This window comes from Sorex fumeus, unplaced genomic scaffold, assembly GCF_029834395.1.
Source record: "Sorex fumeus unplaced genomic scaffold, SorFum_2.1 ptg000043l, whole genome shotgun sequence".
Taxonomy (NCBI): domain Eukaryota; kingdom Metazoa; phylum Chordata; class Mammalia; order Eulipotyphla; family Soricidae; genus Sorex; species Sorex fumeus.
In genome coordinates, this window is record NW_026606100.1 from 29,216,372 (window position 1) to 29,360,550 (window position 144,179).

Sequence of the window (144,179 nt, forward strand, 5' to 3'; positions counted from 1 at the left end):
GGAAGGAAGGAAGGAAGGAAGGAAGGAAGGAAGGAAGGAAATGGAAGAAAAATCTGTGATGATTCTGACAGGATCGAAGGTCTGGGCAGATGAGGAGTCTCACTCAATTTCCCTGCTCCAGCCACAGGGCGCGTCTGCCCAGGGAAGGTCTTGGAGCGTGATTCTCCGCAGGGTCCTGAGGTATGCCCAGGAATCAGAGGGCACAGGCAGAACCCGACAGTGATGAGGTGCAACTGAATCAGCATCACTCATGCCCTGACTCCTCCCAGGAAATGTTCCCCAAGCTTCCAGCTGCTGCCCTGACCACGTGCTCGTCAGCACTCACCACCCGGAGGACTTGGAGGTCACTGCTTTCCTCGGGGTCTCCTCAGAGTGGCGAAAAGGATCAGAGTCGGAGGGGCCCGGTGAAGTTCTTGTGGGGTGTAGTGAGATATTCCTTCCCCGAGACAGGTTAAACCCCTCAATCTGTTCTTTGCTAATGAACCCAGGAAGCTTCTAATGGGTTCAGGTGGAAGACGGTCACCCTGACTTCGTGGCACTGGGTGTCTGCCGTCCCCGGCAAAGGTAGAGTTAAAAACTTCAGGCCCTGGGGCTGGAGCGATAGCATGGCGGGTAGGGCGTTTGCCTTGCACACGGCCAACCCGGGTTCGATTCCCAGCATCCCATACGGTCCCCTAAGCACCACCAGAGGTGGTTCCTGAGTGCAGAGCCAGAAGTGGCCCCTGAGCATCGCCAGGTGTGACTCAAAAAGCAAAAAAAAAAACCAAAAACCAAAAAAACCCAAAAACACTTCAGGCCCTGCCCCCTCCCCCTGGCACCTGCGGCCTCTGAAACTAGGGGGCAGGTCAGTTCAAGCCGAGACCAGGAGCTGGGCCAAAGATGATATCAAGCGGGGCGTGGCAGTGATGGAGAAAGTGCGCAAATGGAAGAGAAGGAAAAACAAAGACAAAGACTTCACTGTACCCAGGGCTTTCCCAGGCCCCCAGGAGCCAGGGTTCCCCACCGCTGTCAGGCCATGCACTCCGTGTGAGGTGGGGTTGGTCCCTGACCCAGGGCCACCTGCCAGGCCATCTCATCGGTGTGGGTGACCTCATCGTAGATTTAGCAAGTGGGACAAGACAGCCAGTTACATTTGAGTTTCAAATAAATAATGAAATTGGATTAAAAGCAAGACAAAACAAAACACCTTCACTCCTTGTGTGCACCCTCAGTGCACAGTGCAACCTTGCAACGCCCCAAGCACTGCAGGGCTTGGCTTTGGTTCCCCCACCCCCACCCCTCAGCAGTGAGGTTAGAACTGCAGGGTCTGAGTCCCCAGGGTGACCAAAAATGACTGGATGGACCCCTCCAGGGCCGCCTGCCCCCAGCACCGCTTAGAAAGCCTCAGTTCTGTTAGTTGCGTGTGACAGGCAGAGAGGGCTCAGAAAGGACCATCATTCCATTCCCAAGGTCCCTTGTTCCTCCCTCTTGAGATTCTGCAAGGAAATAGCAGTCCAATGCCCAATTATGCTCTCCTGGGGCCTGTGTGTCCCAGCTTCATGATTACTGACAATAGGATGACACCCGGCTCCTTAAAGCCAGGGGCTGCTGCCAAGGTTCACAGCACAGGCCACCTCAGCGAGTGCAAGTCACACCACATCTCATGAGGAGGCAGAGACGGAAGCTCCTGCCCCCGCTCTCGGGCCAGTGAGCCCTCCTCAGACTCCTGGGAGCGGAGGCACAAGGCAGGGCAACTTCCCGACAGGAAAGGGAGAACATTCATCGGAGGAAGGAAGCAAGAGAAACAGATTTGAAAGCCTCCCCCAGAGACATTTCCTCCTGTTGTGTCTGAAACATCCGACCCCCTTTCCTCCCTCCGTCTGGAGCACCTTAACTCCAGGACCGTAGGAAGTTCTGTCGAAACCGTGACCAAAGCAGAAGCTTGCACTGTCACACTGTTGGAAGTCATGATCCATTAAGATTTTTTTAAAAATTGGGGCTGGGCACTCAATGCCTCTTTTGCAGACCACAACGCCCAAAAGGAGAAAGAGAACAAAAGGGAATGCCCTGCCACAGAGATGGGGTGGGATGGGGGATGGGGGTTGGGAGGGATACTGGGACTGGTGGTGGTGGAAAATGGGCACTGGTGGAGGGATGGGTACTGGATCATTGTATAACTGAAACCCAAGCACAAAAATTTGTAAGTCTACAACTGTGCCTCATGGTGTTTCACTAATAAAAATCAATTTTAAAAAAAAGATGAGGAATTATTGCTTCTGGTGGAACTAATTGAAAATAATAAAAAGCAAAAACTTTAAATATTTCTAAAAAAATTGGGGCTGGAGCGATAGTACAGCAGGTAGGGTGTTTGCCTTGCACACGGGCAACCCAGGTTCGATTCCCAGCATCCCATATGGTCCCCCGAGCACCACCAGGAATAATTACTGAGTTCAAAGCCAGGAGTAACCCCTGTGCATCGCCAGGTGTGACCCCAAAAGCAAATACAACAAAACAAAACAAAACAAAACAAAAAAAGAATTAAAACAATTTAAAACGAAGGGCCCTCCCATTGATCATCGATTTGCTTGAGCAGGCCCAGTAATGTCTCCATTGGAGACTTTGTTGTTACTGTGTTTGGCATATCGAATACATCACGGGTGGCTTGCCAGGCTCTGCCAGCGGGCTAGATACTCTCGGTAGCTTGCCGGGCTCTCCGAGAGGGGCGGAGGAATCGAACTCGGGTCGGCCATGTTGGCTGCGTGCAAGGCAAACGCCCTACCGCTGTGCTATCACTCCAGCCCTAAAACGAAGGGCAAAGGTGAAAAAAAAATTCCTTTGGCCCTGAGGAAAGATGCAGTGCCATCAGGTGCCTGCCTTGCAAATGTCTGGTCATGAGTTCAAACTCCCAGTGTCCCATATGCACCGAGTGTGGTCCGGGCAGCTCCCCTGACAGCCGCCTGTGCATCTTCCAGCTGCTCTGCAGTCAGAGATGTGCAAGCACCACAGAACACGGGTGCAACTGCCTAGAGGCACACAGCCAAGTACTAGCGCCCCCTGGTGGGCATCACAACCATAACTTTATATGCCCGTTGCCAGGGGCTCCATCATTCCCTAAATTTCACCCCCAGAGGACACTGCTTTTCTCCAATGCCCAGATGAGTTAACTGGTTCCCAGGAGCTGCTTCTTCTTCTTCTTCTTCTTCTTCTTCTTCTTCTTCTTCTTCTTCTTCTTCTTCTTCTTCTTCTTCTTCTTCTTCTTCTTCTCCTTCTCCTTCTCCTTCTCCTTCTCCTTCTCCTTCTCCTTCTTCTTCTTCTTCTTCTTCTTCTTCTTCTTCTTCTTCTTCTTTCTTCTTCTCCTCCTCCTTCTCCTCCTCCACCTCCTCCTCCACCTCCTCCTTCTTCCTCCTCCTCCTCCTCCTTCCCCCCTCCCCCCATCCTCCTCCCTCCCTCCATCGCTCCCTCCCTCCTCCTCCTCCTTTTTTTTTTTTACTTTGGTCTGCTCTTCCTCTCAATTGCCCTTCCTACAGAGGCCATCTGCACACGAACCTTGAGGAATTTCTCTTTTTTTTACTTCTTGGCTTACTCCTGGTTTTGTGCTCAGGGGTCATTCCTGGGGACCATACGGGATGCTGGGGATCAAATCTGAGTTGACTGTGCGCAAGGCAAACACCCCACCCACTGTTCTTTCTCCCTAGCAACCTACAGGAGTTTCTTAGTACCCAGCCTATCAGATCTAAACTCCTTGTCTTGAACCTCTAGGCTTTTCAATTGTTTTTTTTTGCTTTGCATCAGGCAATGTTCTAGCACAGTCTGTGCCTTAAATCACTTAATCTGACAATGGTGAGGTGGATCTTGTTTCTAGATAGAAAAACAAAACAAAACAAACACTGTTCTCCTGTTGTTCATCGATTTGCTCGAGTGGGCCCAGTAACGTGTCCATTTTGAGACTTATTGTTACTGTGTTTGGCATATTGAATATGTCACGGGTAGCTTGACAGGCTTTGCCATGCAGGTGAGATACTCCTGGTAGCTTGCCAGGCTCTCCGAGAGTGGCGGAGGAATCGAACCCGACTAGGCCAGGCTGGCTGTGTGCAAGGCAAATGCCCTACCGCTGTGCTATCGCTCCAGCCTGGATAGAGAAACAGAAACATTAGTTAGAGAAGTTGCTGGTCACAAATCTCTGAAATGTCTGAATTGTCTGGCTCCAGAGTGAGGGGTGAAGACCCAGCTAGAGAGTCTACAGGTCCTGTCTCAAATCAGTATCCAGACCCATCCTTGGAAAAGACACAGAGATGGTCAATGGACAAGTTTTCCTCGAGGCTGGAGAGATAGTACAGTGCCGATAGCACTCGGCAGACAGTTCATTCCCTGACACCCTTTATGGTCCCTGGAATACCTCCAGGAATGATTCATGAGTGCAGAGCTCAGAGTCAGCCCAGAACAGTCAGGTGTGTCCCTCCACACAACCACAAGAAGAGTTCATCATTTATCACCACAAATTAAAAGAACAATGGGCTTCATCTCACAGCCATGAGGACAGCCTCTGTCAAAAACATCATAGACTGGAGGGGCTGGAGTGATAGCACAGAGGGTAGGGTATTTGCCTTGCACGCAGCTAACCCAGGTTCGAGTCCCAGCATCCCATATGGTTCCCTGCGCATTGCCAGGAGCGATTTCCTGAGTGCAAAGCCAGGAGTAACCCCTGAGCATAGCCAGGTGTGACCCAAAAAGCAAATAAATAAATAAATCATAGACTGGAAACAAAGGGGGGGTGCAGAGATAGTGTGGTGGGTGGGTAGGGTGCGTGCCTTGCATATGGCAGACCAGGGTTTGGTCCCCAGCATCCTATATGACCCTTTGAGCCATGAGTGATCCCTGGGTGCAGAGTGAGCAGTAAGTCCTAGAATTTGGAAGGAAATGGAAAGCACTATGCTGAGTGACCAGAACCTCAGGGAGAAGGGCAAAGCTCAAAAGGGCAAAGCTCGCTCCGATGAGGTGTAAGAGACACACGGTCAGGGAATAAGCAGTGGCCCCCACAACACACCCGAGAGTCAGCCCAGAGAACTGAGTGTGCTAAGCGGAGGGCCAGGGACGAGAGGGGTGGGGGCGGGGATGATGCTGATACTCAAGGCTGTGGGTGTGGTGAGCGGCACTGTATTCCTAAAGCATGAACACTATCACCTGCCATGGTATCTAAAATTAAGGTTTTTTTGTTTGTTCATTTGGGGATTGTTTTGTGTTTTGGGGGTACGTCTGTGGTACTCAGGGCTTACTCCTGGCTCTGCACTCCTGGTGGGCTTGGTAGTCTATCTGAGGTGCTGGGGATAGAACCCGGGGTGACCGTGTTTAAGGCAAACACCCTTGTCACTGTGCTATTTCCCTGGACCCCCAAAATAAGGATGGGGGGGGTGGGAGGGATACTGGGATCAGTGGCAGTGGAGAATGGACACTGGTGGAGGGATGGGTACTCGATCATTGTATAATCAAAACCCAAGCACAAAAATTTGTAAGTCTACAACTGTACCTCATGGTGTTTCACTAATAAAAATTTAAAAAATAATAATATACATGTATAATAAAAAATAAAATAAAAATCCACTGAAGCCTAGAAACATGACTTGAGCGAGTCTCACTGTCACTGGAAGAAATCGGTCTGGCTGAGCTGTGGGCCTGTATGATTCTCCCTCGACATACTGAGTGCTTTCTTCCGGGAGGTTGCACCTGGCTGTGCTCAGGGCTCAGTACCCCCAACTGCACTCAGGAATCATTCCTGACAGTGCTAGGGTGACTGTATGCGGAGCCAGGGTTCGAACCCGGGATCGTTGCATGCAAAGCAAGCACCCTCCCTGCTGTAGTTTCATCCTGCTGATTTGGTTTTGTGTGCCTTAACAAAGACACACAATTCCTTTACCCTCAGCCACACCCAGTCCTGGATACCACAGCTAGTGCCTTTTCTCCCCTGCCCCCTGTATGATCTTGCTAGTTCATTTCTGGTGGCACCTCCCACACGGTGCCTGCAGGCAAGACAATGCAATGCCCAGGCATTCCCGCATCAAGATTCAGCAACTGGCCTGCTGGGTTTCACAGTGGGCAATGGCTGAAGATAAAAAGGTGACTGACTAAAAAGGAGATAAAAAGGAGAGATGGTACAGCGGGGAGGGTGCTGGCCTTACACACGCCCCGCCCGGCTTCTATCCCCAGCATCCCATCTGGTCCCCCGAACACCGCCTGGACGAATTCCCGAGTGTGGAGCCCGAAGTGACCCCTGAGCACCACTGAGTGTTCCAAAGAAAAGGGGTGAGTGTCTAGAAGATGGACATCCCCAGAAAACACAGTCACTCTCTTGAGATTACATTCGACACAAGGAATTTGGGGTCTGCATATCTTCAGTTGGCCCTGCTCACCTCCTCAAACCTGGGCATCCTTGAACGGTCCAGTAGGCACCGCGAGGAGAAGGGTTCAGGATAAATATGGAAAAAAAAATCAAGAAACCACAGCCCTGCGGAATGCCTTTATTTATAAAATAACTCCTTAAATAGAAACATCTCTAAATACAAACGCGGTTCACAAAAGAGACTCGCGTTGCTGCCTCTGGCCCACCCACAGGCCCAGGGAGGGTGACTCAAGGATTCCGGATGTTAAAGCCGAAGGTGCCCTGGAAAGAGGAGGCGCTGCAGGGCTGTTCATGCCCCTTCTCGGCGCAATCGGTTTCCTGAGCCTGTGGAGGCTGCACCTCCAGGGCCGGCTTTCCTAAGGGCTCTGCCCCAAAGGGGCGCCAGGGGCAGGGGCAGCAGGCACTTGAGAATCTGTTTGGCACAGACAGCAGACCCGGGGGTTGGAGGGGACGTAGAAAAGGCTATTTCCAAGTCTAGGATAAGCTGCTTCTGGGACCGCTTATCCGCAGCCCATGAAGACATGCGCACTTCTTGTTCGCTGCGCCCGTGGACAGCAGTCCTCCGCTCCCTGCAGGACCGATCCTTGATCGAAGGCACGGCTGCAGCTCCGGCCTTGCTCTCCCACGAAGACCTAATCAGTTACTGGGCTGCAGAAGAGGGCTGGGAGCCAGCACCAGGCGGGCAGGATAAAATGAAGAAGCTCGCCGGGAAGAGGGGGGAACTGGCCCTCTAAGGGAAGAGAGGACCGTTCGGACAAGGGGAGGGAGAAAAGAGAGACTCGCCCCTCCTTCCCCACCTCCCTGCTTTTCAGAAGGAGGAAGAAGGCAGCTGCAGTTTTTAATCCTAGTAATGCACTCAAAGAGTGAGAAAAGATGGCAGGGGACAGTCTTCGGTGCTTTCAGAAGGCACGTAGGTGCGTGAGTGGATGTTCTGGACTCTGACACTTTGGAACACTGATTTCGGTATAATCTGGACAGTCTCCTTGCCACACACACACACACATGGAACACTCCCCGGACAGTTGTCTTCATCCATGCTGGCTGCTGGCTAGTGGAGCACGGGCCAGGCTGGTACAATCAATGCCAACTTCGCCTAATGCTACAGCCCAGCTTCCAACGTACACGGAACTTTTGCAGGTGGGGGGCTTCTCGTTTCCAAAGGCGGAACCCAGGGCTTCCTGCCCTTCTCACCAGTCATGACACTGTTTTCAAGACCCCAGGACCCTCTTCAAATGCGAGAGATTCTAGTGAGCATTGAGGCCGATAATCTGATGGAGGAGAACAAGGCAGCCCTTGTGCCTCACTGGGGTGTGCCGGGCCCAGGGTGCGGGGACAGGTGCCCCCTTGGTGGGCCACCAGGACCCCTCAGCTGAAGGAAAGTGCAGGCAGCAAGGCCGAGAGGGAAGCTGCTGCAGCTCAGGTGTATTCGGTTTTGCGGATATAGTTGGATGGGACGTAACCCTTCCTCCCGTTCACTTCGGCTAACCACCACTCGGCATTTCCCATAACGTCTTTAAACTCCAGGATCTTGAGTCTCTGATTGGCCAACACACTCAGCTCATTTGGGTTCCGTGCCTTAAACGTGTAGACAGCGAAGTAGACCTGTGTGGGTAAAAACCAGGGAGTTAGTGCATGGGAAACTGCTTGGGACACGGAAGAACTGCCCGGAAGAACTTCCCACGGGTACAGGATCCATCAACAGCCACACCAGTCTATGGATCACTGAGCATTGAAAATCAGGCTGGTCGCACACACTAGGGGAAAAGGCAGCTCAGATAGAGAAGGGAGCACCAAATAAAGGGTGTTGGGAGGATCCTCCCAGGATGGGAGATGCATGCTGAAAGTAGACTATCGTCCGAACACGATTGCCACTCAATGCCTCTTTTGCAAACCACAGCACCCAAAAGGAGAGAGAGAACAAAAGGGAATGCCCTGCCACAGAGGCAGGGTGGGATGGGGGAGATGGATACTGGGATCAGTGGTGGTGGAGAATGGGTACTGGTGGAGGGATGGGTACTCGATCATTGTATAACTGAAACCCAAGCACAAAAATTTGTAAGTCTACAACTGTACCTCATGGTGTTTCACTAATAAAAATTAAAAAAAAAAAAAGAAAAAGAAAAAGAAAATCAGGCTGGTGAAGGGCCAGAGATAGCACAGTGGGGAGGATTCCTGTCATCCCATATGGTCCCCTGAGCACTGTCAGGAGTAAGCCCCAACTAGGCAATTGTCAGCTGTGCTAACCCTCTCCCCAAAAGTGGCTGTGGTTAAAGAAACTTTGGTACATCTACACAGTAGAATACTATGCAGCTGTTAGAAAAGACGAAGTCATGAAATTTGCTTATAAGTGGATGGACATGGAGAGTATCATGCTAAGTGAAATTAGTCAGAAAGAGAAGGACATAGAATGAGTGCACTCATTTGTGGAATATAAAATAACATACTATGAGACTAACACCCAAGGACAGTGGAGACAAGGGCCAGGAGATTGCTCCGTGGTTTGGAAGCCTGTCTCATGTGCTGGGGGAGAAGGCAGTTGGGATGGAGTAGGGACCACTAAGTTAATGATGGTTGGAAGGATCACTCAGGATAGGAGACGTGTGCTGAAAATAGACTAAGCCGCCCTCTCCTCTCTGGAAAGAAAGATGGCGGCCACATGGGAGCTTTGTGGACAGCAGGTATGAGCCGGGAGTGTGGGGGTGACTAAAACCTCATGGGAAGGGGGGCGTTCCGGTCCGTCCTTCACGCCCTACCGAGGTCACCAGTTGCCCCCCGCGAGCGGCTCTCCAGCACGGCCACGGCCCCAGAAGCACAAGGGCTTAATGCAGAACCCAGCAGCTTGGAGCAGAAAAGTGAACGGACTATGCATTGATCCAGGCCATCAAGTCTGCCGGAGGGGAAAGGGTGTTGCCCCATTCGCCCTCTCCTCTCTGGAAAGAAAGATGGCGGCCACATGGGAGCCTTGTGGACAGCAGGTATGAGCCGGGAGTGTGGGGGCGACTAAAACCTCATGGGAAGGGGGTCGTTTCGGTCCGCCCTTCATGCCCTACCGAGGCCACCAGTTGCCCCCACGAGCGGCTCTCCAGCACGGCCACAGCCCCAGAAGCACAATGACCTAATGCAGAACCCAGCAGCTTGGAGCAGAAAAGTGAAAGGACTATGCGTTAATCCAGGCAATCATTTCTGCCCAGAGGGGAAAGGGTGTTGCTCCCTTCCGCCCTCCTCCCTCTGGAAAGAAAGATGGCGGCCACATGGGAGCCTTGTGGACAGCAGGTATGAGCCGGGAGTGTGGGGGCGACTAAAACCTCATGGGAAGGGGGGCGTTCCGGTCCGTCCTTCACGCCCTACCGAGGTCACCAGTTGCCCCCCGCGAGCGGCTCTCCAGCACGGCCACGGCCCCAGAAGCACAAGGGCTTAATGCAGAACCCAGCAGCTTGGAGCAGAAAAGTGAACGGACTATGCATTGATCCAGGCCATCAAGTCTGCCGGAGGGGAAAGGGTGTTGCCCCATTCGCCCTCTCCTCTCTGGAAAGAAAGATGGCGGCCACATGGGAGCCTTGTGGACAGCAGGTATGAGCCGGGAGTGTGGGGGCGACTAAAACCTCATGGGAAGGGGGGCGTTTCGCTCCGCCCTTCACGCCCTACCGAGGCCACCAGTTGCCCCCCGCGAGTGGCTCTCCAGCACGGCCAGGACTCCAGAACACAGAAACCAATTTCTTAACTATCTGACTTTCAGTAGAAATACTTCCAGGGTCAATAGGTAAAAGAGCAGAAATCCAAAACCAACATTTAATTCTTGAACCCAGCCGTAGAAAGCAAATCACTTCACAATGCTTTTTCAACATGTCTGATTTGGGGGGGGGGGGTAAACTCTAAATAATAGTGGTGAATCTTTTATTGAAACAATGAATCTAATCAAAGCAGATAGAGTATTAACTAGAATTCATCTGCCTCACAGGGACGGGGAGGGGTGGGGGGTGGGGTTTTATTGGGGTTCTTCATGGTAAAAAATAAGTATTGGTAAAGGGAAATGTGTTTGATATTTGCATGACTGAGACATAAACCTGAAAGCTTTGTAACCTTTCCCACAGTGATTCAATAAATAAATTAAAAAAAAAAAAGCTGTAATTAAAAAAAAAAAAAAAGAAAATAGACTAAGGATCAAACACGATGGCCTCTCAGTATCTGTATTGCAAACCATGATACCCTAAAGTAAAGAGAATAAGAAGGAAGGTGCCTGCCACAGAGACAGGGGAGTGGGGTGGGGTGGGGATAGCGGGAGGGATACTGGGGAAATTGATGATGGAAATGCGCACTGGTGGAGAGATGGAGGTTCAGTCATTGTATGATTAAAACTCAATCATGAAAGCTTTGTTAATTGTATCTCACAGTGATTCAATAAAATTTTTTTTTAAGAAGTAGCTGGGGAGATAAGGGATGCAAAGAAATTTGGGAGTGGTGGTGCTATTTTTTTTTTTAATTAAGTAATTTATTTTTTTAGGAGTTGGTGTTTGGGCTACCCCCAGGAGTACTCAGGGTCTATTGCTGGCTCTGTGCTATCGCGTGATCCCTGATGGTGTTGGGGACCAGATGTGGTGCAGAGGATTTGAACTGGGGTCTGCTGCCTTGCAAGCCCCCTTAAACTCTAGTACTATCTCTCCCGCTCCTAAATTTTTTAATTTTCCTTAATTTTTATGAGCTGAAATAGCTACAGATGACTGGTCACTGCCCGTAATGAACAAGGATAGTTTCAAATAAAACCCTGAACGGGCATGTTTTCACTCTTTCAGAGTTGCCTAAGAGTGGCAGAAGGAAATTAGTGAATATGGAATCTGGGTGCGATGTGGGGGTATTTGTCATGCCCCAGACGTGCCAGCGCTCCAGCAGAGAGGACCCTCAACATGTTTAAACTGTCCGCAGCAGGCTCTGTCTGGGCTGCAGGTGGCAGCAGAGTTGGCAGAAAGAAACGGGCATGGACCTGCCCTTTAGCAGCACTGAGGAGGTGTGATCTGGACAGCCAGGCTGAGAAACGAGTGGGGAACCAGGTGTTTAGGCTCCAGAGCCTGGCAGAACAAACACTGGCATTATCTAATCACAATGCACCCACAGCCCCCTCGCCAGAGCAGAGCTCAGAGACAAATGCTCTAAAAGTACATAGGAGCTCATGAATGCAGGGGTGAGCAGAAGGGGCCGGGAGCTGCCAGGCTGTGAGTCAGAGAGAGGCTTTAAAACAGGGAGCTTCAAAATGCTCGAGGCTCTATCAGAGCAATAGCGCAGCTGGCTGGGCGCTTGCCTTGCACAAAACCAATCTGGGTCCGATCCTCAGCACCGCATATGGTCCCCTGAGCTCATCAGGAGTGATCCCTGAGCACAGAGACAGGAGTAATTCCTGAGCACCATTGGGTGTGGCCCAAACAACACCACCAACAATAATAAAATGCTCAAGACTGGGGCTGAAGAGAGAGCACAGCAGGTAAGGTCTTGCATGCAGCTGACCCTAGATTGATCCCTGACACCCCATAAGGTCCCCCTGAGCACTGCCAGAGCTGATTCCTAAGCACAGTCAGGAGTAAGCCCTGAGCATTGATGGGTATATCTCCTCCAAAATAAAATAAAATAAAATAAAATAAAATGCTGAGACCTTGGGCTGAAGAGACAGTCCAGGGGTAAGGTGCTTGCCTTGCATGTGACTGACTCAGGTTTGATCCCCCGTACCAGACACGTTCCCCCCCAAGCCCTGCCAGGAGTGATTCCTGAGCACAGAACCAGGGGTAAACCCTGAGTACTACAGGGTGTGGCTCAAACCCCACATCTCCCCAAACAAGACAAAAATAAAATAAAATGCTGGACTTCTAAAGGTCACCTTCAGATTCCTAAGAACAAGTCCTTACAAAAGAGGGAAAACTGAAACAGAGCCAGAATTACACTTCTAAATTGAAGGGAAAATCACATCTATCTGTATATATTTGAGTGAAAGACTATATTTAGATGGGTTTGGGGCCCTGGGTGTGCTCAGTGGTAGTAGGTGGCGTGTGTGGTGATACCCAGGGCTCCAACTCCAGCAGCACACAAAGAGGAAGGAAGGAAGGAGGCAGAAATGGAGGGAGAGAGCGAGGGAGGAAAAGGTGAGTTTAAAGTCAGGCTGCATATCAGACAAGGGATGAAAAGCTGCAAAGTGGGAAGAATCTTCATTATAACCATTTGCATGGCCGGGAGTTGGGGTGATGGTGGTGTGTGTGTGTGTGTGTGTGTATGTGTGTGTGTGTGTAGATCAAGTGTCTGGGGCATGTGCTTTGCACGCTAGAGCCTGGGGTCTGATCTGTGATCATACATGGTCTCCCAGCATTGCTCCTGGGAGTGACCACCAGCTGTGCCCCGTCCCCCCACCCCAAATAAAAACAAATCGAATTCAACTTTGGCTGTGGCTGTAGCTCCACCTTGAATGTGCGAGGCCCTGGGTTCCACGTCCAGCATCCCACGTGTGTGCACACACATGCCAACATGCCATCCCACTCTGCCAGGGCCCAGGGTCGGAGCAGAAGGGGCCAAGCAAGTCTGGCAAGGGGAAAAGGCTCCTGTGTACGCCCCTCTGCGGAGCACCCCCAGCCCGGGCACCTTCGCCCCAGCGCCCCTGGCTCTACCTGGTTGCCTGCCGCATCCCTGCTCGCCGGCCCCTGTAGGCTCCTGTTGTGCTCGGGGGGCGCAGAGCCGGTCCTCGTCCCCGCCTTGCCCCAGTCCTTGCCCTGGCCGGGGCGCGCCGTTTCAGGGAGCCGGGAGCCCCGCGCGCCCCTCTGGGTGTCTCTGGCGTTGTCAGCGGTGTCCCAGGGCCGGGCCCGGTGCCCCGGGTCGGGGTCGGGGTCGCTGGGGCTTCTGCCAGGAGGGCTGCTCTCTGCGCTCCCCAAGCTGGCCGGGGCGCCGGCGGTGGTCCTGGGCTCCCAGTCCTTCCAGGCCGCCGACACATCTGGAGGCGGCTGCTTCTGGACGGCCGAGTGGCTGTAGGCCACCCCGGCGGGGCTGAAGGTCAGGGCCGCGGGGCTGCGGCTGGTCTGCCGGGGTGCCCCCGGGGACGCGCTGCCCTGCTCCGACTCCGTGGACGAGTGGCTGCCCACCGATGCGTCCGAGTGGCTGCGGCGCGCGTTGTACGGCCGCAGGAAGGAGCTGTACACGAAGCCCTTGGTGACTGCGGGGAGAGAGAGAGAGGCACAGGGCTTTAACTGCAAGGAACCGGGAGTGGAGAAGGGGTCGTGGGGAAGGGGGGTCGCAGGGAAGGAAGGACGGGTGCAAGAAGATCGGGGAACAGGGGACACGGTTCCCAGGGACAGGAGTCTGAGGTTGGTTTGATCCTGGACACTGCCACGTCCACCTGGAGCACTGAGCCGGGTGCAGTCTTGAGAAAATGCCCTCAGACGAATGAGTGAAAATCAGTTAAGAGGATTCTGTCAATAGGGAGACACCTGACACAGCTGCTGAGTCCCTCATCCTGGGACAGCCGGTTCATTCCAGCTCAGCTCCCAACAGACTCAGGATCAGAGCCACCCCCTGAGGGTCACCAGATGACCGGCCATCAGAAGGACCCCAGGCATTGTCGTCAGGTGTGGCCTCAATACAAAACAAAGCAAAAAGACCCAAAAACGAATCCCCCCTCCCCCCAAAAAAATAAAACCCTAAAACCCTGCTGGTGTGTGACCCAGCCCGGGGCAGATGGGAGGTGTAAAGGTGTAACCTAACCGCAGATGCTGACAATACGGGCATCATGCTACCACTTTCCCTATGAGTACACAAAACCCCAGGGGGAGGGGCTGGGGAGATGGTACACAGGGGTAGGTCACTTGCCTTGCACACGCTAGATCTGGATTCCATCCCCAGTGCCATATATGTTCAAGGTTCACTCCTCGAACCCTGCCAGGAGTGATCCCTGAGTGCAGAGTCAGGAGTAAGCCCTGAGTAACACAGGGTGTGACCCCTGTGCCTTTTTTATACCCTCAGAAGGCAGACCCAGGAGGTCCCACACTACTTGGACCTTTAGCAGAGGCAGTCCTGCGGCCCAATGGTGGCGATCACCTGTCCACCACTTCGGCCACAACTTTCTTGCTTGCTTCCAATCTTTATGATTTGGTCATGCAGGTGTAATGAAGGGGGAAAAAAAATCCAAAAACACTTGGAAGAAACTGAGAAAGGGGCTGGAGTGATAGCACAGCAGGTAGGGCTTTTGTCTTGCACACATCCGACCTGGGTTCAATCCCCAGCATCCCATATGCCCCCCTGAGCTCTGTCAGGAGTAATTCCTGAGTGCATGAGTCCTGAGTAACCCCTGTGCATGACCAGGTGTGATCCAAAAAGTAAAAAAAAAAAAAAAAGGAAACTGAGAAAGATGAGCATTTTTAGTTCCATGCTGGATAAAGAGATGCTTGTCACACAGGTCTCACAACCTAATTCAAAGTCCTCAGAGAAAACTATTTTTGTTTTGTTTGTTTAGTTTTTGGGCTACATCTTGTGGTGCTCAGGGGTTACTCCTGGTTCTGAGCTCAGGAATCACTCCTGGTGATGTTCAGGGCACCATATGGGATGCTTGGGATCAGAGCCAAGTTAGTTGCATGCAAGGCAAGTGTCCTACCTGCTGTACTATCGCTCCGGTCATGCAAAATATTTTTTAAGGTAATCAAGAACACACACTTTGTATTGAACATTCTCAGCAGGATCTGGGTCAGCTCCCCACGATCAAACCCATCAGTGTTTCTGAAACAAAAAGTATGTGACTGTTCCCACCCAGAGAGAAGTCACACTGATCAGCGGCTTCTCAGCACTGTCAGGCCATGCCACCAAATGAATCACGGTGGGGCAAGATCTGCCAAATAAGTTCTGAAACACATTTCTTCTCAGAGTACTCAGGATTTTAGAATTATGGGAAAGGAATGTACATGCATGTATAATTGGTCCTTCTGTTTTGGAGTGGTGATGGTGTTTTGCCACAACTGGCAGTGCTCAGGGATCAATCCTGGTGATGCTTGGGGGACCATTTGGGGTTCCATGGCTGGCTACATGCAAGGCAAGGGTCGAACCCATGGTACTATCTCTCTTTCCCCCATTATTTGTACTTTGAACAAAGTTCTGTAACTGCTCCAGCTACCCCATGAAAAAAAATAACTGCAGATTTTTCTGTCTTCATGCTGTTTCTTGCTTAGCAATTTATTGATCTGTGAGCATTTTAAAAAGTCATATCTAAACTTTTAAAAGTCATGAAACAAAACTTTTTGCTTTGGAGGAAAAAAGAAATTCAATAGGCAGAGGGAAAAACCTCTTCCTTCAGGTCCTTGTTTTGGGATTTGGGGTCATATCCGGTGATACTCAGGGATCATGCCTATCAGAGCTCAGAGGACCAAATGTGGTGCTGGGGATGGAATTTAGGTTGGCTATATGCAAGGCAAGTGTCTCAACACTTGTACTATCTCTCTAGCCCCAAAGGTTGTGGATTTGTTTGTTTGATTTTTGCCACAGCCAGTGGTATTCAGGGCTTATTTATGGCTCAAGGATCACTTGTGGCAGTGCTTAGGGGACCATAAGTGGTACCAGGTAAAAGGAATCAGATTCAGCCCCATGCAATGCCCTACCTGCTATACTATCTCTCGGGCCCTCCTATAAATTTCTAACACACACATTCAGCAAACAGATTTAAGGAGCTTAAAAGGGGCAACATGTTTTGTAGTCTCTTCAGAATAGGTTGAGAGGGCACAGGGCTCAGCAAGAATGGCAAGGTAAGACATGGGATTCCCGGGCCAGAGAAATACCACAGAGGGTAGGGGACTTGCCTTGCACACGGCCTACCAGGCTTCAATCCCTGGCATCCCATATGATCCATCCAGGACTGATTCCTGAGTGCAGGGCCAAGAGCAAGCCAGGTATGGTCCCCAAACCAAAAAGAAATAAATGGGATCTCCTCTGGAAGGTGTAAAAGCAGAAACAAATTCCAACCATCACTTGGCCATCACTGTTAGGAGCCTGCTTTTCCCTGCGACCACACTTCGTTTTTTTTTTTTCTTTTTTTTGCCACCCCCTTTGCTAGACAGGAGTCAGGGCTTCAGAGTCACTTGTCGCCACTAAGAGGTGCTCTGCTCCAAGGCCCCACATTCTTACCTCCATTGTCGACCAGCCACCGGCTCTGACTGCCCATGGGGTCCTTCTGCTTGATCACGCCCACCAGGTCACCTTCCAGAAGCGAGACGTCCAGGTCCTGTGCAGCGTTGAAGTTCCGTTCTGCTTGGAAGAGCTTTTCAGGGGGGTAGCGGGCCAGAACGGAGGCCCGCAGGTCTTCTGACTGCAGCATGTAACTGGGCTGGAAGACAGCACAGAGATATTGTCAGCAGAAGTCCCCCAGGCCACGACCCGCCCTGGCACGGAGTCTCTGGGGCATGGCAAGGACAGCCAGAAGACTGCCAGACCATCAGGTGCGCTTGTGCCCGAGCTCATCCCTGTGGCTGGTAAAAATCACCATCTCTGAGGTCACGTTTTGGAACCTTTGTAGCAATTAATTTTAAAAAGCACATACTTAGGTTTTTATATCTACTAGTAAGTACTGTGGGAAAAATGTGATTTAAATGCCACCTACAGCAACTAGGTGGTAAAATGACTAGATCTGGTATTTTGCAACAAGGACCTAAGCTATAAGCTGACTTCCGTCCACATCTCTAAAAACGAGATCTCTAAAATACAAGAAAAGGCCAAGATAATAATACATTTGAGTCCTTTTAAGGTTATATAAGTTAGCATCTATGGGCAAGCATTAGAAGGAGCTGGGGGGGGGGGGGGAGAGAGAGAGAGACAGACAGACAGACAGACAGACAGAGACAGAGAGAAACAGAGAGAGAAGAAAAGTACCTGCCATCGAGGCAGGCTGGTGGGGAAGGAGTTGGGTGGTGGAGGGAAACTGGGGACTAGGAAATGGGAAACGTACACTGGTAGAGGGATGGGTGTTGGAACACTGTATGACTGAAATCCAATCATATACAGCTTTATAATGGTCTATCTGACTGTGATTCAATTTAAAAAATTTTTTAAATAAAAAAAACAAGGAAATAATAAGGAACAATTAAGAAAAAAATAAGTAACCTCTTAAATTATGAACTTAGTTAAACTGGCATACTTTGCCCTACTTTCTCAAACACAGAAGAGTCCAATTAAAAAAGCCAAAGAGACTAACAGTCTTTGTGCAGGCTTTGCATGGGGGAGGTCCCCGAGCACTGCTGGGAGCAACTTTTGATCACTGAGCTGGGAGCAACCCTGAGCACTGCTGGGCAATGGCCCCCCAAACCTCAATGGATAAATAAAATTAAAAAAAGAACTCTCTAGAAATTCCAGGTTGAAAAAAACGCAGGTTGAAAGATCTGGAAGGCCCCAGATCTTTCTCTTTCCCAGCAGGAGATCGGATTAGGGAGGTGTGGCAGGACCCAGGTGCCCCGCATTCAAATCCCTCAGATGAGCTACCAAAGTATTAATACTCATACCTTACTACTTCCCTTCAGTGGTTAGGACTCCTGTCAGAGAGTATCACAAGGGAAGCTCATCCCAAGTGTGAGTAAAGCATGAGCCCTGGGGGCAGGGTGTGAGTGATGGTCCTGAGCCTTGAAGGCACCACAGCCTGTAGGCTGTCTCCTGTGAGACAGGGGCCACCTGTCACCTGCTCAGCTGTTATACAGAGCCGCTGGCATCAGTAACAGCGGACGAGGCTATGGATAACGTGTCTCCTCCCCAGCTCAGCATCAGGCAGTCTCTGAGCGCTTCCTGCCCACTGGGCTCAGCCAAGCCTCATTCATCATAAGCGGGCGATGCTGGTGGGATTCATGTCTGTGTTCTGGGGAGGAGGCACCCAGGGCACAGAAGCCGAGTGACCAGCTCCAGGACACCGGGGGAGTGTGAGTTCACGGTCAGACTCCTGATGGTCTCTCTTGCGTTTCCGACCCTCCCGCCGCGCCTGCCCCTCCTCACCAGACCCAGGAGTGTCCGCCGCGCAGACTGGCGGTCCATGGTCTTCCTCTCAAAGGGCTTCTTGGCAGCGGGGAGAGACTCGGGGAAGAAGGTGAAGACCTGGAGCTGCTGCAGCACGCGGCTGTGCTCCTCGTGGAAGATGGCGATCAGGTTCCCCTCCCTGCCGGCCACACGGAGCAACTGGAACCCAGGGCAGGGGCCGGGGCGGAGGGAAGAAAACAGCACAGTGACCAGTCTCGTCAGAGAACTGCCCGGAAGTTGAGGTCCGACTGCAGGTCCCTCGGTGTAAGCTGTCAGCCCCAGAGCCTGAGGCGGGGACCGAGTTCTCGGCCAGCGAGCCAAGGGGACAGCTCCCCGGGTAAAATCAGGGTAGAGCCACTTAAAAGCCCCTTGCTTCCCGGGGCCTGTTTGAGAGGCAGTCCAGGGGTTAAGGGGCTTGCCTTTCATAAGGACGTCCGGGACTGGCCCTCTGGCATTGCATTGGGCCCCTGAGCACAGAGCCAGGGGTGTCCCCTGCAAACCCAAACTTCCATACCCCTCCTGTTTGCTTCCCGCACATACACATGGGCTACAGGTTTCTTGGGACCAAGAATTCAGTTCGACTCTGGGGTCAAAGATGTGGTTCAGGAGCTGGAGCGATAGCACAGCGGGTAGGGCATTTGCCTTGCATGCGGTCGACCTGGGTTTGATTCCCAGCATCCCATATGGTCCCTGAGCACCACCAGGAGTAATTCCTGAGTACATGAGCCAGGTGTAACCTCTGTGCATTGCCAGGTGTGACCCCCCCCGCAAAAAAAAAAAACCAACAAACTAGCAACCAAACAAAAAACAAAGATGTGGTTCAATGGGGGGGCCAGATAGGGATAGTACAGTGAGCATTTGCCTTGCATGCGGCCGACCCCGGGTTCAATTCCCAGCATCCCAAATGATCCCCTGAACCTGCCAGGAATAAACTCTGAGTGCAGAGGCAAAACAAACCCCTGAGCGTTGCCAGGTGTGGCCCAAAACAACCAACCAAAAATAAAGATGTGGCTCAGTGGTGAGGAACACGCCCGCAGAAGCCCGGGGCTGTCTCTAGGACTCTGTGTCCCCGGGGCCATGACAGGGTGCAGCCCCTATAAAAATAATGAAAGCGATATCGAAAAGAATCTCACTTCAGCCGAGCTGGACCTGATGACAAACCCATCTCTGCCGTCTGAAGTTTCTCAAGCAACCCTCACTGCATTCCCAGACAAGAGGCGGGGCCCCGCTCCCCGCCTCCCCCCCCCAGCAGCCCGAGTGGCCTCACCGGGAGCAGTGGCTGTAACTGCTCTAGGGCCTGGCGCACAAAGTCACAGTGGGCCTCAGCATAGCCGTGCACGCAGTTGGTGAAGAGGCTCTGAGCGCACTGCTGGAACTTAGGCAGTTCGTCCAGCAGCTGGGCGTTGAGGGCCTCGTAGTTGTTCCGGGCTGACTGCAGCTCCTCCAGGGTCTTCTTGTCCTTCAGCTTCTCGGCCCGCTCCGTGCAGTTGTAGAAGTCCAGCAGCTTGTCGAAGCGCTTTTGCACCAGCTTGTGGGGCCCCGCGAACATGCTCAGTAGCTGATTCAGGGGAGAGATGACAAGCCGCTCGGTCCTCTCCTTCTGCAGGGATGAGAAAGGCACACTGCTCAGGAGCCGTGCCTGTTTATGCTCAAAAAATAACAGAGAACAAAACGGAATGCCCTGCCACAGGGTGGGGTGGGATGGGGGGGTTGGGGAGGGAAAGATGCTGGGAGCATTGGAGGTGGGGAATGGGCACTGGTGGAGGGGTGGGTACTCAATCATTGTATGACTGAAACCCAAGCACAAAAATGTGTAAGTCTACAACTGTACCTCATGGTGTCTCACTAATAAAAACTTAAAAAAAATGTGTGGGGTTGGGGCTGGAGCAATAGCATAGTGGGTAGGGCATTTGCCTTGCACGCGGCCGACCCGGGTTGATTCCCAGCAACCCATATGATCCCCCGGGCACCGCCAGGAGTAATTCCTGAGTGCAGAGTCAGGAGGAACCCTTGTGCATTGCCAATGTGACCCAAAAAGCCAAAAAAAAAAAAAAAAAGCGTGAGGCTGGTTTGGGTGTGTCTGGTCCCACCTGCTTGGCAACGGGCACACCCAAGCAAGCAGAGCTCAACCGTATTCCACAGTCCTGGCACCATACGTCACTGACTCTAGCGAGTCATAACTCTCTACCCAACCATTCGTGCATGCTGCAGTATTAATGAAATGTGTGAATCCCACCTTCGTTCTGTAGTTGGCAACAAATGTTTAGCTCCACAGATGAATAGGATGAATACACCACAAACCGGGTATAACAGTTTTTCTGGTACAACATGTTCGTGTAGGTAGCTAACTTACATATAAGTTAAGATTTAGTTATCACAGCCAAGGAAATAAATCCAGCCTTGCATTTAGAGACCCAGACTTAATTTCCCCCCAACACTACCTGGTGTCCTGAGCACTGCCAGGAGTGATTGTCTAGCACCAAACTGGAAGTACACTAGTTTGTATGTGTGCATCTGTGACACCTGTGTGTTGCACATTTCCATGTGTGTGCATGTGCATGTGTATGTCTGAGCAGGTGAGCTTACACGTGTGTGCATCTCTGTGTGTTATACGCATGTGCCTCTGTGTGTGTGTGTGTGTCTGTACGTGTGTGTGACTTCTTGTACAAGCATAAGCACCTGTGTGTATCTGTGCTGGTGTACCTCTGTGTGTTCATCTGTATGCGTCTGCATGTGCTTGCTTATGTGCATGTGTGATTCTGTGACGTGTGCGTGCATCTGCATGTTTTTGATACCAATGTGTGTTCATCTGTGTGTGGCCCCTCCACCAACACCAAAAGACAGAGTTAGCTACATCAGTCTGGCATAGGAAAACTTTCACAGACCCATAAACTTTCTCTCATCCAAACAACTTGGCAATATATTTTCACTTCTCTTTCTTTTGTGCTTTCTTTTTCTTTTTTTTTGGTGGGGGGGGGGCTTTACTGGACCTCACACAGCAGTGCTAAGGACCTTAGTTGCAGGGATCACTCCTGCCACTATCTTACCTCTCTGGCCCTTGTTTTCACTTTTCAAAAATTTTTCTCTGTAACTATTTTTCTAGACACACTGGTACTGAGGGTGGGGTACTGATCCCATAAAGAACATACATCAGCACTTGGAAAACTCTTTATATTAAGATGCTATTATTTTGAAAAAGTTTGGACCTCATCTGGTGGTACTCAGGGGTTACTATCAACTCAGCACCATATGGAGCACTGTAGCACTGTCCTCCCGTTCATCGATTTGCTCGAGCAGGCACCAGTAACGTCTCCATTGTGAGACTTGTTGTTACCGTTTTTTGGCATATCAAATATGCCACAGGTAGCTTGCCAGGCTCTGTGTGCGAGCAGGATACTCTCGATAGCTTGCCGGGCTCTCCGAGAGGGACTTAGAAATCGAACCTGGGTCCACCGCGAGCAAGGCAAACACTCTACTCGCTGTGCTATCGCTCCAGTCCAACCACATGCAGATCAAAGCCTAATAAGATTCTTATTGAACACCCACAAGTTCCCTGAGTGTGCAAGTTCTCTTCAATCTCAACCATCCTAAGAGATAATCATTGGGGCTGGAGTGATAGTACAGCGGGTAGGACTTTTGCCATGCACACAGTTTACCCTACCTGCTGTACTATCTCTCCAGTCCCCATTCCCTCCACCTCACCCCCCCATATCCTTTTCTTTTTTTCTCATGCTGGTAATCAAACCCAGGCCCTCACACAGGCAAGACAAGTGCTCTGCCCCGAACCCCGTTCCCAGTCCTTTTAACTTTCATCCATGTCCTTTCCTTCCTCTGCTGCTGTGATATCGGGGCCCAAAGGGTCAGCTCATTTGGCTGCAGCAGTGTTTACACATCAGGCTTGGGGATTCATGCACCTGTTAGTGGTGTTCCTCAAAGGAACTGCACTGCACTTAGTGATGGGGAGTGAGATAAGATTCGGGGAGGGAGCACGGATCCAACCAGAGGCCTCACTCCTGCAAGGCAGGTGCTCCACCATTGAGTCACTTCCTGGTACTTTCATTACGAGGTGGATAGTTAGCTGCTGGAAGTTCTCTCTGTGAGCCCCTTCACTCTTCCCAAATAATCCTTTTATTTTTTCTTTTTTTGGGTCACACCCGGTGATCTCGGGGGTTACTCCTGGCTCTGCACTCAGGAATTACTCCTGGCAGTGCTCAGGGGACCATAGAGGATGCTGGGAATCGAACCTGGGTCGGCCGTGTGCAAGGCAAATGCCCTACCCGCTGTACTATTGCTCCAGCCCTCTAAATAATCCTTTAAAGTTATGACTCATAGGGCTGGAGCAATAGCACAGCGGGTAGGGCATTTGCCTTGCACACGGCCGACCCGGGTTTGATTTCCAGCATCCCATATGGTCCCCTGAGCACTGCCAGGAGTGATTCCTGAGTGCAAAACCAGGAGTAACCTCTGCGCATCGCCGGGTGTGACCCAAAAAGCAAAAATAAATAAATAAATAAATAAAGTTATGACTCATATAGTTTCTTTCGGTCAAAATTTAATGAAAGTCATGCCAGATGCAATGTACCAGTTTCCCTTTGTCCCTGAAAGGAGACTGATCAGAAGCTACCCCCCAAATCGTGGTGAATATAGACGGGTCCCAGATGTCCTTTGAGCAAGTGGAAAGTCATGTTCCGCCTATAACTGCCCGCCATGTCTCTGGCCTAAGGTCAGCTCAGCTGCCAGCATGCACGTTCCTGCAACCCAGTGTCCTGTGAGCTGGAGAGGGAGAGAAGACGGGAACGAGGGCCGGCGCAAAAAGCGGGGTGAGGGAGAGTCACTTACAAAGCTTGTGAAGAGCTTATCACTGATGCAGCGATGCACCTTCTCAAACTGCTCCAAGTCTCGGTGTCCCTTCTCCATGCATACGTCCCACATGCTCACGGCGGCCACCACCTTCACGCAGGCCGACTCCTGCAGCCGGGCACAAGCACGAGTCAGGAAAGACAGAGTTGTACAGCCTTCAGCACCCACCCCGTGGGGCGTGGGACAGGGGCTCCAGAATGAAACACCTTCTCTCTGGTGCACTGTTTAGCTTTGACACAAAAACACTGGACGCTCACCAAGTGTGGTCTGTGGGGCACAGAGATTACTGATCATGGAGAAACTGGTGAGGGTGTTTACCATCTCTCTAGCACTTTTTTATGTCCTTTTCTTTTTTCTTTTTGTGCCACACCCAGTGATGCTCAGGGGTTACTCCTGGCTCAGGAATGACTCCTGGCAGTGCTCGAGGGACCATAAGGGATGCTGGGGATTGAACCTGGGTTGGCAGCGTATGCAAGGCAATCACCCTCTCCGCTGTACTATCACTCTGGCCCCAGCACTTTCCTATATCCTTAAAGGATCCCTCTCCTCCTTCCCTGACAGAGATGAAACCCAGAGCCTCACTCTTCTAAGGCAAGTGCTCCACCATTGAGCCACTTCCTGGTACTCCCTTTAGCACATGAGCTATGGCTAATACGTGATGTTCTTAATTCACCAAGAAGTAACAAATAGGAAATTCCTGCAGAATTTAAGCAAAAAAAAAAAAAAAAAGGTCATCTTTTGAGTCTTGGCCTTTGCTCTCACCTTCTCAAAGGATGAGCTCAATACTGCTCCCTCCCGTACCCATCTTACTTCTGGCTACTCTGCTAGGTCCCAGCAAACATCACCATCTACAAGATGAATTGATGGACTGTGTCTCCCAACCTGTCCCCCGGCCCCCAGCGAGGGGGTTTTGTCTGTTTTTCTTTTCCCTGTCTCCATTCTCATTTGCTGAATAAATAAACGTGGTAGCCTTTAATCCCAGGCTAGTTTTCTTTGGCTTTCTCCTTCTTTAGCTTAAGTCCTTGGCCATGCCTATTATTTTTATTAACTCCCGTATCATCTAAATGTACTCAAGCTTTCATTAAGCTATTTCAAGGGTAAATGAAATCCCTATTCCAAACATCAGTGTCTCGGACCTCAAAAATTGGTGTGTAATTCTACAGTGTTTATAGAACTCTTGCCCATCATTCCTCTCTCTGTACACAGAGATAAAGCTGTTGGAAGGAGGAACTGGAGAATCTCCCTAATTGCATTCAACTGAGAGCACAAATATAAACTATAATATCTTTGTATCGTCTTTTAAAAGAAATGCTGTGAGATTCCCCAAAACATGAGCCCATAAGTCAATGAGACATCAAATTATATATGGTCAATAACCTTGGCTTATATTACTAGTGGCTCTTAGTTGATCCACCTAATTTTCCTAAAAGGTAGGGCTTTCCTTTTCTGTCTGTGATGAACTGTTCAAGATTGTCTTTCTTATGTTCCATTGTTAGCACTCAGAACCACCTCTGACCTGCCTGTCCAACATCTGGTCTGTAACGTCTGCCCTACCTCAAAATGCCATCACCCGTTGCTATGGAGACAAGCTCACGGATCACTCCCGGTAGTGCTCAGGGCACCACGTGTTACCGAAGGTTGGACACGGGCCTCCTACATGCAAAGCATGTGCTCAGCCATTGGGCCACAGAGATAAATGAATTTTAATATTAGAAATCATACCTCCATAGGAACTATTGTCTTACTATTACTTCAAAATGATTTTAATAAAATGAAGTGTGGCAGATAATTCTTAAATAATGTTTCTTAAGAAACAGAAGTCAGTCTATAGACTATAGACCAAACATGATTGCCACTCAATGCCTCTTTTACAAACCACAACACCCAAAAGGAGAGAGGGAACAAAAGGGAATGCCCTGCCACAGAGGCAGGGTGGGATGGGGGGACAGGGGGTGGGAGCGCTACTGGGACCTGTGGTGGTAGAAAATGGGCACTGGTGGAGGGATGGGAACTTGATCATTGTATAACTGAAACCCAAGCACAAAAATTTGTGAGTCTACAACTGTACCTCATGGTGTTTCACTAATAAAAATTAAAAAAAAAAAAAAAAGAAGCCAGTCTAGGGGCCGAAGAGATAGTACAATGGGCATGCCTTGCATGTAGCTGACCTGGCTTCGATTTCTGGCACCCCATGTGGTCCCCCAAACCCACCAGGAATGATCCTTGAGTGCAGAGTCAGGAATAAGCCCTGAGCACTGCTGGGTGTGCCCCCCCAAAAAACAAAAATTAAAAAGAAATAGAAGTCAATCTATTTTTTAAAGGAGGTGGGAAGGAAAGTGATGAAGATTCAGTGCAGAGGAGGAATAATCTATACCATTTAAAAAAATGAACACAGCAAGGACCAGAGCAATAGCATAGTGGGGAGGGCGTTTGCCTTGCACACAGTTGACCCGGGTACAATCCCAGTATCCCATATGGTCCCCTGAGTACTGCCAGGAGTGATTCCTTAATGCAAAGCCAGGAATGACCTCTGAGCATTGCCTGGTGTGATCCAAAAGGCAAATAAATAAATAAATAAACAAAAAAGAAAACAGCAGAGGTCAGAGAGACGCTCAAAGGGTTGAGGCATATCTGAGAGTCTCTGATTTGATTTCCTGCACCCAAAAGTTTCTCAGTACTGCCTGGAATGACCTCCCAACATTGTACCAGGAGGAACCACGGGCACTACCAGTGGAGATCTGAAAACCAAAATAAATAAGTAGATAAATCAGTAAATAAATAAATGTAACACATAAGGTATTACAGTAAGTGAAGCAAATCCAAAGGAGAAAGACAAATGCCAATAAGATTTCTCATCCATGTGGAAGATTAAAAAAAAAAAACAAACAACAAAACAAACTCTTAGATTGTTAGATGAAAACAAGAGCACCAACAAGGGCAGCAGGAAGGAGAATGGGCAAACAGTACGGTCACGGTCACAGTTCTCCCATTGTTCATCGATTTGCTCAAGCGGGTCCCAGTAACGTCTCCATCATGAGACTTGTTACTGTGTTTGGCATATTGAATGTGGGGCAAACAGTACAAAGGGGCTAAATGTGTGATGACAGAGAGAAACTGAAACAAGCCCTTCAGTGAACAAACTATGATACACATGGATATTGGCTCACAAAGGTACAGTGCCAAATTTATACTGTTACATATAAAAGTTTAGTAATTCTGTTAAAAGGGCTGGAGTGATCGTATAACGGGTAGGGTGCTGCCCTTAATGAGGCAGACCTGGGTTTGATCCCCAACATACTATATGGTCCCCCCAAGTCTGCCAGGGGAGATCCCGAGCTCAAAGTCAGGAATAAACCCTAAGCACTGCTGGATGTAGCCCCCCAAATTCCTCATTTATTTGGGTGAAAAGTCGGGGATGCAGCTCAGCAGTCTGAGATCTTAGCTTCAATCCCTAGCACCAGAGGAAATTTTTTTTGTTTGGTTTTTGGGCCACACCTGGCTGTGCCTGGGGCTTAACTCTTGACTCTGAATTCAGGAATCATTCTTGGTGGGGCTTGGGACCATATGCGGTACTGGGGATCAAACCTAGGTTAGCTACATGCAAGATAAGTGCCTTACCTGCTGTACTTTCTCTCCAGTCCAGAAAAATAATATTCTTATTAAATTAAAAAAAATCAAGATAGCAATAATTTTCTAAGTGATATTTAGCTTTCAAATAATTTAGAGGAATTCCAATCAAAAGAACGCCACTAGGAGGCTGGAGCAATAGCACAGCAGGTAGGGCGCTTGCCCTGCATGCGGTCAACCCGGGTTTGATTCCTAGCATCCCATATGGTCCCCTGAGCACCGCCAGGAGTAATTCCTGAGTTCAGAGCCAGGAGTAACCCCTGTGCATAGCCGGGTGTGGCCCAAAAAGCAAAAAAAAAAAAAAGAATGTCAATAGTCTTGAGTCCAGATTCTTCACTGTCCACCAGACAGCATGCTGGAGGGCAGAGGGGTGGGCAGAATCCCACGGACAGGATCTACCCAGAGCCGAGTTCACTCACCCGGATATGCTGGAGGTAGAGAGAGAGGTCCCGGATGAAAGATTTGATCAGTCTTTCTTGCATCCGGAAATTCTTTTCTGTTTCTTCAAATACTTCATCTTTTATCTATTCAAAAGAAACAAGAGATGTGAGTGGCTTTGAACTCACCCTCAACTCATCATATTCACTAAAGTGTCTTTTTAAAAACACGATCACAATCACGACCATCCCGTCATTCGTCGATTGCCTCGAGCAGGCCCCAGTAACGTCTCCTTCGTCCTAGCCCTGAGATTTTTTAAAAAGTGCCATATTCAAGGCTCTTTCAGAGTTAGGAGAATGAGACCCATCATTGTTACTGGTATTTGGCATATTGGGTACGCCACGGGGAGTTTGCCAGACTCTGCCGGGTGGGCAGGTTACATTCGGTAGACAGCCATCTTATTATCTCATTCCTTTAAAAACACATTTTTATAAAACCTCTTAGGGAGAATTGAGGGGGTGGGGTTAGGGCCCCACCCAGCTGTGTTCTGAATTTATTTTTTGTGGTGCTTGGGGAACTAAACAGTGTCTGGGATTGGACTAGGGTCTGCTGTGGGCAAGGCACGTGCCTTACCCCTGAGCTCTCTTTCCAGTCTTTGTTTAAACGCTGAACCTTTGCTGTCTCCCTGAACAAGACCAGATTGAATTTAATATTTAAAATAATAACATTTTTTTTTGAAAAGAAAGAGAATTAAGTGGAGAGAGAGAAAGTGGCTGTCTCCAAAGAGAGGAGAGAAATCTGTGAAAGAAAATAAATGAATTCACATCCCTAGATGACATGTGAACTACCCCAGAATGAAAATGTACCTGAATCGAATTTCACAACACTACTTGATCTCCACAGCGCCTGCGGGCCCTCTAACACGCACACCATGATTCATCTGCTTGGGAATAGCCTCGCCCTGGGCCACCCTCTTCTGCTTCTAGTGCCTGCATCATGGTCTGAGAGTCCCCTGAGAGTCTTCACTTGGTCTGGTGTGCCCTCCCCTTCTCCCCTCCCTAGATTAAACTCACCCTCTGAGGTTCAGGTGAGATCTCTCACCAACAGAAAGCTCACACTGGGGCTGGGACGATAGCTCAGTGGGCAGAGCACTTGCCTCACACGAAGCTGACTCAGGTTCGATCCCCGACATCCCATATGGTCCCCTGATCCCCACCGGGAGTGATCTCAGAGCTCAGAAGCAAGAGTAACCACACCGCCGGGTGTGGCCCAAAACAAAACAACCAAAAAAGAAACTTCACATCAACTGAACTCCTGCTTACACGCTGCAGCGTGTAGAAAACAAATGGCAGAAGTTAGCAGGTACGTGTTTTTGGATCTCTTTCTAGCTGGTATTGTTTACGACTGGGATCGGGTAGATACTGTCAAGAGCTGTGTGTGTGTGATGGAGGGCACTGAACTAAGGTAGCACTGTCCTCCTGTTGTTCATTGATTTGCTCGAGTGGGCACCAGTAACGTCTCCATTGTGAGACTTGTTGTTACTGTGTTTGGCATATCAAATACATCACGGGTAGCTTGCCAGGCTTTGCCGTGCGGGCGAGATACTCTCGGTAGCTTGCTGGGCTCTCCGAGAGGGGCGGAGGAATCGAACCTGGCTCGGCTGGGCATGTGGATTGCAAGGCAAACGCCCTACCACTGTGCTATCGCTCCAGCCCATCTAGATACAGTCCAAAGTTATTTAACAAAGAAGAATTGGAACAATATAATCATGATTTAAAAAAAAATCAATAAAGATCAGCCCTGATTTGAGACAAATATTGAATTGAGCAAATGGTGTAATGTTAAGTGTGCTGATAATAAACTACTATTGTGAATTAGCAAAATAAGTTCTATTTTAAAAGTACGAAATATAGATTTTACAACTGAAAAATACAATATCTGACACTCTTTAAACTTAACAGAATGGAGATAATATTGAGTCAGTAAACCTGAAAGTGAAGTCCCATTATTATTATGATTATGATCATTCTCTCCCACAGTGACTGTTTTTTGGGTATCTTACTATACCCAGGGCTTTTTCCCCCCCTCTTCTTTTATAGAAGTCTATTAAGTACTTAGACTTCTATCAAGAAGGGAGACATCCGTGACATTGGCAACTATTGCCCGATCTGCCTATTGTCTGTCATCTACAAGTTGTTCACTCGAGTCATCCTAAATAGGATTGGCAGAACACTAGATGAAGGACAACCATGCGAGCAAGCAGGGTTCCGCAAAGGATTCAGCACCATCGACCATATCCACACAATAACCAAGCTCATTGAGGTTTCTCGGGAGTTCAAGATGCCGCTCTGTTTAACGTTCATTGATTTAAAGAAGGCCTTTGATTCTGTTGAGACGGAAGCGGTCATTGAAGCCCTAGCCAATCAGGGCATTCAAGCCCAATACATCAGGATCCTCCGTGAGCTGTATTGCGGATTCACTACCAGGATCTCACCATTCTACAAAGAAGTGATCGTTGATGTCAAGAGAGGGGTGCGGCAGGGTGATACCATTTCACCGAAACTCTTCAGTGCCACCCTCGAGAACATCATGCGACGACTGGAATGGGAAGGAATGGGAGTGAAGATAGATGGTCGGCAACTACACCACCTCCGCTTTGCTGATGACATTGTTTTAATAACACCAAACATCAGCCAAGTGGCACAAATGCTGGCCGACTTTGACCGTGAGTGTGGAAAGGTAGGACTACAGCTGAATCTTACGAAGACAATGTTTATGAGAAACAGCCTTGTTCCTGACGCCCCATTCGCTCTCAATGGAATGACCATCTCCGAATGCAACAGCTATGTGTACCTAGGTCGATAGGTCAACATGATAAATGACCTGGCACCCGAGCTGCGCAGGAGGAAGAGAGCGGCTTGGAACGCCTTCAAGAACGTCGAAGAAATAGCTAAGAGGACGAAGAACCTCCGGCTCCGGGCACATCTCTTTGATTCCACTGTTCTTCCTGCATTAACATATGCCTCAGAGACCTGGGCCCTACGCAAACAAGATGAGAACGCTATTCAGGTCTCCCAAAGAAGAATAGAAAGAGCTATGCTTGGAATATCACGTTTCACTCAAATGAGAGAAAGAATCCAGAGTTCTGACATCCGTCGACGATCAACAATGAGGGACGCTGTCTCATTTGCCAAGGTGTCGAAAATCAGATGGGCTGGTCATGTAATGAGATTTAAAGACGACCGCTGGACTAGAGCTGTTACCGACTGGATTCCACGGGATGTCAAAACACCGCGTGGCCGCCCACCTTCCAGATGGTCAGACTTCTTCGTCAAGATCATGAAAGATCGGTTTGAGGCCCTTCATGTTCCCGGAGCGAACAGATGCCATTGGGCTACACTAGCACGCGACAGGGACAAATGGAGACGTTACTGGCGCCCGCTCGAGCAAATCGACGACTAACAGGAAGTTAAGTGATTAAGTGATTAAGTACTTCTTGGAGGGCTTGTTTACTGAACTAAGGTGCTCTCTGAAATCCATCCTCATTCACTTTGTCCTCTCCCCTGACAGGCGGCGAGTTTCTCAGGGAGTCTGAAAGCACTGAACGAGGACCAGTTGGCAGCTTTGCCTTTGTACCCTTGGGAGCAGCTCCCAGAGGCACACAAAGAGAGTGTAGTAGCTTCAGGGGTCTGCAAACAGCTGCGTGGTACTGAGAATGGAATCTTGCCCAACGACATCGAGCCAGCTGCCTCTGTACAAATAGCCCTGAGGGGCCATAAAAGGCTTTCAAAGATGCTCAGTGGCTGGGGAGCTCACCTGTGGGGCTAAGCCAGTGAGGTGCTTCAGGTGGCTGCTCACGCGGTTGGACTTCTTGATGATGGAATGGATGTTCAGTTTGGAGATCTTCTCCATGAGGCTGTCTTCATCGCCCTTGCGGTACTTGAGGACTGGGGAGAGAAGGAGTCAAATCAGCACCTTAGAAAGCATTTTCCAGGGCCACAGTGACAGCGCAGTGGGGAGGGCACTTGCCTTGCATGGGACTAATCTGGTTCCATCCCCTGCAACCTATATGGTCTCTAAAGCTCAGTCAGGAGTAATTCCTGAGTGCAGAGCCAAAAGTCACCCCTGAGCATTGCCAGGGTGTGGTCCCCAAATAACAAACAAACAACAACAACAAAAAAGCGTTTTCCAGGGACTGAAGTGATAGTACAGGGGGTAGGGTGTTTCCCTTGCAAGCAGCTGATGCAGGTTGGATCCCCAACATCTCATATAGTCCTTTAAGTCCCACCAGGAGCGAGCCCCGAGCTCAGAGCCAAAAATAAGTCCTGAGCATCTCTGGGTGTCACTCCCTCCCAAAAAGAAGGGAAAAGAAAGAGAAAAAAAAAACATGGCTTGAGAAGGGTTTGACCACACATCTTTTTTTTTTCTTCCCTTTTTCTATTTTGCTGTTGTTTTTGAGACACACCTCCCTGTGGTGCTCAGGGTTTACTCCTAGTTGTGCTTAGGGCTCACCCCTGGTGGGGCTTGGTGGACCCTATGTGGTGCTGAGGACTGAACCCAGGTCGACCATGTGCATAGCAACACCTACCCACTGCACCAGCTCTCTGGCCCAGAGACCACACAACTGACCGAATATCACACAACAGCTCCAGCTTATTTTCAATGACTTTATACTGAAGAGAGAAAAAATGGTAGTCCCAGGCACATCTGGAGACCCACTGGAAGCACACCAAGAGAGTGCACAGGCAAACAGGAAAGAGGCCAGGGGCAAGGAGGATAGGAATGGTGATGGAAGAACAAGAGTCTAAGGTCTAGGGCCCGGGACAGGGGAGTTTCCTCAATGTGTGACGCTAAGACACTTAATTTCTCTGGGTCTCACTTTCCGTTTCAACAAAGCATAGAAAGAAGTCATGTTTGTCTAATCAGACCACTTCAAATAGCCCCATGGACAAATGAGATAGCACTGTATAGCACTGCCCTCCCGTTTGTTCATGGATTTGCTCGAGTGGGCACCAGTAACGTCTCCATTGTGAGACTTATTACTGTTTTTAGCATATTGAATACGTCATGGTTAGCTTGCCAGGCTTTGCCGTGTGGGCGCGATACTCTCAGTAACTTGCTGGGCTCTCCGAGAGGGGCAGAGGAATCGAATGGGGTCAGCCTGGGTCAGCTGCGTGCAAGGCAAGCGCTCTACCTGCTGTGCTATTGCTCCAAATGAGATATCTATCTCCAATTGACCCGCATCACAAAATGCTCTACAGGATTTGACTGGTAACCTGTGCTAGACACTACGGCCAATCCATAGAAAATTCTGGCGATACAGTAAAAATAAACAAACAAACAAAACCAAAACTCCTTACCCACTGCAATATCTCACTGGCCCACAATTAAAAAAAAATTTTAGGACATTTCCCCCCAATTCTGCCATTACTTCATCACATTCCTATTACCTGTCATCTGCCTCGTCCATCTCTACTGGGAAAGTTCTGTTAAGGGCATACCTCCCTCTCAGCAGGAATGCTTCTCTTACCCAGATCCTTCCGACGCTTGTACTCATTAATGTTGACGTTGATCTCCTTGACGGCGAGGACTGCGCTGGTTAAAGGCACTTTGTCGGGATGGGATTCTGGGGTGGAATTCAGCAACTCCATTAACAGCAGCGGATAACGCATGACTCTCTGCACTGGTTTGATGAGGAAGGAGCCCAGGTTGATATAGTTTGTGCATCCCCTGAAAGAGAAGGAAGCAGTTGATAGATGACTAAAATCATCTATCACTGACATGGGGTCTATGGGGGTTTATTATTCTGAAATATGCTCATATCTCAAGTCTCTCTCTTATATCTCAAAGGGCTGAGCACATGCTCTGCGTGTATGAGGCCCTGGGTTTTCCCAGTACTTCAAAAATAACCCCAAAAGAACAAACCTGAGAAACCAACTAATGAGTACAGGTATTGTTTTAGGCACTGGAGATTTAGTAACAACAACCACAATTTGGGGCTGGAGCGACAGTACAGCAGGTACGGCATCTGCCTTGCACACGCCCAGCCTAGGTTTGATCCCCGGAGCAATGCCAGGAAACATTGCTGAGTACAGAGTCAGGAGTAACTGCTGGGCATTGCACGCACACACACACACTGACACACACGCACACGCACACAACAGTAACAAAAATTCCTCTCCTGGTGGAGGAAGAAGACAGAAGCCAATCAACAAATAAAAACAGGACGAGGAACTGGAGGGTCCTTTGCATGAGGGAGCTCCAGATTCCATCCTTAGTGCTGCATGGTCCTCTAAGCACTAAGCCAGGAGTAACACTCCAGTAAGGCCAGATGTGGCTCCAAAATGAATAAGGACAATTAAAAAAAAAGATGAAAAATGTAATTTGGAGAAGAACACAGCAAGGAAGGAACGCTTAGAGGTTTCTGCCTATAAAGGAAGATAGGAAAGAACTTGTGCACCTAGAGAACTTACCATTCTGTGTACAGGTTCCTGTTGGGCAGGGAATGAAAAAGAGAGACAGCGGATTAGAGATAATGCAAGGCCGAGTTTCACATGCATGTCACATCCTAAGAGTTCAACTACTGCTTACTAGTTGGGCCAACAAAAAAAATTGCATCAATAAAGGAAAATTATAAATGTCTACAGTGTTATACCTTGTTAGTCTATTAGAAAATATGTTGGTAGGGCCAAAGTGATAATACAGTGGGTAGAGTGTTTGCCTTGCACATGGCAGACCCAGGTTTGATCCTCAGCATCCACTATAGTCCCTTGAGCACCACCAGGAGTAATTCCTGAATGCAGAGCCAGGAGTAACCTCTAAGCATCAATGGGTGTACCCCTCCTCCTACCCCCCCAAATTGGTAAATCCATAATTCCACTTTGATATTCTTAGATATAATCTTTTGTTTGTTTGTTTTGGGGCCATACTGGCAATGTTTGGGGATAACTCCTGGCTCTGTACTCAGGAATTTCTCCTGGCAGTGCTTGGGAACCATATGGGATGCTGGGAATCGAATTCGGGTTGGCCACTTGCAAGGCAAGCACCCTACCAGCTCTATCATCGCTCCAGTCCCCTTAGATATAAATCTTCATGCCCCCATCTTCCTATGACTGGGGAATCACCCCTAGAGGTCAAGGATAATTAAACAAGGATAATTTACTTATGCTCTTGTATATTTACTCCAAACTACCTTCCTGGCTTCTACTCACTAGAAAATGGTAACTGAATACTCTAGAGAGAAGAGATTCAAGTGTACCAAAACAGGAAGCCACTTAGGATTTCCATGCTATACAATGGGGAAAGGGTGCTCTAATGTTTATTTTTTAAGAGAGGTAGATGGCACATAAAGTCTAGACACATGTAAGAGAGTGACCTCTAAAAGGCAGGGCCAAATCACTTTGATGGAAGTGTTTCAAATCTCTTACTTAAGATCTACCAAGGTGTCCTGAAGATGTTTCTGGATCTTCTCGTCCTTCTCATAGATCTCCAGCAGTGAGATGGCCTCATCATGATTCTGGCAGTAAACCTTGTAGGTTCCCTCAAGCTCATCCCGATGATCAAGAAACACAGGTCCTTGGAGTCATACACAAACACAGTGTTTTTAGTAACTTTCTTCCCAGTAGCCTAAATGTAAGACCTATAACCAAGCCTTGACATTAGTTATATCCTACACAAGAAATGGTAACACAAAACAATAAGAAATTTCCATGAAATTACTCAAAAAAACTACTTACTTAAAACAAAATTAAGAAGAGTCAGGTAGTACAGTGGATAAGGCACTTGCCTTGCACACGGTAGATCCAGGGTTGATCCCTGGCATCCCCTATTGTCCCCCGAGTACCACCAGGAGTAATTCCTGAGTGCAGCGCCAGAAGGAACACCTGAGTATCACTGGTGCGGCTCCAAAAAACAAAAATAAAAGCCCGGCAAGCTACCGAGAGTATTCGATATGCCAGACACAGTAGCAAAACCAAACCAAATAAAACAAAAAAACAAAATTAAGGAACCATGTCATGGAGGCTGGAGCGATAGCAGAGGGTAGGGCGTTTGCCTTGCAGGCGGCCGACCCAAATTTAATTCCCAACATCTCATATGGTCCCCTGAGCACCGCCAGGAGTAATTCCTGAGCGCAGAACCAGGAGTAACCCCTGTGCGTCACCGAGTGTGACCCAAAACACACACACACACACACACACACACAAAGAACCATGTCATCCATGTGTTTAATATTCAACAACACACACACACACACACACACACACACACACACACTCACAGACAAAGCTCCCAATCCTTCAGTCAGACAGATGAAAGGCTTTTGCAAGTTTTCTCCTTTAGGTCTGTGACTAGAACGTGTAAGGGCGCTCACTCTCTAACCCCAGAAATATTTAATATTTCCCCAGGGATGACACCATCCTTCTAGAGCAGAAGTTTCTAATTTTTTCTGCATATAAATAATGTATAATTATGTACATAGGACTACACTGAAAATTGTAAAAACTTAAAAATACCGAGAGGAGGGCCCAAAGTGCTAGTACAAGGGCATTTGCCTTGCATGCAGTCAACTCAGGTTCAATCCCAGGCACCATTTATGGTCTCCTAAGCACTGCCAGGAGTAAACCCTGTGTGCAGAGAGAGGAGTCAGACCTGAGCACAGCTGGATGTGGCCTAAACATATATATCTATATACAGATATATATGTATGTAAATTTATACACACACACACACACATGCATATAGGCTGGGAGATCGCTTAAAGGACTGGAGTGTATATCTTTTACCTTTTCCTTTGGGAGGGGATTTGGACCACACTGGGTGGTGTTCAGAGGCTACTCCCAGAGGTGCTCAGGGTCCCCTGTGGTGCTGGGGATCAAACCCAAGCCCCCCACATTTGATCCTTGGTCCCAACACCTCATGCTCCTTGGCACACTGCTGAAGTGACCTGCGGACTGCGTTGGGAGTAGCCCATGAGCACCACTGGTTTTGTCTCAAGATCAGCATAAATAGTATATCTATAATAATTCTCTTATTTTGTCACATGAAATAGCATTTTGCTTTGTTTTGTTTTAGGGCAACACGTGGCAGTACTTGAGGGTTACTCCTGGCTCTATGTTTTGGGTGGCTCCGAGTGGAGCGTGGGGGACCATTCAGTGCTGGGAATTAAACCCAAGTGTCCTGCATGCAAAGCATGTGCTGAATCCTTTAAGCCATCTCTCCATCCTAACTTGGTACTTTATTTTTCATTGATGGTGGTCGTGGGGAGGCAAACAGAAGCAACTAATTTAATAATATGCATGATGTCCAAGTAAAAAAGGAAACTCGTAAACTTCTGGTTCCTTCTTGTTGGTGCTACTATAATTTCACTATTTGCAACACTTGAGTATGATAGGGAAGTGACTTCCGTTGGGGACAAAGCAAGCATCAGTCAGATGTGTGTAAAACCCTCAGTCTTTACCAGGGGCATGCGAGGAAGGAAGGAGGAAGAAAGGAAAATAACTCCCTGCACTGTTGGAGTGCCCCAGACATGCCTGGGACCTCAGGCCCTGAGAAGCATCGCACCGTTAGGCCCTTAGGCCTGGTACCGAACTGCCAGCCCGTGGCTGAGAACCTTCAGTGGGGTCCATCCTGTGCACTGCCTGGGAGCCCCTCCAAAATAAAACAACTAAGAATAGCAATGGCTTGGACGTGCTCTCCGCATTGTGTTCAAGCTCATCTGTAAGACCCAAAGAACATAGCAGAAGCAATGGCTGGTCATCCACTGGGGTTCTCTCTCCTTGACGGCCAGCCCATTCAAGGCAGTGCCAGCTGCCCTGTCACAAGTACAGTCCAAGGCACGGCCCGCTGGGCAAGGAGCTGTGCCTACAGAGTTGGAATTTCTGTAGAAGTGGATCCTTGAGACCAGGATGACAGCAGTAGCCCAGGGCGACACTGTAGACCGGGCTCATGGGAGACCCGGGGCAGAAGCACACAGACAGGAAGTGGCTGTTGCCTGTCCTGCGTTCATATGTGGAGAAGTGATAAAATATCCTTTCTCATTGCCTTTTTTTACTATCTTTTATGTTTACCTTGTTATCTGGGGTGGGGGTGGGGGATCCACACCCAGCTATGCTCACGGCTTACCCCTGAGCTCAGGAGATCAAGTATCACTCCTGGCAGGGCTCAATGAATCGATTTTGGGTTAGCCACAAGCGAAGCAAACACCTTACCCGTGGTCCTATCTCTAGTCTGGCCCTATGTTCACTGTGGGGTTTTTTTGTTTGCTTATTTGTTTTTTTAATGCCAAGTTGCTAAATTTGGGAAAAGTTGTTAACGATATGCAACTAACAGTTTTTTCTCTTTGTTTTGTTTCTTAAATTACAAACAGATGATGAATTTTCAAGCATTTCAACAATGACCTACACGGCTGCGTTTTAAATCATGACACAGTATACCTATATGTAGAATTAAAGTAAGTGAAAACACTCGTAGCTGTACTTAGTCATATTTCCTATCGTATTCCATTGAGAAAGTTAGACTGGTGCCACTGACGCAGTTGCTCCCATAGTCTGCAGGTAGGTTGCCACCATCTGAACCATGCTATTATGTCATAGCTCGAGTGAGGCCAGGACAGTGGCTCAAGGGGCTTTGCATGCTGGAGACCCAGGTTTGATCCTCAGGATTGCATAATCTCCTAAGTACCACCAGGAGTGATCCCCAAGTGCTGCCAGGTCTGACCCTAAACCCAAATCCTATGTTAACATTATGTATCACCTCTAAGCAGGCAGTAGAGAAGAGAAATTGGGTGAGATCAGGGCTGAGGTCAGTGGGGGAGGAGGCTGGACTCTGAACTAAGTAATGAAAACTTCCTTTTGGTAGGAAAAAAATTACTTCTTAAAAATCACTACTTGGGGCTGGAGCAATAGTATAGTGGTTAGGGCATTTGCCTAGCATGCAGCCGACCCAGGTTTGATCCTCAGCATCCCACCTGGTCCCTTGAGCACCGTCAGAAGTAATTGCTGAGTGTAGAGCCAGGAGTAACCCCTGAGCATCATTGGGTGTGACACTACCCCCGTCCCCCAACAATAATCACTACTTAACCAGCAAGAAACCTTCTATCCACAGATCTGGGAGGTGTGTATGTGTGGAGGGGGTGAGCAGGGAGGAATGCTCCTCTGGAACAAGGGCAGGGGTTCATACCTACAGCATCGCTGACTTCCAGATCAGCCAGTAACTGCTTTGAGACCTTAATCACCATCTGCATATTTCCAAACAGTCCCTCAAAATCAATGTTGGGTACCTGAGAAAGAAAAACAAAATTCAGGGAGGTGTGGAGGTGAGGAGGTGGCATGCACGTGCGCGCACACATACACACACACACACACACACACACACACACACACACAAAAGCATCTTCAAGGCGCTGCCTTCACCTTCTCCTCAAGGCCCACTGGGCAGAGACAGTCAACACTTTCATGTCACTTGATCCAGTTATGCTCCTCCGCCCGACACCCCCAACTTCCTTAGTCGAACCCCATTCATAATGACAACTGAAATACGGATTCCCAGCCAGCACCCCAAATCTGAAGGCAATGCCAGCTTTCTTTAGAAGTTCTTGAGAGCACAGGCACAAACCCAGGAGAAGTCAGGCAGTCAAGCTATTATCAGAACTGTAAATCCTTCAAGACATGGTCAAACTTTTAAAAATTTATCTTCAGCATCTAGGATTACAAATGCTTAGAGGGGTGTCCTGAACAAACTCTGGGAAACCAGGTGCCAGAACCTGGCACCCTACAATCCCCCAACTTGATTACATTATTGTACAAACTTCCTAGCAAAGAAAAAAAATCCTGGATACCTCGAAATTACTTATTGGAGCTACAGAAACAGGGTGTCCAAGGAGTTATCGAAGTTGGGCAGGTAAGCTAACGGTGGGCTTTGAAAGTAGAATACTGAGGCATTGTGGGTGAGTCCCAGACTATTAGGACCCTTGAATTGAGAGCAGTAGTTAACAGTTCTCACCTTCATTTCAGACCCAGTTAATCTCTGGGATGGAAGCTCCCAATCGCAATGCTTCAGGCTTGGAGAATCACATTCAAGACGAGGCTGATCTCCCCCGCCCACTGTCCCCCAGAATCTCACCTGTGCCTGCTGCAGCGGTACCATGATCCGCTCAATACACATGTCAAGGTCGCGAATGTAGTCTCTCTCTGTCTGCAGGAGTTCTTCTACCACCTTGGACCTCTTCTCCAGCATCCTCTGCTCTGGGTTTTCCGTGGACACAGACCCCGAAGAAGCCACTGGTGAAGACTGGGAGGACAGGAGTGTCATTTCTGGAAGGGAAGAGAGTGGGGTGAGCAGGTAGAAAGGTAGAAGTGCGAAGCCAGGATTCCTCCTATGTGGAGTTGAAAAGAACACGCCCCCCTGGGCATGGGACTTAGCTCCAGTGCTAGTGCATGCGCCCAACACAAGTTCCGTGTTTGAGTTCCATCCCAACACTGCAGGATGTATCCCTGGGGATCATAAAGCACCATGGGGCCCACACATAGAACCAACTGTTAGGCCCACAACTGCTGGTCCAAGGGGATGAGCCCAGTAAGTGTGATCCCTAAGGAGTAAGAGCACTAGCCTTGAGCATCAGTGGCCTCACCACTGAACCACCAGCAGTTGATCTGATCACATCAGTTCTAATAGTGAAAAGATGAAGAGGTGAGGACGCCATTGCTAGAGAACTTTCCCATCTGTGAGAAAATACTTCTGGAACATGTAAGAAAAGGAGGAGCTGGCCCTTCTAGGAGGACACATCAGTGTCCACAACCTTCTTGGGAAAGAGGTGGAAAGTTCTGATCAAGAATTTTTTTCAGAGGAACTGGAGAGCACAGGGAGTAGGGCACTCATCCTGTACACAATTAACCTCGGTTCAATCCTTGGCTCCCAATATTGTTCCTGGAGTCCCACTAGGAGTAATCCCTGAGCACAGAGACAGGAGTAAGCCCGGAGCATCACTAGGTGTAGCTCAAAACCAAAGTAAACAAAATAATTACTTTTAGGACTGGGGTTGGGGGGTGCTAGTGAGTGGGTGGGGGGATGGTTAGAAGAACTGGAGCACATGCTTTGCACAAAGAAGCCTTGGGTTTGATCCCAGAGTGTACTCTCCACCTCCCCACCCAACCTCGCAAAAGAATTGTGGGGTCAGGAGAGCTGGAAAGATAGGACAAGGATTAGGGTTCTTATCTCCCATGTAGTTGACCCCAGCTCAATCCCTGGTTCTGCATATGGGCTACAAGCACTGCCAGGGGTCACTCCTGAGCACAGAGCCAGGAACAGATTCTCAGCATCACTGGGTGTGGCGCTTTCCCCCAAAGTTCAGGGCCAGAGAGAGAGAGTACAGGGATCAAAGTGCATGGTGTGCATGTAGCTGACCCTGATTTGATCACCAGCACCACATGTCCCTTTAGGTGCTGCTGTGTGCAAGCCCTGGCGGGGAGGGGGCAAGCACTGTCAGAACATCTTAGTGAATCTCCAGTGCTATATTCTCAGGCACTCATATCAAAGGGCTGGCCTGGTTTACCAAGAAAAATATGGATCTTGGCTTGGAGGCCAGCCACACACTCTAGGGTAAAGGCAGCTCAGATAGAGAAGGGAGCACCAACAGGGTATTGGGAGGATCCTCCCAGGATGGGAGATGCATGCTGAAAGTAGACTATAGACCGAACATGATTGCCACTCAATGCCTCTTTTGCAAACCACAGCACCCAAAAGGAGAGAGAGAACAAAACGGAATGCCCTGCCACAGAGATGGGGTGGGATGGGGGATGGGGCTTGGGAGGGATACTGGAAACATTGGTGGTGGAAAATGGGCACTGGTGGAGGGATGGGTACTCGATCATTGTATAACTGAAACCCAAGCACAAAAATTTGTAAGTCTACAACTGTACCTCATGGTGTTTAATAAAAACTTTGAAAGAAAAAAAAAAGAAAATGATTAAAAAAAGTGAAACGCAAAAAAAAAGAAAAGAAAAATATGGATCTCCTGAGCATCATGTGGGAATCCCCTCCCTACTCCCAAATAATTGCTTTCACTTAATCAAACAGAAACATCATACCCTGATCTCAGCAACAGAATATCTAGCTGAAAGTTAAAAATGCTGAATGAAATAGAGACCAGAAAGAGAGTACAGTGAGTAGGGCACTTGCCTTATACTTGGCTGACCCAAGTTTGACCACCAGCACCCCATATGGTCCCTCGAGCACTGCCAGGAATAATCCTTGAGTGCAGAGCCAGGAGTAAATCCTGAACACAGACAGGTGTGGCCCCCAAACAAAAACCAACCAAACAAAAAGTGAAATGGAGCATTAAATATATATTATCAAGGGCACTTAACTTTGCCAACTAAGGAGAAGATAAGTTAGATAAGACTTATTTGCGGGAGTACAGGTCCCCTAATTATGATGGTGGGCTGACCAGGTATATAATGAAGTATATAAAAACTGTTTGAATCCTCCTTATCAAAACATTCATGAAGACTCAATGAGCAGGTTTTGATACTTTAAATGTTGGAGAAGAGAGATACGAGTACATTATAAACATGAAGTTCTTTAATAGTATTTTCAATTACAACAATCTGTATAGAACCACTCTGGCATGATCAAAAAAATGCAAACAATATGTACTCTGTTATTAGGTTTATAATTGCCTGTTACTTATATATATGAGTTATTTATAAAGATGGGATGGCATTTCTTCATTAAAAGGGAACATTAAAAACCAAAGCAACTGAAAAGCTGTCAATAACGCAAGCTTTGCCATTCATAACAAATTCCTCAAGATCCATTTAAAAGAATAGTTGTTTTGGTGGGGGCCGGGGGTATTTGGGGCCACACCCAGTGTTACTCAGAGGTTACTTCTGCAGTCAGGAATCACTCCTGGCAGGCTCAGAGGACCATATGGGATGTGGGGAATGGAATCTGGACCGGCTGCATACAAGGCAAATGCCCTGTCCACTGAATTATAGCTCCAGTACCAAATTCCTCTAAGTCCATTTTTTAAAAATCACAAATTTGGAGACCAGAGTAATAGCACAGCGTGTAAGTCATGTGCCTTGCATGTAGCCAACCTGGGTTCAATCCCAGGCATCCCATATGTCCCTTTCCCCCAAGCCTGCTAGGAGTGTTCCCAAGCCCAGAGCCAGGAGTAAACTCTGAGCATAGCTGGGTGTAGCCCCCATTTTAAAAAAAAATACAAATTTGCTGCACTGTAGCACTGTCCTCCCTTTGTTCATTGATTTGCTTGAGCCAGCACAAGTAACATCTCACAACAAATTGTGAGACTTGTTGTTACTGTTTTTGGCATATCGAATACTTCACAGCTAGCTTGCCAGGCTTTGCTGTGCGGCGATATACTCTCGGTAGCTTGCTGGGCTCTCCGAGAGGGGTGGAGGAATTGAACCCAGGTTGGCAGCATGCAAGGCAAACGCCCTACCTGCTGTGCTATCGCTCCAGCCCAACAAATTTGCTACGTAAATATAACAGTATGCCCAAGTATGTATTTACTAGCTTTCAGAAGCAAACACAGATGTCAATCTACTTTGAAAAAATAGGCTTTCACAGAGGTTTTAGTTTCCAAAATATTTCCGCAACTGTTCTTTCTCTAAAGATTTAGAAATTTCAATGTTTACAAAAGTAAAAAAAACAAATTCTGGTTCTAAAAAACATTCTCCACTAGAAGGAATCAGAGTTCTGGTTCTTTCTGGAGAAATGACTAATTGCAGGACGGTGACTGCAAAGTAGAAATGAATCAGAAACATCTTGTTTTGTTTTGTTTCATGGTGGGAGGGCTGGGTGGGGTCACACCTGGCTGTGCTCAGGGCTTGCTCCCAGCTCTGTGCTCAGGGGACCATATGTGGTGTCAGGGATCGAACCCCGGTTGGCAGCATCCAAGGTCGAGTTTGCAGTACAAACTCTCCAGTGGCAGATTTGAAACATCTTACAGCAGAAAGTGAGGAAGTGCTAAATTAAACCATGAGAATATGTGAAATGAGCAAGGGGGCAGCTTGAGGCAACCTGGCTCCCACTGACCATCTGGTATCTGCTGAATATCAAAACTAATAAGCACCATAAGATACAAATTATAATTCACAACAATCAGAATCCATGAGCTCATACTGATAATAGACAAATAAATAAATCGATAGGGGAGAAGAGGAAGCTCTTTCTTTCTTACTTTTAAAAAAAATTATTATTATTTATTTTTGGTCACACTGTGCTGTGTTCAAGGCTTATTCCTTCCTGGCTCTGTGCTCAGAGGTCACTCCTGGTGGTGCCAGAAATCGAACCAGGGTTGGCCAATGTGCAAGGAAAGAACCTTCACCCCTGTCCTGTCTCCCGTCCTGAGAAAGCCCTTTCTTCTGGTCAAATGTCAACAGATAAATATAAAACAAATAATGGTATTAGAAAAATCAATCTGCCCCCTCCCCCCCAGAATAAAATGTGGTTCAGGCACAAATGATCAACAGATGATTCTGGTGTGGGGACAGGGTTTGACAAGATCAGGGGATCGGCCCAGCTTATTAGTTTCTATAAATTACTCATTAAGTATAACAATGAAAAATAGTGACGACATAGTGGAGAAATGAATTCCACAGCTGAGCAAGCGAAACCAGCGTCACCAGCAAAGGACAAACAGACATCACAGTGCCAATGCTTCCAACTGGCATGTCTGGAAACAATAAGAGATCCCTTATGTAGTCAACAATAATCTGTGGTGAATCTTGAGGAGAGATGAGAAAAAACCCAAATTGAAGGTCTGTACTCTCCAAATTATGACACCACGAAAGACAGAGTCTGGGGAAGAGTTCCCCGTTAGAGAAAACAAGATTCGGTGAGGGCAGGGGCGTGATGCTGAGGCCAGGCCTGGCATGCTGGGAGTCCAAGACCCACCTTGGGCACATGGTCCCCCTTTTGCCCCCCGCACCTATGCACCCAAACTAAGGATCACCAAGGTCACCCCCAAGTGCTTCTGGAAAGCATCCCCTCCAAAAGAAAACCAATCAATGGATCTTGACCAGAAAAATTACTGAATCAATGACAAATTTCCTGAAATGGCAAAATATCAGAGGTAACGTCTAAGAATACCCAATTGGGGCTGGAGAGATAGCTGACATTTGCACGTAGGAAGTCCTGGTTCAATCCCTGGCACTGCATGGTTCCCAGGCACTGAGCCAGGAGTGGACCCCGACCACAGCCGAGTGTGTCCCCAAAAGCAAAATGTGTGTTTATATCTGCATCTGTGATCATACAAAGCAGACAGTGAAGTTTAGCATGTGTCACGAGAGGGACAACAAGACATGCAAATAGCTCACAAGAAATCACTTACCTACATCTAGGGAATGAAAACAAACATGACGGGCTGGAGAGATAGTACAGAGGGTAGGGAACTTGCCTTGCATGTGGTAAACTCTGGTTTGATCCCCAGCACCACATATGGTCCCTTAAGCCCAACCTGGAGTGATCCATGAATACAGAGCCAGGAATAAAGGTTGGGGGGGGGGGGGGGGCGGGGAGGAGGAAGGAGAAGAAGGAGGAATAGGAGGAGGAAGAGGAAGAGGACGAGGAGAAGAAGGAGGAAGAGAAGGAGGAGGAGACAACTTGGCGAAATGTTAGATGCTAGTGAATCTGGAAAAAAGGGATGTGTAGAAGGTTCTTTGTACTATAACAATTCTCTGTAAATCTGTTATTATTCAAAATGAGGTTTTTAAAACACACAATATTTCCATGGGTTGGAGCATGGGCTTTACATGCAGGAGGCCTGGGTCTGAACCCCAGTAAGAGCACGCCCAGCACTGAGCCAGGTGTGTCCCCCAAACCTACCAAACCAATCCAGAGGGGCAGGAGCTGTAGGCAGGAGCTGCAGTTCCATGTGACCGGCCAGCTGCCCTGCACAGGCTCACAAGCTGCCCTCACCCACTCCCCAGCAGCCCACCAGGTGTGAGTGTGGCTCAGGCGGTAGCCCTCCCCGCCCCCAAACACCAAATACCTCACAACAGGAAAGAAAATTAAAAACTCCAAAGCCCAAAACACTTCTGTGAGATTTCTTTTTAATTCTGCGGGATGTTTTTGCTCAACTGCAATCGCAGTGGCCCCCAAGACACTGATCCGCCAAACCTGGGGTAATGGGGGGGGTGGGGGTAAGAGGCACCCGGGTATTCAATCCCAACAAAAAAACAAAGTTTCCGAGGCTCCCCTCCGCACCAGATCGGGGTCAAGTGCTCCGAGCCGACCATCCAGTGTTCAGACACCGTCTCCTCCAGCGTGGCTAGAACAATAAGCTCTCGCGATGAAGACCCAGGCGGGAAACTGAGGCCCGGTGCTTAGATTCCCTATCCGCCCGGGTGGGCTGAGGCTGCCTTTGCAAACGTACTCTCTTCCTTTCTGCCTTTCAGTTCCCAACCCACCCCATCGAAAATCGAGACCCTGTTCCTCGAGACCCTCCCCGCAACCCCCCGCAGCCCAGCTAGTGGGAAGCCTCCAGGCTCGACCTTCCTCCCTGAACCCGCAGCCCCGCACACCCGCCGCTCCCGGGGTCCCGGGAAAGGCCACTCACGCTTCCCGCCTCTGCGCGTCGGCGGCGCGGGAGCGGGGCGCCCAGGGCTCTGCCCGCTGCTTCAGCTCCAGCAACCCTGGCGGGACCCCCCCGAGTCCCACCCCAGCATCCCGGCGCCAGCGTGAGAGCGGCTCCGAGCGCGGCCAGGCTGTTTAATCTTCCCAGAGCTCAGGAATGCTCGGCAGCCCCCAAGTCCTTTGAATAGGGTCGGTATTTCCCCCACCCCCCCACCCCACTCCCGCCCCCCAGGCTCTCCTATATTTACATATGAATGCCCCCGGGTCGGCGGAGTCCCCCGGGCTATCCCAGCGGGGCCAGTGCTAAAGGATGGAGCTGGAATCTCTGGGAACTGGACCGAGCCGCTGAAGAGGGAGCTGCCAAGCTCTGGGCCAACGCACATCCCTCGCCAGCCTGAGCTTGGCCCTACACGGACGCAGGAACCCACCGGGTTCCACCTCGGCCTCCTCCCCGTGCCTGTCCAGCTTTGCTTCTAGGAATGTTCTTTTCAGCAAATGATTCTCAAGGCCATTCCCTTGCACTTGGAGAACCTGTGGGGCTAAGACATCCCCTGACATTCTCTCTACCCAGGGCCTCTCCCTCTGCAGCTGGTCTCCGGGGAGAAGCATCACTTTGCCAAGGGACCCCCCCCCCCCCCCCCCCCATTTTCCTACCTTCAGTTTCTCACTCTAAAACCGCAGCGGATCCCAGCTGGCTGGTCCCAAGAGAGCAAGAAAACACAGAGTAATACCCAGGGCTGGGAGCTCTGCTCAGCTCACATTTATACTCTTGTTATTTATTTTTATTTTTTGAGGGCACTATAGCTCTGTCCTCCCGTTGTTCATCGATTTGCTCGGGTGGACCCAGTAACGTCTCCATTGTGAGACTTGTTACTGCGTTTGGCATATCGAATACATCAAGGGTAGCTTGCCAGGCTTTGCCGTGCCGGCGAGATATACTCTCGGTAGCTTGCCCGGCTCTCTGAGAGGGGCGGAGGAATCGAACCCGGGTTGGCCGGGTTGGTTGCGTGCAAGGCAAACGCCCTACCCACTATGCTATTGAGCAGAAGGGAGTCACTCCCTACAGATACTCATCAACAAGGCCAGATGGTTCTGTGCTGCCCCAGCCTTGGGGGCCACCAGGGCCATCCTGGCAGTACTGGGGTAAGAGGGAGCTCCTGGACCAGACCCTGGGATCAAACTCAGGGCCGCGAGCAGGCAAATCCTGCATTTCAGCTCTCTCAGCTCTTTCCAGGCCCAACATTCACCCATGGGGAGAGAGGAGAGAAGAGGGAAAAGGAAGTTGCAGGTTGCAGACTAATCTGCCATGTTTTGAGTTTTGCTTTGATTTGTTTTGGAGTCATACCCAGAGATGCTCAGGGTTTATTCCTGGCTCTATTCTCAGGCATCATTTCTGGTGGTGCTCGGGGAACCATATGAGGTGCCGGGGGATCCTGATGTGCCATTTTATTTCTTTGGTGTGGGGGGAATCAAACCCAGCTATGCTCAGGGCTTACACCTGGCTGCGTGATCAGGGTCACTCCTGGCAGGACCAGGGGAACCATTAAGCAGTACTGGGGCTTGAGCCCAAGCCAGCTACATGCAAGGCAAAACTCCTTATTCGCCTTACTGTCACTTTGACCCCCAATGTGACATTTTAGAAAAGAGAAAAATAGAGAGACTAGGGAAAAGAAGAAAAAGAAGAAAAGCCCCAAGAAAACATTGGTGTTGCCTCATACACACATATTAAAGTTATAAATGCACAGGGCAAGGTCTTGACACCAAACTCATAGTCTGTCTTGCGAAGGAAAGGGCTGGAGGATAAGAGAAAGAATCCGGAGTTCCGACCTCCACTGACGATCAAGAATCAGGGATGCTGTCTCGTTTGACTTCTTTATTTTATTTTATTTTATTTTATTTGCTTTTTTGGGTCACACCTGGTGATGCACAGGGGTTACTCCTGGCTCTGCACTCAGGAATCACTCTTGGTGGTGCTCAGGGGACCATATGGGATGCTGGGGATCGAAACCGGGCTAGCTGCATGCAAGGCAAACGCCTTACCCCCTATGCTACCGCTCCAGCCCCTCGTTTGACTTCTTCGTCAAGACCCTGAATGATGGGTTTGAGGCTCTTCGTATTCCTAGAACAAGCAGATGCCATTGGGCTACACTAGCACGCGACAGGGACAAATGGAGATGTTACTGGTGCCCGCTTGAGCAAATCGATGAGTAACGGGATGTCAAGTGATCAAGTGATCAAGTTGTTGCTCTATCACATCTGACAATGCTCAGGGGCTATTCCCAGCAGGATTGTACTAAGGGGTCACTTCCAGTGGTGCTCAAAGAGGCAGTGCGGGGGTTGAACTGGGGCCTCCTGCATGCAGGGCATACACTCCGGCCCCTTGAGCCACCTTCCTGACCCTGAATCAGTGCTCTTTTGAAGGGGAGGTGCTCTAGAGAGTTACCCAGGCAGTGATGAGGCCTCCAGGGCTGCATCTGGAGATGCCTGGGGGACCATGTGGCGCCACCATGGACATGTGTGGCTCTAACAATCAAGGCCTGCACCTTAACGCCTGTACTGTCCCTTGAGCCCCTGATGGCGCTCCCTTATTTACAAATTAAACACTTTACACAGAGGAGGGAGAGTATCTGTCACAAAGCCTCACCTCCTTCCCAAAAGGAAAAGGGAGTCAGTTTAAACTCTGGATGCTTTCCTACAATGTTATTCTATGTAAATAATTGGACAATTGTACAAAGATTATATAAAGGGATCAATTGTGTTATCAATGTATACACAAGTTTAGAAACAGCCCAGACAGAAACAACCCAAGTTTCTCCCTAAAGGGCATGGCTAAATAAATTATGACACATGTGACTAACCATACTATCATAGTCACTAAGAGGCAGATTCATATTTATATGGAAAGATGTCTGATGTGTGTTGTGGGGTGAGGGACGAAGTGGTTAAAAAAAACAGCTTATGAGAGAATTACAATTCTGTTTTTAACCAGGGACTTGGGGCCTTGCATGTGGGTAACTGGGTTTGACCCCCAGCACTGCATATAGTCCTGGAAGCCCCAGCAGCAGTAAACCCTGAGCACCTCCTGGTGTGGGTCCCCCCACCCAAATCAAGATGGCTTTAGATAATCAGGGATTGAGGGGCTGCAGAGGTAGTAACAAAGGTAGTAACAGGGAGGCGTTTGCCTTGCACAGGGCCGACCTTGGTACAATCTCCCCTGGCACCTCACACAGTCCCTGGAACCCCAATTTGTGAGCATGACCAGGAGTGATCCCTGAGCACAGAGCCAGGCATAAGCCCTGAGCACTGGCAGTGGGTATCCACCCCCCACAGGAAAAAAAAAAACCAGGGATAGAAAGGACCTCACACATGACCTTTAGGCTACATACCCAATTAAGTTTTGAATGACAGGCATTTTTTATATTTTTTAGTTTTTTCTATGGTACATATATAAAACAACAGGATAAAAGATTTTAAGTAGGGGGACCAGAGAGATAGTACCTCAAGTAGGATACTTGCCTTGCATGTGGTTGACCCGGATTTGATCCCCAATCTTTTATATGGTCTCCTGAGCACTCCCAGGAGTAATTCCTGAGTGCAGAGTCAGAAGTAAGCCCTGAGCACCTCTGGGTGTGGCCCTCAGACAACAGCAACAACAATAAAAAAAAATAAAATTGGGAAAAGAATCTTGGCTGTAAAATCAGAATATTCAAATATGAACAATCAGCGGCTCTCCATCGCCTTATTAATCCATTTTAAAATTCTTTCTTTACTTTTTAACAATCTGGGTTCCTTTCCTGACCAAATCTAAATCCAAATTGCCAAATATGATGGACGAAACGCTGCTGAAACAGCCGCCAGCTAGTCTAATAAAAACAAAACAAAACAAAACAAAAAACCCAGTGCAGCAGCACCTGTTGGTCAATCTGTGAGATGTCGATTCCGTTGAGGGCGGAATCGACTTCCTGGTTTTCGAAAATGCCCTAATAACATTTGGCTCACCCTGCCCCCAGGCAGCCGGGGTCACAGCACCTAAGGACCTTTTACTCCCGGGAGAAAGTGTTTCCTGCTCCAGGACACTTTTCAGCTCTGGGGCATGTTCTTTCCTGCTGGTCTGTTCTGGGAATCTCCTGGCTTCGGAGAGGGATCCAGTATCTTTGGGTCCTTAGTCTCAGCAGCAGGGGGTGGGGGGGGGGGGCCGGGGGGGGGGGGGGGGCTGCACCTGCCTGTGACTTTGGCTCAGCAACTTCCTGCCCTTTGAGAAAACAGCCCAGAGTATCACTCCTGCAAGCAAGGTCTGCACCTCGGGAAACGCTTCCACTCCCCTGCCCTGTTCTCAGGCCCTATCCAGACACTGAGGAAAGACAACTCCAGACCAACACTCAAAGTCCTGGTTTTACCACTTGTGCTGCCCAGAGTTTACGGCCAGATCCGAAGCAGCACCTCCACGGCCAGCAAACACACACGGAAATTTATAGAGGGCTGCCGCAAGGCGAGTCAACTGTGAGGTTGCTGTTACTATTTGATATTAGCCAAATGAGGTCAAATAATCAAGAGGGCAAAGAGTTTTCGTGAAACAATTAGCAATTAATGACAGTTATTAAACAGCCTGTTTAATAACAGTCATTACTTTGGTTAGAGTCAGCCAACCAAACTTTAGAGGAAAGCTTCAATTTCTAGGCACACACACTCAATTAACTGATGGTATTATCCAGGCCTCTGAGAAGGTACGACAGCTCTCATTTGACAGGCCGGAAACAAGGACCAGGGAATGAAGTGACCAGCGTGGGCCAGAGGTCATGTCTGTTCTGGGCTGGAGGTCTTCACAATACGGGCCTGGCCATTTCCAGCCTTCTGTCATCAGGTTTACTGATAACACTACTGAGATGTTTGTTTTGTTTGGGGGCCATACTTGGCAGTGCTCAGTACTCAGGATTCCCTCCTGACAGTGCTGGGGGACCATATGACCATATACTGTGTCAGGGATTGAACAGTATGTGCAAGGAAAGCCCCTTACCCACCTACAGTGATTACTTAAAAGCTTTTGCATCAACACTACTTTCTGGCTCCTTTTCTAAGCTACTCTACTTTTTTCCTCTTTACTCGACTTTTTTTCTGTTTCTATTAGGTGATTTAACTTCTTTATATATAATTGCTCGAGAGGGCCCAGTAACGTCGCCATTGGAGACTTTGTTGTACTGTGTCTGGCATATCGAATACTCTCGGTAGCTTGCCGGGCTCTCCGAGAGGGGCGGAGGAATCGAACTCGGGTCGGCCATGTTGGCTGCGTGCAAGGCAGACGCCCTACCCGCTGTGCTATTGATCATGATTTACAAAGTAATTGATAGCTGAATTTTAGGCATATAATATTCCAACATCAATCCCACCACCAGTGTCAACTTCCCTCCACCAATGTTCCCACATTTTGTCCCCTCCACTCCCTACCCCCAGCCCTGCCTATTCCCTTATCAGACACATTACAAAGTTCTGGTGGTGGTAGCTAAGATCTCATGCTTTCAGTGTTGCTGAGTCAGTGTCTTGGATACATAGCCATACCACATCTCCCACATCTAGCTGGTTTCCTTCTTCTTCCCATTGCTCTCATTAAAAATGTATTTTCTTGTGTGCTTGATTTGAGTCTCCTCAGCAGTGCTAGGGGACCCCAGAGCTACCCCTGACCATACCAGGAAGCCATGCAATCCCGGGGATGGAGCCAGGGTCATGCACCTGCCAGGCGCGTGCTCCGCCCTTTGGGTATTCTCTGCAGAATGTTATCTTTCAACTGTGCACCCTTCAACCTGTTGGCCTGGATTATCATCTTGTTCAAAGTCTTCATTACAGAAGTGTGTGAACAGGGAGGAGAGAGCAACCAGGCAAAGTGCTGGGAGACAGATCAAGGGAGAGAAGAAGCAGAGATGCCCACCAATGCCCCCTCAGTCCCCGGCAAGCTATAGAATCCATCTCTTTGGAACTCAGGAACAACTAATGCAAGGGGGCGAGATGATCCTTAAAATATTTCCATTCGAGGGGCTGGAGCATTAGCACAGCAGGTAGGGCGTTTGCCTTGGGCACAGCCGACCTAGGTTCGATTCCCGGCATCCCATATGGTCCTCTGAGCACCGCCAGGAGTAATTCCTGAGTGCATGAACCAGGAGTAACTCCTGTGCATTGCCGGGTGTGACCCAAAAAGAAAAAAAAAATATTTCCATTCGACTTAAAGTAGCAGAGTCTAACCATCATATATTTTTGGTTCTATTCATTTGGTCTCTTCAAGTAATTATTTACAGATGGGATCCACTTTTTTGATGGTAAAAGCTGAATAGATCGAGGATATTGATCAGGAGAACCCATGTTCTTGTTGAAATGTGAAAAACAGAACAAAATAAAACATCAATACCAGGGAACACAGATGGGGGTTCCTCCGATCCCAGCTCTGTCCCAGCTCACACTGGCTCTCAGCATCCCAGCCAGCCAGTCCCTCCCGCTCAGCGGATGGCCACTTCTCTCTACCTGCTGCAGCTTCTACGTCTCGAGGGGGTGGAGGTGGAGTGGGGGCGGAATGAATTTAATCTGGGATCTCCTTCTTCCCATCCAACCTGTGTGATGGTGGACCTGCTACACAACTCCCCTGGGTCACTATTCCATGTGAGTAGGCATACAAGTGTGTGTGCAACATGAGGGTGTGTGTGTGTGAGGGGGGGTGTTTTCAGGCTCTGAATCTCACTTGAGGGGTCCCAAGCAGGCTTCCTGCTGCAGGCACAAAGCCTCAGTTCAATCCCTGGCACTGCCTGCAGCCGCACCCCACCTCCTCCACTCCCCCCATGCGAAGGTGATCCCAGAGCCTCTGCCATTTGGAAGAGGATCGGTGGGCAGCACAAATGAGATGTGAGAGCACTGTGTCCAGGTGTGGGAGCACCCCTCAGAGAGCACTGAAACCAAACGTGTGGATCCCAATCCCTTCCTGTCCACCTCCCCCCCATCTGTTATTATAACAACAATAGAAGGCAAGGAAGGAAGAAAAGGAACAAAGAAAATAAAGTCTTGTTTTATTTCCAGTTCTGATACTTCACTTACTCCTCTCAGCTGGGCATAACCACACTAGCCTAGAATTAATTGGTTCCATAGACAGTGTCTGTCAGTTGGGGGATGGGTGGGAGGGGACGGTCTTAGTGGGCTCCCTGAGGCAGTTAAGTCCACTCTGCAAGTTCTGGACACTTCCTGGAGTGGTGGAACCCAGCATCAAGTCCACCACTGTTTCTTATTATCCCTAAGGACCAACACCACCACCACCACCACCCCCCCCCCCCCCCCGCCTCTGGGCCCGTCCACTACTCCACATCCCCACATCCGGGCCTTTAAGTCCAGCTAGACGAAGACATGTCTCATCCTTGGGTTCCTCTTTCTCTCTGAACTTCATTTCTCAAGTTGGAATACAAAATAATATTATTCATCTGTTGCTGTGTCTGTCTTGTACCCACAAAATAGAAATACTTTATTATTAAATGTTTACTGAGCTCTACCATGTATCACCTTAGGCAGGAACTCTACTTTCATCACCCTCATGGCGCTCAGACTCAACTGGGTTTTCCACATTCCTACACAAAGATTATTTTTTGGGGGGTGAGGGGCACATGTAATGATGCCCAGGGGTTACTCCTGGCTCTTGTACTCAGGAATAACTGTTGGCAGTGCTCAGGGGACCATATGGGATGTCGGGGATTAAACCCAGAACAGCCTCATGCAAGGCAAATACTCTACCCACTGTACTTTAACTCTGGACCCAAAGTTTTTTTTTCTAATCATTGAATAATTAAATATTCAACTTGTACTTGCCTTATTTATTTAGCTGTTGCACCTCGTTAGAATTTAGAACCTCAGACACTCTGCTAAATGAGTTTCCAGTCTTCTCAAGAGTGAAGGAAATAGAACTCTTTGCCTCCAAATCACATGGCAGAGAGTTCAAGAAATTATACAATATTTCTGTGTAAGTGAGGTCAAGAGTAAATAGACACCTGTTTTGTACAGGCTGAGATGCACATTTAAACATCTTAGAAAGCAAGGAGTGTTTTCAACCAAAGAGCAAGTAAAGCCTTATAATTTAATGGGAGGTGTTCCTTCTTTCTAGGGCAGAGAGAGTTATGGGTAAAGACGCTTACTTGGTGTGATTGACCCTGATTTGATCCCTAGTACCACACGGTCCCTTGTGTGCCACTGGAAGCTGCTGGCTTCGCCGCCACTATTGCACCAGCACCCAAATCCCATGTCAAACATCTCTAACATCTTTTGCAAACAGGTCACCCTCAAGGATGTGTATCCTCTTTCCTGTTTGATTCCAGCTTGACATTCAGGTTGGTAGTATAAGAGGCGCGTAAAACAGCCTTTCTGTTTCGTACTCGCCCCTTTTTTCCAATATCTTGAGTGGAAACTGAATTCCCTCCCCCCACTTCCAATAGTCCACAACCTATGCTACCTACTTCTGCACTTAACTTATTCATATTTTTTCATATTGTCTCTTCACGTGTGAAGTATAAACACCAGTTCATGAACATCTCGTGAACCACATTCAGAGGGGACGTGGGATTTGGGTGCTGGTTGAATAGTGGTGGCAAAGACAGCAGCTAGTGTTTATTTAGCACCTACTCCATGCCAGACTCCACGGTGATTTTCTAAGTAGTTGCACTTCTAGTAATCACGTAATCCTCATGTTACTGTCATGTAGGTACATGATCTGATTTTACAGATGAGAAACCATGGCCTAAAGAGATTAAATAATTTACACAAGGTCACCCAGGCTAGAAAGTCAAGTGGGGGAAGACTTTTAATAGTTCTGCTTATAGACACATAATAAAAAGGTGCCTTTATTAATTCTTTATGCATGGTGCTCTGTTCATACATGAGTTCCTGAAGGCAGGCACAAGTCTTACTCATCTTGTCCAGTGACTCAGTAGGGACATAACTGGCATTTGAGCCAGCTGATTCTTCACTATGCCTCGTGGCCCTGTACACTGAAGGCATTTTGTGTCCATGGTCATTGCCTTCTACATGCAGGAGACCCCTACATGGGACAAAGTTCCAAATTCCTGGTCTGGTCTGGGTTAGCAGACCAGGATGCCTGTAAACTCCAAACCCCACCCCCTACCATCTTTAGTCCCTGGTAGCTGTGACTTAAAACAGGTAACCACCTTGGGACCCAGGGTAATAGCACCACCTGGCACGCCAGCATCGGGTCAGAGTTCGATCCCCAGTGTCACCACAGGTGCTGAGCACAGTCCTGGTAGCTCTGTTGTCTGGGATTCACAAATTTCCAAAAACAGCACTGCGTTATGTGTATTAGCCACACAACGGAGGGGAGCAGCCCTGGGGACACCATTGAGTCTCATAGCTAGGGGGTGTGAGCCTCACTGAGTCCCTCCGTGGGGACCGCAGTGACTGGTGGCACACATATGAGCAAGCAAGCATGGTGGATCAAGGCATGAAGCCCTCAGAGAGCACTGCAGCGGAGGGCACCCTAATCTGGTATGAGACCCTCACAGTCCGGCATGTGGATGACCCCTTGTCATCACAATGACTGCAGCAACAAAAAAGGAAATAGAATAAAAATCAGCTGTAAGTGACCCACCTCCTAACCTTTTGCCACTGTCATTTGGCCCATGAGTGTGCAGAGGACCAATGAGTGTTTAATAAGTCAACTAATTAAGCTAATTAAGCCTAACGCTCCAATGCCTCCACCCCCCCTCAATTTTTTTTTAACTGAGTTAATTATCAGCACTCTCCTGGGAAAATCTGAATGAAGACAGGCTTGGCAGATGGCAAAGGAAAAGGAGCAGAAGGGTAAGAATGCCCCGAGGTGGCATCAGGACAATGAGGTTATGTATAAACTAAAGGGAAGAGGACTAGAAGCTACGTGTGAATGGAAAGTGTTGGCGGTTTATAAAAAGAAAGGGAAGCAGAAGTCCCAAGAAAAGCGAGTATGCTGTGAGAAAGAGATGGCCCAGGAGAGAGAGAAAGGAGAAAGTGAAGTTTCCATCCACATATCGTATCCTGAAACTATAGCCCTGTCCCATCCCGGGGCCCTTGGGCAATCATCTAACAAAGCACGGTGTTTGCTACACAATTCTATTTGCAAAATAAATGGCACACTAGGTGCAGTGACAAAGTGGCATGGAGTCCTGCTAACTCCAAAGCATGACTACTAAAAAGGCACTGTTTCCACCGCCACCATTCCTACCTCTCATGAAACCCAAAGGTGTTTGTTTCTCTGGCCATTTGTTTTCACTGGGTTCATTCATTCCTGCACACGCTTCCCTTGTCTCAAAAGGAGCAGAACCTCTTGGTATCAGTATACCCATGGCGTGTAATCAACCCAGGAGATTAAACAGGGATAAAAAGTTAATGTTTTGAACTAAACTGGCAGGATTTTGCTCCAGTGTTTGAACACAGACTTCAGGGAGAGAGATATCACATTCACATCTTGCCGAGATAAGAAATCTTGACTCTCAAAGTCCTAAACACTTTAAATTGGAGCTGGAAAGATAATACAGGGGTTAGGATGCTAGCTCTGTGATGCAGTCAACCCTGGCTCTGGTCCCACGAAGCACCAGGAGCGGCCCCTGGACCCAGAGCCAGGAATAGTCCCCGGCAACTCTGAGAGTAGCCCTAACCCAACTTTGGACTGTCCCTGAAACACCAGCCAAATGTGTCTTCCACTGTACGTTTTCCTGATCTTGGAAGGGGGGAAGAGAGAGAGAGAGAGAGAGAGAGAGAGAGAGAGACAGAGAGAGAGAGAGAGAGAGTTTCTCAGATTCCACTGCTGCTCTGCAGTGACTACTCAGACTTTTAAAAAACCTTTCCCATGATCCCATCACCACAACCCTGTACTGTGCCTTCGGCTCTCACCCACCCACCAAAATGCAAAGGTTATTCCTCAATCCTAATCCATGGGGAGGGTCCATCTATCAGAAGCCCCTCGCTCCCCCCACCCCCGCACTAACCTTCCCAAGTCTCCCCAAATACATTTATGTAGAATGAACTAGTTGCTAGATCTCTGGCTTCAACTGTGGTGAGAGAGGGGAAAAAGGCACCAAGGAACCCAGGCTCTGGGGTCCAGAACATGTCTTGGTGCTGGAATGCGGGCCACTCATGTGTGAGATCCTGGGTCCGATCCCCAGGCACCAGCAAGAAAGGAAGGAATGGAAGGATTAGAACAGGGAAGCAAAGGAGGTAAGATTCAGGGCTGCCAAACACCCAGACCCTCCCCACAACCATGATCCTACTTGTGGAATCAACCCCTCAGCTTTTTAGTGATTTTCTTAAATTTTTTTTAATTGTATTGTTTTAAAGTTGAGTCTATTGACTGAGCTTCTGTGATTTACAATACCACTACTGGTGGTTTCCCAGGCACACAATTCAAACACTACACCATCACCAGTATACCCATGTCCTTCTGCAATGACCCCAATGCCCCTCCCTTTCAAACCCCCCCCCCCCCCCCAACCAACCCAACTCAATTGTATGGATCAGGCTCCTTGTTGTACTCAAGCCCAAACAGAAAGTTAACAAGCTGCTAGCTTATCAGGCCATAAAGTCATAGTCAAAGGATTGAGTCTGAGGCTTGAAATGACCAGATCCTGAGGAGAGGACAGGCCCCCAGTTCTTGCAGAAACAAACTTCCCTCAAATGCATAAATGAGGCACCGAACCTAGAGATCTGGAGAAAGCTGGTGGGTCCACCCTGCTATCTGGGGCTTGAACTCCAGTCCCCCCAAGATAGGAGTTTCCATTAACACTTCCAGATTCCAGGAAAAGCTGGGAAAACCCACCTCCTGGCACAAGGTACCACACCCTGGGACTAAGGGCAGAGCTCTTGGAGCCTGCCCTGACACACAGTGGGCGTGGGCAGGAGTCACTGATAAGGAGGCAGGCCGGGAGAGAGTCCTGGTGGAAGGCTTGGCCGCCAGCCCGTGAGTCTGAAACAGACTGTGGGAAGGAGTCGCTGAGGGAGGAGAGCACTGAGAGAGGAGGATGGGATGGGCGTTCCACCCTGGTGACTACACCTGAGAGAGTTACAGGAGCCGAGGGCCGAGGTCCACCACAGGGTAGAGGGGTCCTCCTGGGTCTCAGGAGGGTCCAGCAGGCACACTGGTAGTCTGGAGGCGTCATTTGAAAAGTGGAAGGGAGGGAGGAAGGAAGAGGAAGAAACCCTCATTCCCAAGCACCTAGGAGGCTCTGGGCAGGTGATGAAGTGTTTTGTTTCTATTACTCCCCCCTCCCCAGGAGACAAGCAAAGAAGGACCCAAGGCCCAGAGAGGTGAAGTCACTTGCCTAAAGTTACATTCTTAGTTAAGACTTGGAGCCAAGGACTTGGAATCAAGGCAAAGGAGGTTTGTTTTGCTTGTGCAGTTACAGGTGGGTCTGCCAGGAAGGGTGGTAGGAGAACAAGACCTGAGCAAAGACTGTTAGAAAGCAAAATGAGGGGCTGGAGCCATAGCACAGCGGGTAGGGTGTTTGCCTTGCACGCGACCGACCGGGGTTCGATTCCCAGCATCCCACATGGTCCCCCGAGCACTGCCAGGAGTAATTCCTGAGTGCACAAGCCAGGAGTAACCCCTGTGCATCGCCGGATGTGACCCAAAAAGAAAAAAAAAGGCAAAATGATGACCGGTTTTTAGATTCTAGAACAGACTGTTTTACAGCAGGTCTGGGTGGGAGGCTATTAATGGGAGAGGGAGGTCAGCTGTCAGTTGAGCTAAATATGAACCGACCATCAAGAGTGGATTGTCAATACAGAGGAGCGCTGGAAACATGGGGATGGCAAAGGTGGCAGCAAGCTGGTTTCAGAGAGCACAGGGCAAATTACCGCACACCAGAGAGCCAAGTCTGACGGCGCTGAGTCAAACAGACTTGACCTGTAGCAGCCAGGAGGTCTGAAGCAACCAGGAACTGGAGGGAGAAAAGCAGGGCCGAGGGGCGAGACACACACTAGCAGAATCAGAACTTCTTCTTTTCTTCCCTTCCCTTTGAGCTGGAAGGAATTTACATGCCATTCAATCCCTATCATTTCAAAGCAAAAACAACTAGGAGGAAAAAATTTTTTAAAAGGCTGGTGACTCCACTTCCAACTAACATCTGATTTGGTTTCTTTCTTTTTTCTTTTCTTTTCTTCTTTTTTTATCTTTATAAAAATGCAGATAGGGAGCTTCTTTGTCCAAAATAATGCCCTAAAAATTCAGAGGGTGCCGAACTAGGACTGGGAGGGCCAGGACAAAGCTCCGGCAGATGGAGGGTGGTACCTGAGATGCACCTCTCCTGCCTCGATTTCCACTGTCAGTCTAATCTCTGAGTTGGGTTCTGAAGTGGGGCAGTGGGGGGCTCCTGGGGCAGTTAGGGGTGAGATGAACTTTTCAGATGATTCACATTTCTCACTCTATCCCTGACCCTCTGGTCACAGCTGGGGTTTCCCCACAATCCACAGAACCACAAAGTCCGCATAGGAGAATAACATGTATTCTAAAACTAAAGGTTTCACAGGAGATTCAGGAATTGTTTTGAATAACCCCAAAGTTCATTTCAGAGAGCCAGAAAAAGACAAAGTGGCATGAAAGAAACCACCTTTGGCAAGATAAAAGTGCCCACTTTGTGTGGATCTTAAGCTCTGAGTGATCAGCTCTCTGGATACCCAACACACACAAAGCAGCAGGAAGAACATCTTCTGCTTCCACAGGAGTGCCAGTACTCAGCATCCACTTAAGATCCCCGAAGGACAAGGAACAAACAAGCTGCTAACCAAGTTTGCTTTCCCACTAAGGTCTCAGGAGGTATAGGGACCGAGAAAGAAAACAGACCAGGAAAATAGGCTTTGGCTTGCCACCCTGATCATGAATTGTGCATCCCCGTAAGACACACAGAAATACAGGCAAGCACAGAGAAAGATGCGTGGGAGAAGGAAACAGAATCCAGCGAGGCACAGAAAACCACCCCAGAGCAAGACTGGGTTCTGACGGTCCTGTTTCGCAGCTAAAGCCCAAAGGAATGGAATCTGTCCGGCTGCTGCCTCTCAGAACACACTCAGCGATAAGGCTGGGAGCTGGGGTCCCACACGCACGTCTTTCTGGTACCTGATGGGACCGCCCCTTTAACCCAGTTCCTGCTCCAGCCTCTGAAGAAGGCTGCCCGAGGCCCTACCTTGGCTTCTCTTCTTGTTTTGCACAAATTCTGCGCGTCTCAGGGTGCTGGGTGCCGTGCGGCGGAAGCAGCTATTCCTGTTCCAAGTGTCGGTGCCGTTCAGCTTTCTCTCTTCCTCTGCGTGCCAGGTATTCTTCCCCAGGGAAGGGCTCTGAGGAATGTCACTGTGTTGTTCTCCTGGGCCTCCCCGAGTGCTCTGATTCTGCTCACCATCCGCGATGTGCCTGCTGCCCCCCGGCGCCGTCGCGCCCTGTTCGTCAGCGCCTTTACGGTCCACATCCCTTCTTGGACAGAGAGACTCTGTTCCCCTGTAATTCTGATACTCAGGGTCTGCAGAGAGACGCTCCCAGCTTTGATTTTCCGTATCGGACTTACTCCGATGCATGACAAGAGTCTTGTCTCGAGGGTAGATGTTATCATTCTGGTAAACATGCCTGTCCCCTTCATAGTAGTGGACAAATTCCTTACCTTCATTGACACCGTTCAACTCCAAGAAGTCCACCTCCCGACCATTACTAGAAGGAACATGATATTCATTGCTGAGGCTTCTATAATAAAGATGACTTTTTTTAGAGTTCTCCGGATCATAATTAACATTCCTGTGGTCCGAATACCAGTTCTGAGGTTCATCAACAATCCCGGGAGAATCATCCAGCCCCCTGGAGGAAGACCCTCGTTCAGTTTCTTGAGAGTTCCCCGGTTTCGAGCGTGGATTCTTAGAGTGTCCGTGGCCATTCCTCTCTCGAGACTCTGTAGAGCTCCCGGTTCCACCTGGACTTCCTGGAAACCAACTATCCTTCGTGCCGGGGCTCAGACTCCCGTAATCTATGTAGCCCGAATCCCTAAAACCATCACATCCCCGAGTCTCACTTCGGTAGTACCTGCAGTTCTTGGCATTTTCCTCCGCTTCCTCGTCGTCTGTGTAGCTTGGCTCCTGCTGTTCCAAATCCCAGTATCCACAATGCCTTTTGCGGTAGGGCCGATGTGACCCTGTGGCCCAGCCTCTGGGACCCACGTCCTGGTGTCTGTAGTGCCCATCGGGCAGGGCCCTTTTCTGTAGGCTCCTGCAGTCTTCATACTCCCAGCTGGAGCCCCGGGGCCCGTTCCTCGCCGCGTTACTGTTTCTCCGCGTTTCATGGGGCTCACACATACTCAGTGTGCTGAGAGGCGCGGGGTTTACTTCTCCATTCCATGGGCCTGGGTTGGGCAGCCGCGTGCACAGGTGCAGTTTAGCCGGAGGCTGGATCTGTCCTGAAAAAACCGTCTCCCAGAGCGCTAAAGACACTCTTCTTGCGACTCCGGTTGGAGCAGGAGCAAGGAGCAATGTGGAGGCATTTCGACCTCTGGATCCAATCGGTGAGTGGCCCGAGATCGGTTCCCCCCACCCCCCTCCCTCTCCTGCAGAGGCCAGAAGATAATTAGTAACCAGCCTTCATGTGATTGGAGTTGGCAGCTTTGTTTGGTGTTTCCCTCAAGCTGGTCAAACTGGCCTGGCTGCTTTATGTGCTGAAGGAAGGTTGGAGAGAAAAAGCATGGGAAAGAGAAAGAGCCCCCGTTCCTACATCTCCCGAAGATCAGGTGTCAGACTCCCCAGCCTTCTCAGTCCTGTCCTCACCAACCAGGGGCGCCTATGAGGGCTGTCGCCCACAGCCCAGAGCGGATTCCCATTCCCCCATCCTCCAAGGCCACCTTTCTAAGCTTTGGACAGCTGAAACTCCACAGACTGGTATTCTAAGCCGTGGACAGCTGAAACTCCGCGGGCTGGTATTCAGAGGCAAAGAGCTTCGTTTTCAAGGAATTCAAGTTACCAATAAGCATACACTCAAATCCTGACAGGCTCACATTCCTGTCTGCAAGCACAGCTGCTCCCATTCTACCCACCTCCCCCCACCCCAACACACACACACACACACACACACACACGCACATGCACACGCACACGCACACGCACACGCACACGCACACACAGAAGAGGAAGAAGAGAATGTACTTCTTTTGACTCAACTCAGGTCTCCTCCACTTAGGATATGAAAACTCATATAACGCCCCCAGAAGGAAACATCATTTATTGACTCTTCCTGTACCTGAGAAACCCCAAACCACCTACTTTCCAAATCTTTTCCGTGTCTGATTCGAAGGAATCAGAGGAATTGGGAAACGAGGTGAGAAACCCAAAGGTAGGCCTGCGAGTACCTATTTGAGTTCCAAAGCATTCAATGGACACTTGGCATCGGTGGGGCAAAGCAGAAAAGAAAAGGATGAGCAGGTGGGTCTGTGCCCGCCATGGTGATGCAATGAGCATCCCGCACAGAGGGCACAAAGGACAGTGGGAACAGAGCCCGTCCGGGAGGGACAGCCGGAGGGTGCATGGAAGGGGTGGCATCGGACACTGAGGGGGAACATTTCACAGGGCTCCCCCTTCTGCATGAGAAGTAAGGGGAGGTGAGCTGCGGGGGGGGGAGAGGGGGTCGCCTGGACAGACAGAGGGACATGACTGCCTTTCTTCTCACTCAATGGTGCTGAAGAGGTCGGGCAGTTTTGGAGTCGTGAGCAGCACGGCCAGACACGGGCTTTGGCAGGATGAATCTTTCACCTCTGACCAACTCTGACCGCCCACCGGATGTCCAGGAATTATTCCTTGGACTTTCATCTCATCCCTATAAAGAACCTTGAGGAAACCCAGAGTTATAGGCTTGGCCAATAATTAAATGTTTCCTCTTGGGTAAACCATGCGTTCTCTCTGGGCTCTGCTGGTCCATCTATAAAGATGAGACGGCTGGCCTCGCTGACACCCCTCCAACTCCCCCCCAGGGGTCCCCAGCTTTAAAAACCCATGACTCTATTTTTCTCACAACTTCTCTTTCCTTCCTTCTCTGGAGTGCTATTACACATCTTTTGGGTTCTTTACTAAAAGTGGCTGAGAAAAAATGATAGATTGCATTTCATCTGTTGGCCCTTTCTCTCTTACTATGGTGATATGTGTTGCCATCCATACATATTATTTTGGAAATAGCAAGAGCAGCACCAGCCTTGACTTCATGACTCCCGTAGGGGCTTTGCAGGTGTGAAGGTGGGGCCAGTGCTAACAAGGAGGTATCAGTTTTCTTTGACCTCCATTGCCCTGCAAAGAGGGTACTAGAGTGTCCTTATTCTGCTACAGATAAAGAGAGAATCCCTGAGAGTTTGAATAACCTGCCCAAGATCATTTAGATAAAATAAGGCAGGGCCATCATTTGAATGGAATCTAACTCCCTGGCTCTGGAGGAAGCATTTCAAAAACACTGGAGTGTTTATTAAGAAAGCCTTTCTCTCCCACAAACCAAGTATGGTCTAATTCAGAGACGGATCGTTACAGAGGAAGTGATCACTAGTGCCACCGTGCACCTCACACACATTCCCCACTGTCACCACCATACACATACCACCACCACACACGCCACCATACACACCACAAACACACTCCACCCACACTCTATCACACACACCACATACACACACCCACCACACATGCCAATAGACACACCACCATCATCACATATACCACCATCAAACCCATACAAACTGCACATGCTACCAATACACACACTGCTATCACCACCATATAAACACCATACACACCACAATACACACACCCTACCATCACCACCAAAACCATACCCCAAACACACACACATACACACAATCACCACACACACAATCACCAGACACACACAACCACTACACACATACACATACTACCACTTACCACACACAACCACCACACACATAACCACCACCACACACACACACACATACTATCATTACCACATACAACCACACACACAATCACCATACAACCACTACACACAATCACCATACACATACTATCATTACCACGTACAACCACCACACACAATCACCACACACACATACTATCATTACCACATACAACCACCACACACAATCACCACACACGTACAATCACCACACACACACTACCATCACCACACACATATACACTCACATACACACAAACACACACACACACACACACACACACCATAGTCTGTTTCTATTCTCTCCAATTCTGGCCTACTTCTACCCACTGTGGTGCCCTCCTCACCTCAGTGACAGCACCTAGACCGGATAGGAACAGACGCTTGCCAGTATTGACCCTGATCACCTAAATCCCACCAAGAGTGTAGTTTGGCTCATTACGCCACCAAGCTGGCAACATTATTTGGGAGAACAGCTCCCACCATGAACCACACAGAGCCACAGCTGAACAGACAGAACACAGAGCGTGTGGAAGCTCCATTTCTCCAAAGAGCCAGTGAACAGCGAGGCTAACTTACTGGCTGTCCTTTGCTTTGTTTTGTTTCTCCTGTGTGAAATGAGGTAAGCATTTCTCTGCCACTTTAAGTATAAATCTTTATGCTCCTCTTTCTAAATAAAGATTAAATTTCCCTTTAGCAACTTAGTGTCTTTGATAATGCCAGCAAGATAAGAAACACACCTGGTAAATCAGCCAGCAGAGCATAAAATAAAGGTAAGAAGTTACTGGTTATAGAACGAGCCAGGAGCCAGGGATGGACGGACCTCAGGGGCAGAATACAAGCTTTGCATCCGTGCAGTTCTGCTTCCTATTCCTGGCACCACATGGCATCTGGGCACTGCTGGATATGGCCCTGCACCCCACTCCCTCTCCAGTGCCACAAGAAAAAAAAAGTCAGATCTACTGACCCTGTGGAAGAGGTTATAAGGGGCTCAAAGAAAGGTAAGTGGAGAGTGAAGGGCTGGCTATGGTAGGAGAGTTTTCACTTCCACCCCATCCTGACCTCCGTCATGTCTAATTCCCATAGTTTTGGGGGAGGAGGGCATTAAAGCCATAGTTTGCAAACTGCCTCAGCTTTATCTCCATATCACTAACCCCTCCAAAGATAGAGCCGACCAAAAGCTGTAATAAAGCATGATTTTTATGTGACAAATCTGTGTGCAAGCAAATGTCTACAAGGAGGAAGAGAGAAACTTCTCTACTTTCCTCAATCCCAATGCCTGTGAAATGCCTTCGAGCCCACACATCCCCTCAGCAGCCTCCCTTCTTCCCCACAGAAACATGCCACCGACTCTTCCAAAAGTCACAGCTGCACTCACACCCGCCAGCCCTCCCTTTGTGTCTATGATTTATAACTAAAGTTGCGTGTGTGTGTGTGTGTGTGTGTGTGTGTGTGTGGTGGACTCTAATGCTTAGAGTCCATCAAAACTCTCTGCTTCCCACAGTTCTTGCTAACTCGCAGAGGACCCAGCATCTTACTGATGCACCTTTATTTGTCAGTTCCCTCTGATTATATTGAAAGCTCCTTGAGGGTATTGCCAGTCTATTAAACTTCTAATCCCCAGCACAGCTCTGTACCTGGGGTACACGGAGGGTTCCTAGTTGTGTAATGAGTTGATGCCTGTACATTTATAGAATCAGATGCCAAAGGTCGGCAGAGTTCAGAGGTTAAGAGCACAAGCTTCGCTAGTTCTGGAATTGAATTCTAACTTTACTACTTGTCAGCAGTATAATCTTGGGTAAGTTATTCAAGCTGAATCTGTTTCTTCTTCTTTTCATTATTATATATACCAGTGCTAACACAGCGGGTAGGGCATTTGCCTTGCACACGGCCAACTTGGCTGACCCAGGTTCAATTCCTCCACCCCTCTCGGAGAGCCCTGGCAAGCTACCGAGAGTATCTCGCCCACTTCGATATGCCAAACACAGTAACAAGTGTCACAATTGAGATGTCACTGGGCCCGCTCGAACAAATCGATGAACAACGGGAGGACGGTGACAGGACAGTGACAGTGATATATCAGAGATTTTCAACCTTTTTACACCTTGAGGACCAAGAATGGAAAACCACTGATTTATCTTTCTCTCTATATGGGCTTGCTCTGTGGTCAGTCCTAGGAGCCTGTGAACAGGGAAGGGGTGAAGATTCCCCACAAACAGCTTCTGTGCAAATATATATCTTAAATTCATGGATCTATGCAACTTAGCCAATCATAATTCAACAGATGGGAAGACTGAAAAATGTTATCACGGGCAAAAACTATTTGGGAATGAGTTGGCAGGAATTGGGACCCCTCCTCTCTCAACACTAACTGCACCCAGGGATTGTTCTCTACCCGCCTCTCCCAGGTGCCAGGCAGTGCCTGCTGAAGCACAAACATAATCTACAGTGTGACACAGTGAAAAGTCCTGAGTCACATCTGAACCCAGTCCTGGGTCCTTTTGATAAATAAATGCAAGACTTTGGGCACCTGTCAGATGCAGTCAGTTTGGTGACTACCGAAAGACTATGAAAGGGGCCAGAGAGACAGAAATAAGGGCCAAGCACATGTGCTGCTAGTGGGAGGCCCAGGATTTCCCCCATCACTTCATCCCCCCTGAGTACCTCTCAACAGCAACCTCTGAGCACTAAGCCAGGAGTAGCCCCTGCGCATTGCAAGGCTTGGCCCCCAAACAACAATAAAGTGTATAAAAAGACTAGCACATTATTTGGCAAATAATACATGCTCAATAAATTGTACTCAGGGTGGCGGCCCTATTCTTTGCATCCCAAACCTGCAGAAGGTTCATGGGAACTTGTGGTCTCTGGGCCTCTTCTTTTTCTCTACACATTTTTAAAATTTCTTAAAGAAACTCATTACCTGTTGTGGCTTAACTAAAGTATGTGTGCTGGAGAAGTTCATCTGTGCCAAATTTATGTCTCCAGCACTAACCCCTGAACTCTGGACCAGCATATCAAGTTGCCTAGTCAGCGCCTCTTAGGGATGTCTTCAGGGCGACAAAACTGAGTCACTGCTTCCCCCAACCCCCCCACACCCCCCTCCAAGCCAGCCTAGGGTGCTGTCTTCACCAGTTTCACCTGAGAATCACCTCCTCCCAGTTTCCCAGATGATCAGCAACAGGGTCAACCCTGTCTCTTCCCTTTCACGTTCCACTCACATCTCGGCCACCAGCAGCGTGTCCCCAGCTCCAGCTCATAACCCCAGAACCAAGGACTGCCTCCTCCACTCCAGGGTGCCGGGTCCAGCTGTAGTTCCAGTCTCCTCCCTGGCGATCTGCATTCTGCGCCTGTGTCTTTTCTCCACTCAGTGTGATGGTGAGGCCATAAGTCAGGGCCTGTCATGCCCCTCTCAAGCCCTTCCCCAGGCAGCTCGCCTTTTCCTGATGAAGTGCAGAGCCCAGTCTCTGCTCAGGCCCAACAGTCCCTGGAGTGTCCCCCCCAGCCCCCGCCTGCCCACAGCCATCCTTCCCTCTTCCTCTCCTCCACACACTGCCCGCAGACCCAGCTGCCTCAACCCCTCAGCTGGCTCCTGAGAATCCTTCAGATCTTTTCCCAACGTCACTTTTCAATAATAGTCTTCCCTGGCTCTTCCCAGCCTTCTAAAGTTAGAGATATTCAAAGTAACAGAATGGGAGACTAACACCCAAGAATAATAGAGATGAGTACCAGGAGGATTGCTCCACAGCTTAGAAGTCAGCCTCACATGCTGGGGGAAAAGGCAGTTCAAACAGAGAAGGGACCACCAAGTAAAGGGTGCAGGACGGCCCGCTCAGGATGGGAGATGCGGGCTAAAAGTAGACTATAGACCAAACATGATGGCCACTTAATACCTCTATTGCAAACCACAACACCCAAAAGGAGAGAGAGAGAGAGAGAGAGAGAGAGAGAGAGAGAGAGAGAAAGGGAGGGAGAGAGAGAGAATGCCCTGCCACAGAGGTGGGGTAGGGTGGAGAGGATGGGGTGGGGGTAGTGGGAGGGATGCTGGGACTATTGGTAGTGGGAAATGGGCACTGGTGGAGGGATGGGTACTCGATCATTGTATGACTGAAACACAAGCATGAAAGTTTGTAAGCCTTTAACTATACCTCATGGTGATTCACTAATGAAATAAAATAAAATAAAGTTAGAGATATTCATATTTTTAGTTATGGTCTGTCTTTCCTCATGAGAGGTAGAGGGTATTGCTGGGAGCCCAGAACCCTGACTGGATTAGAGGGAAAGTTCAATAACATTGTTATGCAGAATTTTTTGCCTTTGGTTGGGCTGGTGTGTGTGTGTGTGTGTGTGTGTGTGTGTGTGTGTAGGTCAGAGCTTGCCCATACAAAGTTCATGATCTTCCTCTACGCCACAGCCCAGGGCCAGGTTTTGCGTCTTTCCCTCTTGGTGCAAGAGGCAGCACCAAGAGTTGAGGCTGGGGGTGGGGGTGGGGGTGGGAAGGAGCAACAGGAATCCAGAGCCAGCAGGACAAGGACAAGGAGCCACTCAATCCAGGTAGCCTAGCACCCTGAAATCAGAAACCAACCCCCAAGGTCTGGGCTGCTCCCTCCAGTCTGGAGTGGGGGTGAGGGAAAGTTCACAGTTCCTGGCTAGGAGTTGGACCTGCGGAGAGTGACTCATCACTTAATCAGACCTGGGAGAATCGCTCCGGAGGGCAAACCAGAAACCCTCCAAAAGAGAAAACTAGTTTCGGTCCCAAATTAATATGGGCTATTAATGGGATCTGACTATGGTTGCTGTTTTATACGGAGATAAAATCCATTAGCAGTAAATGAGTTAATTTTTACTGAACTAATTAAATTTTATTGGACCAGATGGCATTCAAGTCAAGATACCAAATCAAGGATAGTTTGTGTTTTTTTAGGGGAGGTGGTGGTATTCCCAAGCAGTACTCGGAAGCCCAGGTCCACTCAGTGATGCCAAGTGGGCCGGTCTTAAAGAGCAGCACTCAGTGACAGCGACAAGCCAGGCCAATCCCTAGTGGTGCTCGTGACCTCTGGTGTTATAACTGGTGGTGCTGGGTGGGGAATTAAAGGTAGTGAGGATCAAACGGGGTCCCGCACATGCAAGGCATGAGCCCTCACCCCGTGCTGTTTCCACTGCCTCTTTCTTTCACTTATCTACTGAGGAACTAGAAACTTACTATCTTGAAAGCTCACAACAGTATCTGGCTATTTGTGATTGATTTGGCTAGTTAATAATAGAGTTAAATATCTTTCACTAACCTGAGAATCATGCCAAAAGCCTTACTGCTGTGGGTAGAAAAACAACACATCACCTATTTAGACAGTGTCCAGAATAGTGGGTATCACTTGACATAAAAAGACTAGTGAGAGCCGGAGAGATAATACAGCAGATAGAGCACTTGCCTGGCCAAGCCAGGTTCAATACCCGGCACCCCTCATGGTTCCCGGAGCACTATGAAGAGTTAGCCCCACCTTCTCTAGGTAGGACCGCAGAGGGAAGAGGCTGACTCATGCTCCAGCTTACCTTCTACTCACTGCCCTGATTCAGAGCAAAGGGGCCCTGACCCACACAGACAGGAGCTACGGCCATGATTCAACAGCAGCAAGACTGACAGTGGGATTACACACGGAGGTCAGTGTCAACACAACCACCTGTGCCTGAAAGACGAGAATGGGAATGGCACTGTGACTGCCTCTTATCTGCGCCCAGCGCCTGGCTTGTAGTATGTGCTCCAGAAACATTCCCTGAGTCAGAAAAGAATGTAAAAACCTAGGAGACAAATCGAGACATGTGAACCTCTTCTACAGATAGGATAAAATAAAATGAGATTTCCTGAGAGCTACAGTGTAGAGTCCTGGCTTCTGGGGCATCATGGACTGAAATCAGACAGTCTAGACAAACCTTGACTGTTTCTAGTGCTTCAAAAGCCAACCATGGGGGGCTGGAGCGATAGCACAGCGGGTAGGGCGTTTGCCTTGCACGTGGTAGACCCGGATTCGATTCCCAGCATCCCATATGGTACCCCGAGCACCGCCAGGAGTAATTCCTGAGTGCAGAGCCAGGAGTAACCTGTGAGTATCGCCGGGTGTGACCCATAAGGCAAAAAAAAAAAAAAAAAAAAGAAGCCAACCATGGGCACCTAGCACATGGCACAAATTCAACAGATGTTGGATGAGGAGCTGATCTGAATGCCAGAAGCAGCCAGGTGATGTTGTCCTCCCCAGCACCCTATAATCACGATGCCTCCAAGTGGCACACCCCACACCAATCCCTGATCCTAATAACTCCACCCTAATAGCTCTAATTAGGGACCTGGGGGCTCAATCAGTAGCTTCAAACGTGCTCCTTGGAACTGCGGGTCCTGACTCCCTCTGGAAGGGGGCCATTTTCAAATAAATTTCTTTATAATTTACCATCAGTAAATGTTTGATTTGGACCCCTATAATTTAGGTACCTATATATCTAAAGTCAAGTATAAACAATTTCTCAGGCAAGTGGAAAGCATTCGGAAGCTCCGGCTTAGAACATCAATTTGCAGGCGAGAGGATGTAGGTTTGATATCTGGTGCTGCTGAATGTCGCAGGTATGAGCTGTTGTCTGGGATCCTGCCCCTCACCCCAACCCACTTCCAGCCTCACTGCAGCCAGGCAGGCAGTGGGCACAGCTAAAAGACTGTGCTGGCATCACTGGAAGCCAGGAAGCGCCTGTGTAGATGCAGCAGTGTCTCCCAGGAAGCTCCCGGCAAAGCGTTTGTGAGCACCACACTGACAGGAGCCCTGTCTCTGCAGGCAGTGCGCAGGCCACACAGCTACAGAGGTGCCAACCCTGGCGGGCACTGCACCTGGGACAGCAGGTCCTTTTACCTGATGTATAGACTCTGGCTGGCCCCACAGCTAAAGGTGTGAGTACCAGCCAGGGGTATGAAGGAACCCTACAACCAGAGCCAAGGGAAGGGAAAATAAAAATTAGAAACGGGCCTGAAGCGAGAGTACAGCAGCCAGGAGTCACCTGCGTTTGATCCCTGGTACCCCATATGGTCCACCAAGCACTGCCAGGAGTGATCCCTGAGCACAGAGCCAGGAATAAGCCCTGAGCACCACTAGGTGTGGCCCAAAACTACTACTACTACTATTACTACTACTACTACAAATAATAATCACTGTCACTGTCACTGTCACTGTCCTCCCGTTGTTCATCGATTTGCTCGAGCGGGACAAGCAACATCTCCATTTTGAGACTTGTTGTTGCAGTGTTTGGCATATCGAATACGTCACAGGTAGCTTGCCGGGCTCTCCGAGAAGGGCGGAAGAATTGAACCCGGGTCAGTCAGGTCGGCCGCGTGCAAGGCAAACGACCTACCGCTGTGCTATCACAATTCAAAACAACAAAAAGGGGCCAGAGAGATAATATAGCAGGTAAAGTTCTTACTTTGCAAGAAACTGACCAGGTTGATTCCCCAGAACCACAAATAGTCCCTTGGGCAATGCCAGGAGTAGCTCCTGCATACCTCAGGGTGTGACCTATCCCCTCTCTTGCCCAAATTAAAAAAAAAATCTCAAAACTAAAATACACGGACCAGATGGTAAAGTACAGATCAAAACCATAGGGAAAACTGAAACCTGGAGAAGTAAATGCCCAGTGAAACCGCACCGCCCCTTGTGGTGCGTCAGAATCAAAAACTAAACTTTTATTTATGGCAGTTCAAAAAGAAAGTTCTAAATCCCTCAACACAAAGCTTCTGCAGGGTGAGGAGGCTCAAAGGAGATCCTTCCGAAGCCAAAGTTGCAAAGGGCTCAGAGGGGGGAATTGGAACTGGGCCAGCCCACTTGAGAAATTCCAGTTTGGTTGTCCATGGTGTTTCAAGCTTTGACATTGGAGAGGGTGGGCTTGGCTGGAGAGTGAGTAGAGTCTCTGTGTGGAAATGCTTGCTCAGCCTTTCTGGGGAAATGTGTGCTGTCTTTCTGAATCTGAAGAAAGAATCAGCCAAGGGATCTGGATGGCAGGAGAAGCAGAGACACTTCTCGGAGACTAAAGCTTGGGACATGGAAAGGTGTTCCCAGACTGAAGGCAGGTGCCGAGAGCAAGCGTGAGACATACCGACACAAGGCCCCAGGATTCAGGCTGACGGGGACAACAGTCCGCAGGGCAGAGGGGATCAGAATCTAAACAGGTAGCTTTGCTTATAGCTGTTGCTATGCTGTAAGTGTGCTTATCAGGGTGTGTGCGCCCCATGGCCCCGTGTGCTAACAGTGAGTCATTCTCTCTTTCCCCTTCCCTTTATTGCTGTAGCTCTGACCCCGGCTTCCACACACTTGGCCGTGGTGCTTGCAGGGGAATGCACATCTGGTTGTGTGCTTGTGCATGTGTTTGTGGTGTGTATGCATGCGTGTGTATGTCTCTGAGTGTGTCTGTGTGTGTATGTGTGTGTGTGTGTGTGTGTGTGTGGTGGAGTGGTGTAAGGGTGGGAATTCACAATCCTGATCAGGTAGAGTTCGCTCAGAGCTGCAATGCTTGAGTTTTGGGGCTCGCATGCACCTGCCGGAGACCGCACACTCTGACAGACATTCTTGAAAGTAAATTCCAACAAACTTATTTGCTTGGCGTACTTTCTATGACCCTCACAGGTGAGGGGCCAAGAAATATCCAGTTTGAGAAGCAAAGTAACTCCTTGAATTACTGATTCTGCTACATGATTCTGTGTCATGTTATTAAATCTTGATAAAAGAGGCTAAAGTTTCCCTGAGTTGAGCAGGACCCAAAACAACGTTTGCCCACTATGTTCCAGGGTGTGTGTGTGTGTGTGTGTGTGAGAGAGAGAGAGAGAGAGAGATGGGGCTATATTCTCTAGAGATATTCCATATATAGTGCTTATGGAGGCTATCTAGGGGGTATGTGATGGATCATCCAATACTAGGAACAGATCCCAAGTCTGCCTCAGGAAAAGAATGCGCTCTAGCCCTTCGAGTATCTCCCAGGCCTCCTCTTGTTTGCTTGTATTGGGGCCACACCCGATGATGCTCAGGGGTTATTCCTGACTCTGCACTCAGGAATCACTCCTGGCAGTGCTCAGGGTACCATATGAGATGCTGAAAATTGAACCTGGTCGGCCACATACAAGGCAAATGCCTTCCTATCACTCCAGCCCGCCTTTGTCAATATTTTAACAGGGGACATACAGAGTGCATGTGAATAATGTCACAACTTTATTGTCACTGGCCAAAATAATATGAATTTCCAAGGGAAAGGATAAATCAAAATTAAGCAAATACTTTCTTTGTTAAAAAGAAAATAAACTTTTAAATAGAACAACATGGACCCTAATGGCTCCACCTAAAGATGTTCTGGAAACACTCTAACAATCCAACCAAAATACATCCACCAGGAAATGCTTTTTCTTTCTTTGTGGTTTATGGCTACTCCCAGCAGTACTCAGGGTTTACTCCTGGCTCTGGGCTCAGGGATCACTCCTGGCAGGGACCATATATGGTTCCAGGGACTGAGCCCAGGTTGGCAGCATGCAAGGCAAATGCCTTATATTATCTCTCTGGTCCCACAAGAATAATGTATAATTATTTGTGGTGCCAGAATTACATAGTACAGTATGTGCTCAATATTTCCTTTTTATTTTACAATTTTTAAATTAATTTTACCAATCGCCACCATGCACATGGCCCATCTCCACAGGCTTGGATGAGCCTCATCCATGAATGAATCTGTTGAAAAACTCAAGTATGTGGATTTTATGACTGAAATCTCCAGGCTCTCAAAAAGTCGGGGATGGGTGACCTCCCTCCCACCCCCCCCTGTTCTTCTGAGAGCGTGGCAGTCATGCCCATGAACTGCCTCAGGTGCCAGATAATCTCATTAAACGGCCATGATGCAGAGACTCACAATTAAATCTTGGAAGAGATTTACAAGATGCAGAAACGCCTCAGACCCCAAAGTCATCCTCCAATTAAAAACTTAACTCCAACTATATCGCCTTATTTAAAATTTTAGAATTCCTGGAGTGTGTGCCACATTTGCAGCGGTGCAACATTTCGTACTCTATACTCCTGATATACCAGGAGTAGCACACATCGGATAGGATGTAAGGTAAGAGGCAATCAATCTCAATTAAAAAAAATATTAGCACACAAGGCTCAACCTATAACAACATAGTAATCTTTTCCACAAGGGCTCAACGGCTCCAGGGTAAGAAACAACAATCTTCACACACTTTCTTCTAAGGAAACATTTTCTGATAATTTTTAGAGAACTATTCATAGCAAGCAATGCAAAATAAATTATTTAGGACCACTATTGGGGCAGACTTGAGTGGTGGCTGGGAGAATTCGAAATAATGGTGGTAGGATTGGTGTTGGAATAGGTGTTGGAATATTGAATGCAATAAATTATTGTGAACAACCTTATAAAAATAAAATTAAATTAAAAATAATAATAAAATTGTTTTAGCTAGCATCTATTTTTTGGCACTTTCTGTAAATCTAAAAATTATTTTAAAATAAAGATTAAAAATGTGTTTGAAAGTTCCTAGCAGGTAGAGAGCATTTTCTCTTTTCTTTGTGTCTCACCAGTGGGCTCAGGAGCTACTCCTGGAGGTGCTTGGGGGTCTGTGTGGTGTCACGGATCGAGACTAGGCCTCCCACATGCAAAGCATGGGCTCCAGCTCATTAAGCTCAGTCTCCACCCCCAAGAACACTTTTACGTGTTGTTAAAATAGATGATCCTACCACAAAATTTGGTCTCACAAAATAACAAAACCCATTTAATAATCATGTGCGTGTTTATTCCATAGAGATTTCAATTTATCTATATTAAATACTATAACTGCATGTACATGAGAGCAGAGCAATAGTGCAGTGGGTAGGGTGCTTGTCTTGCATGTGCTTGTCTTGCATGTGGGATCATATGCTTGTCTTGCATATGATCCCCGGCACCATATATAATTTCCTCAGGAATGATCCCTGAGAGCAGAGCCAGGAATAAAGCCTTAACACTGCAGGATATAAGACGTCCCCACCAAAAAAAAAAAAAAATTCTGAGTACACTCTTATTATACATAATTAGTATTGGAGATAAAGATCGCTACTACTATTATTAAAAACATACTACAGAGGGTTTGCTTGCTTTGTTTCAGATTAGGGCCATGTCCAGCGGGGGTGGGACAGGGTGCCTGCCAGCCAAGCTTTGCACCAGCCCCTACATCCACTCCCTGACCCAAAACGTCTCTTAAAAAATACAGAATATTTATGATTTTTGGAATTACCAAGAGTTCCGATTTCTTGTTCCTGTGTCCCAAGGATTACAGCCCTTCAGGAATCCAGAGGCACCAGCAGAGCACACACAACAGAGAGGAACAGATGCAAACCCCCAACCCTCCGACTCCCAGCAGTTCCAGATGGGCCCGGGGTAGGGGGCAGGGGGATGTTCGAGAGAGTCAACCCACACTTTGCACATGGGGTGCACTTTGTACATTGTCTCCACAGGTGCACAACCCCAGCACCTCCCAGTGTGGCTCCCACAACAAGTTGAGAGAAAACACACACACACACACACACACACACACACACACACACACACACACACACACCCCACGGCATTTAGACCACAGGAATGAGAACCACAGGCCAGCCAAAGAGTTTCATCAAGGCTTAATAATATCTTGTAATTATCCAACACAGACCATAAAACAACTAGGCTTATCATAAGGGTTAAAACAATTTTTTAAAACAAGCTGAAGGATGCCTGCAGGAAGCAGGAAACAGGAAACTATAAAAGGTAATAAACCAGATTTTGCAAAAGAAAAAAGAAAACAAACCCTAGAGTTTCTAGAAAAGGAATCCTCATGGCCTTACCTCACACGCTTAAGGTGTGTGATTTAAGAATCTCTCCTGGTTCTCGCTTGGTTGCTTCCCATTGTGGAAGACCTGAAGGGGCTGGGGTCTCAGCAGTAGTACTTTGTGATTTCGCTCTGGTTTTTGTCTGTCTTGTTTCTAGATCTGGGGTCACAGCTGGTGGTGCTCAGGGCTTCCTTCCAGCTCTGTGGGGATCACTCTAGGAGTGGCTCAGGGGACCAATATGGTATCAGGGACTGAATTGGAGTTGGCCACGTGCAAGGCAAGTGACTTAACCTCATCTTATCACTCCAGTTCATAAGGCATTTCTCCTGTGAGTCTGGAAGATTGAAATGAAGTCTCCAAGAGTTGGACCCCAAATTAAGGGACAGAACTTGAATTTTCCAATGTGCGAGGGGAAAGGCCTGAGCTGAAATTTGAGCTCCCTTGGCACATTTTTCATATCTCCAGGTTTTAGTTTCCTCTTCTGTGAAGTAGTCCCATGAGTCATCTGGGATGTCTAGGGTGGCTGCAAACATTCTTTGTGTGAGCAGAAGGTAAAAAAATGCTCACTTATAAATTAATAAAGGTTAGTTACTATGTTGCTTGAAACGTAGTTTCTGGACCACTACAGGCAACGCAGTCCCCCCCCCCCAGCATCTGAGCTTAGATGTCTTAATTCCCTTTTTGTTCTTGGGGGCCATATCCTACAGTGTTCAGGGCTTACTCCTGGCTCTGCGCTCAAGGATCACTCCAGACGTGGGGATCGGACCAGGGTTGAGTATGTGCAAGACAAGTGCCCTTCCTGCTGCCCTTCCCAGCCCCTTCCCATCACCCACAGTGAGAGGCACTAAGCTAGAACCAGGAGAGGTTCTTAGCTCACACACCTTAAGTGCGATGGTAAGGCTACGAGAATTCCTTTCATAGAAAATCAAGGGTTTGTTTTTTTTTTTCATTTTGCAAATACTCTCTGGTCCCAGAGTTATTAATAGATTTTGGTTAAATATGTTACATTTAGAAGTCTTGGGATAGCTCAGTGGCAGAAAAAAGTGCCTGCCTTGCACACATGAAGCTACGAGTCCAATCCCTGGCACTATCCCTCACGTGCAGAATGTGGTCCTGGTAGAGCTGCTGGTCCCCAGCAATCACCACAGGGTGTCCCATCTGCAGAATATCACAACTAAGAGTGTACAAGCTGTGACCAGGTGCATGAACTCCCGCGAACAGTGCGGCAAAGATGTGTGCAAGCCCCACCTTTCAACGACTGCAAGCACCATGTGTGAGCACCGCCAAGTGTGACCACCATGACAAACGGCAGAGGAAGAAGTGGGTGAAGGAAATTTCCTTCGAGAGGCTGGAGCTATAGTACAGCAGGTAGGGCATTTGCCTTGCACATGGCCGACCCGGGTTCAATTCCCAGCATCCCATGTGGTTCCCCGAGCACCACCAGGAGTAATTCCTGAGTGTAGAGCCAGGAGTAACCCCTGTGCATCCCCAGGTGTGACCCAAAAGGGGAAAAATAAAGGAAAAAGGAAAGTTCCGTCGAGGGAACTTTCTCCATCTGCCCAACTGCTAAGGCTGTCCTGTCCAAAGTGGAGGTGACCGTCACTTAGGTGACGGTAACTGCGTTGTCTCTGGCAGCAAAGGAAGACAGGAGGCCACTGGTATCCTGGGATTAGGGAGACACCACACTGCGATGGAGAGTACAAGGTGTGAAAAGGCAGGTGAATCTTTCCAAGCCCTTCCGGGATGGTGCTGCGTTCCTTTGAAACATCGAATAGGCTTGTTTCCTGAATGTGTGTGGTGGTGGTGGTGGTGGTATACAAGAGGTGAGGGTGGGGCTCAGGGGGAAATAGGGTGTCACAAAAACGAGGGCACATTGCACCTCATCACTTACCGCGAAGCTGCTGGAACTCCAGATTCAGACTTTCCATGTTGCTCTCGTAGAACTCGAGATTTCCCAGGGGCTCTGCTCTGAAGGTCTCCTCCTGCTTCTCGAACATCAGGCTCAGCTCTTCCTGAGCCTGGTCGTACATATCCAAGCCCTGCTCCATCTCCTGAATCCTCACCAGGACCAAGGGGCACTGGGAGGGGTGGTCCAAAGTCTTCTCCGCTGTCTCGGGGCCCGGTCTCTCCAAGGCGTCACTGCCAGGACGGGGAGAGGCTGGGGGCTTCGGGGGGACAGTGCTCATCCTTTGCTGCAGGGAGGGGGGCAGGGGCGCAGGGCGAGAAGGCCTCACCGCCCAGGGCAGCTCGGCTCTCGAGTTCTGATCTGTGAGCGGGTGGACGGGAGTGGGGATAGGGGTGCTGGGCCGGGGAGGGGGTGGTCTCAGGGCCTTTTTCCTGCAGGGCAGCTCCTGTGGGGCCAGGAGCTTAGCAGAACCCCGGACAATATCCTTCTCGGAGTTGAAGTCCACCAGGGAGAAACGGCGACAGATTTTATTGGGTTCTGCGACAGATAAGCTCTTCTCAAACTCCATCAGCTGCTGGGTCAACTTGGAGTCCAGGTCGGTGCTGCCATTGTCCTGGGCTGGTACCAGGGTGCCCAGGCCTGGCACCTTCTCATCGTGGGCTGCAGGCCATCCCCGGAAGCTGTGAGCCGTGGGACCCAGCGTGGAGGCACTGCGTCTGGGCACGTGGTGCTTTGTAGCCGACCTGGCCGTGCCGGGCAGCGGCAGGCTGTGTTGGCCACTGGCTTTTGGGGTCCAGGGGCCTGAAGGGAAAGGGTCCCGGGTGAGAGACAGGCCCGGCTTCTGCCAGGTCCGAGGTGGGGAGCTTGTTCTTCTTGCAGGGAGGCTGGCATAGCCTTGGAGGGGGCTAGGATCCTCGGGGTGCATGGGGCTCCCTCCGGTGGTAGAACAGTGAGGCTTTCTCTGCAGCTGCGGGCTGGAAGGTGTGTGATGCTGGGGAGAGACCCCATTGACCACCTGGGGCAGATCCTCAGCGGGACCGTCCCTGGAGAGAGGCTGCCCGCTCCCCATGGCCGGGCTGCTGGGGGGTAGCACAATGGGTTCCCCCTGGTTCTCGGAGACCTCAGCCCCCAGGGGGGACAGAAGTGTGTCTGGTGGAACAGAAGCTTCCAGGGTGGCACAGGGGGACATCTCAGTCCCGTCCCCTGTGGATCTTTCTTCCTCAGCCCCTGAGGAGCTCTCAGAAGGCCCCGGGGATGGTTCGGAGCTGCCGGGTGGGCCGGGTGCCTGCAGCCCCCCAGGGGTCTCCTCTGCCCTGACGTCACTGCACACCTTCACGAAGCGGTAGGGGAACACGCCTGTGCGGCCCCGCAGCGAGCCCTCGAGCCAGCCATCCTCCAGGGTCCCCAGGATCCGGATTCTGTCGCCCACATCAAAATCTAGCTCATTGGGCTCAAGGGCTTGGAACCTGTAGAGGGCCACCCCGTAGGTGCCCGGCTGCTCGCCGTCCTCGTCCGGCCCGGGACTTGAGCCCACGGGCGCCGCCGACTCCCCGTTGACGACGCGGTCACCTCCCGAGTCCACCAGCTCCTCCGCCGAGCGCAGCGGCCCCAGGAGCTCCACAAAGCCTTCGGGGAAGATGCCTCTTCGGCCGTCGAGCTCCCCTTCGAACCAGCCCGGCTCGGGCACCCCGACGATGGTGATCACGTCCCCTTCCCGGAAGTCCAGCTCCTCGTCCAGCTGCGCCGAGAGCCCCATGAGCGCGCGGGCCTGGCCCATGGAATAGCTCGGGAGCTGGAGCAGGGCGCTCTGCGAGTGCCAGCGCCGGCTCTGGGTGGACAGGCAGACCTCCTTCACGCAGGAGGCCGGGAAGAAGCCCCGCGCACCCCAGCAGCTGCGGCCCTGCAGCCAGCCGGCCGTGGCAGGGCCATCGATCACCACCAGGTCACCTAGAGAGAGAAAGAGAAGAGCAAAGACAAGGACTCAGGCAGCGCCCAGGTGAACATTGCCATAATGAACCGTGCAATCCATCATTCTCCCTCTGACCCCTCCCCCTCCCCCCTCCCTCCCCCCAACCCTCCACCTCCTCATCCCTCTACCCCACACCCCTTCTTTTTGTTTTTGGGTCTCACCCGGTGGTGATCTCAGGTCACTATGCTCAGAGATCACTTCTGGCAGTGCTCAGGGGACCCTATGTGATGCTGGTCATCAAACCATGTCTGCTACATACAATTACTCACCCTCGGTACTAGCTCTCCGGTCCGCTCCAACTCCCAATTTTTCCCGCAGCACCATGATATGCCAAAAACAGTAACAACAAGTCTCACAACGGAGACATTACTGGTGCCCGCTCGAGCAAATCGATGAACAACGGGAGGACAGTGCTATAGTGCTACCATGATTTAGGTCTGTTAACAGTACTTTCACACTTACATCACTCTAACAGCAGACCCACCACTAGGGTGTTTGCTTCCCCCCCACCAATGCCCCAAAGACCCCTCACGTCAACCTCCCTCCTCCAGCTAAACTCAGTTCTGTAGATAGACCAACAATCCAGTTCCGTTCCATGGTCCTTGGCCATTTGCTGCTCCCTTATTGTGTTCTGCCCCCCGCCCAGCACCACTGCCAGAGATTCTGGTTGTAATGGTCTTTTTATTCCCTTTACTCAGAAAATCAGTAAAAATTTTATTGCTTAATTTCTAATTGTTGGAGTCCCCCCCGCCCACCACCATTTCTGTGACTAATCCCCATTCTGAAAGCATCTGAAAGAAGAGCTGACACAATGTCTTGATCTTACGGAGCTTTGCTTTGTGATTCAGCATGTGATCTTCCTTGAAACACATGTACAAGAAAGAAGAATGTGTACGCCACAGTTTGGTGATGAAGGGCCCTGCTTGTGTCTGTGGGGACTGGTTTCTTCATTGTTTCCTTCAGGGCCAGTGTCTCCTTGTTCAGGTTTTGCCTAGTTGACCTATCCAGCACTGATAGGGGTATGCTAAGATCCCCTGCTATGGGGCTGAAGAGATAATCCAGTGGAGAAGGCGTTTGCCTTTTGAGCACTCAACGCAAGTGGGATCCCAGCATCCCCTATGGTTCCCTGAGCACCACGAGGAGTGATTCCTGAGTGCAGAGCCAGAAAGGACTCCTGAGCATCACCAGGTATGACCCCAAAACTAAAAACAAACAAAAACAAAACCTCCAATTAACTATTATATTGCTGTCAATGTGCAATTCATTTTTAACAACTGTCAAACTCAAGGAAACGTGAAGTCTAGGGTTTTAATGTTTTGTTGGGTTTTGTTTTCTGGGGTAGGGCTGGTCAAGTGGTGCTCAGGGGACCTCACAGCTGACACCCCCATCACCACATGGGTGTAGGGTCCTGTCCCCCACCTGGCCCCCAGCAGGGCTTCCATGGCCTAACTTGATTCTAACTCTACCTCCCCAAAGATAGCATTAGACTCCATGGGCTAAGGATTCCACCCCCGTCCCCCCACTTAGGATCCCAGGGGCAACATCCAAGTTATTAGCCTCCAATCAATTATCAGCTACAGGGTACCATTCTCCTTAGGCTTGATTCATCTGCTGTGGGGTTGGGGGGGAGGGCGGTTTCCCAGAACTCAGGGATACAGACTCACCAGTATGTTGTAAGAGGATTTATTAAAAGTGGAGGTGAGCATCCAGACAGGAAAGATGCCATGAGCATGGGCTGTAGAAAAGTGCATGAACATCCCATGCCTCGCCAATGCCCAGTTACATGTGTTTACCCACCCCAGATACTCTCCAAATCTCGTATTGGAGGGATTTTTAAAAAAACTTAGTGAAGTTCTGTGATTTACAAAACTGTTCATGATAGCTTCTCATGCACATAATTCCAGCCAGACACCCAGCACCAGTGGGTCCGACCTCCTTCTGTATTTGTGTGTGTGTGTTTTTTTTAATGAAGGCTTCATCACACAGACATGATTGATCATTAACTCCCCTTTTAACCCTTTTTGCCTTCTCAACAGAATAAGAGGTTGGGATACTAGCTAAAAGTTCCTAGCTAATAACTGTGGCCTTTCTGCTCTCAAATCTTTGGTTTACCTGGGGACTGGCTTCAAACTTCACCTCCCTGTTACAGGGCATCTCAGTACTTAGAAACCTATCACGCAGGAAATGACACGGAATTTAGGAGCCCATTATGTCAGGAGCTGGGGGGTGGTGCAGAGACCACTATATATTTTCTATAAACTTATACCAGATTAGCAAAGCACTTAGCACAATCTTGAGTTCTTTCAGAGTTAAGTCTAGTCAACAAATAGAATATCTTTTTTTGGATATTAGCCTCTGTTCTTGATTTCAGAAGAAATTCAGGTTTGTCCTGTCTTCCCACTAAGCGATGATACACGGTAGATTGGAAGTCTCACCACCCTTCTGGACATGCCCTGGGACACACCCGAGGCATAGCAGGTACTTGGTGTCCATTTGCTAATAACGATTCTTTGAGTTCTTTTTTTTTATATGTGAGATATGAAGAAAACAGAATAGGGGAATAGCAAAGACCCAAAGGTGACAGAAACTGAAAACTTGTCTTCAGTGGGAGGCTTTCTTGTGAGGTTAGGCAGGGTGACTGAGGGACCCTGGGACAACCGTGGAGGGACATTGGGGGCAGAGTGTGGTGTTGGGGTAACTCACGTATGAAATCTTCTAATAACAGCTTGGAATCCACAGTGGGCCCCTTCCCCAGAATATAAATTTAGTAGTAATAATGATTCCTCAACTCCAACACTTAAATCATCACATCTTCCAAGACTGGCTCGCTGCCACTAACTTCCTTCTCCCCCTTCTAATTCCTCTTTTCCAAATTCAGTTCATTCATTCCTTGTTCTTTTCCTACCACCTGAGTCCAATTCCCATCATCTCACCTCACCTTTTTGAGCTTGTGCACAAATCTAATTCACCCAAGTGACAGTTTAAGATGATAAATGTATCCATTTTTTCCTCTCCCAACCCTGCTCAAACTTCTACCATAAAGCATGCAAAGTTTCTTCCTACCATCAAACAGTTTCTTTTCTAATAACGCTATTCTGAATGCTTGAAATAAACAGAGACATATTCTCTGGTTAATTTTATTTTTTTTTAGGAAAGAACAGAGTTTATTTATTTATTTATTTATTTATTTTGTCCCTTTTTTTGAGGGGGGGCACACTCGGCGATGATCAGGGGTTACTCCGGCTTTGCACTCAGGAAGTACTCCTGGTAGTGCTCTGGGGACCGTATGAGATGCTGGGAATCGAACCCAGGTTGTCCACGTGCAACGCCCTACCTGCTGTACTATTGCTCCAGCCCCGAACAGAGTTTAATATATCATCAGTATTGCTGCAAACAATGCCATGGCTAAAACCTTGAGCTTTAGATCTACAACTGTACTTCCACTATATTTATAATGTGATATATATCATTCTTGATATAGTTACATTTTGTAATGCGAAATTAAATGTGTAAGTACAATAAGTACAGTCACACAAGTAATTGTTTTATGCAGAAATGGGTAGTTTCAGCTGCAAAACAACCCCGAATAATAGCTCCTTTCCTGGGTGGATTTTTAATCACAAAATTTCCCCCTAAATAAAAAATATTTCTAAGTGTGGCTCAAGGATAGCTCAGTGATGGAGCATCTGTCTTACCAGCTTCGTGAAGCCAGAGAGGCAGAGACTTCAGTCCTCAGAGCCACCCCAGATGAGTGGGTACTCTCTCTGGCTAATTTCTAATGAGGTTGAATAACCAAACTACCGTGTTTTCACTTATTACAAACTTGTATTCACAGCCTGCTGGAAATTCTCACTTGCTGTCAGAAATTCCCACCCCAGCCATCGCATAAACACATTATCTTGCCTTAGACCAATCTCCACAAGGAGAAGATCACCTGTGGGGATGCTAGGGTTTAAACCTGGCTATGGGCTATGGGCAAGGCAAGCGCCCTACCCGCTGTACTCTCTCTCCAGCCCCTCAGCACTAAATTTGATCCCTGCATTTTTATATACATAAGGCACCTAATGCACAATTTTGACTCAGTGGTAGGCACCATTTTCAGGTGCCTAGATGTTTCTAAAACACAGCGTCCTGGATTATGTTTCTATATCCCTCCCCACCCCTCTTTTATTTAAACAAAGTGGTTTTCAAAGTTGCTCGTGATGATTTGTTGCAGACATCTAATATTCCAACACCAATCCCACCCCCACTGTGACTTTCCTCCACCATTTCCCAACCACCCCATAACAACCCCTCCCAAAGGAGGCCTACAGTAATTTATTTTATATTGCTTGTTATCGCTAAATGGCTAACAAGATGATCAAAAAATATTTTCGTAGAACAAAATTAGTGAAAAGGATCATATCTCACCATGGGGACAATAAGTCCTTGTCTGAGGGTTTCCTATGCTTTACTTTTGTTGAAAATTAAACCTCCTGTGTTAATGTTTTTGTTAGTCAAGACTAGTTGGCCTCTAAGTTATATCCCATCCGATCTGGTGTGCTGTTACTGGGATGTCAGTGTTGTAGAGTTTGGAGATGTCCAGAAAGCCAGAATATTTCATGGGCCAATCTAGTCAGAGGTATGGCGGTGGCTTTGGGGTGTGGGAGCGGCTCCCAGGGCTTCATTTGGGTGGGAGGTAGCCCGCACCCTTTCTCCCTCCAAGAGCACCCCAGAGGTCTCAGCCTGGAACAGGTATCTGAGAAATTTTTGCAGCTAAGTGATCTCTTTCAAGGTTTATTTATTTATTGTTTGTTTGTTTTGCTTTTTGGGTCACACCAGCAATGTGCAAGGGTTACTCCTGGCTCTGCGCTCAGGAATTACTCCTGGCAGTACACAGGGTACCATATGGGATGCAGGGAATCGAACCCGGGTCGGCCGCGTGCAAGGCAAACACCCAACCCGCTGTGCTATCGCTCCAGCCCCTCAAGGTTTATTTTTATGAGTCTATATTTCTATATTCTTTTATGATTCAATAGCCTTCGAGCTTAGAGTCCTGTGAATGACAATGTTCCCCTCCCACTCGCTCTAAGACCAGGGCCAAGTGGGAAAGTGACTGGAGCTATGCCTACTGTTCGGACACAAGGGGCTTTTGGAGAAGGAGGAGAAGAAGAAAACCATGCCAGGACTCCCACTCCCTGGCTCCTAATGAACTGGCTTTCTTAAAGCTGTACAGTGACAACATTCTCCGTGCTTCGCAGGCTCTCTATGAATCCCTCTGTAGAGCTTGGGTTTTCCTCTCTATTTTCAACGGGATGACTGTTTTGAAAAGCTTTCTTTTTAGGTTTTGGGCTACACCCAGTGATGCTCAAGGCCGACTCTGGCTCTGCACTCAGGAATCACTCCTGGTGGGCTCGGAGGACCAGAGGAGGTGCTGGGGATGGAAGCTGGGTCAGCCGTGTGCAAGGCAAACACACTGCCTGTTGCACTTTCAGCCCAGCCCGGTTAGCATTCCTTTAGTGTGATGCTGGCACAAGAGCTTGCCAGGAGTGATGCTCTGAGTTATGACTGCGGTGCCCCAGGGGTCACACCCCTATTCACTAGAGGTCACACGCCCCAGCCATGGGACTCGCATTTTTTTTTTAGTTGTGGTGCTCACAGGGGTCATAACCCTTTTTGTGGCACGACTGGAGACCACTTGTGGCCGTGGGGATAGCAGAAAGAAGAGCTGCCAGGATCATATTCAGGGCACAGGAAATGCCCAGGATTTGAGCCTGAGACCAGACGCTTGCAAAGCAGATGCTCTGAGCCCCTTGGACTATTCCCTCAGGCCCATCAATTAATTTGGGGGGGTGGTGTCTCTGGTGAGAGGCAAAGAGGTGACCTAGGCAAAATGAGATCACAGGTACTCATTCACGGCCTTTAAAAAAAAATCCTATTGTATCACGTCCCATAATATATACTGATTTTTTTCCCCTCTCCTGTTTCATTCTATCTTCTTGCTATATTTCATATTTGGGTTTTGCTTTATCTACTCCTACCACCCCGCCCTTGCTCTCTTTTGTTTTTCAGAAGACTCAGTGGCATTAGCAACCACATTAATCCTTCCAAAGATAGTCCTGTTGCTGGGTTTAAATATAGCTCGCAATACAGAGGACAGTCAGTAATAAACTGGATAATCCGCTTTGGGGAAAGGAGGAAGAGCGACACCTACTGGAGGAACCCTGGCGGGTTTGGAAAATTGAGAACTTCCTGGAAACTGCACTTTCGCACAAAGCTGTAGGTCCCCAGCGCACACCTGCAAATTCCGTGCTAAGAACAAAACTAACTCGTGCGTGTTGAATGCGTATATTGAATGCCTTCCTCGTGCCAGAGGCTCCTTCTGGATTTAATCATATTTAATCCCCAAGGGTAGGTCTTATCACCCTCTCTTTATAGAATAGGAAAGGGAGGCTGAGGGACTTTAAGTAACTCACTCAAATTCACAGCTGTTAAGCTGTTAATTGGATTTAAGCCTATGGCTCTCACAGACTTCCCAGGCTTTGAGCTACACTGCCTAGTCGAAACACACACATTATGCAACCAAACATAGATACAATGTGTATTATGTATATAGCACTGTAGCACTGTCCTCCTATTGTTCATCATTTTTTTTAATGTAGGAGTACTGCTATTTATTCAGTCATTGATTAGCTGATTGAATTGTGCATGAACTCCACCTTACTTTTTTCCCCCATTTTTTATAATTTTATTTATTGAATCACCGTGAGAGCAGTTACAAAGCTTTCGGGTCTAAATCTCGGTCATACAATGAAACACCCATTCCTTCAACAGTGCCCATTCTCCACCCCCAACAACCCCAGTATACTCCCATCCCAAACCCTCCCCGTACCTGTGGGGCAGATGATTTCCACATTACTCTCTCTCTACTTTGATCATATTCAATATTTTGACACCAGATCCACCATTATTATTTGAGATTTTACCCCAACACTCAGATCTGCTGAAAAGGCAACAGTAGACAATTTGTTTTTTATTGCTAGTTGTGAATAACATAAGATGTCGTGTGGCTGCAGTAGTGGCCGCACAATTTTGAAATTCCAAAATTTTAACACTTAAATCTGGAGGGATTTCTGCCAAAACCTGCTGGGTTTCAAGATTTGTTTCTGAGTCTCTGGGATCATGGCCAGTAAGCAGCTTGATCAGGAGCCAGAGAGGCCGTTTGTGGGCGATGACTTGGGGTCTCGTTGGGACAGGGAGGACAGGACCAGCTCCACCTCCATCCCGTGAGGCCCAACAAGTTTCGTCACTGCAGGCCCAAGCCTGACTGTCCAATGGCCTCTGGAGGATGATGGCCACCGAGCCACCAAGGGGGAGCAGGTGGTGCGACAGCACCCTTTCCCCCCTAGGGTGGCCCGGTGACAGTAACCTACTGTGGGGTCCGGACGCATTTCTGCCAAAAACCACTGGGTTTCCAGATTTGTTTCTGAGTCTCTGGGATCATGGCCGGTAAGCAGCTTGATAAGGAGCCAGAGAGGCCGTTTGTGGGCGATGACTTGGGGTCTCGTTGGGGTGGGGAGGACAGGACCGGCTCCACCCCCATCCCGTGAGGCCCTGCATGTCTCATCACTGCAGGCCCAAACCTAACTGTCCAGTGGCCTCTGGAGGATGGTGGCCACCTGGTTGCCAGGGGGAACAGACCAAGGCACGAAACCTATTCCCACCTGGGTTGGCCCAGCTGCAGGAACCGGACGCATTTCTGCCAAAAGTTGCTGGGTTTCGAGATTTGTTTCTGAGTCTCTGAGATCATGGCCATTAAGCAGTTCAATCAGGAACCAGAGAGGCCATGCCTCCAATTATATAGCTGAGCTGGAGGTGGTGGTTTGTGGGTGTGTTTCCCACATACCTAACTTTTGGCCATTTACTTTCTTGGTAAACTTTGCCCCAAGTTTTTGGGATCTGGCCAAAGGCACAGCAGCAATTTGGGGGTATCTGGAAGTCTGAAGGCACCATCAGGCTGCTGATGCACTCACTTCACAGGTCATCATTTGCTCGAGAGGGCACCAGTAACATCTCCATTGTGAGACTTGTTGTTACTGTTTTTGGCATATCGAATACGCCACGGGGAGCTTGCCAGGCTCTGCCATGCTTATGGAGGTTAGCCTAATTATAAACTAAAGAATATCAACAATTTTGTTTGTTTGCTTGTTTGGGGGCTACACCTGGTGATGCTCAGGGGTTATTCCTGGCTCCGCACTCAGGAATTACTCCTGTGTGCTCAGAGGACCACAGGGATGCCGGGGATTGAACCCAGGTCAGCCATGTGCAAGACAAGCGCCCTTCCTGCTGTACTTTCACTCAACCCTGTTAAGACATTTTTTTAGCTTGGTGTTTTACAACTATGCAAAAATATCTGATCAATAAGAAATTCAGTAAATCCTGTGTTTATTTCATACTTTCACAAATGCTAAAACTTATGCATTTTAGTGTGATTTTAAAATTTACTTTTAAAAGTACTGCTCATATTTTAATAAAATACTTCTAATTGTGCAACAAGATTTTGATTAAAATCTTTCACTGAATTTTCAGGTGTATATACATATATATTTTAAAATATAAATATTTTAGCACTCTCAGGTGTGACCCAAAACCAAAAAATTTAAGTATCTAAATATATATTTTTATATGACAGATATATATCATGTTATATTATATACAATATATAAAGGTAAAGGTAAAGGCCCTCCCGTTGATCGTCGATTTGCTCGAGCGGGCCCAGTAACGTCTCCATTGGAGACTTTGTTGTTACTGTGTCTGGCATATCGAATACTCTCGGTAGCTTGCCGGGCTCTCCGAGAGGGGCGGAGGAATCGAACTCGGGTCGGCCATGCTGGCCGCTTGTAAGGCGAACGCCCTACCGCTGTGCTATCGCTCCAGCCCCTATAAATACATATATTATTAATATGTATATATTACATGCCACGGCAGAGCCTGGCAAGCTCCCCGTGGCGTATTCGATATGTCAAAAACAGTAACAATAACAGGTCTCATTCCCCTGATCCTGAAAGAGCCTCCAACAGGGCAGCGTTGGGAAAGACGAGTAAGGAGAGGTTGCTAAAATCTCAGGGCTGGGATGGATGGAGACATTACTGGTTCCTGCTCGAGTAAAGTGATGAATAACGGGATGACAGTGATACAGTGATATTACATGCAGTTGGTATTGGACTTTGTTTATTTTTTTTTAATTTGGGGACACACCAGAGAGTACTCTGGGGCAACTTTCAGCTCAGGGCTTGCTCTCAGCAGTGCTTGGTGGACCACGTGGTGCTGGGAACTGAACTCAGTCCTCCCACCTGCAAAGTACATGCTCCAGCCCATTCTCCCTGGTCCCTGGATAGGGTTTTTAATAATGGGGGGAAAATGGGCCATTTATTCTCTTATCAGCCCAAATGGTACTTTCAAAGGTAAGTGAAAATTTTAACTTCTTTAGTTCTTTGATTTTGTTTTGGGGCCAGACCCAACAATGCTCAGGGGTTACTCCTGGCTCTGCACTCAGAATTTACTCCTGATGGTGCTGGGCAGGGAGGTAGAGAGGGTATTGGGGGGACTGAACGATGGTCGGCTGTATGCAAGGCAAACGCCCTCCCTGCTGTACTATTGCTCCATCTTCTCAAGTCAAAAATGTTAAAATATTTAACAGCTTGGGAGAACTCAACAGATATTAAGTATGACCTACCTCCCTCATCTACCAACACACACACACACACACACACACACACACATACACACACACTTTTTTTTTCCTTGCTTTTTGGGTCTCACCTGGCAATGCACAGGGGATACTCCTGGCTCTGTACTCAGGAGTTACTCCTGGCAGTGCTCAGGGAACCATATGGGATGCTGGGAATCGAACCCGGGTTGGCTGTGTGCAAGGCAAACGCCCTACCCACTGTGCTATTTCTCCAGCCCCCCCCACACACATTCTTAAGGCTTCCAAATCCCCTTCTATGAAATCAGCAGAGCAGTTCCACTGCCAAAATGGCAGGCAGTCCCACGAAACAGGGCAGTGAGACTCACAAATTAATCTCAGAACCGAGCAGCTTGTTGCAGAGATGGCTCCAAACCATGAGCTAGGCTGATTTCACCAGGGCACCTCAGGTTGGAGCTGGCATTCTCTCTCTCTGCCTGCACCAGATGAACCCCGGCAGCCCCAAACCTCCAGAAACCAACCACTGCCACCCTCACGGCCCATCTTCAAAGAATTGTCATGGGCTCCCATGCAAGAAACTAAATCCTCTGAAAAACCACAGGTATGCGGGACCAGTGACTGAAAACCCCAGGCCTCTTCTTTGGCTGGGCCACTCCTTCCCATCTCCCGCCCCTCCAGGGTCCTGGCCGTCACACCCACAAACTGCCTCCGGGTGCCACTTAAGTGCAATAATGGCCATGATCCAGAGACTCACAAATGACTGGCTCTGGACCCCAATTATTTGTTTTTTTGTTTGTTTGTTTTTGCTTTTTGGGTCACACCCAGCAATGCACAGGGTCACTCCTGGCTCTGCACTCAGGAATTACTCCTGGTGGTGCTCAGGGGACCATGTGGGATGCTGGGAATCGAATCCAGGTCAGCCACGTGCAAGGCAAATGCCCTACTCGCTGTGCTATTGCTCCAGCCCCTGGACCCCAATTATTTAAATCTTCACAATCCCAGGAGGGTGTGGCCACAAAATATTATTATTATTTTTTGCTTTTTTGTTGAATCACTGTGAGATAGACCCTTATAGACATCTTATTCTATTAATAACCAGCAATACAGAATAAATTATCTAGCATCTGCTTGTGGGGCAGGATTGAGTGGTGGTGAGAAACTTCGAAATCATGGTGGTGGGAAGGTATAATGGTGGTGGGACTGGTGTTGAAATGTTAAATGCAATCCATTGATTGTGAACAACTTTATGAAAATAAAATTTAAAAATTTAAAAAAGAACCGGGGTGCTGGAGTGATAGCACAGCGGGTAGGGCGTTTGCCTTGCACACGGCTGACCAGGGTTCGATTCCCCAGCATCCCATATGGTCCCCCAAGCACCGCCAGGAGTGATTCCTGAGTGCAGAGCCAGGAGTAACCCCTGAGCATCGTTGGGTGTGACCCAAAAAGCAAAAGAAAGAAAGAAAGAAAGAAAGAAAGAAAGAAAGAAAGAAAGAAAGAAAGAACAGGGCAGTGAGCCCTGGGTGAGACACCACAGCATCTCACATGGCCCATTTCCTGTCTGAGACGCACAAGGGTCAATCCAAGCCTGAAAGTCTGGACACTCTCCTTCACTTTGTAGAGTACAAAACAACACTTTCTCTTCTGAGATTTTGTTTCCAACTAGTGAAATGAAACCTGTTGATGTGGCCTGTCAGCAGGAGGAATGAGAACTAATTCCGTCTCCTGCTAAAGCTCCCAGGAAAGACCAGGTGCGTAACGCCACTCAACTTCCCCATGCTCACAATCCCGGGCTTTCACTCAGAAGCCGAGGGGGCCACGCATGTAGAGAGCTCAGAGCGCTTTGCATGTTGGGCGGCTGATCCCTGGCCCCACATGGTCCCTTGAGCCCCCTGCTGGGAATAGCTCCTGAGCACCACTGGGAATGGTAGCAAAGGAAAAGAGAATGGACAAACCAGAAGACAGCTGGAGCTAGAACAGATATGGAAAAAGCAAAAGAAGTCCGATTGTCAGTGTGTTTATTGGGAATATGTGAAATCAGCAACTAAGGCCCGGGGTGGAGGAGGGGGGGGGTGCGGGGACAGGGCTGGTCCAGCTGGAGGCCTGGGTGATGGGGGCACATCTCCAGTGAGACACACTAGCCCATTCTCAGAGATGCATCAGAGAAGACAAAGCCACTTGTCATTCCTTTATCTCTTTCCAGTCTCTCTCTCTCTGTTGGTCTCCGCGCCCTGCCTCCTCACCCGTTGGGCTCCACTTACTTTTTGTTTATTTGTTTTGGGGTCACACCCGGCAATGATCCGGGGTTACTCTGGGCTCTGCACACAGGGATTTCTCCTAGCAGTACTCCAGGGACCATATGGGATGCTGGGGATGGAAGCCGGGTCCGCCAAGTACAAGGCAAACACCTTATCCCCTGTACTATCACACTGCCTCCCTCCACTTAACATTTTTTTTTAGCTCACTTGGTTTAGTAAGTTTAAAGGTAATGAACATAAGATCTGAAGGTCCCAGGATGGGGGAGGAGGGGTGCAGCCTGATTCTGATGAGATTTGGTTTCCGGGACTAAGCCACGGTCTTCCTGACAATCTCCTGAGTGGATCTGGGATTACAGAGGCCAATGTTATCTTCAAAGTAATTTTACAAATACTTCCCAGGGAATGGATTTGAGAGAAAAATCTCTCTTTAGAAAATACCTTATACCTGAGCAGTAATTATAAAACAAAGAAAGGTAATTCTAGAAGCCACATTCTCAACCCCCTCCAACACTGGGGTCATGCTGCGTAATCCCACTCTTGGTGTATTATTACTCCCGGGATGTGCTCCAGGAAGCAGGTGTCTAGGAAGGGCCAGATGTGCCCTGCACACACAGGGCGTGGTGCAGGAGGGGTAGCTGTGCTCAGGGCCTTTCTTCACCTCCTCTGATGGGTCTGATACAGCCCAGAGCCCTCTCCTGAGATAGTGTGGAGGGGCAGGAAGGCCCCCTGCTTTGGGAGGCTGGCCTACTTCTGTCTCCTCAGTACTCTTAGCAAGCAAGGACACAGAGGAGAGGAAGAGCCTGAGTGAAATGCAAGAAACTCTGAAGCTCAATTTCGAGGGTCAGGAGAGAAAGAGAGAGCGAGAGAGTGCAAAGGTCTGTGCTTTGCCCACAGGAGCCCAAGTTTGATGATCCCCAACATGGTGTGGTCCCCAACCACTGCTATGAGTGACTTTCACAGGGAAGAGCTGGGAGCAGCCCCTGAACTAGACCAGGAGTTTGAGGAGTGTCAAAATCCAACTGTTCTATTTTTTTTTCTCACTGGAGGTTAGGGAAGCTTATCAGGGTTCTTTCTCCTTCTGATTTGTACAAATCTGCCTCGGCCTTAGTGCACACATAGTGGAATAAGTGGCAATATTAATAATGCACCTAATGTATTCTTTTATTTATAGGGGTCACACGTGCTGTAGCTCGGGATGCATGTAGTGTTAGGGGATCTTAGGGCCCTGCACAGCTAGGCCTGTGCCCTACCACTCAGGCTGTCTTCCCTGCCCTGCCCTACCATTCTTTAATTTTTATTTTATTTTTTTGTTGTTGATTTTTAGGTCACATGCAGCAATGCGCAGGGTTTACTCCTGGCTCTGCACTCAGGAATTACCCCTGGCGGTGCTCAGGGGACCATATGGGATGCTGAGAATCAAACCCGGGTCAGCCGGGTGCAAGGCAAATGCCCTACCTGCTGTGCTATTGCTCCAGCCCCCCATCCTACCATTCTGATGATTATTCTGAGCCATCATACAACTTCTTTGACCAGGGGCCGGAGCAACAGTACTTGCCTTATATATGACTGACTTGGGTTCAATCCCTGGCACCCCATGTGATTCCCCCAAAGATGTCAGGAGTGATTCCTGAGTGCAAAGCCAAGAGTAAGCCCTGAGAACTGCTGGGTCTGGCCTTAGAAACAAAAATAAAAACAAAACTTCCACTTCCCTCCACCTACCACCCCCCAAAAAACTGATCAAAATTCTCAGTTGGTGGGGTACTTATTGGTTTCTTTGGGGTCTGAGGTGTATTTGGGTCATACTGGTGGTACTCAGGACTTACCCCTGGTCTTTTGCTCAGGGATCACTCCTGACAGTGCTTGGGGGACCAAATGCAGTGTCAGGGATCGAACAGAGGTTGGTGCAGGGAAGGCAAATGCCTTAGCCCCAGTACTGTCTCTCTGGCCAATAGCTTCTATCCTTACACAAAAATTCATGGGCTTCAGTAAACATGTTGCAATGGGTTATAATTAATCTTTGAAAGTTACTCTGCCTATAAAAGTGACAAAGTGAGAAATTCTCGAACTTTTACTGAGAGACAGTTCTGGCTATATTTTACTTTATTTTTTTTTAAATTTTTATTAGTGAAACACCATGAGGTACAGTTGTAGACTTGCAAATTTTTGTGCTTGGGTTTCAGTTATGCAGTGATTGAGTACCCATCCCTCCACCAGTGCCCATTCTCCACCACCACTGATCCCAGTATCCCTCCCACCCCCAACCCCCCCACCCCACCCTGCCTCTGTGGCAGGGCATTCCTTTTTGTTCTCTCTCTCTCTCCTTTTGGGTGCTGTGCTTTGCAAAAGAGGCACTGAGTGGCAATTATGTTCGGTCTATAATCTACTTTCAGCATGCATCTCCCATCCTGGGTATATTTTAAACCCTTCCTTTTTCACTGGTTCTGATGAGAACTTTGGTTGGTTGGTTGGTTGGTTTGTTGGTTGGTTGGTTGATTGGTTGATTGGAGGCCACACCTGGCAGTGCATGGAGAAACGCACTGCACTGTACTGCACTGTCCTCCCATTGTTCATCGATTTGCTCAAGCAGGCCCAGTAACGTCTCCATTTTGAGACTTGCTGTTACTGTGTTTGGCATATTGAATACATCATGGGTAGCTTGCCAGGCTGTGCTGTGCGAGCGAGATATTCTCGGTAGCTTGCCGGTCTCTCCGAGAGGGGCAGAAGAATTGAACCCAGTTCAGCCAAGCTGGCCACGTACAAGGCAAATGCCCTACCGCTGTGCTATCGCTCCAGCCTGGAGAAACGCAGTGCTAAAAATTGAATCTAGGCTTTCTCAGTCCACTGGGCTCTATCTCTGGTCTCCTGATGAGAAGCTTTCATTTGGGGAGATTTAGGCCCACACCCAGTGGTGTTCAGGGGTTATTTGTGGCTCTGTGCTCAGGAGTGATTCATCTATCTCTGTATATGGTGCTGGAGATGTGAACCAGAGTGATAAACACACACTAACCTGCAAGGCAAGTGCCTTCCCTTGTGTACTGTCTCTCCGGCAGCCCTGATGAGAATTTTAACAACAATTTCTAAGGACATAGTAAAAAAAAGGGCTGTTCTGTATCAATTTCTTAACGCCCACACCACAAGTCGTACTTGACTACTGTGCCCGAAGTGCAGTGTTGGGGCCAGGAAGAGGGCACCGAGGGCAAGTGTGCTTGCTTCGCACATGGGAGACTCGGGTTTGACACCCAGCACCACTCAGTGCCCTGAGAACAATTTGGAAGCCTCTGAACGATGAGAAATAGACATTTGAGAACCACTGGATGAGGCACCAAAATAAAATTCTAAAGAAACAGCAACGGTCTTACAAATCTTATCTGTTTTTATAGGGGGGAGGGAGGGGGGGACAATAAATTTCAACTGAAGTGTGGCTGCAGCAGCATGGGGCCCTGGAAAGGGAATAGCAGACTTCGGGCCACAGAGATAGTATGGCGGGTAGGGCGCTGGTGTGCACACTGATGACCCCAGCTCAATCCCCAGCACTGCAAGGGGTCCTTGAGCACCTCCAATGAATGAGCCCTGAGTGCAGAGTCAGGAGTAGTCCTGAGCACAGCCACGAGTGTCCCCCAAACAAACAAACAAAAAGAATAATGGGCTTATCATCAGGTGATATGACTGTTCATCCTGAGGCCAAAACTTCTCATCTGTGAATCTCACTTTCATTATTTGTAAAATATGGTTAATTATACCTACTTTGCTAACTCCCAGATCTGAGTGAAGGATCAAATGAGGATGCATTTTGAGAAAGCATGAAAAAAAAAAAGTGTGAAAACACTGGGAATTGAAAAGCGCTGCTAACGCCTCAGGGTTCTCCTTCTGCACTCAGACTCTGGAGTGTCAATAAACTCCAGTTGTCCATCAAGAAGGTGCGGTACAACAGATGCGTAACAGAATATGGCTCTGCTAAAAGATCAGCTGAAATCTCGCCTTTCATGACAAGGATGGAACTGGAGGGGGGCATGCTAAGCAAAACAAGTCAAAAGGAGAAAGATAAACACTAGATGATCTCACTCATATGTGGGACATAAAAAAGCAATGCTGGGATTGGACCAGGCTAAGTAAAACGGACCCTGGGACTCTGCAGGACTCAAGTTACCAAAAAGGAAGCAGGGAGAGGGGTGGGAGGGTTGGGGACTGAGGGGGCTACAAGGGCCGTGGTAGAAGAACACTGAAAACGCGGGTAGCGAGTGTGAAAAGGGAACATGCCTTTTTTTGGGGGGTGGGGGTCACACTGGGTGAAACTCAGGGGTCACTCCTGGCTCTGCACTCAGGAATTAATCCTGGCGGTGCTTCAGGGGACCACATGGGATGCTGGGAATCGAACCCGGGTTGGCCGCGTGCAAGGTAAATGCCCTACCTGCTGTGCTGTCACTCCAGTCCCAAAAGTGCCTTTTTATTGTTTTTTTAAGTTTTTTTTTTGTTTGTTTGTTTTGGGGGGGTCACACCCGGCGATGCTCAGGGATTACTCCTGGCTTTGCACTCAGGAATTACTCCTGGCGGTGCTCAGGGGACCATATGGGATGCTGAGAATAGAACCCGGGTCGGCCGCATGCAAGGCAAACGCCGTACCCGCTGTGCTATCACTCCAGCCCCCAAACGTGCCTTTTTAAAGGGGTGTCCAGTGGCACCCCTAAAATCTACACAGTTTTGTAAACAAACCAACAATATGCAACTCCTCCCTACCCCCACCCCCCCCACCACCACCCAAGAAATCTCTTCAAAATGAGCCAACGCCACCAAACTCACTTTCAATGATGCTCAGGTACTGACTTACCTCGGTGAAGAGGAAGACCACTCGGTTCTGGGGACAGGAACTCACTGATGCAGACAAAGAGTTGCTCCCCATCTTTGAGGCCAGGAAGGGCCACACTCTCCACAAAGCTGCTGGGGAACTGTCCTGAGAAGAGAAGCAAACATCAGCACGTTGACACTTCCTGCCCTCTCTGTGTCCAAAGGTTCCTGGTTATTTTTCCCCTTTCTCTCTTGAACCCATTTATGACCCTCCCACAGCACCCGCAGCCCGCAGGATCTCCCGCAGAAAATGGGCAGCACACACAGTCGGATGCAGGCAGAAGGCAGGGAGTACAGATCCCTGGGGGACCCGAAAGCAGGGGCCACTGCAGAGGGTGAGACACCCTCAAGTCCAGTTCAGACCTCACATCGACTTCCCACAGAAATATTAATCCCATGTAGCTGTTAGAAAAGATGGGAAGTCATGAAATTTACATACAAGTGGTACTACATGGAAAGTATCATGCTAAGCGAAATGAGTCAGAAAGAGAGAGACAGACATAGAAAGATTGCATTCATCTGGGGAACATAAAGCAACAAAATAGGAGACTAACACCCAAGGATAGCCGAGATAAGTGATAAGTACCAGGAGGTTTACTCCATGGCTTGGAGGCCAGCCGCACACGCTGGGGGAAAAGGCAGCTCAGGTAGAGAAGGGAGCACCAAATAAAGGGTGTTGGGAGGATCCTCCCAGGATGGGAGATGCACGCTGAAAGTAGACTATAGACCAAACATGATTGCCACTCAAGGCCTCTTTTGCAAACCACAACACCCAAAAGGAGAGAGAGAACAAAAGTGAATGTCCTGCCACAGAGGCAGGGTGGGATGGGGGGGATTGGGAGTGGGAGGGATACTGGGATCAGTGGTGGTGGAGAATGAGCACTGGCGTAGGGATGGGAACTCGACCATTGTATAACTGAAACCCAAGCACAAAAATTTGTAAGTCTACAACTGTACCTCATGGTATTTCGCTAATAAAAATTTTAAAAGTTTAAAAAAAGAATTTCAAGGAAAAAATTTAAAAAATACTAATCCCAGATTGAAAGCAACTGTTGCAGCAGAGGTGCCTAAATTGCCAAAGAAGTTCAGAGAAGAGAGAGCACGTAGCAGGAAAATCTGAAAAACATATTTCTTTGGTGGGGGGGCAGGAGGGGGCAGAGAAACAGCAGGTAGGGCACTTGCCTTGAATGTGGCCAACCTGGGTTTGATCCCTGGCACCTTTATGGTCCCCTGAGCACTGCCAGGAGTAACCCCTGAGCACTGCCCAGGGTAACCCCCAAAACAAAACCAAAACCAAACAAATATATATATATATTTGGGGGGGGTTCTGAAGCAGTACCCAGGAGGCCTAGCACCCCACCAGCAACCTTTGGCCCTCCAGCCTACAGTCCAGGGCCTGAGAAAGTCATGCTGCTCAGGCCCTGTGGTGCTCAGGGTTACCCAGAAGATCCCAGCAGTCCTGGGAATGAGGGGCCTCCCTGTGAACACCCAGCTCAGGGGCTATGTGGCCATGGGTGGGATTGCTATACTATCTCCCAGCCCCAAGAGCCCTAAAAATGGTAAGAAAATTTTAACATTTGAGTCTGAAGAAAAGCTAGTCCATTATTGTTGTTGTTGTTGTTGTTGTTGTTGTTGTTGTTTGAGGCACTGTGATTTACAATACTGTTCGTGGTTATTGTTTTGGGGCCACACCCAGCAGTGTTCAGAGCTTGCTCCTGGCTCTTTGCTCAGGGATCACTCCTGGCGATGGATGCTCAGGGGACCATGTGGGATGCCGGGGATTGAACCAGAGTTGGCTGCATGCCAGGCAAGCGCCTGACCTGCTGTACTATCGCTCTGGTCCCCTATGATGCTGTGCATAATAAGATCTCATGCATACTATGTTCTACACCTCCACCAGAGCATCTGCCTCCTCCATGCAGTGAAGTCAGGCAGGTTAGTTTTCCTGGATAGTCAGAGAAAGACAGGGGCTGCTGGTCAGGCAGCAGAGGAGGTGCAGACCGCCTGCACTCTCTTAACACTCCTTTCACCTGTGTGCTCCTCTCCAGGCCCAATGCACCGGTCCAGGCCACCAACATTGCCCGCAGATTCCTATAACAAGCTCCCACTCTCTCCCACCTCGCCGTCCTTGGGGCTGTGCCATTCTCCAACAGGCAGCAGTGAGCGTTCCAAAACAAAAGACTGATGATGTGCAAAGTACGTCCCTGACATCTCACTTCCGTAATTCCTGGCACACTCTCCTCCATCTTCCAGCTTCTGCGCCTCTCCACAGCACCATTTCCCCCTCCTCAAGAACTCAGAATTCAGGCTGTACTGAACTCCACTCGGCCCCCTCGAAGCGCTCTCTCTCCCGTCAGCGCATCTGGATAAACAATTCCTTCTGCCTATCCTCTTGGTCTTGCTAACTCCTAGTCTACACTTTATCTCAGCTGAGATATCATTTCGACTGGGAAATAATTTATGACCTCACACATGTGGATGGAGAGTGAGCTGAGTCTATTCTAAGACCTGCATAACAGACACCAGCCTGGACGTACATAAAAAATATATATGAACATAAAAAATATATGAATTAAGGATCGGATCTGCAAAGGTAGGAGAAACGCCCACCTTTCCTTCAGCAGTTGGATTAAAAAAAAATTGTGACATGATCTTGTATGTGTCTTAAAGACGGGGGAGAAAGGAAACTAGGTGCATGGACAGTGGAAGGTAGGTCGTGTGTAGGGGAGGAGGTCAGCTAAATCAATGAAGGCAGCCATCAGTCTAGGATGGGGAGAAGAGAAGGAATGCTGTTTCCCTGAAAAGAGGGAAAGGTGGGAAGTGTTGACAGGAAGCAGCCAGAGAAAGTAAGGTGGAGGGTGACTCTAGCCCATAACTCAGAGATAAAACCTGCTAGTGAGGGCGGGAGAGACAGCCCCAAGGGCTGAGTGCACATTTTTGCGCAGAATTCTGGTTTGCCCCTGGCACTGCAGAGCACAGAGCTGGCAGAAACCCCTGGGTGTGGCCTCACAACAAAACTCCTCACGAAAAATCAAGGGAAGCTTTAGGGAGGCCTGAAAAGTAGAAGGTATAAGCTTCAAAAGAGAAAGGATGGTGTCAAATACCAAAGATAAAGACCTGGACGGGAAGGCAAAAGCGAGAAGAGAAGGCTGGTATAGAGCCGCTGGTATGGAATCACGCCAACCTCTTCAAGGAACAAGGGGGCGGTGGGGGGTGAGAACAGATATTCTCGTCAGGATGCCAGGAACATCAGTTTGAATACAGAAGGAACACTGAAAACCACTCTGAGTCAAAAGATGTGGGCTTCCCATTGAACTTATTTTCCTTTTCTCTTTCTTTTAGGCCATGCCCTGCAGTGCACAGGGACTACTCCCAGCTGAACTGGGGAAGGGTGACTCCTGGGGGTGCCAGGGATCATCTGTGGCAGCAGGGATCAAGTTTAGACTTCGTGAAGTGCTGAGTTCTCTCCCCAGCCCCTTCAGACCCAGGGTGTGCTCTATTGTTGAGTTGCATCTCTGGTCCTTAACTTCTACTTTTGCTTTGTTTGGGGGCCAGACCCGGGGATGCTCAGGGCTTACTTCTGGCTCTGCACTCAGGAATTACTGCTGGTGGTGCTCAGGGAACCACAGAGAATACCAAGGATTAAAGCCAGTTGGCCTCGTGCAAGGCAAATGCCCTACCCACTGCACTATCGATCCACCCCCACTAACTTCCATTTTTAATATGGGAAGAAAGGAGGGTCAACATTCCATGCTGTACGAAAGGAATTAGAATCTCTTACCTGTAACATCCTCTTTCTTTCCTAGGAGCCAAAATTCATCTACCACTGCCAACACTTCAATAATATCGCCCACGAAGAGCGGCAGTTCTTCTGACACACTGGGGCAGAAGTCAAAGATGGCTCGGACCACTGAGCCCACCTCCATGGCCCACAGTCTGCAAAGCAAAGGGAGAGAGCATTAATACCTAAGGCAATGTCATGCACACGTCTACCTCAGAAAATGATAAACTCTAAGATACTAAGATACTATAAACTCGAAGCTGAAAAACAAAAATAAGAAATTGGTACTTTCTGTTCTGTTTTATGGGCCACAGCCAGCGGGTCTCAGGGCTTACTCCTGGCTCTGTGCTCAGGGATCACTCCTGGCAGGGCTTGGGGGATCATATGTAATGTCCCGAATAGAACCTGGGTCAGCCACATGCAAGGTATGCGCCTTGCCTTATATAAGCTCTCCCCAGCTCCCCCACTTAGTTCTTGAACAACTTCCACACGTATTTCCACCCTTTCCTTCCCTTCTCTGCAGCTGTGAAACCAGGGTGGGCTCAGGCAGGTGGTGGTGCTTGAACTCTCAGTTGTGGTTACCAGCCCTGGGTTGCCAGCAGATTATGGTGCTAACCAGAGACCGCACACAATTCAGCTGCAGTGTCCACACCAGGGACCATGCTCTCATCTGCGGCGCTCTCCTGGGCTTGCACACTTTAGCTGCAGTGCTCCTGCCACACCTTCAGCTGGACACTGAAGACTGCACCTCTCCGTGGGACACTGGGTCCCAGGCAGCTGAACTGGAAGAGGTTCCGTCCATGGAGGTGGCCCTGGGGATCAAACTCAGAGCCTCACACTTACAAGGTCTGTACTTTTGGCCACTGTGCCTCTCCCCCCTCACACATTTTTTATTTGATTCTTAGAGTAATTGTGAGAAAAAGAAAAGGTGAACCACAGTTGCAGGAAATAGTCAGGAAAAGGAGGCTTTAGGGAATATGCCTAATAGAACAATAGGGGTGTGTGTGTGTGTGTGTGTGTGTGTGTGTGTGTGTGTGTGTGTGTGTGTGTTTGGGCAACAATGGCAATTGCTCAGGACTTACTTTTGGCTTTGTGCTCAGGAATCACTCCTGGTGGTGCTCAGGGGAACATATGGAATGCCAAGGATCAAACCCGGGTTGGCCTCATGCAAGGCAAGCACCCTACCCACTGTGCTATTGCTCCAGCCCCCATAGGACATTTTTTTTTTTGGTTTTTGGGTCACACCCGGCGATGCACAGGGGCTACTCCTGGCTCATGCACTCAGGAGTTATTCCTGGCAGTGTTCAGGGGACCATATGGGATGCAGGGAATCGAACCTGGGTTGGCTGCATGCAAGGCAAACGCCTTTCCCGCTGTGTTATTGCTCCAGCCCCCCCCCCCATAGGACTTTTTTTTTTTGCTTTTTGGGTCACACCCAGCGATGCTCAGGGGTTACTCCTGGCTCTGCACTCAGGAATCACTCCTGGCGGTGCTCGGGAAACCATATGGGATGCTAGGACATTTTTTAAAGGCACTAATACATAGCCCTTCTAAGCCATGGCATCGCCAATGTAGGGACTTTAATCTTGGTGGTTCATTTATTCCTCAGAACCATCTGGAGGGGCAGGATCTGAAGTAAAAGAAATTGTCCAAGATCAAAGACTTGCTCGCACCAGGATTCAGAGTAAGGGTTTTCTGGCTCTGAACTCCTGAGAAGCTGCAGTCTGTGCCTCAAAGTCAATAAACACTGAAAAAAAAAAAAAACAGCAGCAAAGACGTGCTTCAAGTGGTCAAGCCACATCTCTGTATGTACAAGGCTCTGGGGTCGATCCCTGACGCTGCTTGAGTTCCTAAGCACCATCAGTGTGCTTTCATGAGTAACAACATACAAGCATGCTTGCACATGCATGCACATGCACACATACACACACACACGAGAGCAAAAATTCATAAGAAGAAAAAGGCGGGCCAGGAATGCAGCTCAGTGGTACAACATCTGCCTTACACATGTAAGATTATACGTTCAATCTGGTAGTGCTCCAAAAATTAAAATTAAAAAAATATGATCGATTTAACTTGTGGGAGAGATGACCCAAATGGTTGGAGTACATTCTTTATATGAGGGAGGACTTGATTCAATACCCAGCAGCTACATGGTCCTCCCCAAACCCACAAATAGACCCCCAACCTTATCCCCTAGCATCATCAGTGTGACCCAACAACCTCCCCTCCCCCAAAACGCTATGTAGATGGCACCTCTGAACAAGATTGAGCAATTCTCTTAAATCAAGTGTGTGTTTTCTGTTCTAAGAAACCTAGGACACCCAGGCATGGCACAGCAGCAAAGCTCTGGCCTTGCCAGTGTGAAGCCATGAGTGTGGCCTGACACCACCATTTGACATTCCTAGCCACACAACCAAGTGTGCAATCTCCAGCCAGCATTTTGCAACCAAGGGTCCAAGCACCGCAGCAAAAGCATACAAACCACACAACAAAGTAGTTATCTCCCAGCAAGGACTGCAGCTAAACTGAGCCCTACCACCATCACTGAAAACGTGTGTAAGCACCGCAACTGAGTATGCGACCCCTGAGGAGTGCCACCACCAAGTGTGTGACTCCAGCAAGGACTGCAGCTAAATCGTGCACCAGCACTACCTCTAAAATGTGTGCGAGTGCCACCAGCAAATGTGCGACCCCCAGCTCAACATAACAGGGAGGAGAGGAGTGGAGGGGTGGAGAGAGGCAACGCTTGGGAGGGAGAGGCGAGGAGAGGGGAGAAGAGGGGAAGGGAGGGGAGGGGAACAGGAGAGAGGGGAGGGGGGAGAAGACGAGGGGGTGAGGAGGGGAGAGGAGAGAGGAACCGCATGGGGCAATAACTAGAATTTTTCCACAGTTACTTTTTATGGGCTCTGAGCTCTGAGGCCCTGATTTTTTGGCCCCCTTCCAGGGCTGAGGTTGCCAGATCATCCAATTTCCCCATAGGGTGGTGTGTCAAAAATGCTTTGCTTTGTTTAAAACAAACCTAATATTTGGGTGCTGAAGAGGTAGTACAACAGGAAGGGCACTTGCCTTGTCCGCAGCAGATATGGGCTTGGTCCCTGGCACCCCATCTGGTCCCCTGAGCCCCACCAGGAGTAATCCCTGAGAGCAGAGCCGGGAGTAACCCCTGAGCACCGCTGGGTGTGGCCCAAAGACCAAACATAATATTTGACAGAACTTAGTCATCTATACATTATTAAGGTAACTCAAGTCAGCTGTTAATTTTCCCCTTCTTGCAAGACATTTTCTCCAATCCCTTCCCACACCCAGGCCAGAGAACTATAGCTGATGATCTAAAAAGTCAAGAATTAGTACAAGCCCCGGAGAGCGAGAGAATGAGCCTGCGAGGATGCAGAACCATCTCAGGGAGGGGCAAGAGTTAAGGCTTCTCCGCGAGAACCTTTTCTGCTCTACCCAAGTATGACTCAGAAGCAGGGGAGGGGCCGGCCCTGCCGATCCCACTCGCTGACCTCCCAGCCTACTGGAATGAGTGTGTAATCGCTGAGGAACAGGCGCGGGGACGGGGCTGAAGTCAAGTTTGGCCCCATGACAGGATTGGTGTGTGAGGCCCGAGAGCAGCTGGCAGTCTGCCCTGATGTGCACGGAACACCACAGACTTCAACCCAGGCTTCTCTGCTCCGGGTCCACTGGGGGGAAAAAAGCAACTGAGATTTGTTCATCTCGGGGTCCTTTCAGAGGTCCGGTCAAATATTTTAAAACTTAATCAGAAATAGCTTATATAAGCTGTTCCACCAACTCCAGATGGAAGTAAAAAAGGACAGCAGAGGAAATGAGAACACAGATGGGCTTGAGGGAACGCAGCGCTTGGGAAAAACAGCTTCAGTGGCACAAAGTCAAGGACACAAGAGGCAGCATTGAAAACAACACCTTTTTCTCTGGTGAGCGAATGAATGGCCACACCGCCACCTCGGGCACCCTCTGCGGGGGTGACCCAAAGATCCTTAACGCTCCAAACCCTTCCAGACCATGGAACCCTATAAAGGAAGGACTTTCTGTCTGAATGAGCAAAGGCACCGCCTGGCATCTAAGAAGCGCTCAAAGGTTTGGTAAGCAAATGAGTTACTGAACTTGCTCATAGCAAAATCAAAAATGAAACTGTTCGTAGCAAAATTTCTACATCCTCTTCCCTAAAAGCAACATCAGTCATCTGCTCCACCAATCTTTTTTTTTTTTTTTACCTTTCAGCTTGTCAGAGAAATCTTTCAGCTCCAACTGATTATCTTGGGCCACTCCTTCACACTCTGCTGCCAACAATACAGTGATGGTCACAGCTCCCAGCTGGGCATGGATGGTGCCCGCGCTGAGAGAGGAACCAGGGTCATCAACACAAGCCAAGCAGATAGCAGTGCAGGGGCCAGGAGCCACTCCGGATCACTGGGCAACAGACTTAACTCTCCAGAACCCAGTTCCATCTTCCCTTCACTGTAAATATCACTTCTCAAAAGTCTCACAAGTGCTGTTCTGAAAGTAATGTGGTTTCCTTTCTCTTCCTGATGTTTTCCAACATTGATTATGAAAATCTTCCAACAGTTAAGTTGAATTTTAAACCCACAACCTAGATTCTACTGGCAACCTCTGAGAGCGGTTACTGAGTTCCTCGATCCCTTTATCAGACTATGTTCTTTTTTTTATGCCTTGCAAATAGTTGTATTTTATTTCATTTTGGGGGTAGAGTCCAGAATAAACTCATCATTTCCCTACCTGCCCTCCCCCATCATCTCAGCATATGCACCTCAACTGGACCTTAATATTTGTTTTTGTTTTTGTTGTTGTTGTTTTGTGAGAGTTTTCTTTGAGGGGGGTGGGCACATCCATTTGTGCGCAGGGCTTACTCCTGACTTGTGCTCAGGGATCACTCCTGAAGGGCTCAGGGGACCATATAGGATGCAGGGATTGCAAACACCCTGCCCACTGCACTGTTGCTCTGGTCCTAGTATTTGTTTAAAGAGATTTTAAGTACTATTTTCCTCTCTTCTCAGTCAGAGATACAATCTTTACTTTCTACTTTTCAGCCAATGAAACTAGCTCACTTTTTAGCTTTGTTTTTTTAACTTGTTACTCAGTTGCTTAAGAATCATGATGTGAGGGGCTGGAGTGATAGCACAGTGGGTAGGGTGTTTGCCTTGCACTCGGCCAACCCGGGTGCGATTTCCAGCATCCCATATGGTCCCCTGAGCACCGCCAGGAGTGATTCCTGAGTGCAGAGCCAGGAGTAACCCCTGTGCATCGCCGGGCGTGACCCAAAAAGCCAAAAAAAAAATTATGATGTGTAACTCATCTGACTGGACATATCTTCCCAGCTCCAAAAAGATGGGAATGTTTATTATATTTATATTTATTATGGAGTGGTATCACAGCAGTGGTGCTGAGCACTTATTCCTGGCTTTACACTCAGGGGTCACTCTTGGTGGGCTCTGGGGACCATACAAGGAACCAGGGGTCAAACCGGGGCAGAGCGCATGCAAGAAAAATGCCTTAATTGCTGTCCTACCTCTCCAGCCCCAGATGGTTGGGTGTTTGCTATTGTTGTTGTTTTTGTTTTGTTTGGGAACCACACCCAGTGATGCTCAGGGGTTACTCCTGGTTCTGCAGTCAGGAATCACTCCTGGCGGTGCTCTGGAGATCATATGGGAATGCTGGGGGTTGAATCCAGGTCGGTAACGTGCAAGGCAAGAGCCCTACCTGCTGCACTATCATCCAGATTCCCCCCTCACCCCCACCCCACAGATGGTCATTTTTAAGTTCTTTTATTTTTATTCCTATTTTTTCTATCACAAAGTCAACACATTATCAAATCTCACGGTCAAGGTCACAGTCCTCCCATTGTTCATCGATTTGCTCGAGCGGGCCCAGTAACGTCTCCATTGTGAGACTCGTTGTTACTGTGTTTGGCATATCGAATACGTCACGGGGAGCCTGCCAGGCTTTGCCGTGTGGGTGAGATACTCTCGGTAGCTTGCCGGGCTCTCCGAGAGGGGCAGAGGAATCGAACTCGGGTCGGCCATGTTGGCTGCGTGCAAGGCAAACGCCCTACCGCTGTGCTATCACTCCAGCCCTTATCAAATCTAATGAAGTCAATTTAATTTCCTCACGGGCTGCAAATGTAGCTCCCGCAGCAGGCCAACCAAATGACGATCCTCTAACCCCCATTCTCCGAACGTTTATTCTCTGACTGTGAGTGTCTGACCGTCACATCTAGTCTCTACTGTCCTCCGCAAGTCAACACTTATCTCAAAGTATCTACCCTACTTAGAAAAATAGAAAACCCTGCTAAGAACCTGAGCAGTAACTTTAGAAGGGATACGTGGGCTTATCTTTCAAGGAGAGGTCAGGAAAAGAGAGAGGGAGGAGCGAGAAAGAAAAGGAGAAAGGACCAGAGAGAGAAATTCACTCTCAAAATCTGCAGTGAATTTCTCTCTTTGGTCCTTTCTACAAAAATTTGTAAGTCTATAACTGTACCTCATGGTGTCTCACTAATAAAAATTTTTTAAAAATAAATAAATAAAAATCCGCAGTGATTTGATTCCCTCCCCCCCCCCCCCACGTCTCATTATTTTACTTCTTTCTCTGTGCTAAGGGCCCCTCGCAACTTCCTTTTACTTTGTTTTGGGGCCATACCCACAAGTGCTCAGGGCTTACTCCTGGCTCTGCACTCAGGGATTGCTACTCGGCGAGATTCTGGTGACCTTAGGGGGTGCCAGGAATCGAACCCAGTTCACTGCGTGCAAAGCAAGCACCCTGCCTTCTCTCTCTCTCTCTCTCTCTCTCTCTCTCTCTCTCTCTCTCTCTCTCTCTCTCTCCCCTAGCAGCTACCTCTTTTTTTTTTCTTTCTGGGTCATACCCAGCAATGCTCAGGGGTTACTCCTGGCTCTGCACTCAGGAATTACTCCTGGCGGTGTCTGGGGGACCATGTGGGATGCTGAGAATCGAACCCAGATCGGTTGCATTCAAGGCAAACACCATACCTTCTATACTATCACTCCAGCCCCTAGCAACTTCCTTTTCATCCAGTTTTATATCCACAATAGAACAGTAAAAATTCCATACTATGTAGGGGTTAAGCAATAGCTCCTGCTCACAAGCACTTTACTGACCTTCGTCCCATATTTCACAAAAGGTGCTCGGGCCCCCAAATAAAAGCAATAGGTGGTCATCATAAACCTGAAAAAGACCACAAACTATTTCTCTGGTGGAAAAGCATCAAAATATGAATATATTGAAGATTGAGATGAGCTATCCAATAACTCTCTGTAACCCAGCTTTTCTAAATCTGGTTATAACATACTCTTTCGGATCAAATTTCAGAGATCATTATTTTTTTTTCAACTTTCCCTTATGTTAAATCAGAAATCTCTCAACCTACTTGTTGGATAAGGGCGTGGTTTCTTTCTTTCTGGTTGGTGGGCCACACCCTTCAGTGCTAAGGGCTTGCTCCTGATCTCAGGAATCATTCCTGGCAGGGCTCAGGGGATCACACAGGATGTCAGGGATCGAACTCAGGTTGGCTGCAAACACAGCATGAGCCCTGCCTGCAGTACTCTCGCTGTACTCTCTCCCTGGCCCCATGTCCCACACATTCATTTATTTTTGCTTTTTTGAGTCACACCCGGCAACGCACAGGGGTTACTCCTGGCTCTGCATTCAAGAATTACTCCTGCTGGATGCTGGGAATCAAACCCAGGTCGGCCGCGTGCAAGGCAAACGCCCTACCTGCTGTGCTATCTCTCCAGCTCCATGTCCCACACATTTAAATGCTGTCCACTCTCCGCTTTGTCCCAACGATGCCTCCTACTCAAGCCCACTGTTAGTGTCCTATTTCTCCTGTCATGAGACATCAGCCTGGACATCTAAAAGTGAACAAGTGTCCCAATGAAAACACAGAAATAAGGCAACATTCTAAAATGCCGATGATTGCAGGCCATAGTGCCCAGAAGGGGAGGGAGGGAAGGAGGGAGGGAGAGAGGGACAGGGGAGAGAGAGAGAGAGAGAGAGAGAGAGAGAGAGAGAGAGAGAGAGAGAGAGAGAAAGTGTCCGCCATACAGCCATAGGGGGCAGACTGGGGGAGTAGGGGGTGGCAGGAGGGAACCTTGGGTCATTGGTGATGGGAAATGGACACTGGTGGAAATCTGATCATGAACAGTTTTGTAACTATGTATCTCATGGCGAATCAATTAAAAAATTTTAAAAAATGTTTTAAATATAAAATAAAATAAAATGTCTATGACACCAGACAGGGAGCGATAGCACAGCGGGTAGGGTGTTTGCCTTACACGCGGCCAACATGGCCGACCCGAGTTCGATTCCTCCGCCCCTCTCGGAGAGCCCGGCAAGCTACCGAGAGTATTCGATATGCCAGACACAGTAACAACAAAGTCTCCAATGGAGACGTTACTGGGCCCGCTCGAGCAAATCGACGATCAACGGGAGGGCCTATATAACATGACACCAGACAAGTCCGTCCAGAGAGGAAAGGATGACTCAAATGGGGTGTTCTCCATGCAGAGGAATATCATTTGGCCTGGAACAGGAAGGACATACTGCAATGTGGAGGGACCTTGCAGGCATTATGCCAAGGCACCAAAAGTCACACCACCAGGTGACTGCGTGGATACCTCAGGAGGAGTCACACTCCAAGGAACAAAGTAGAATCGACGGTTTCAGCTTGTGAAAGATGAAAAAGCTCTGGAGATAAAGCGGTGCCGGCGGCCTGACACTAAATGCACTTCCTTCCGCAGAATGGTATATTTAAGTGGTATATTTAAACCCAGTTAAATTAGGGGCTGAGAATGTGGCTGGGCAGGAGAGCACTTGCCCTGTCTACATGAGCCCTGGGTTGTGATCCATGGCACCACCAGGCGGGGCGGGGTGGGGATGGGACGGGTGGTGGTTTAAATAAATGGTGCTGGGAGGTGACACTTTGCAAGAAGGAGCCCTGGGCTTGCTGTCCTGCTCTGCACAGTCTCCCAAGCACCTCTTGGAGCAATCTCTCAGCTCTGAGCTGGGTGCAGTCCCCCCCAGGTACTGCCAGGTGCGACCCAAAAGACACACGCCAAGTCAAAATCATCAATTTTATGTTATATGTATTTGACACAAGAAGACATATTTTTTTAAACAGATGTGTATCCTAACATGTAAGGGAACAGCACAATAGTGCAGTGGGTAGGGCATCTGCACACAGCTCACCCGGGTCCGAACCTCTAGCACCACATAAGATCCCCAAAACACCACCAGGAGCGATCCTAGAGGCAGGAATCAGCCTGAGCACCACCAGGTCTGGTCCAAACACTCCCCCGCTCCCACCCCAGTTCCCCAATTTAAAAAAAAAAATGAGACAGAGAAGAAAGAATTTTTTATTTTAAATGCCTGAGAAACTTTGGTGATTTTTAATCAGCACCATCAACATATCAACAAGTTTAGACATCCTTGTCTTAAAAAAAAAACACCTACTGAGATGACAATCTATAATAAAAGCGTTCACCCCCAGAAAGACTGATATCAAACGACTTAATAAGTGATTTCAGGGCAGCTTCTGGGCCAAGTCAGACTCTGGGTAGAGGGAAGCCGGCAGCCTGCAGGTCCCAGGGGGCTCCCCGGCCCTGCCCTGTACTCTGTCCAGGATGCTGACCCCGCCTCGGCACTCCCTCTGCTGCCCCCACCCCCACCCCAGGCGTGGGCCAGGCTTTGGGCAGATAGAGCTAAAGGAAGAGGGCCAGTGAGGCTGGTGGGGTGGAGAGTGGGGGGGATGTCCACTGGCGCCCTCCTTGGGGGGCTGTAATCTGGCTGTGACACCTTCAGACCACTGTAGCACTGTAGCACTGTCCTCCCGTTGTTTAATGAGGTGCTCAAGTGGACTCAGTACCGTCCCCCGCAAATTGCTCTTTCTTTGATCCCTGCTTTCCTGCATGTCTTCAGAGACTTTCCAGCCAGTCCCAGGGTACAGTTCAATTCTCTGCTACCTTCTTGCAATCCCTCTAATCCTACTCTGAATGAGAGTCCCTCAAATCTGAGTACACCTGCTCCTCTATATCCTACTGGACCTCCAAAGGATGTAGGAGTCTGACATCAGGACAAAAAATAAGAGGCAGAGACTATAGAAAAACTCTAAAATCCATTTTGGGGTTTTGTTTTGCTTAATGGGCCACACTGGCTGTGCTCGGGCTTATTCCTGGCTCTTCATCCTGGGATTACTCCTGGTGGGGTTGAGGGAACCATATGGGATGCCTGGGATTGTACGCAGGTCAGATGCAGGCTCCATTCCTGCTGCATTATCAGCCCCTAAAATCAGGGTTTTTGTTTTGTTTTTGTTTCGGGGCCACACCTGAATATTCAGGGCTTCCTCCTGGTTCTGCCCTCAGGGAACACTCCTGGCGGGTTTGGGGGAACAATAGGGGATGCCAAGGATCAAACCAGGTTGGCCACAAGCAAGACAAAAACCCCACCCACTGTATTATCACTCTGGACCCCTAAAATCAGTTTTCTAAGTTCCTTATTCTAAATCCAGGTGAGAGGTCAGAAGTAGCAAGATAAGTTTTGAAGACTTTAAAAATATATTTTTAGGGGCTCCTGAGTTGGCTCAAGGAGCTGGAGCACACACTTTCTATCTGGGTGTCCCGGGTTCAGTTCCCACCACTACATGGTCCTTCTAGACCACTGAAGTGTCACTGGTGGCCCACACCACTGCCAGGTAAGTCCTCAGACCCATACAGCTGAGATGATGAGTATGACAGGAGTGGCCACCTGGCCCCTGGCACTGCTGAGGATGTCTACCTCACCCCTCCCTGGACAGACTGGGTATGTAGGACCAAGTCTCTACACTCCTCTTTGGAAACTCTGAACAGTCTATTCCCTACTAGGGCATACAGGAGAGGGGTCTGCAGTTTCGCTCCCCTTCTTCAATAAGCAGAGGCAGCCCCTTCCCCGCATTCCCCTTCATGTGTGGTTCCCAGCAGGAGTGGGAATGCTAGTTCACGGGACAAAATCTCGATGACGGCCCTTTCCCTCCTGCCCGAGAGGAGGAGCGGGGAGCAGCCCGCACTCATCTGCCTGCCCAGGGCTACCGCTGCTCTCTGGGGCTCTGCGGGGTCCCTGGAGTCAATATGATCCCTCCAGTCTCTGCAAGTGCCTTAACGACCTGGCTCTGAGCTCTCTAGGAAGCACTACATTTCGGGCATGGGAATATATTAAGTGGTTCCTTGCTGCCGAGGGGCGGTGCCTGGGCTCCATAAAAAGCATGAAGGCATGTCCCCCAGACCTCTGTGCTCTCTCCCAGACCCCAGACCTGGTCATTAAATATAAATATACTCCAATGCATTTTCCCCCCTTAGAAACAAAATACAGGGGCTAGAGCATTAGCACAGTGGGTAGGGCGTTTGCCTTGCATGCGGCCCACCTGGCTTCAATTTCCAGCATCTCACCTGGTCCCCCGAGCACCGCCAGGAGTAATTCCTGAGCACAGAGCCAGGAGTAGCCCCTGTGCATTGCCGGGTGTGACCCAAAAACAAAACAAAACAAAACAGGGCCAGAGAGATAGCACAGGAGCGAAGGTGCTTGCCTTGAGTGCAGCTGCAACCGTGACAGTGGGTCAAACCCTGTCACTGCATACGGTTCCCCGTCTCCCCAGCTCTGCTGGGCTTGGGGGGCCTCCAAAAACATACATGCTGGACATTTTTAGAAGAATGTAACATATATCAATAATTATGATAAAATATATATCCCTCGTAATGATAAAATATTGATTTCATAGGGAAATAAACCCAGAGGGGAAAAGTGAAACAACTTAGAAATAAGCATATCCAGGGCTGGAGAGAGTACAGTGAGTAGGGCGCTTGTCTTGAGTGAGGTCAACCTTGGGTTCAATCCCTGGCATCTCCTATGGGCCCCTAAACCCCATCACGAGTGATCCCTGAGTACAGAGCCAGAAGTAAGTCCTGAAGACCATTGGGTGCAGCCCAAAAAATGAAAGGAAAAAGCAAAAAGAAATAAAACAGAGCTCTACCAATGAGCCACATCCCTGACCCTTTAAAAAGTTTTCAGCCCATAGTAGAGCCCAGCAAGCTACCGAGAGTATCTTGCCCGCACGGCAAAGCCTGGCAAGCTACCCGTGACATATTCGTTATGCCAAACACAATAACAACAAGTTTTACCATGGAGACGTTACTGGGCCCGCTCGAGCAAATCGATGAACAATGGGAGGACAGTGTTACAGTGCTACAGTAAGGCAACGGCAAATGGTGGAAGTCACCAGAAGTGAAGATTTTGTCCACAGAACTGGACTTCATGGGAGCAAAGATTGGGAAGAGTCCTGGGGACACTGATGAAGGGAAGCGGGCACCCTGAAACTGGGGGTAGTATTAGAATGATGCATGCATGCAAAGTATGATGAGCCATTGTGCATCTTCATCCCCCAATAAACATTTTTTTTTGTTTTTTGTTTTTCTAATGTTTAGTCCCAGCAATGAGACAACTGCACATCTTTTATGCTTGGCCATTCAGGGCTAAAGAGAACAGCCCCCTGCGTTTGTGGGAAAGGCTTCGAGGTGTCAGAGTATGAGGCTAAATCTGTCTCAGGAAGGAAGCGCGAGAAGGGCGAGGAAACATTTCCTCCTCTGGCCTACGTCACTGGGGGTCACTCTGGACAGACGGCCGGGGACCCTGGCAGCTTTCTCCCAGAACTAACCCCCCATACGGGACGGGGCGGGGGGGGGGCGCAGAGATTAACTCTCAGACGTTCCCATGGGCCTGGGGGGGGGAGGGGCCCACCCTCCTTCAACACCCCCTGCTCCCTCCTCACCAGGTAGACCAGCAGCACCCGCACACACACAGCCAGCTTAACGCGCAGAGAAGGTTCTGCTGCCCGAGGGGTGGTGGGGAGAATGTGGAGCTCGTCCAGCTCAGCAGGAAGGATCCAGTTGGGAAAGGAAGGGCATCTGCCATGCTGAACGGACAGATAGTAGGTACTACAGCCGTTGCAGGAGTCCAGACTCCCGTAAAGCTTAGCCCGTGCCACTGTAGGGGGAGGCCACAGATAGCGAGGAGCACAAACAAGCAGAACAGTCTGCTTTCAGGACAGCTTCCAGAAGCCAAGGGAATATTAGCCCAGTGTTCCGCTCCACGGGGATAAATGTTAAGAGAGGCCTGTTTCTTTTTCTCTTATCTGCTCCTCAAGGGCAAGCCAGATTTCTGCTACAGAACATCTAATAAGACATGGGGAAGGGCTGGAGAGTACTTCCAAGGCGTGGAGCACATACTCTGTATGCCAGGGGCTCTGGTTCCATCCCCAGCAGCCAGTACCCTCACCCAGCTGCCGCCAAGCATCACTGTGTGTGGCCTCGGTGTGCCACAGCACTGCATTTTTTCCCCCCCTGAGATTTTTAGAAGAATCAGGAAAGGGTTTCAGAAAAGGAAAGATTCTGAGACAGGGATATCGGGAACGGAGAAGCTGCAGTTAGAAATCACAGATCATTCTCAGAGGGGGTGCTTCTGGATCATTTGATGTGCACCAGGGACAAGCTTCGTGGGGGAAAAAAAAAAGCAACACTTGCGTTGTAAAGAAATTGTTCAAAGGGAAAGTTTGCTCTTCCGGTGGGTTCTAGGCGACATGCAACAGGACAAAGAAACCCTAGGAAGAACTGACGCTGTGGACGGTGCTAATGAGAAAGATTCAATATCCTGAATTAGGAGTTTTATACCTAAAGTTCCACAATGAAAAGGTCCACCTCCTGTCAACAAGATGCCTGACAGGAAAGGAGGAAACTAAAGTGTGACTGGGCAAGAAAGTGACCCATGGCTATAGAAACCTGCGGGTCTGGGAGACTCTGGGGCACATTACGGATTTGGGGTAATGCAGAGGGGGAGGACAGACGTGACAGGCTGCTATGACAGAGTGAAGATGGTGTTTTTACAAAACTGACAGAGGCCGCCTGGTCTGAGACTCACCAGCAACTGGAATGCTGACTCCTTAGTGAAGCTACGAGTGCACGCAGACTCGGGCCAGCTAATGAGCATTAGCCAGGACCCTGCTCTCTGGCCAGGCCTTCCAGATAGTGGGAAGTCTGATCACCGGGACCCCTGCTGGGAAGCCTCTGCTCCAGGCTGTTCTGCTTTTTATCTACGTCTCTATCTATTTTACAGGGTACTCAACCAAACTCAGGAGGCCTGGAGACCCCCTCCTGGAGATTCTTAGCAAACAGGCCAGCCATTCAGTTCCAGGGCCCGAGGATGCTGAATGGACCTGCTAGACTCCAGATTATCCAAGTCACCTTGCAACCTGGTTGGAGTTGCACCCAGAGGTGCTCAGGGGACCCTGAGTGCAAAGCATCAAACCAGGGCTGGCCACATCACAGAAGCATGCTTTTGCTATCTTTCTGATTCCAAACCGTCTGTTAAATTTTTTAAGTCCTGACAGGTACTAAAATTTTATCAAATTCTTATGGGTGTCTACTGGAATGGTCATGTTTTTCCTCTTATCCTAATCAGTGTGGGAAATTACACTGATCTTCTAATGTTAAATAAACTGTTTGAACCTAGAATAAACCCTACTTTGCTTAAGCTGAGTCATTCTTTCCATGCAGTGCAAATCTGGCTTGCTACTACTTGGCTTCATATCTGAATTCTTTCTCAGAGAGATCCCTTAGGTGAGTAGCACCTACTGAGGCTTCTGGACTCTTTTCATCGTCCTCCTCCCGTGGTGGGGATTTGCGTTGTTTCTTCATGTTGGTGTGGAGGTATAAAGACTGAGATATTACACAAGATTGATGGGTATGAGTAAATTACCTGCGGACGTGTGAGCGGCCACGGCCCCAAATTAGGCAGGCCACGCCCACTTCCAAAAAGGACACACCCACTTCCGAAGAGGCTATGCCCCCTACTGGTACCTGGTGTGTGTGGTTGGGTACAACCTGGGGGAGGAACAAGACCGGGCATAGCATTGGGGAGGAACAGGAAGAGGCTCAGGGAAGGTGAGCATCGCAGGGTCCTAGAGGAAGCCTGGGGCGGGTATGCAGAGAAAACCAAGTCCCGGGTTCGAGTAGTGACTGACCTGGGGGAGGAAGAAGACTGGGCACAGCGTTGGGGATGAACAGGAAGAGAAGGAGCTGGATTTTGACCTGTCTTTCTCAACCTTTTTCTGATCCTGATCCTACCCCCTGGCCAACCTTGTCTTCTTTGTCTCCTCCCTGTGACCCCCTCCCCCATGGCTTGCTATACTTGGAAGACTTTTACACTTATATTCCCAATTTGTCAAATTTAGATTTGCACGTAAGTGTATCATGAGCCTTATAAAATGAATTGGGAAGCACCCCTTCCTCTCTATTTTCTGAAAAGGTCTCTGGAAGATGGGCATGAGTCCATCCTAAAATATTAAAAAGAACTCATCAGGAACCACCTCCAGTGCCACCATGGAAGTTCATCTATTAGTCTCGCTCCAGAGACCATGAAAAAAAAATCTCGAAAGAGATCAACAAGTCATAGAAATTTGTTTTCGGACACCCATGCATGGCTAAGACATCAAGGGCACTTCAGAGGGAGCAGGTTAGCCCAGTGCGCACCCAAACAGAGTCCTGGCAGTCGCTTGCTCCCTCACTCCAAAACTGCCACCATGCCCCCTGTCGGACTTTGTCTCAAGATAAACCTCACCAAGAAATGAACCTGCCAAAAGTTCAGGTATGCAGGTTTTGTGACTGAAATCTCCAGGCTTCCTCAGAGTTGGCATGGGCTACCTTCTCCCCCCAACTCCCTGTACTTCTGAAAGCCCTGGCAGTCACATCCACAACTTAAAGCCACTGCCTAGTTAATAATGAACGCCAGCTGTATCACCCCCTTAAGAATTCTGAACTTCCTGGACATCTCAAACTCTACAATACTAATAAACCAGGAGTAGCACACCAGGTTGGATGGGATGTAACATAGAAAGCAACCAATCTCAATGAACAGAACAAAACACAAGACACTTCACTGGTAACAACATATTAGTAACCTTTTATACAAGGGCTTAAATGACTCCATGATGGGATACAATAACTTACACTAATTTTTTTCTAAGGAAACATTTTGATCATTCTTTTAGCAAAATATTGATAACAAGCGATATAAAATAAATTATTGAGGGTCAGCTATGGAGGCAGGCTTAAGGGGTGGGTGGGAAATTGGAGACAATGGTGAAAGGAAGGTGCAGTGGTGGTGGTTTTGGTGTTGGAATACTGAATGCCTGTAACATACCATCATAAACAACTTCGTAAACCACAGTGTTTACATAAAGTATAGGGGAAATTTTTACTAACCTCTATGCCTTAATGTCCTCATCTGGAAATGGTATTTTGGGGGAGATGAGCCCCACACCTGGCAGTGCTCAGGGCTGATGTCTGGATCTGTGCTCAGGAATCACTCCTGACAGTGATCAAGGGATCAAACCCAGGTCAGCCATGTGCAAGGCAAGTGCCTCACCTGCTATCTCTCCAGCCCCTTGAAAACTGAGGTTAATAATAGAATGTGTCTCAGACAGCTTTGGTGAAATTTAAGTAAGCAAATATATGTTATACACTTAAGATAAAGCCTAACACATAATACACACCACATCAATATCAACGACTACAATGACAACAACTACTACCACTACTCACCACTACTTCTTCCATTGTCTGAATTTAGTGAAGAGGAATTCTCAAAATCTTTTTTATAGTTTGAAAAGTAGCTGGCATTGAGCTTGCTCTTCAAGCCCGTGTTCTCCCTTGAACTCATATCCTGCTTGTTTGTCTCTGTGTATCTTTGCTTGCTTACAGTTTCTACTCTGGAGAAGTCTGTGTTCTCTCTTGAAGGTGTACTTTCTCTCCCCTCACATCTTTCTAAATAAGTGTCATTCAATGTCAGCATATAAATGATCCAGCTCCATGATCTATTTCAGAGAGACGCTACAGCAAAGTAGAACCAGTCAGTCCCAAATCTCTGGAGCCCTCTCGGGATGGGGCAGGCCGGAGTGTCCGCCCTGTTGGAAGGTCCAGCACTCACCCCCACAATCACCCCGAACCTGACTTCTGCCAGCATATAAACAGCCCAGAGGAGACATCACGTGGCTGAATCCTCTCAGGCCTGCAGTTTCTGGAGCATGTGGTTTCCAAGTAAGCTGTGCACCATCTCCAGCTCACAACAGTACTGAGACAATTAGATGGGAAAGTCGCCTAAAGGTCCATTAGCTCAATGAACAAAAGCAATAGCACAGAAAGCTCAACAGCACCTAACAACTCAGTGATCCCTGGATGATGACTGTAGTAACATCGCTGTGAGATGTATGTTGTAACAAACAATATAAAGGAAATTATTTTATGCCTGCTAAGGGGGGAGGCTTCAGGTAGGGTGGGAAACTGGGCACACTGGTGAAGGGAAGATGTCACTGGTGGTAGGACTGGTGTTGGAATACTGAATACCTAAAATGACTGTATTATGAACAACTTGGTTTAAATAAACACCTTGTTTAAATAAAGTTTAAAATATATATTTTTAAAAGTAACTGGTATTCAATAGGTTTCAAAAACCAGTGTCTCAGGGTGGAAAATGGTTTCTTTGAGCTAATGCAAATATCCTAGAATTAGTAATGATGTTAGAGTAACTGGAAATATGGGAGAAAAAAACCTTCAACTGTTGATTAAAGGGTGAATTTCACACTATGTAAATTATCCTTCCCATTCCCCCCCAAATGTTTTTGCAGTACCTGGGATCAAACCCCAAGTTTCAGACCTTGAAAGTATGAGCTTTGCTCTTAAGTCCTATCCCTAGAAACTTCTCAATTTTTTTAAAGTGAACATCCCTCCTACTTCAAAAATTGCTATGCTTCAAGCAAAATTGTAAAGACACACATAAATTTTCTCCTGTGGAAAAAAACTAGAAAATTAAACAGCTTCCCTATTCAGGCCCTTTCCACACCCCACAATTTCCTGCATTTCATGTTTTTAGTGCCCCATATTTGTGTCTCCTACCTACTTTAAGCTGGGAATCAAGAGAGAGGAAGTACAGCATTTAGTTATAATTTCACTGAGCAAGGCTAAATGAAAGAGTAAATTTTTTTTTCTTTTTGGCTCACAGCTAGTGATGCACAGGGGTTACTCCTGGCTCTGCACTCAGAACTTACCCCTGGTGGTGCTCAGAGGACCATATGGGATGTTGGGAATTGAACCCGGGTCGGCTGCATGCAAGGCAAACGCCCTACCCTCTGTGCTATTGCTCCAGCCCCAAAAGGGTAAATTTTTAAAAGAAATTATATCTGATATCTGTTACTAAAATGTATTAAGAAACAAATAATATTCATAAAAGTTACGAGTTAAGACTTCAGAGTTAGAGAGAATTAGGTTCGACCTCTGGAGCTGTGCATTGTTAAACTATGTGACTTGAGATAAGTTACTCAAATCCCTCCGAACATTAGTCTCCTCATCTGTAAACCAAAGATAACAATAGGAACTTTGTTCATAAGCGGTTGGAGGATTGAGTTTAACAGAGTAGGTAAAACACTGAATACTGAATACACTTTCTGGCAAACAATGGGCCTTCATTGAATGCAAGCTATGCGAATGGTGATGATGATAACAGAAGAGGTGGAGGAGGGAGAGAAGGAGGAGGAAGAAGAGGAGGAGGAGGAGGAGAAGGAGGGGGAGAAGGAACGCTGTCATCATCACCCAGATTGACTGAAATCATACAAATGAGGCAGCAAATTCAGGGTGGGGCCCCCAGTTCAGACCTCCTCTGTCTTCTAGAGAGGGATGGGGAGTAAAGTGACTCTTTGTGGCCACTGGTCACAAGGACAAAGCCATTGATATGGCCCCCCCCCTCACTCTAAGCTCTAAATGAGCTAAGTATTCACAGCAGACCCACAAGGATTTGGCAGCAGTTTACAAAGAGATGGCAGCCTGTGGGCCCAGGAAAACCTTTGCCAAGTGCCTTCTAGGGACAGAAAGAGGCATGAAATGAGCGTACGTATGTTCTTTAAAAATATTTTGTTCTTCTAGGAAATTCACAGTCACTACTGTTAAATCCTTCAAACACCTTGTCTTTTTAAACATCTGTTTCTGAAGTTTACAGATTTGGCTTTTAAGAATTGTTCCTGAGGGGCTGGAGCAATAGTACAGCGAGTAGGGCGTTTGCCTTGCACGTGGCCGACCTGGGTTCGATTCCCAGCATCCCATATGGTCCCCTGAACACCGCCAGGAATAATTTCTGAGTGCAGAGCCAGCAATATCCCCTGTGCATCACCAGGTGTGACCCAAAAAGCAAAAATTAATAAATAAATAAATAAATAACTGAGCTATTTCACAATAACAATTAAAAAAAAAAGAATTGTTCCTGAAACATGCCGGTCTGAGGTACACCCATTGCTCCTTTAGAATCTACCGTCTTTCCTCAGGGATACTCTAAGAGCTCCTTCTGCTCTCTTTTTCTACGCTGCTCTGGAATTTTTTTTTCAAATGAAAAAATATCATAATTCTCTATTGCATAAAAGTTTCTCAAGGGCTATCCAACCATCACTGAAGTTCCTTTGCAGAAGCTGCAAAGCTCCCCATGATCCGGTCCCCACCTACAAACTTGGCATCATTTTCTGACCCTCTCAATACACCGCACACCAGAAGCTCAAACCTTACAGATCTAAAGGACAGTACAGCTTTACAGTACCTGTTCAATTATGTCCTCAGGCTGCTCCGCAAATACATTATTATCTCCGGTGTCTGCTGTCGTTACCGGTGATGAGACGTTGATACAGAATGCTTATGCTCCTGTTAACAACAAGAAAGAATAATCAATAAGCAAGGCCACTACCTCAGGCTTACATGTTTATTGGGCATAATAATTATATTTTAATTTGGAATCACTCAGAGACACCAGGACAGAATAGATTCCCTCTTACGGAATATCAGAATAAAATTTGAACACTGGTAATAATAACAACAACAAAGTTTCATTTGTATTCAATGCCTTTAATTAAGGCACACATCTTGCCTAAAATACCAGCTTCAGTTTTCTAAAGTATAAGTATGTCCAGAGAGGAGCCTCAAAGGGCTGGAGCACAGGCTTTCTAGGGGGGAGCCCTGGGTTCAGCCTCTACACCACCTGGTCCCCTGAGCACTGAGGTAGGTGTGACCCCAAAGTCAATAACAAAACACAACCGGTAGAATAAATGGACTCAATGTATCTTTTCTTCCTTTGTTTAATTTCTGGGCTACCCCTAGCAATGCTCAGGGGCCTACTCCTGGACCTGTGCATGGGGGTTCTAGCAGCAGTGCTCAGGGTACCATAAAGTGGCAGGGATGGAACCCAGGCCTCCTGCAAAAAAAAAAAAACAAACCATGATTAGTTCCTTGCTCTATTTCCCCAGTCCCTTGGTTGTTGTGTTTTTCTTCTCTGATTCTGTTTAATTTTTAATCCTTGGTATTGTCACCATTTGTCTTTAAGATTTGAATGAAAATCTGATTTAAAGATACTATATTTCTGTAACCCATGCAATACTAAATAAACCAGATAAAGCTGTATAAAGCACATAAACCAGATAAACCACATCAACAAATTTTTGTTTTTCACTTTAAGCCCCATAGAACTATCACAGCTCATGGACAGGTAAAAGTAGCAACACTCAAGACACAAAAAGGAAAAATTGGATTTCTTCTTATCTATGCATGGTCCAGATTCAGTTACTGAAAAACACCTAAGACAGGGAACTTGGGTTAGAGAAACATCTTTTAGTATTAAGCTCCTCCACCTAGTTAGCTGCTCAAGGATACAGAGCCCATGGGCCAGAATGATAGTACAATCGGGCACTCGCCTCACACACAGTCATCCCAGTTTTATCCTCTGCGTCTCCTATGGTCCCCTGAGCCCTTCCAGGAGTGATGCCTGAGCGCAGAACAGAAGAAAGCCCTGAGCAACACCAGGTGTAAGCCAAAAACAAACAAAGAAAAAAATACAGGGCCCCAACTAGTCCTAATAAAAGTACAGTTTTAATGGAAACTCACTTTGCTCAAGTTCACAAACTCGCTTTTCATTCTAGTTCAGCACATGATGTAACAACACCAAAAGGATGAAACAACAGCACTGGTACTATCATGGAAGATAATAATAAAGAACATTTTTCATGTAAACTCTTCCTCTTAAGTCTTAGCTGAGTCCTTCAGGGACTCTCAGATGTTTCCTGATAAGCAGATCTAAACTTGAAGACAATAATAGCCCAAGATGGGCCCTGGCACTGAGCCTCCAAAATCCTTAAAGCAACATGTACTGTCTCAAAGAAGAAAACCAGAGCACTCGCGGCTTCTCAGATCTCTCCCCTAACTCCAACACCATGAAAATGTTTGCCAAATTGACGCTCTAACATTTTTCTTCTGAGGCAACGCATATTTAAATAGAAGCGGTTGCTGTTTAAATGAGGGCATCCCAGTTACATGGACATTTGGGGATGACTCCCCAGAAATGACCAGTGGGCTAGACCAAGCCCTGCTGGACAGTGGATCCTTTCTATTTATGGGAGCGAGCAGAACCTCTGCAGTGACTGACAACTCACTTCAGAGAGGGAAGGTCAACAAAGTGACACGGAAAGCCTCCGAAGAATCCAGAACATGGAAAATGCTAGAACAAAGGGTCAGTTTTGTCAAGAAACAAACTACAGTCAAAACAACATCCAACAAGTAAGGGGAACTTGTCAATGAAAAGCCACATACGGAACATGTTCATGCAAGGTGTGCTTTTTTCCAGGACCCTTGATTTAAATGAACCGTATTAATTTAAACATACACATTGTAGGGCCAGAGAGATAGTACAGTAGCCACCTTGCATTGAATCCCTAACATTCCATATGGTGGTCCCTTGAGCACTGCCAGGAGTGGTCCTTGAGTGCAGATCCAAGAGTAATCCCTGACCACTGCCAGGTGTGGCCCCCAAACAAATTTTAATTTTAAAAAATTAACGAACTGTTTTTAAAAAGAGACAAATGAGGACACTTAAACACAGACTGGGGAGTATTTCAGGACAATGAGTCAGACGAGGATCTATACAGGATAAACTAGATCTGCAGCACTGTCTCGAGGGCAGCATTGTGGTATATTTATGGCAATTTGTTGCTGTCTTTGGATTTGTGGGGAGATCAAATCCAGGGGACAAAGATGCCAGGCATTCATACTACTTTTGAACCACATCCTCGGCCCTGACAAATTTTTTTTTTCACCCTCAACTACAATCTGAGGTCTTGTTCTCTCCTAAAGTAACCTGGTCATATGTGGTAGGACCGTTCAACCTGATGGCCCTGAAACAGATCCAGAAATGATAGAAAAGCCAGACGAAGGGTTTCTGCATTGTTGGAGATGGGAGAAAAAGGAATCTACTAGCAAAGGGGAGGCAGCGCGTGAGAGCGCGTGTGATGGGGCTGGGGAGTGCAGCCCAGCCCAGCACAGCCATTGCAACCTTTTGTGCTGATGCAGTGGAATCGACACCAAGTGAAAACAAAGCAAGTAGGTGCCAGATCCAGAACTCGGGACTGGACCGTCAGCACCGATTCTTCTCCTGGGGCCCCACTCCTACCACGTGCTGATCACACGCACACACTTTTCTTTCCAAAACCACCGGTGCAACTAAGTCCGGGGGAGAGGAATCAATTCTGGGATTGGGCTGATGGTCACGATTACTGGCTGAAGGTGGAAATGGGGCTCTACTGGATGACTTGCGCCTGCATTCAACGAAGGGAACTTTAATCTCTCACCCCTCCCTGAGTTTTCTCTTTTCTGTGTCCTAGCGCAGTCTTGGTCCCCATGGATTCCTCTTAGGGACCCACTTGTTTATAGGAGGCTGCACCAGGTGCTGGAAACTGCTTCAGATGCTGGGGCTTGTCAGTGAACAAAACCAGTCTCCAACCCTTGGAGAGAAGAGGGGCTGGGGACAAAATGGGGAAAACCCAAGCAGGAGGGCAGGATGGGAGAAGGGAGGATATTGAGGGCTGACGTCACTGATAACTTGGAAAGGTCTCACTTCCTGCTCTTATCACCTCCCTTACCACTGACCTTGCTACCAAAAAGGTGATGAGGAAACGGCATCACTCAGTTGGATCTATCCTAGAACCAGGACAGCTCAAAGGCTGGAGCACAGCCTAGTGTGCGTGAGGCCCCTATGCCCTGAACCATGTGGTATCCCAAGCCTAGCAGTTCCTGAGCATTCTTGGGGTGGCCCTGTGAATCCCAGCACTGTTGGGCCTAACCAATACTGCAATGCCAAGGCCCAAGCATCGAACTATCTGGGCCTCACATCCAGGCCAAGTGTTGCCAGGAGTGGCCCGTGGGAGCCCCCGCCCCCCTGCCACACACACACACACACACACACACACACACACACACACACTGACACATACTGCTCAGGAGACCTCAGAAGAAAAGAAGTTACATAATTTTCTTCACTGCCTTCTATTTTTTCAAAAGCAAATTTGGTCAGAAGGGAGAAGGGACTGAACGGACAGCTGAACTGGAGCAGAGTGGTGTCAACACAGCTCTCTCTGAGGGCCTCTTGGAGATGATGGCATCTGTGTCCTTACCCATCATGAGGCCTGTGGGGCAATAGTGGTGTCCCTGAGCCACAGTCTATCAGGAGTGTCCAGGGAATTGACGAGCTAGCACTCTGCCCTGATAAGCCAATCCTATCTTTCTTACTAGTCCTTTCCAGCTGATCGATCAAGGGGAGAAAAGAGAGGGAGAAGAACAAGAGTTGATGGTCCATTCTTGCATTGATGGCCTTATCCTGAAAAGGGAAGGCTTATACAAAACCAAACAGCCAATTTCACAAACATACTCCTCACCACCCCCACGTATCACAGGAAGTAACCAACATTTTCATAAGGATTAATATTAAAGAGCAGGATTAAAGATTTATTTTTTCCATGTTTTTCAAATTTTGTGGATGAAGAGATAAAATTTTTATAGTTAAGGGGGGAAAATAACTAGTTAAAATACAAAGCAAAGCAAAACAACCATTTACCAAAAGGCAGCCGTGGCCTGCGAACCAGCGGCCCAGAACCCACTCAGGGACTGTCACTGAAGCTATCTACTGAACTCTCTCAATATTTCACAAGGCAGACTGAGGTAATATTTATACCTAGAGTAGAAACGGGTCTACAGAGTAAGGAAACTATAATTTTACATATCTTATATTTACAACACGCTGATGACTGCCTGTATAATGCTGAATATGGTCCTTGTCTCATTCTTTACACCAGTTATTTAAATTCTGACCTTTTTTTTTCTTTTTTGTGGATTTTGAACCACACCCAACAATGCTCAGGGGTTATTCCAACTCTGCACCCAGGAATTACTCCTGGTGATGTTGGGGGGTGGGGAGGGGAGTGTGTGAGATGCCAGGGATCAAATTCAGGTCAGCTATGTGTAAGGTAAGCACCTTACCCACTGTACTACCTCTCTGGTCTTTTAATTCTGACTTTTAACAGCAGGAGGAAAAGCTGAGCTACTAGTGAAATAAATTTACGCTAAAATTCTGACACGTATACTATAAAGTTATATATGTACTGTACTGTACTGTACTGTACTGTCCTCCCGTTGTTCATTGATTTGTTCAAGCAGGCCCAGTAATGTCTCCATTGTGAGACTTGTTGTTACTGTGTTTGGCATATTGAACACGTCACAGGTAGCTTGCCAGGCTTTCCCCTGTAGGCGAGATACTCTTGGTAGCTTGCCGGGTTCTCTGGGCAGAGGAATAGAACCTGGCTCGGCCGGGCCAGCTGCGTGCAAGGAAAATGTCCTACCACTGTGCCATTGCTCCAGCCCGTTATATATGTAGGAATCAGAAATGTTGAAGACTCCTATTAATGGAACTTTATTTGAAACTTAACCTTAGCCCAGGCTTAAGATTTGGATATGCAGCCTTTCTGAAACGGTCTTTGAGATAAACCCTAATAAAGTAGTTGATAATTTGATAACCACCCTTATAAAAGGTAAAGGTAAAGGCCCTCCCGTTGATCGTCGATTTGCTCGAGCGGGCCCAGTAACGTCTCCATTGGAGACTTTGTTGTTACTGTGTCTGGCATATCGAATACTCTCGGTAGCTTGCCGGGCTCTCCGAGAGGGGCGGAGGAATCGAACTCGGGTCGGCCATGTTGGCCGCGTGTAAGGCGAACGCCCTACCCGCTGTGCTATCGCTCCAGCCCGCATAAACCACCCTTATATGATTAAAAAAAAAAAAAACAAGCCTCTGAAGTCACTAGTAGAGAACACTTTTACGTTGCACCTAAAACTTAAAATAAACATTATATGAGATGAGGAAACTTTAGATTCATTCTCTTTAAGACTGAGAACAAAACCAAGATGCCCACTGACATAGTAACCGTTTTGATAAAGTCCTCAAAGTTTTGGTCAATGGTTGAAGGAAAGAAATGAGAAGAGGGTGGGAAAGAAGCACAAACATCTATTGCTTATTTTCAACGGATGCCATTAATTCTGGGAGGAAATACACTGAGATAATGAAGCGAGCCTGGAGGATGCAAGATCAGCTCACCATCACCAACATCACTTCTCTAAAACTATTGATCATCAATCAGTAGAGCAAAATCACAATAGAAGGTCATTCTGTTCACTAGCAACAAAGGCTTAAGAGGCATTTGGAAATCATTAACCAATGTGAAACAACAAGAATCTACGTCTTGGTCTCGGCTCCAGGTCCCTGCCCCTGAGCTCCTTGTAACTTCCTAAGTGACAGGAATACCAGGAATGTCCTTTGTCCTACTGAGCTGACAGTGGGTGGAACTCCTGAATGGCTCACATGGGAGTCAGCCACCAGGCAGATAAGACCGTGACGAGAAACCTGGAATTGTCAGACCCACTTCCCCTGCCCACCACTGCTCCACGGAGAGGAGAGAAGCCAGATGCAGAATTAATACTCATCACACAAGTGACCCTTCATAAAATTTCAATAGCAGGGAGTCTGGGGGGCTTCCAGCGTGGCGGATATGTCCACCCAAGAAGGCTGACATGCAAACACCCACACACACATGGCTCCATCCCAGTCTCCACCCTACAGATCCTAGTCTCCACCCTACAGATCTTTCATCTGGCTGCCTGCCTGTGTGTGTGTGTGTGTGTGTGTGTGTGTGTGTGTGTGTGTGTGTGTGCGCGCGCGCGCATGCGCGGATTTGGTGTTTGGAGGAGGGCACACCAAGCAGTCCTCAGGGCCTCCAGGACCACATCCAGTGGTGCTGAACCTCGAGCCCCAGGACTCCCATAGGCATGGCAAATTCTATCAGTTGAGCCACATCCTCCAACTCCTTAACTGTAGCATGTTATAAAACAAAAACCTAAGTATTTCCCAGAGTTCTGTGAGATGCTCTGGCAAACCTACCTGAACTTGAGAAAGGGGTAATGAGAAGCTTCAATTTGGTGCCAAATCAGAGCAAAGTGATAGGTCATTGAGAGACGGTTTCTGAGACTGTTGGGGAAGTGAGGGGGAGTGGGAGGGTCGTGTCCTGTGAGTCTGAGACTGCTGGAGAGGGGGAGGGAAGCCCAGTAGGACCAAGATCTGAGGATCTGATGCTCTTCGCAGACAGTGTGAGGAAAGAATTGAATCACGACACACCTGCTGATATCTGGGCGACCACTTGCTGTTGATGTGTGTGGGTGGGAAACCCCACACAAGTGTTCTCTGTAAAGGTACAGAAGACACTTAGACAGGGAAGAACCTGCAGAGCAGAAGAATGGGGCTTTCTCCATACAGGAAAGGAAAAGACTCTTGAGTTTTTCCTTTACCACCAAGAATGTTCTCCCAGACCTTTATAAAAAAAAATTAAAGTTCTGAGAAAATACTTCAACAAATAAGCTGATCGAGTATCTAGGGGTGAAAAGCAGCACCCCTATGGTCAATGAATTCAAATGGATTAGAAAAAAGATTTATGCACAAGATAGAGAGAGGAAGAATAAACCTACTATGGTGGGAAAACAAACATTGAGTGAGTCTACTAGGTGAGGTATATACAGGGGCTCTCTGTTCCCATTTTAGAGCGCTGCTGTTGGTTTTTAGTTCCAAGTAAAACAAAATTATTTTAAAAACCTTAAATGGAGAAACACATTACATGTTCTTGGAGGAAATGAGTTGACATCAGAAAGATGTCATGATCAGAGCCAGAGAATTCACATAGGGTTCCGGGCACTTGCCTTGCATGCAGCCCACTCTGGTTTGATCCCTGGCACCACCATCTGTGGTCCCTGAGCACTGCCTAGTGTGACAACCCCCTCCCCCAATGCCTATACTTTAAAAAAAAGACACAAACTTCCTTTAGGGTCAGAGAGACAGTACAGGGATTAAGGCACTTGCCTTGCACACGGCTAAACCCCGGCACCATGTATGGTTCTGTGAGCATCGCCAGGAATAATTCCTGAGCATTGCCGGGTGTGACCCCCGAACCGAAATAAATGAACAAATAAGTAAATAACTTGATGGGCTTATTCCAAAATTTATATGGAAAATAATGATCCATCATAGGCAAGTAAAGTTAAAAATGATGACAAGGAGGAAAAAATGATGACAGAGATAGGGCACTTACTATGGCCATTATGGATAAGGCATATTCTAAAATCACAGTAATAAAAACAGAGCAGTACAGAATGGAGCAAAAATTGAGCTAATCTCATGAAATACAAGTTTAGGGACAGACCAGTGCATGAGTGGAAATCATCTTGGAGGAAGAAGGTACCACAATTCAAAAGAATAGCTGAGTTTTTTTTCTCTTTTTTTGGAAATGTTAGTGAGAAAATTGTCTCATTAGAGTACAGACAATTGTATGCTCTACATGAACTCAAGATGGAGCTAGGGCCTAGGGTTGGGAGGTGCTTCTTATGAAAATTTCCAAGAGAATAAAATGTAAGTCAAAGGATTTACTGGATCACATTGAAATCGATTTCTTTTTTCTTGTGGGGCCAGGGAGACAGTTCAAAAAACTGGAAGACTGGCTTGCATTTAGCAGGCCTGGTTCAGTCCCTGACCTCATGGTTCCCCAAGAACCACCACAATCCCAGGCCTCCACCAAGTGTGATGCAAAAAACAATTACAAAGTTTTTTTTTTCTTGCACCAAGGACAGCAAGGACAAAATTAATGGATGACCAAATGAAAAGTCATCTGCGAAGTCTAAATGTGACGGTAAGGGCCTGCAAGAGAGTTAAGGTGCCCGCTTTGTATGCTGACAACTCTGGTTCAATCCCTGGTACTGTTGGTCTCCTGAGTACTGCCGGAAGAGACCCCCAAACTCAGAGCCCAGAGTAGTTCCAGCATCAGTAGGTTTGATTCCAAGTCCCGAAAGTAAATACATGTGAATTATAAAATTACTCTCCCAGGGGCTGGCGAGATAGCACAGCGGGTAGGGCATTTGCCTTGCACGTGGCCGACCCAGGTTCGATTCCCAGTGTCCCATATGGTCCCTTGAGCACCACCAGAAATAACTCCTGAGTGCAGAGCCAGGAGTAACCCCTGTGCATCGCCGGGTGTGGCCCAAAAAGAAAAAAAAATCACTCTCCCAAACTAGAGGCAACAACAATGCATAGAGTAATTCCAAGAAAAAACAGCAAACAGATGAGTCATCAACTCACAGCAGAAATCACAGGACTGAGATGCTCATAGCATCAGTGGTCAAAGAAACGTGATCTAGGGGACAAGGAAGCACCTATGACATTCTGAGAGGTAGCGAGCAGGACAGAGCTGAAGAGCAGAAGGAGCTGAGGTTACCGGTACCCTCCAATACATCTGGGGGAGGGCACGTGGCAGCGGGGGAGGGGAACCTCGTACTGTTTAATCCGATTCAGGCCGTGCAACCCTATAATCCTGCAGTTCCCTTCTGAGAGCTGAGCCCACAGGATGCACTTATGGGACACAGGAATAAAAAGACTCATTGTAGCAATATTTGCGGTGCCAGAGAATGAGGCCAACCTGTATGTCTCTGACACCCACAGACCGCAAGTAAAATTGTGGTTCTGACAGTGTGTGGAGTATAATTCAACCTTCAGAAATAAAGGACTGGATACAAGCATAGACACCTGAACACAGAACTCAGAAAAGGAAGTCAAAAGAGATACATACCTACAGATACTTTTATACAGACAGATTAAACACACACACACACACACACACACACACACACACACACACATCAATCCCTTAGCCCCACAAGGAGTGACCCCTGAGCACAGAGCCAGGAGTAAGCACTGAGCACAACTGGGTGTGGCCCCCAAACCAAAGAAAATAAATAAAATATTTGTGAAGTAAACATTCCCATTTTGTGAAATCCTATGCAGACAAAAATATTTTACACGGATTATTAGCATGAGGATCTGTGAGACATAAGAGGAAAGGAAAGGGGATTAGAGAATTTCGAAAATTAATCTTTGGGGCCTGCAAAATAGCTCAAAGGGCTGGAGGGGGGGAGAAGGGTTAAGTGCCTGCCCTGCAAGCTGCCAACTGTGGTTCGATCCCTGGCAGGAGCTCTGGGTTCAATCCCCTTCACTAACTCCCCCCTCCCCACACAACCTGCCACCACCACCCCATACACACACAGACACCTACAAGAAATCTTTTAGCCTTCTTGCATGTTAAAAAGAATTGAAGTGCTCAGTAATAAATTTGAAACTAGAATTGTTTCCTTCCCCAAAGTTTCCAACTTTCCTCATAACAAAAGCCACTTTGGCTGCCAGCTCTGTTGATGAGTAACAGCTTTTCATCCTTTTCAAGGCAGGAAGGGTGAATTGAGGCATCAGCAGAGTACGAGAGGGACCAGCGGAGAATATTCTCCCAGCACTGCAGTTCTCATGACCTGACACCCTGGCTGAAAAGCCCCGATTCCCTCTTGGTTGGGAGTAAATCTACGGACTCGGGTCAGCACTAAGTTTTCGGGTCAGCAGACACTATTTACTTTGGGAACCTCCCCATCATGCAATCCTCTGGCTTTCTCCCAGTGAGTCCATGCTATCTGGAAACAGAACATTCTGGAGGGGGAAGCTGCTTATTCCACAGAGGGGGGAAACACAGGTCAGAGAGGAAGTGTGGGTTCTGACCCAGGCTGTGAACATGATGAGGAGGGTCGCCCTGACTCTGCCTTATGTCCGTCACCCTGTTCCCATCCAGCTAGCAGGGGATCTTGTCAAAACCCAAGTCTGGCCTGAAGTGATAGCTAACAGGCAGGGTGCTTCCCTTGCGCATGGCCGGGCAGGGTATTTGATTCCAGACCCTGCCCGGTATGGTTCCTTGAGCACAGGAGTAAGCCTTCACCACTGACAAGTGTGGTACAAAAACAAACAGAGACAAGTTAGGACCAAGACACAGGACAGCAGGTAGGGACCCTGCCTTGACCGAGGCTGACGAGGCTCTAATCCATCACCTCAAAGGCTCCCCCGAGCACCACCAGGAACAATCCCTGATGCAGGGCCAGGAGGCAGCCAAGAGCACAGGCGGGTGTGGCCCAAACACAAACCAAAAATGCTCAAGCCAGACTGAACCTCCCTGTTCCAACCAACTCTCCCATGGCCCCTTTGCCCTTAGTCAGAGGAAAGGCCAAAATCCTCATCAACAGACTTACTGAGGCAGCCCCGAACCACCCACCATGTCCCTCCACTACGTTCCCCTCATCCACATGGCCCTGGTCAACATGACTCTCCATCCCTCTCACTAGCTGAACAACGCTCTTGTAACATTGGGGATCCGGCATTGATTCATTCTCTGCCTCCTCCTGCTCATTCCTTCAAATCCTACACCAAGTGTGATCTGGGCTGAGGTCTTCAGTGACTCTTGACAAATCAAACTCCCCCATAGCACCACTCATACTCATTCTCCCTTCCCCCCTCCCTCCCTCCCTCCCTCTCTCTCTCTCTCTCTCTCACACACACACACCTCCTCTCTCTCTCATACACACACACCTTCTCTCTCTCACACACACACCTTCTCTCTCTCTCTCTCTCTCTCTCTCTCTCTCTCTCTCTCACACACACACACACACACACACACATATACACACCTTGTCCCACTTATACCCTTGAGAAGTCCCCAGGAGCTCTCAGGATCAAGTGACTGTCTTTATTCTATACTGCTCATCTGCAGTCCCTACTAGAACATTCTCCACAAGAGGGCAGGACTCTGTTTGCCTCGAAGCACCTAGATCAGAGCCTGGGGCCCATATGTGCTTGACGAGTTTTTCTGAAAAACCCAACAAGGCTGAACAAAGCCCCTTAGGCCTGAGATTCCTGGCACAGTGTCCCATGTGCTCTCTTGCGCTTCTTCAGTCCTTGGTGGTCACTTCCTTCACGGGAGAAAGACCTAGATGTCTAAAGTAGAAACAATGCGACCACCTTGTCCAGCTTGATTTCAATGGCTGCAGCCGGCCTGCAGCGCCCATTCCAACACTCTCACCAGATCTCGAGCTCTTTCACTCTGCATCTGTACTATGCTCTGATTTTACAACTGTGACTTTTGACCTTTCTGACTTTCTAGGTGAGAGACTGATCTTTCCTAACCACCTCCTTCCTGACAAGAGTAAGTCACCCAATCTTAAAAGTTCATTTCTTCAGTGTTTTCCTCCTCTGAGAATAGTCACTAGGAGAGCGCTTGATGCTGTGAAACCTTTTCAGAACTTTTCTGAATGAATGTCCCAAGATGCTTTAGCTGGAGACCCAGCATACTTGAGAATTTCTGAGCAGCTTGCCATACTGCCAGGCTGTAAATAATTTATTTACTGACTTTAGAAATGGCAGCATAATAACCTGGAAAATGGTTCAGGCCTTCTACCTGACATTAGGTGTGCGAGCCTTGAGATGTGCAGTCAGTGTTTGTTGGTTTTAATCTTTTTTTTTTTTTTAAGTTTTAACACTAAAATGGTCCGAGATTTGAAAACCTGGACTTGAGGATTGTACAGTGGGTATGGCATTTGCCTTGCACACGGTTGGATCCCCAGCAATCCATAGGTCCCCTGAGCACCACTAGGAGTGATCCCTGAGTGCAAAGCCTGGAGAAACTCCTGAGCACTGCCAGATGTGGCCTCAATACAAAACAAACACCCCTCCCCCCAAATAAAAGAAGAAGAAAAAGAGAAAAAAGAAAACCTACACTATCTGATTTGAGTCCAGCACTGATACAGTCACTGGGTGGAGGGGAGGACTGGAAAGCAACTCAGCATCCTGCAGAAAGACTTCCCTTCAAGAGCGACATTAATGAGTTTACTGGCTCTGGAAACTTCCATTTGCAGCACAGGGAAGATAAAAATCTATACATACTCCATTTAACCCTTTTTCAGAATCAGAGCCTCATAGAGTCTTTCACTTTGTTGTGAAAATGCCAACCCTTTGCTCTTAGGAGTGTTCAAATAGTACTTTAAGAATTATAATTTAGGGCCAGGGGAGGGAGCTGATTGTCAATCACTTGTCTTGCATGTGTAAGGCCCTGGGTTCAAGTCCAAGACAGCAAATGAATGAAATTTTCATTGACTGAAGAGTCCAGGGATAGCTCTGAGGCTTAGAACATCCCCTCTGCCAGGATTAAGAAGCAGGATTTGGGACTGAAGCAATAGCACAGCGGGTAGAGTACTTTCCTTGCATACAACAGACTCTGATTTGATCCTTGGAACTGCATATGGCGCTCTGAGCACTGCCAGATGTAATTCCCGAGTGCAGAACCAGGAGCAACCCCTGAGCATCACCAGGTGGCTGACCCAAAAACTGAGAAAAAAGAAAAGGAGGGTGTACTCAGCGTGGGCCCATAGCAGAGCTTCCACAGCTGTAAGAAATTTCTTTTTGTTAATTTCTATTTATTTATTTGGTTTTGGGGTCGCTCAGGGGAACAAGCAGTGCTGGGGGGTCGACTCTAGCCTCCTGCATGCAGAGCACATGGCCAGCCTGTAGAACATTCCCTCCCACCCATTACAAGAAGTCCAGGGTCACGCTCAAGGCCATCTTCGAGGACTCAAACTTGACATGCAACCTCTAGACAGCATCATGACCATGTGTGGGGAACCTCCGCTCATCACAACGACCAGCAACAAAGAGAATTTAGGGGGCAGGAGGGTGTTTAAAAGAATCAACATGTGTTAGTCTTGGAGGGAAGAAAAAAAAGTTCAATCACTGCTTCGGGCAGGCTTGGAACTGCAAAGTGGATGAGAGGGACAGTCAGAGCATGGCCAGAAAGGAAGACAAGAGCCAGGCTGGGGTGACAGTGTAGAGGAGAGGGCACTTGCCTTGTACACGACCAACCCTGGTTCGATCCCCGGCACCCCATATGGTGTCCTGAGCTACACATGGAGTGATCCCTGAGTGCAGAGTCAGGAGTAAGCCCCGAGCACTGCCAAGTGTGGCCCAAAGCTAAACCAAAATGAAAAAAAAAAAAAATCAGGAACTGCTTTGGGACTGAGGGCCTAAGTAACCCAACCATCTGAACAAGTTGTCCGCAAATTAGATTATTCTATCTCAGCAAAAGCAAGAGTAAAAGGCATCTTATCACATTCTCTGAGGCAGAATGCGCTGGGCTCCTGGCAGAGGTTATCTGGGAATGTCACAGATGCCGACCCAGGGTCACCCTGCACTGTCCACAGAGCAGCACCTCACTCCTTTCCCACTGCAGGGAGCCATCACTGTAAAAAATAATTTCCCACTTATCTCTGCCAAATAATGATAAAGTAACTAAAGGTGGGGATTGAGAATAATCCTGAATTTGAAAATCTGCCAAAGCATCTCGCAGGATTTTTGGTTTGGTTTGGGGGCCACACCTGAGTGGGTGCTCAGGGGTCGCTCCTAAGTGGTACCCGGGAAATCATGCGGTTCTGATGACTAAATTCAGGCCAACTGTATGCAAAGCAAGTGCTCCAGTGTCTTGAGCTATCTCTGGTCCCTTGCAGGAGTTTTTTTTTTTAAATGTTTGTTTTCTTAAAATGTTTGCTGTTATCACAGTGAGTGACATGTTTCAACTGAACATATGAAATCGGAGAACTTGAGGGGCCTGAGCAATAGTATAGTGGATAAGGCTCTAGCCTTGTATACCACCAACCCAGGTTCCATCCCCAGCAGCCCCTAGGATCCCCTGAGCAACTACTAGGAGTGATCTCTGAGTGTAGAGTCAGGAGTAAGCCTTGAGCATCATTGGGTGTGACTCAAAATAAATAATACAATCAGAGAACTTTAGAGATGAAAGGAGACCTTGGTGATGCTTTAGCTCCAATCACTTAGAGGGAAACAAGTGCGAAAAATAAGCTGCTCCCCACCTAGAAGGGCGTCTTGGCTGTTCTACCTGCAGCACCAGCTCTGGATGCTGTCAAGAACTTGCCACTTGCAAAACCAGCTGAGGTTGACCGTGGTCCTGCCCGCGCCCCCCTGTGCAACAGAGCGACACAAACAACCAGCGCTGAAGGAGAATCAACCTCTTAAATATTAGTGCCACGGTTGGCTGGCTGCAACAGCATCCCTAGGAAAAGAAAGTGTTTCGACACGAAGTTGCTCATGTTACTGCGAAAGGCTGCCTGCCACCAGGGTCTAAAGGCAAGTGACCCACGCTGCAAATCATGTGAGTGCCCAAAAATACTCATCCTCCGTTCTGTTGTCCGTGAGACGGGCAATAAAGGAGGAGAGCGCCTTGGAAGGATATATATATATATATATATATATATATATATATATATATATATATTTTTTTCCCCCTCCCCATTTATACCCGCGAGCTTACTCCACAGCGCCTCACCGGCAGTGGCCTCAGTGGGTTTGTAAGCCCCCCCTGGACTTTTACCGGGCTGCCAGCACCGCCACCCTTTGCAAAGAGAGGCACGCCCGCGGGGGGCCTCCCGGGAGCGCGCAGAGGGATGCAGGTGTCCGCTGCACAGCACGCCGCGGAGCCAACACGCCTCTCCAGCCCCCGGGAGCCGCGGACGGCCCGGGCTGCTCCCAGGAGGGGTCGGGATGGGGGTGGGATCGGGGCCCGCCTGCAGAATCCCGTCTCCCTCGGTAAAAGCCGAGGGCTGGGCCGCGGCGGAATTCTTTGCCCAGCTCTCAAATTCCGCCCGGTGGCCTGAGTGGCAGGGCGGCGCGGTGGGAAGAGCCCGGGGCTTGACACGCTCTAAACAGCCCCGATCCACATCCCTGTCGCCGCGGGCCACCGGCTGCTTCCAGCCCCGGGACACGAGGGCGAGGGACGGGGACGGGGGTGGGGGTCCCCCCGGATCGGTCCCGGGACCAGGCGCGCCGCGCGGAGGAGCCCCCGAGCCCCCCGCAGCCGCGGCCGGCGGGAGGGAAGGGGCGGCGCAGGCCGCGCGGCGCGTCCCTCGGCCCCGGGTCCCCGCCGCCCGCCGCCCGCCGCGGCCCCCCGCGCCCCCGCGCCGCCCCGCCGCGCCCCTGACCTGCTCCCGGCGCGGCCCGCGGTCCCTCGGCGCGGCGGCCGCCGTCCTGCCCCCGGCCCGCTGTCACCTCCGGCCCCGCGAGCCCGGGCGGGCGGGGCGATCCGGTGACTCAGCGCGGCCGGCCCGCCTCCCGCCCCGCCCGCCCGGGCTTCCGCCTCCCGCGGCCCGCGCGGTCCCCCGGGCGCCCCGCGCCCCCCGCCCCGCACGGGCCCACCGACGGCAGGGGAAACGGAGGCACACGCGTCGCCAGGGCAGGGCGCGGGGCGATCGGCCGCGCTCCCCGCGCGGGACTTCCTCACCCTCCACCCGGACCACCCAGCTAACCCAGAAAATAGTCAAAATTCCAGGCCCAGCAAAGCCAGTTCGGTTCCAATCTGGGGGTGTGGGTGGGGGGTGTAGGAAGGGGGGTCCCTTCACCACACTAGACTTGGCCCTCACGTGTATCACCTTCACACACACACATGCCCTTTTCAGCCCCTGAGCAAAGACTCCCAGGACTTCTTAGAGAATTGCTACGCGAGGCAAAAGACTGAATGCAAGCACTAGGCAGGCTCTTAGCTTGTCCTTGAATCCTCTGGTTGGCTTTGTGTGTGAAAGGCCGCCGAATCTTCAGCTCGCAGGTTGCTTGAAATTCTGCGCTTGACGTTCTTACGAGAGTCTGAAGAATGCAACAAGTTTGTCGCTGTGCATGCGTAACCGAGACAAACCGCTGCTCCCAGCATTTCTCCAGATACCGTTTCTCCTTTCTATCTTCTTTCCTTTTTTTTTCTTTTTGTGGCCAAAAAAAAAAAATAATGACAAGACATGTCCCTTTAACCAATTTTAAGTTTGCGCTGCTGTGGCATGAGATACATGCTCTCCAGATGTCTCCACCAGCCAACCGTGGGCAAGTTTTTGTATGAGAGAATTCTCCAAAAACTAAGCATAGGTGGCCCATATAACCCATTAATCTGCTTCCCATTAATGGCTTCCCACTTGGGTTTGTGGCCCTATCCGGTAACCCTGGGCACCCACTGTTGGACTTGGTGAAGTTGATACTCTAAGAATTTCAGAGGGATGAAAAATCATGGAGTGTTTGTTCTTCCATGATTGACTGATTTCAGCTTCTACATTTGTTTGCGTTATAGGATGCGTCCAAATTTTCTTTTCTTTTTGGGTCACACCTGGCGATGCACAGGGGTTACTCCTGGCTCTTCACTCAGGAGTTACTCCTGGTGATGCTCAGGGAACCACATGGGATGCTGGGAATCGAACCTGGGTCAGCCGCATGCAAGGCAAACGCCCTACCCGCTGTGCTATCTCTCCAGCCCTAAATGTTTTCCTTTTTAAAGCAGAATAATATTCCACTATAGTTTTCAATCCGACTCTGTTTAACTACTCATCTGTGGTTAAACAGAGTACACCTGGACACCTGGCTTGCCTCTGTCTTTTGGCTCTTGGGACTAATGCTGCTTGAATGAAGGTATACAAAGATCTGTTGGTGGAGGGTGGGGGTCTCTGGACAGCTCAGTGGTAGAGCACCTGCCTCAAATGTGAGGCCATGAGGCATTGCGTACACCGTCCACTTGCCAAATTCCATTCCAGTGGCACTGCCCTTTAGGATCTCCAGTGCCCAAACCAAGCATGCCAGCATGTTTGTTGCCCCCTGATTATTGCAACTAAGGAAAGAAGAGGGGGAGAATAAATAAATATCCAAGTTCCTGCTCTGTGGTGTGTGTGGAGGCTGTGGTAGGGGAGTGCTGGACTGACCCTACGTGTCCAATCGAGGTCTACTACTGAGCCTCTCTCTGACCCTGAACTCCTGCCTTTCATTCTTTTCACCATATACCGACATGGCCAGAGAAGTGGGCAGGTTACAAGGGGAATCATGGAGTCAGAGGAAATGACCAACTGTAGTTCTGTTACCTCAATCCTGGCTGGATCAGCAGAATGTGGTGGGTGGGGTGAGTACTCTGGCAGTAGGAAGTGGGGTTCAGAACTGGTGAAGACTACATGATGAAGACTGTCCAAGATCATGCTGAGTCCCACCAGATCACTAGGGCACTTGAGACCCACTTTATCTACTCGGGGTGGGAGCTGAGACCTGTGATTCTCAAGCCTAGGCGAGGTTATGCTCTTCACAAGGAAAGGAGAACTCGATCTCAGCCTTCACACCAATCCCAGTGCTTCAACTCTATAACTGAAAAGAATTTCAGGAGAAGACAGTAAAGAGGCAAACTGGTTTTATTAAGAAAAATGAGAGAGGCTAGAGTTGCTTTGGGAAGTTAATTATAACAGGGTCTTTTGCAAGCTGCCTTAGCTTGAGGCTCTATTCAGATAAAAGTGATGCTGGAGCATTAAGGCTTCTCAAAAGGGTTAGTAAAGATCTCCTTAGAGAGACTTCTCCCCAAAAATTAGCATATGATTTAGTGATTCTACTTCATGGTTTTCTATCCCCCAAACTCAAAAATATTCATTTGGAAAGATATATGCAGAAATACATTTTTGGCTGGAGTGATAGCACAGCGGTAGGGCGTTCGCCTTACAAGCGGCCAACATGGCCGACCCGAGTTTGATTCCTCTGCCCCTCTCGGAGAGCCCGGCAAGCTACCGAGAGTATTCGATATGCCAGACACAGTAACAACAAAGTCTCCAATGGAGACGTTACTGGGCCCGCTCGAGCAAATCGACGATCAACGGGAGGGCCTTTAAAGGAAAAAAATAAAAATAAAACCAATAAATGAAATAATTTTTTTTTTGCTTTTTGGGTCACACCTGGCAATGCTCAGGGGTGACTCCTGGCCCATGCACTCAGGAATCACTCCTGGTGGTGCTCAGGGGACCATATGGGATGCTGGGAATCGAACCTGTGTCAGCCATGTTGGCTGCGTGCAAGGCAAACGCCCTACCCGCTGTGCTATTGCTCCAGCCCTGAAATAATTTTTTTAAAAAAGATCCATGCACACTTCTGTTCATTGCAGTACTTAGTACAATAAACAGGATATGGAAACAACTCAGATGTCCAATCCTGGATGAATGGATAAAGAAACTGTGGTACACATACACGATGGAATTCAATGCAGATATATAAGAAAACATGAAATCTTACAGTTCGCTGCAACTTAGATGAAACTGGAGGGCATCATGTTCAGTGAAATAAGTCAGAAGGAGAAGGATAAATGCCAGATGATTTCACTCATCTGTGGAACAAGAGATAAAATAAGAGAACAGTCTGTAATGAACAATGGCAGACCCTTGTCTTGGAGTACAAAGCCAATTACCCCAATTGCTGGGGTAAGAACCAGACTAGGGGTGACATAAGGACAGTGGTTGGAGAACAGTGGACACTTTGGGGTGGATTCAGTAATTGGCAGTAATTTTGTACATTGATACCATAAACTTTAACACTGTTGTAACTAATTATACCATAATTTATAATTTATAATTAAACTATAATTAAAAATTTTTTAAATTTTTATTAGTGAAATACCATGAGGTACAGTTGTAGATTTACAAATTTTTGTACTTGGGTTTCAATTGTACAATGATCAAACACCCATCCCTCCACCAGTGCCCATTTTCCACCACCACGGGTCCCAGTATCCCTCCCACCCCCCATCCCCCCACCCCACCCTGCCTCTGTGGCAGAGCATTCCCTTTTGTTCTCTCTCTCCTTTTGGGTGTTGTGGTTTGCAAAACGGAGTACTATGTAGCTGTTAGAAAAGATGAAGTCATGAAATTTACATACACGTGGTACTACATGGAAAGTATCATATAATTAATAATTTTTAATGAGTGCTTCCAGGGCATTGACAAAGTAAAGGACTAAATTCTGGTGGCCTCTTGGCTCACAGATGGGGCGTTCTTGCCTGCTGGTCTGTTTCCTGGTAGGTGCTAGCCTTGGGGCTTGAGTTGCCTCTCCAGTCTCAAGTCTTATCTGGAATTTCAAGCCCACCACTGGCAGTAGGATAACTCTCTTCCAGAGCTCTTTTGTTTGTTTTTGTTTTTTGGACCATATCCTCTGGTGCTCCGAGCTTACTGCTGGTGGTTTGCTCAGGGGACTATATGTTGTTCCGGGAAGTAAGCCCGAGTCATCCACATGCAAGACAGGTGCCCTGCCTGCTCTACTATCTCTCCAGCCTCCTCAGATCATCCCTTATCTCTCCAAATATTTCTTGTCTTGTGGATATCATAAATTTGCTGCCACCTGACTGCCTACCTCACCCAAAAATGGAATGGCTGGATCACATGGTACATCTGTTTCATATTGTAAAGAACTGCCATATTGTTTTCCTCCTTTGCTTTATGATACATGCAACACTGGGGAGCTGACAACTTCCTGGTAGAAAATCTATGTCTGTTTTGAGGGTTTTTTTTTTTTGCTTTGTTTGGGTCACACCTGGTGATGCTCAGGGGTTCCTCCTGGCTCTGCACTCAGGAGTTACTCCTGGCGGTGCTCAGGGGACCATATGGGATATCATCGGGGATTAAACCCAGGTTGGCCGTGTGCAAGGCAAACGCCCTACCCGCTGTTCTATCCCTCTGGCCCCTCCATGTCTGTTTTGACAAACTTGTTAGTTAGCCAGTGCTTCATTTACTTACAAAACTGTGGCGTTTCTTCCCTCAATAATAAGTTATTATGATTGTAAACCTAATGTTTTTATGTATTTATTAATTTATTTTTGGAGGCCTCAAATGTGTGTGGGGCAAAGGGCATTTAAGATGCTGAAACGACCAGTATGACACTAATAGTTGGAAATGATCACTCTGGACAAGAATGAGTGTTGAAAGGTTATATACATGATAACCTTTCAGTATCTGTAATGAAAACCATAATGCCCAAAAGGAGAGGGAGAGAGGAGAGAGAGAGAGAGAGAGAGAGAGAGAGAGAGAGAGAGAGAGAGAGAGCCTACCATAGAGGCGTGGGGGGGAGGGGAGTGGGCAGGAGTGCTGGAGGAAAACTGGGACCATTGGTGGTAGGAAATGTGTGCACTGGTGAAGGGATGGGTGTTGGAAGAACATTATATAACTAAAACCCAAGCATGAACTACTTTGTAACTGTGTGTCTCACTGTGATTTAATTTTTTAAAAATTATGCTTTTATTTGGGCTGGTACTGCCGTATAAGTACCGCACGCTAACCGATTGCGCCACTGGAGTGATAGTACAGCGGTAGGGCGTTTGCCTTGCACGCAGCCAACATGGCCGACCCGAGTTCGATTCCTCCGCCCCTCTCGGAGAGCCCGGCAAGCTACCGAGAGTATTCGATATGCCAGACACAGTAACAACAAAGTCTCCAATGGAGACGTTACTGGGCCCGCTCGAGCAAATCGACGATCAACGGGAGGGCCTTTACCTTTACCTTTACCTTATTTGGGCTGGAGCTATAGCACAGCAGGTAGGGCATTTGCCTTGCACGCGGCTCATGTGGCCGACCCGAGTTCGATTCCTCCGCCCCTCTCGGAGAGCCCGTCAAGCTACCGAGAGTATCTCACCCGCACGGCAAAGCCTGGCAAGCTACCCGTGATGTATTCAAGATGCCAGTAACAAGTCTCATGATGGAGACATTACTGGTCCCGCTCAAACAAATCGATGAACAACGGGAGGACAGTGGAGTGCAGTGCTATGCTTTTATTTATTTTTCATTTATCTCCCAACTTCTATCTAGGTACCATGCTTTACAAGCACTGTTAATAGAAGTGTTTCAGGCCTACAGTGTTCCAGCACCACACCTACGGCTGAGTACCAGCATCCTCCATCAGAGTTCCCACCCCACCACCCCGCCCCTGGAAGAACTTGTCAACAGCAGATACTGACTGACTTCGGTGCCCTTGTGGGAATCGTTCACACTCCACCAGATGTCTTCAGCGTTAAGGCTGTTTCTTCTGCCACTTGGCTAGGAACATCTCTGCAGGTTGCAGAAGGCCCAGATCCAGGACAGCAGGGTGTGAGGTGAACTCTGGGGGCTGCTCACAGTCCGGGGGGGCTCCCCTGCACCCCCTGCGGCTCTTCTCCTACTGCAGCACTCACCGCCTGCTCGCCCCGTCTGGGAGCTGGCTGTCCCGCTGTTTCCTCACTGTCTTCTTCGTCATCTTCCTCTCTTAGTCTACATTTCCTGATCGACCTGAACCTGTCGGTCTAAATTCTGGTGCTGAGTCTTGGGTGCCGCACGGCTTGCCACACTTGGTTCGCCCGACCTCACCTCACTGTCTCTCTCCTGCTCTTCCGCTTCTTGTCCGTCTGTGAGAGAGCTATTCTCCAATGTTCTGCTTTTACATCTTACTCATCCCCACCCTTAGCTATTTCTGTTACCTGATTGGCTGCATCCCATGTAAGCGAGATTTAAAATGACTAGTCATACACCAGAGAGATAGTACTCACCCCAGCCCCCAGAATTATCAGAGATGAGGCATCTGCCTTGCATATGGTTAACCTTGGTTTGATTTTCGGCACCCCAGATGGTCCCCCCAAATACTGCCAGGAATTACACTGGATGGGCACTGGGGATCCCAGAGGCAGGGCTGCTGAGATGACACTTGGCATGTGGGATGGTTCTGGGGATCAAACTCACAGCCTCACACTTGTAAGGCAGGCGCTACATCACGGAGCTGACCTGGGCCCCTGCTGTGGCTCTTTCCTCAGTCATTCTACAAACATTCCTGAGGCACACCTAAGTGCCAGGTTTTCTGCTCGACAAAGGACATGAAAATAAACTCACTAGTTCCTCCTTTGCCAAACTCACTCTCCATGAGGAGAGGCCGGTACTTCCTAACAGCAGTGTGTGATTTTCATCAGCTCCATCCAAGGCCAAAGGACCATATTCGGCATTATCATTCAGTGACCTATTTGCCTGGCCAATGAGGACCAGACTTAATACAGTATGAATTCAAATGATTCATTTCTGTGCAACAGGACACTAACTTCAAACAGATAATTAACACCTAGGGGCTAGGGCGGGCAGGAAGATATGACCTGGACCACAGTGGTAGGGCCAGCGTGATGCCAGCTGCTTCACAGGTAATGCATTCCCAGAGTGCCAGGAGAGTTGCATCTTACAGCCAGAGTGCACAGCCCAGTAGGCTTCACAGAGCCAGGCTTTTCTGGGATCTGGTAGGGGGTCCCTGACACATTGTCAAAGAGGATATTGAAGGCCACCCCATCATGAAGCCTTCGAGACACACCAGAGCCAAGTTTCAGAAGGATCTGGATGGTGGTGGTGGTGGGTGGGAGGTACAGGGAGAAGTCTCAGTTGCACAGTGGAGAGACTTTAAAACTGCCACATGGTGGTTTGGCACCTCACTTTGTCTTCTACAGCTCCGTGGTCATGGGCAAACTGGCTACTTCCCAAAACAAAGCGACCCAACCCTGAGACTTCTCTCTCCTGATAGGGTCCTTCTTCTTCCAGGAAGAACAAAGCAGGAATATGCCTGACTTTTGACATCTATCTCCAAGTTCGAACATTCTCTCTGATCATCTAGTGGTTAACCTTGCCCCAGCAGCTTACGAGACAGATGCCTTCATTCCTGAGCCATCCTAGACATGTGAGACATCCCTGCTTGTCCTTCTGGCCCTCAGTTTCACCTTTCTGTGTTCTGTATTCTGGCACCATTCAAAGAATAGTCAATAGTGTTTTTAAGTGGGACTGGAGAGAGATTACTGGCAACTCTCGGGGTTCAGAGCTGGATGACTTGCTCCCTAAGAGACTGGTATATTTTGATTTCCGCACTTGCTACTCTCTTCAGATCATTGTTGCTGATGATGGCTTGTGTCTGTGATGCAACACTTTCTGGAGGGAAGTCCGAGGGGAGCTGGTGTTGACTGAGGCCAGCCAGGCCAAACTGTTCATTCAGGATACAGCTCCATCATGGAAATGATGCACATTTCAGGTGCACTGTGCCTCAGAGGATGGATTAAAGTATCAGACTCGAGATTCAAGGATCTAAGGATCCCAAACAGTCTTTTTGTGGTTTTGTATTTTTTGTTTTCTCCCCACCACAATCTTCAGAAAACCAGAACACAGAATGAATATATTTCTTTGCATCTTGAGTAATATATGTGTACAGTAAACCCTGTACTACTCAGGGTTTACTCTCAGCTCTTTGTTCAGGGATCACTCTTGGCAGGACTGGAATAAACACATGGGGTGGTAGGGATTTAACCTAGTTGGCCATGTGTAAGGTATAGCCAGTCTGCTGTGTTATCGCTCCAACCCAAAACCCAAATAGTTTCGAACACATCTATTACTCAATATGCAAAGAAATATATTCATTCTGTGTTCTGGTTTACTGAAGATTGTGGTGGGGCAAATTAAACTTTTTCATGTTAATATTACACAGGTGAATACTTTCATTATTGCTAACAAAGCACTCTAGCTATGTTTCTGTCTTTGATTCTTGAGATGAACTGTAAAATCCTTACCGCGGACCACCAGACCAGCCCTTTGTTAGTTTTCCACTTTCATCTCAGAAAGTGTCCTTTATTGCTCACAACTGCTGCTTTTCTGCCTCAGAAACTTACTATGTCCATTTTCCATCTCAGGTCTTTGCCCTCAGTTTCTCCTCCCTCATCTGCATTCCCCCTGCTCTTTTCATGCCTGGTTCTCATTGTTTAGGTCTCAGGTAAATGTCCCATTGGGGAGTCTTCTCTATCCACCAACTTTTCAGAGAAGGGCTGTGGGCTGGAGAGAGGGCAGCAGTAGGGCACTTGCCT

The 144,179-nt window shown here is 48.5% G+C and overlaps 1 protein-coding gene across 2 annotated transcripts; it reads right to left on the reverse strand.

Moving 5' to 3' along the window:
* Positions 1 to 6,484: 6,484 nt before the first annotated feature.
* Positions 6,485 to 100,221, reverse strand: DNMBP (dynamin binding protein). Of its 2 annotated transcripts, XM_056120846.1 has the most exons (16): positions 100,076 to 100,221; positions 96,278 to 96,400; positions 77,526 to 79,487; positions 39,359 to 39,549; positions 38,417 to 38,516; positions 34,666 to 34,813; positions 33,712 to 33,729; positions 32,769 to 32,968; positions 31,055 to 31,185; positions 27,280 to 27,384; positions 23,213 to 23,341; positions 19,641 to 19,973; positions 18,353 to 18,532; positions 16,505 to 16,703; positions 13,015 to 13,553; positions 6,485 to 7,975 (listed from the first exon to the last, which is right to left on the reverse strand). In XM_056120846.1, the coding sequence occupies exons 1-16, from the start codon at positions 100,218 to 100,220 to the stop codon at positions 7,790 to 7,792; spliced, it is 4,689 nt and encodes a 1,562-aa protein (XP_055976821.1). In that variant the 5' UTR covers position 100,221; the 3' UTR covers positions 6,485 to 7,789. The 2 variants fall into 2 exon arrangements, with proteins under 2 accessions (XP_055976821.1, XP_055976822.1); XM_056120847.1 differs by lacking the exons at positions 77,526 to 79,487; positions 96,278 to 96,400; positions 100,076 to 100,221 and adding an exon at positions 60,013 to 61,287.
* Between the last annotated feature and the right edge of the window lie 43,958 nt (positions 100,222 to 144,179).

What these genes read in the sequence shown, in the direction of transcription:
- DNMBP (XM_056120846.1), bottom strand. Translation starts at nt 100,220, where the DNA reads ATGGAGGTGGGCTCAGTGGTCCGAGCCATCTTTGACTTCTGCCCCAGT. An exon ending in GGAGTTCCAGCAGCTTCGCG is followed by an intron (nt 39,550 to 77,525) that starts GTAAGTGATGAG and finishes CTTCCCTTCCAG; the next exon opens with AAATGACACTCCTGTCCTCC. An exon ending in TACCGCTGCAGCAGGCACAG is followed by an intron (nt 38,517 to 39,358) that starts GTGAGATTCTGG and finishes TTTCTTTCTCAG; the next exon opens with GTACCCAACATTGATTTTGA.